At 35.9% G+C, this 144,179-nt stretch overlaps 1 protein-coding gene across 3 annotated transcripts; it reads left to right on the top strand.

Annotated features, from left to right (window-relative positions):
• The first annotated feature begins 52,777 nt into the window (after window positions 1-52,777).
• Window positions 52,778-143,330, top strand: LOC145680569 (SPRY domain-containing SOCS box protein 3). Of its 3 annotated transcripts, none has more exons than XM_081751209.1 (7): window positions 52,779-53,007; window positions 70,382-70,542; window positions 72,535-72,725; window positions 74,450-74,552; window positions 82,804-82,929; window positions 97,741-98,106; window positions 141,595-143,330. In XM_081751209.1, the coding sequence occupies exons 2-7, from the start codon at window positions 70,425-70,427 to the stop codon at window positions 141,693-141,695; spliced, it is 1,005 nt and encodes a 334-aa protein (XP_081607335.1). In that variant the 5' UTR covers window positions 52,779-53,007; window positions 70,382-70,424; the 3' UTR covers window positions 141,696-143,330. The 3 variants fall into 3 exon arrangements, with proteins under 3 accessions (XP_081607334.1, XP_081607335.1, XP_081607336.1); XM_081751210.1 differs by lacking the exon at window positions 141,595-143,330 and adding an exon at window positions 126,089-131,053; XM_081751208.1 differs by lacking the exon at window positions 141,595-143,330 and having other exon boundaries at window positions 52,778-53,007; window positions 97,741-109,179.
• Window positions 143,331-144,179: the final 849 nt, after the last annotated feature.

Below are 144,179 nucleotides of genomic sequence, written 5' to 3'. Positions count from 1 at the left end.
GAGGCTATGAAAGAATTCTTGGATAAAAATGAGAAAGGCGTAAAAGTAAATGGTCAGGTTTTTTAGCACAAAAAGGTTTCCTGATGACATAGCATTGATAGCGGAGAACGATGAGGACAGACATGCAGGAAGCACTTTCAAACTTGAACGATCAACTGAAAAAACATGCAAAATGAAGATAAATAAGAACAAAACGAAAGTGATAAAGTGCACAAGAGCAGGACAGAAAGGGAAAATGTATGGCTAGATGGAAAGAAAATCGAAGACGTTAAGACGTTTCCCTATTTAGGAAGTCTAATTTCCTTGGACGGAAGTAGTGAAAAAGACGTAAGTTCCAGAATAGCACAGGCTAAACAAGCATTCAATAGGAAAAGAGGACTACTAACATCAAGAAATGTGTCGCTGGACGTTCGTAAACGATTTATTAAGACTCCGGTATGGAACGTGGCCCTGTACGGATCAGAAACGTAGACATTGAGAAAAGCTGAAATATCCAAGCTGGAAGCATTTGAAATGTGGTGTTAGCGCAGAATTCTGCGCATTTCATGCACCGAAAGGAAAAGGAATGAAGACGTTCTAAAGAAAGCTAATGAAGGACGACAGATCATGAAGATAATAGGAAAAAGAAGAAACAGCATGCTTGGTCATCTTATTCGACACTCCGATTGGATCACTGGGCTGATAGAAGGAAAGGCAGAAGGAAAACCAGGAAGAGGAAGACCAAGGATAGAATATCTAGATGCAGTTACGAAGAAGAGGCCTTATCAAAGTATAAAACAGCTCTCGAAAGCGAGAGAACAGTTTTAAAATTTCCATGTTGCCCACCAACCTATGGTTGGGGTGAACAAGAAGAAGATCGCTGAAAGCTGAGGAAGGAAAATATACCTAATAAGAATTAGGCCATTAACCCTTAACTACTCAGGGGAAAAAGTTACATTTACACATCAGTGGGGTCTGACAGATTCCAATTATTTCTTCCGGTGACTTTGTAGTGTTTTTTTTCTTCTAATTCTTCGGCTAAATTAGTGTTCTTTTGTATCTTTCTCGTATTAGAAAGTTACCAAGAAATATGAACTCTGAATGATTAAATACAAATCTGCTGAGAAGTTACTATTGCCATTTAAAAAAAAAAATATGAGGCGTATAAGATATTTTTACACGAAGACAGTTAATGTATTTTCTTCTTTTTGTTTCCTATTTTCATTTCCAGATATGCAATGTGAAACTGTACCGAAAACAGCTGTTACCTCATGTCTCCACATCGTCACTCTTATGGATTTCCTTACACAAGATTCATCGCTAGTGATTGAATGACCACTCAGTGTCTTTAAGACCCTGAGCATTCTCCTTGATATTTAGTCCTTATCTTGGCGTTTACAAGTAAATCTTAGTATCAAATACACACTCCAACAGATATTTGTACAGTGTCGTGTATTTTATATATATAAAAAAAGATGAAATTTTATTCCCATTTTAAGGGGCTAATAGCAGAAAGTAACGCCTTCTCAAAGGTCAGTGGCATTTGTTGTGTCGTTTCGAGCGTTCTATGTATGAAACACAAAATTTATAAAAGCAAATACTAAATTATTATATACATAAATTGAGTTTATCATTCACTACATTCAATAAAAATTAGTATCATTTATAATCTGGTGGGGTATCCAAGACCCCAAGCAAGTCATATTGCGAGACGTTAGAGTATTTTTTATGGTCTACATGTATAAAGGGTTGCGCCCTTTCTTCGGGGAAGTGTTGCATTGATATTGTGGAGGCTATAACAATTATGGTTGATATATGGGTTTTTTCTCTTTATTCATTATTTTAAAGACATGAACAAATATACATTAGAAATAAACTTGAACTGGTGATATACATAGAAAGATGTGCATGGAGGCGATTAGTAATATGAAACAAGAAAATAACAAAATTAGTGCAGTGCATAAAGGTTCAGTGCGTGAATATAACAACAAATATGAAAAACATTAAAATGGAATTACAATTCATAGCAAAAACGTAACAGGAATAATAGAACCCAAAGAAATGTGATTTGAAATGATGATGAAATGAGGATGAATTGTTTTAGACGCCACAACACGAGGTTCTGTTAGTGAACAGATGCGGTTATCTTCTGTTCCTGGGGCTATTCAGGAACTGATGTAGACAGGAGAGGCCCATGTTAGTAGGTATTTACTGTGCATATGATGGATATATGGAAGATGACAGATGACGTGGATGATATATAGCAAATACTTCGGGGTCTCGGTCAGCAGGATCTATTCGCAAGTGGTACAATGTAAGATAGTGCTGTAGCGGAGAATCGACGTATCGTGGTGGTGCATCATTGTCTCGGTCATAGCGTATTACGTCCTGAAGCATGGGGTGTTGTAAGCCAAAACGTTTCGTAATATAACGGATGCGAAGCTGGGTAAGCAATGATGGAAAATCTATGAGGTCATAGAGAAGCCTAGTTGGACTTGGTAATTTAATTCGATAGGCCAATCTGAAAGCATGTCGCTCCATTATAGATAATTGTTTATAAAATTTGTCGGGGGCAGCTGCTCAAGCTGTATGGCCGTAAGTTAAAGTAGTCCTCATAAAAGCTTTGTAAGTATGGAGGACAGTAGGTGGTCGTAAACCCCAGCTGGTTCCAACTAAGCGTTTAAGGAGATTTAGTCTGTTCTTGGCTTGAGTAATAATTTTCTGAAGATGTGGTGTCCAAGTGAGCTTTGTATCAAATATCACCCCAAGGTAGGTAAGAGAAGATGAAAGAGGCACTGGCGTGTTGTCCACATGAATGTTTAATAGATTTGGATTGTGAAACACTCTGGATCGTCTACCAGGTGGTAGAAATACAATAGATTGTGTTTTCGCAGAGTTAATACTGAGTCTCCATACGTCACACCAGTGGACAAATGTGCCGGTGGCTGGCTGCATTAGTCTGTTGATACGCTGGATAATTCGAGCCGTTATTAGAAATGCTGTGTCGTCAGCAAATTGATAGACTTAGACGTGAGGAGTGAGTCTGAGACAGTGTTGGGTAAGTTACTTGTAAAAATGTATCGCGTTACAAGTTACTTTACTTTCTTTTAAAATGTAACGCGTTAGTAACGCGTTACTTGCCCCAAAAAGTAACAGTTACTTTACTTCGAAAGTAACGCGTTACTAACGCGTTACTTTTAGGTCCAAAACTTTAAAAATGTGGAAAAAAATATGACTTCAATTTTCCGTACTACTATTACTACCGCTATTATTATTATTATTATTATTATTATTATTATTATTATTATTATTATTATTATTATTATTATTATTATTATTATTATTATTGCACGTTCTGAGTCGCTTTATGTAAATGTAAGGACAAATTTTTACTTGATATATGAACACTTCAATATAATGTAACATTGATAAAATGCCATACTGCGTTACTTGTAGGGATGGACACGTGCGAGTTTTCTTTGAAACTCGATTCGACTAGAAACAGACACCTTTGAGATCGAACCGAGAACTAGGCTCGAAAAATTTCCTCCAACTCGATTCGAATTGGGGTCGAGTTTCGAGTCGACTCGAGCCAAATCCGGTGTGTAGTTTCGAGTACTTCTTCAAGTATATTACATAGACAGTATAATTATTATCAATGACACTACTACTACTACAACTTGTATTATTATTATTATTATTATTATTATTATTATTATTATTATTATTAATTATAACAACACTGTATATAAAAATGAAAGATGGGCGGTTTGTATTTGAATACTAAAAAACTAGTTGATTACCAACCTCGGTAGTCGTGGTGAAGTCTAGGAGTCAAGGACATTGTTTACGAGCTTCTGAATTTGGGTTGAGGGTCTAGGTTGAGTATTCGGGCTCGAGCCAAACACTGTTAAGTGTTATAGGGCACTGGCCAAATATCTTCAAAACTGCTCGGCCCGAATTGTCAACGACTCGAGCAACTCGGCTCACAGCTCATTCACTATCGACCCGAACCAAGAAGTGAGCCGAGCCAACAGCTTACTCAACCGACTCGGCTAGAGCCCTCGGCTCAGTTGAGCCGATCCGAGCAAATGGCTCATCCCTACCAAGCCAGCTCGAGCCGATGGTTCACCCCAAGTGAGCCGGCTCGAGCCATCTTCTCAGTTGAGTCGAGCCGAGCTCAGCTTGTTAAAAAAAATAGCTCTTGTGGTCTCGCTATCGAGACGAGACGAGATGCGAGCAGTGTCCCTTCTCGTGAGCAACACTAAGAGTATTCCATATTACTGTTTAGCTTACATTTCTCATGGCTTTCGTTTTCCATTGTAATCAGGCCATGATTTCAAGACGACTTAAAACGAACAAGCCATTTATCAAACTCGACTGGACTCGAAACTCGACGGGAAAAACTGAATCGGCTCGGAACTCGACTCGAGGATATTACCTTTGATTTGACTCGAAACTCGACTTGACTCGACTCGACTTGAAACTGATCTGAAAGAACTCCAATATTACATACCATCAGCAAACTATTTTCTAGTAATAAAGTAGGCCTGCTCATCAGAACACAGTTTATTCATATTAACCCCTGACTGTAAATCGTTAATTATGGCACCCTAGTTGTTGATAAATATTTTCCGCCGGGGCACTTCAGACACTTTACTTTTAAATTCTGTCCACCATCATCCTCAGCTCTTTAGAAAAAGTATTCTTTCAAATGTTCAAACAGTAAAATATTTTCGTTGTCAATCTTTATAAAAACAACACCAATCAAAGTAAAATAGACTACCAGTATCATTGCACTCCTATTTCACTCACTGAATGTATTGATTTGGAGCTGTCAAAATATACGACAAAATCTTCCAGGTGCTTGCAATCAGTATACGTGATTTCCCTAAGGCTGTCCTCATCTTCAAAAAACAGCAAGTGGCACTACGAACTTATCTGTTCTCTGTGTGTCTGTGACTGTCGGTCACTGACATACGTAGTTCATGCTCGATTGTTTCATTCTGAGAAATTCACTTACAGGAAAGAAACATTTGTTTCCGAAAAAAATATACATATATTGTAGTTACTCATCCGAAATGTAACGCGGAAAAAGTAACGCAAACTAGGTACGTTACTTAAAAATTTGTAACGCGTTACCGTTACAGTTACTTTGGAAAAGATGTAACGCGTTACGAGGAAACGTTACTTAAAAAGTAACGCGTTACAAGTAACGCGTTACTTGCGTTACTTTACTTCCCAACACTGGTCTGAGATCAGAAACGGTTAGAGTATTTGTTTTCGTTTCTATTTATTCAATGATAGTTCACACGAAACTATGAGGATAGACAAACAACTAGTGTCATCTATTGAGCTCCTTTAAATTTACAAAGCAACATATGGCGGCTGGTTCTGTAAGATCTCACCAAACTAGTTAGGATAAGTAAGTTTTCTTTCCCCTCAACTTTTGGCGATAGGAATAAAATTGTAATTTGTATCAATGTGGTTTCTCTCAAGAATAAAACTCATAGGTTTTCAGGCTAAAAAGAACCAGCACACTACAAAAATTTACACTAAAAACCGGGACATGCTAGGAAGATTTACAATGTTGTCATAGTTATGTACACTACCTTTTTGATGAAATATCAAATTTAATAAAATATTATGTCAACACACCTTAAATGAGGCGTATAGTTTCTAAATCCGCCATCTCCAATTTTCAAAAAAAATTAGATAAGTAGATTTACTGGTATTCCTTTCCATGCCCGACATGATGAGAGAGATTTTTATCATTTGGTAGTTATAATGAATGTCCAGAAAGCAGGAAAGTCTTTCTAAAAAGAAAATTTCATCTCACATAATCTCTGAGTTATCAGTTTTTCCTGTTTTTCTCGAAACATTTCATGAAGGAGATGGCGGATTTAGAAACTATACGCCTCAAATGATGGACAGGGAGTATATTATTCATATTAGTTGAGTATCGATGATGATAATAAAAAAGGTAGGGCTACTTTTTGAAATGTGGCACGAATATATTTATATAGTATTAACCCATGTTTTGAGGAAAAACAGTTGGAATTTTTAACAATTCTTGGGGAACAGACAGGTTATGTAAATTCAAGACATTTGGGAGTCATACTCAAGAGCATTGACTACGTGTACAAATTACACTAGCCAATAAATTTGAGCTTTCTGTCCGTCACACGGTGAAAGTGGGACGAAGACAAGGTTGGACGACGACAAGCCTGGACACTTAATTTTGGTCGCTCCCGACAAGGTTGGACAACGACATGGTTGGACGACGACAAGCTTGGACACTTCTCAATTTATCCTCTTGCGCCAGACTTGAACGAATTCCTGAGGTGTCCAAGCTTGTCGTGGTCGATCCCGACAAGCCTGGATACATCTCATTTTGGGTCGTTGACTTCAAGGTTGGACGACGACAAGCCTGGACACATTCCTGGGGTGTCCAAGCTTGTCGTGGTCGATCCCGACAAACTTGGACACATCTAATTTTGGGTCGCTGAAGACAAGGTTGGCCAACGACAAGCCTGGACACATTTCAATGGGCCAATTTGGTGCATTCAAAGCACGTAGATCTGACAAATACAACTGTTTATTCACTTGTACTGGTGTACAAGGACAGTTAGTGTTATCAATGTACAAGGGCAACTGTTCTGCCTGATTATACTGCAGTGTTATTTTTATACCACCGTGATATTCATAAAAATCGTAAGAAGTACCACAGACATGATTATTCAATTACAATATCATATATCAATACTGAAAAATAAAAACCCGGTTTAAAATTTAAAAAAAGCGAGGATTAAAACCCAAAAATACCTAGGGTTCAAATCTATTGAAGCTATCAGGCTTTGGGGCCGCTACGTTTCGACGACACCGTTTCGACGCCAGCTCACAAGGAACCCTAGGTATCTATCAGAGCCCGATTTTCATGAAACTTTGTATATAGAGGGAGTACCTCGGGAAACTCGCACAGCCAAAATTGTAGCTGCAGAGTCCAAGACGTTGGCACACTAGGGCCCGAGAAAGGTCAAAAGTGGATTGTCAGCATATTAAGGACATGGTGGGAAAATGCACGTTTTTCTTTAAAACTAATAATTGTAGCGACACGAAATGAGCATACATGGATACGAGATGATCGATATGATCTGTTAAAAGTTATAAAAAAGAATATCCGCCACCTTGAAAGAGGCCATGTTGAAACTGGTGCGATTGGTGTAAATGAGAAGAGAGTCATGCGATGCATTAATTTTAACGTAAATAGCCACAAAAACCTGTTGGTGAAGTCTGTTGTGATACTACATTATTCCTGTGCTTCTGGTAGAGTGGTTTAAGTACAAGATAAGCAAAGAGTATCTCATGACACTCGAGCAGATGGAGGGTATGGAGCACTATAGGTGGACTGATATGACGTTCTGATTTCTGTTCGAATTAAGTCAAGTCTAATAAAAAGTTACAAGTTAATGTCAACCATGGCGTTATTATGAAGATTGAACCCGTCATATCAGCACATCCACACCAATTATATGGTGACTGTGACACAAATGATGTAGTGCTAAAATTATATTTCGCTCGGTTTCTAGTTCCACTGATCCCACTCATAGCACTCCATAATCTGCATCAGCTTGAGTGTCATAAGATACACTTTACTCATCTTGTACCTAAAGCACAGGAATGATGTAATACCACAACAGACTTCACCAATAGACCAGAAGCACAGGAATAATGTAATCCAACAACAGACTTCACCAACAGGTTTTTGTGGCTATTTACGTTAAAATTAATGCATCGCATGACTCTTTTCTGATTTACACCAATCACACCAGTTTCAACATGGTCTCTTTCAAGATGGCGGATATTCTTTTTATAACTTTTAACAGATCATATCGATCATCTCGTATCCATGTATGCTCATTGCGTGTCGCTACAATGATTAGTTTTAAAGAAAAACGTGCATTTTCTCACCATGTCCTTAATGTACTGACGATCCACTTTTGATCTTTCTCGGGCCCTAGTGTCCCAACGTCTTGGACTCTGCAGCTACAATTTTGGCTGTGCAAGTTTCCCGAGGTACTCCCTCTATATACAAAGTTTCGTGAAAATCGGGCTCTGATAGATACCTAGGGTTCCTTGTCAGTTCGGCGAAAATTTTATGTACAAGGGCACACGTCCCATTTAATAATTATTTAAGTAAAACGAAAATTTTGTAAATAATAATAATCTCTTTTAATAAAAGGTAAATAAATTTAATATAATTCGAAAATCCTCTAGTAGAGGGCAGTAGCTGACTGGCGAGAATCAGCCAATAGCGATATAGATGCGAGCCATGCAACTCTATATTGAAGGGCATGTATGTATGAACTGCAAACGCCTTAACTGGTAGAATTTGTTGGAACAGACATTTCAAATTGGGTCGTTGACGACAAGACTGGACACATTCCTGGGGTGTCCAGGTTTGTCGCGGTCGATCCCGACAAGTCTGGACACATCTCATTTTGGGTCGTTGACTTTTTTCTTTTTCTTCAATTTTCGGAAGAGATTATGTCAAAAAAATACGCCTAAATTTACTCATAAAGCTTGCAAGATTTAAAATTACACTGTGAATCTAAAAATTCACGACCTCTTCACATAATGGTATAAGTAATTCCATGCCGTAACATTTTATATAGAAACAATTCTTCGCTTTATTGATAGCAATATAAAAACAGTACAGCCCATTGTTATTATAAATCGATCGTTTTCCCCTGTGGTTGTTTCTGTAGCATTACTCTTCCTTCAATAAACATTGTGGTTAGATTCATAGATGACCCCATAGAGAATTGTCTCTGTACACACAGGAATATTTCTGTACACTTCCCTGTTTGACAAGGTCTGCGCAAATCGTTTAGTTGACGATATTCTTCATGTATTAAGACTATAAGGTGTGGGTTATAAATTACTTTTCACTGTCTTATCGAAATATAAACAGAGCCTACCTTGGGGAAACGAATTTTAGGAGTACCTAATACAGTAAAAGTTGTTCGTAACGAAACCTGTCTTCTGTATGGGCGCATTTGCGTGATAGATTAATTGTAAGGTCCTTTAACTTTTGTAATTTCATAAAATTAAATCTGTGTTAAACGGAACATGATCAATCTGGAAAAGGTAAGTCATTTTGATCCTTACGATAACGATTTTGATAACGAGAATTATTTTGTATGATCACAATAATGATGCTCTTTTAAGTTTCATATTATTATTATTATTATTATTATTATTATTATTATTATTATTATTATTATTATTATTATTATTATTATTATTATTATTATTATTATTATCCTAAAGAAAATGGCGATTATTGTAATCTCTATGCGTAAAAGAAAACCTTATGATTGACTTACTGATCACAGTTACGCTAAACTTGAGACATGAAATTGAGAGAGTACCTGCGATTTCTGAGTAAACTGCCACTCAAGAAAGATATTTGTAAATTCAACGAGGAAGAAGGGAGACGTAATGGGGTTGCAATTATGATAACCTACCATTTCCGTTACTCGGAATACCTTAATATTAGAGACGTCAAACCAGTGGCGTATTTAATGGGGGGCTTCCGAGCTTAAGACCCCCGAAATTTTGTTTACTATTTTAAAGTAAATGAAATATCTTGCAGAATTTTCACATTTCTAGGAATAAAGTTAGCAAAACCCCCACTAAACAAAATCGTAAATATGCCACTGCATTAAACATTATTTGAACTTTTCATTTAAAATAATTAAGCACAATATATATATATATATACAGTGGCGGATCCAGGATATGATGAAGGGAGGGGCTGAGCGATAGTTTGCCGTTTTATCCAGTGTAAAGCAGGATTGAAGCCCATTTTATCCAGTGTATACCTGAGCGTCAAGGGGGGGGCTATAGCCCCTATAGCCCCTCCCTTAGATCCGCCACTGTATATATATATATTACATATATATTTGCCGAAAAAGACCTGCATCATTCAGAATGCCTTAGATGGAGTACGAAAAAATTACAGTAAAGAGGCGAATGAGGGACGATGGTATTTATCAATGAGAACTGTTTCTGTATCGGATACAGTGAATCCCGTGTACCTGTCCGTAGATGTAGAGGTGAATGGATAAATCCATCGTGTGCTTGCAATCACCATGCATAACCCGCATATTTTATTCTGACATGGAGCCAATAAGATGAACAATCCGCTCGCCTCTGATCTTCATTGAAAGCAAAATTAGTATGACAATTGGGTTATGTGTTAGGTGTGGAACATGGAAGGACAGACATTGATAGCCAACCAGAACCCAGCAACGATCATTGCCCAGCTACACTAAGATCTACAGCAAGCGTAGAATACCATATCCCAGACAGACTTTCAACATTTGTATGATCGGTTTCCTGTCCAAATATTTACTCCTGTGGCCGCTTAGGTTGGTTACACGTCCTATTAATTTTAGTATTATTTTTAATACGTTTGGGACGTTCCATGCGTGCCATGTTGGTATTACTATCGGTTACCATCACATTTGTGTGTACAGGCGCGTAGCCAAGGATGGGTCCGGACCCCCCCCCCCTTCGAGACCAGAAATGAAAAAATTAAGGAAAGATAAAACAAAATGAAATGACAAAAAGAAAGATCAGCGTTAAAAATTAAAAAGAAAACTACAGGAAGCTTTTGCTTACTCTATCTTATGAGGAGATTTGTATTACTTGCAATATGGTGGCGAGGTATTCTGGAAGAGTCAGGGAATTTGAAATTTCAAGAAAAGTTATGGAATTCTCAGAATTCCTGCTACTAGTCAGGGAGATATCAAGCTTTCGAAAGCATAAGTGCCATTGTGTAACCGTGGACATTTTTAATCATAACTTTTCGTCATCGCATCCTTGCAGTATCAAACATGTTATTTCAAGGACAATTTTCTGTTGCTCATTTAACCTGTCATTTGGAACCGACAGTAGTTGACGGAATAATAAAAACAAAAAATTATGTTGAAAGAAAGTTCTGTTAGCATTTGATTCAACAGAGAAAGGAACGCATATATTGTAAACCTAGTTGAATATACACATGCTTTGCACAGGGGCTGTATTTGGAAGTCATCGCGGAAGTGTCACCATTGATTTCAGCGACCGCCGAAACTATGGATTTGACACTAATATCGGTCATTTTGGATTACTTTTATATGTCTTGGTATCTCACCCCCTTCCGGTGACCCCCGGGCCGGAGCCGAATAGCGTGAATTTGGAAGTTAATGAGACTGGAGTTTCACCATTGATTTCAGCGACCGCGAAAATATGAATTCGACACTAATAGCTCAAGTAGTAGAGCGTTGGCTTCGCATTTGGGAGGTCGTGGCTTCGAATCCCGCCGCCTACCATCCTGACTGAAGTTTTCCAGGGTTTCCCTCAGTCCTACCAGGCAAATGCCGGGATAGCACCTACTAAACAGGCCCTGTCCGATACCTTCCCAAATTCTTTCCATTGTTAATGTTGTTGGATATCCAATGTAAAATGGACTTTGAGCTGTATCTGGTGATTGTTAAATAAATAAATAAATATCGGTCATTTTCTACTACTTTACATGTCCCGGTAAACACCCCCTGAGACCCCCTGGTTCGAATTTCGACAAAAACGTTTAACTCTGGTCTGGAGCTTGGACCAAGGTATTCGTGACTAAAATTTGGTAACTCTCGGTCAATTTGTCTGGTTCCCAAGCTGGTTCCGGTAAACGCCCCCCTGCGACCCCACTGTTTCTAAATTTAAAAAAAAAAACGCTTCGTCTTGATCTGGGGCCTGGGCCAAGATACCCCTGACCAAAGTTTGGTAACTCTCAGTCCACTCGTCTGGTCCCCAGGCTGCACACAGACAGACAAACACACAAACAAACTCTTTATTTTATTTATATTAGAAGATAGTTTACAAGACAGTATTCAGTATGTACTTTTTATAATAATTGAGGTCATAACGAAAGGAAAATTGTTATACTTGAATAAACAGGAGAAGGACGTAAATATTGCGAAATCTTTTTTCAATACTTTTTTATTATTATTATTTTGCTCGAAATTTCTTCATAGTTTGTTATTAAAGTACTTGCCAACATATCCTCATTTTATTGTCCTAACAAACTAATATATGTTGATAGTAAAGTAGTTTAGATTGATCAAGCTCCTGAGCCTTCAGAATTTCATGTCACTCTCCCCCCCCCCCCCCCCCCGTCACGAAATCCTGGCTAAACGAACCAATATATGTTCCAGTAAAATAGTTTAGAGTGATCTAGCCTCTTTTGTGATGACCACAGTATTTCATGTCACGGACCCCCCCCCCTTCACGAAATCTTGGCTACATGCCTGGTGTGTACCAACTTTGGATCAGATCTTGAATTCTTAATCTCTGTTCCTAAATGCGTTTGCGTCATTGTAAAACGTATTAAGGCATTAATATTTCAAGATCACCGTTTTCCTTCATTTCTTGATATGTCTGTTTCCAAAAATGTGAATTTGCCCCACACTCCATCCCTTTCTTAATCAAATAACATATTTGTACTGTTAAGATACGAGTTGAGAATATAATACCATGTAAATTGATATTTTACACGTAAGATATATTACGTCACATAGAATAACTAATATATACGGTACACACTTATGCAAGCACTATACTTGTAAGTAAAGTAATGAGATAACACCAACATAAATAATCTAACCATCGCTGTCATTTAACACCATGAGGGAAAAACTCCACACACTATACACATTCTAACATCTCATACATGTGTCCTCAAGGTATTTTAAGAACTAATGAACTTAAATAGCATCTACTTCTTTGTCTGTGGTGCCCTAACATTCTACGCTACTTGTCTATGCCCTATACTTCCCAGAAAGTAACAAAAACGAAAGTTTCTCTACTGAAAGTGTTTAGTCGCAAGAGAATGATCATTTTTATGGCATTGGGAGTGGAATTTTGTCTTTACGATAGTAACAATAATATTTATCTTAAAATATTCTCAATTAGCTCATTTAAATCATATAATAGTTAATGTAGTTTACGGTAATCTATAGCACAATTGTTCAGCACCTGTATATGTTTATTATTGTAATCTAAATTCTGGCATTTAAATTTGTCTTCATTTCTTTCAGACTGGTATGATTCTTAAAATGCTACGAATCCTAATTATGATTCTATGTTTGGCCTTCAATACCGTCATTTCTATCTTACCACTGCCGATGACGTATGACAGTTCTTGCAGCCTGCCATTGGAGACGTTACTTTTTTCAAACTTTTACGATAAATTTTGTACTGTGATACTAGAAGAACAACATTTAATGAGTTGGACTATTCATTCAAACAGAGAAGACACATACTTACCTCTCATATATAGAACTTCAGGAACCTCAAATAATATACTTGTCGAAGTTATGAATCTTAATTGTGATACGTTTATCTCTTCACCAAAGAACATTTGTGATACATTCATGTCTATTCATGTAGCGTACAAAGAATCTATTCAAAGAAAAGCCAGAAGATACATTGTTTTGTATGAACATGTGGAAGAACTTGTTAAATCCATGGGAAAATGTGAAATCATGAAATTCTTTCCGTACATCTACATCCTGAGTTCTAATGAATATAACACAAATTTCTCCACTTCTATTACATGTAATTTATTAACTCACAGTTTCGGTTACAATTTAATGCCGGAAAAACTTCAAGAAATTGCTACTTGGAAAAACAATTCTTTTGGTATTAAAATGAAAAACGTTAACCATCATAGACTTACAAATTTAAAAGGAATCACTATTCCCATGCTAATGATTCCGTACAAACCTCAGTGCTTTGTGACCGGATCTTCATCCTATGATGGTATAGATTACAGAGTGATGGTTGAATATGCAGCAATTCATAATTTCTCATGGTCAATTAAACTAATAGACACAACCTTCGGAGAAGTAACGGATAATGAAAGTACAGGTAGTTTCCATGGTGTTCTGCAAAGTGGTAAATATCACACAGGTTTACCTGCAGCGTTTCTAACTGAACACTTTTACCAATATTTAGACTTCTCAATACCACATATTCCATCTGGTATTTCATTTCTTACACCGTATACAAGACAAAGACAGCACTTGTTTGTGGTATTTTTTCCATTTTCTAACGTGGTATGGATAAGCATCTTATTACTTACAATTTTCTGTTCCATTGTTCTACATGTATACTCTATATTACAGCAATCAATACGTCCTGTATACTCAAACAGTCCGTACTTAAGTTACACTTACTCGTTACTATATTCGTTTAGTGTTCTTCTTGGAACCGGAGTAGTAAATGTTAAGTCTTTCTTGGTTAAACATTTAATTTTATGGTTATCGATTGTTTCTATACTATTATCCACAGCATATGGCTCTAACTTGGTGTCCGTCCTCACTGTTCCTATATACCAGAAACCAATCGATACTTTACAAGAATTAGTAGATGCAGGAATCTATTGGGCTACTCCAGAAGAAGAGTGGATAAACTTTTTCGGTGACCCCGAGGATACATTGGTTAGTATTATAAGTAAACGATACCTGATAGTAAAAGACATTGAAAAAATAAACTCTTTAGCTAGAAGAGGAAAGGTAGCACTAGTGGTTGACAATTTTCCTGGTGGGTACGTGGGGAATTCCGACTTTATACAGATTGCAACAGCTGAAAAATTACATTTAATGAATGAATATGCGTTATCATTTTACAATGCATTTAATTTTTACAAGAACTCGCCATTTGTTGAATCGTTTGATAAATTTCTTAGATATCTACGTGATTCAGGTATAATCAGCCACTGGGAAGCTGAAATAACTACTGACTTAATGAAGTCGTGGACTAACTTTAAAACAAGGGAAGATATAATTTTACGGCCTCTAACTATACGGGATCTTACAGGTTCTTTTTTAATTCTCGTATTTGGTATTGGATTGTCAGTTATTGTATTTATTGTGGAAATGATGAAACCACTGCTATATAGTTAAATGGATTCAGTGTTAATGGTTCTTGAGGAAAGTGATATTGTGAAATATTTTACTTTTATCGCTACAACATAAGGAAAGGAATCTTCAGAAAGCTGTAGCCTATATATACAAGAATCAATATATTAGGTAAGCTTTCTCCCATTAGCTTACAGAGATAGAATTTAAATTTCTTCCGGATGACTTTTCTCAAGAGCTGATGGCTTATGTTTAGCAGAAAGGGTCCAGCTCTTTTTTCTTTTTTTTTTTAAAAAAGTTACAATTTTGGTCATTTCTGTTCACATTAGGTTAGTGTAGGTCAGGTTAGGTTAGGTTAATTTATGTTATATTATGTTATAATATGTTAGTATAAGGGTCCAGCATAATTTTCCAAAAAAATTATAGAATTTCGCTTATTTCTACTAATATTAGGTTAGTTCAGGTTAGCTTAGATTTGGTTGCATTATGTTAAGTCTAAGTACTTGCATTATGCATTTCGCCTGTAAATTATGTGTTTTTACGTAGGGAGCAAGCGCGTCAGCGACGGTGGTTATACACATAAAAGAGGATAGCGAAAAAACACTTTATATGACAAAAAAAAAACAAACAAACAAACAAATAGTTGCATGTAGCACAGATTTGCGACACTTCTATGGTCACTTTGAACGCTGCCTTCAGATAGCACTTAACTTCATCATGTCTTTCTTATGGAGTATTACGTGGTAAAGAGCACACTATCCATTTCGTATTTCTACCTTATTATACATTAAAGAGATAAGATCCCGGCTTATACAATCTTATGATGAAAGCAAGTAACACATTTCTTTCTTGGATTTTACAAATCTATGTCTGCATGAAATGGGATAGCGTCCAAAATTTTGCTCCATTTCACCACATTTGGTTGAAATGCACTTCATTAGTTTCTGCTTTACATTTCTGAACTTCTTTCCATTACTGCAGCATACACGTTTTGGGTTAGTAAACAAGACAGTGGGTTTGAAACTGCCATATTAGGCTGTATTGCCTGGTTTCCTAATATCGCATCAATGCGCGAACTCACCTTCACCTTCTCCTATCGAGAGGTGTTGCATTATCGGAGTGCAGACATAGTCTGTTTCACCCATATCCTTGGAATTGTAAGCGGAGTAACATTGTGTTTGTTGCTTAGAAGGTGTGCTTTGACCTTTTCCGGTGGAAATTGAAAAATGAGAACTGGAATAGTCATTCCCTCTTGTTCGAACATATGAGTGGTGTTAATTCCGTTACCTATATGGGAAATACAGATCTATGATTTTCTAGTGAAGTTCTTTTTTTTTCCACCGGAAGATGAAATGTAAAAGAAAAAATGATATTATTAACCAGGTAATGATTAAAGTAAGTTAAAGGACAAGTCCATTATCTTGAAAAAAAATTACTACATGTTTCAGGATATCCAAATCATTGTGCGTCAAAATTTGTTTGATGGTGAAGGGTCCATAACCATAGCGTTTATTTAGCTCTTCCACAACTTGAGTTCTATTTTTAGATAACAAAGGACATTGAAATATGAGATGATTCAGAGTTCCAACCTCTTCATTGCAACAACAGAGAGGTGAATCTCACCGATGAATTTTGTACAGAAGATATGGAGTAATTTCAGTGTTGAAACGAAGTCTATAATATAATATGATTTTTGACCGTGACCAAGTGCGAAGTGCATTCCAGCAAATGGTTGCAAATGGTTAGTTTGCCAATAGTATGTTCCTGGTCCACTTCTGATTTTATGTTTCCAAAGGACTGTTTGCTCCGAGATTATCTGGTCAATGTAAAATAAAAAGTTGAGAGGTGATAATTTTATATTGGCTGAAATACCAGAGTTCCGAGATTTTTTTGGATAAATCGTCGACAAATTCATTCGATTTTATGTCAACATGACTTAGGACGTGGATAAAATCTATGATATGACCCATTTCAATTAATTTTCGATAAATGGATTTTATGTTTAGTACTGTCCAAGTAGATTTAATTGTCCAATGAACAGAAGAAAGTGCTTGTAACACACTGTAGGAATCTGTGCAGATACATGCACGCCGGATATTGTTACGTTGAATAAGTAGTAAGGCTTGTTGTATTCCAAACGCTTAACCCTCAAATACTGTAGTGGCAACTGGAAGTTTCAGTTGTTGGATAATATCAAGTTGGGGAACAAAGATAGCTACTCCGACTGGACTATGTGCAACCTTAGAGGCATCAGTGTAATGGAAAATTGTGTCAGGATGGAATTGATCGAGAAAACTTTGCCAGAAATTTTTGTTTATGCTATGAGATTGATCTTTAATCTTGGTATCTACATATGAAGGCAGGATAGGTTTTATAATTGTTGTATTTGTTTCATATGCGAAACTATAGCATGACAGTTTGGGAAGTTTTATTATTTGAGTTTGGAGGTTTTTCAAAAGTAAAAATGCTTTGTATATCCATGGTAACTTAGTAACATATGGTAATTTGGTATTACGGTTCTGTACTTCTAAGGCTCCCAGTTTTGTGAGTAGTTGCGAATTCATGATAGCGAGTCGAGATATGATATATTTACAGGCAAGTTTGAGTATTTTAATAGATAACGGTAGCGTGCCTGTTTCCTCCAAAATGGCATTTTTAGGACAAAAGTGGGGTTGGGAAAGTATAATTTTTAAAGTAGTGTACTGAATCGCTGTTAGTGATTTATAGAATTTTGGCATGGTGATAGAGTAGATTATACTTCCATAGAGTATCTTGGCTTCAATGCGTTGTTGAAAAATAGTATATAATGTGTGCGGATGAATGCCCCATTTTTTAGAACTTAAGCTGCGGAGAATGTTCTGTACTTGTTTACATTCTTTTATTACGTGAGTTAAATGTGATTTCCAAGTTAATTTGTGATCGAGGTATAATCCAAGATATTTGATATTTGTTGTGCTGTGAAGCTGTGTATGAGAAAGTTGAAGAGGAGGGAAGTTAGTGATTTTCTTTTTAGTAAATACTATGTAATTTGTTTTATTCCAGTTAATTTCTAGACCATTGTTCCGGTACCAGGTTGCAGTTATTTCCAATGATGACTGCAATTTCTTTCGACCAGTATCCAAATCATTTGTAACAATATAAATGAGTAAGTCATCTGCAAAGAGAGAGGCTGATACAGTACCATTGAGTATTTCCAGTAATTCCACCATGAAGATATTAAAAAGTGTGGGACTAAGCTTGCTACCTTGCATAAGACCAAGAGAAGTTTGCCGAGGAGTGCTATATTTATTATTTATTTTGAGATAAATTTGTCTATTAATGAATACATTATGAACAAATCTTATGAAAGCGGTAGGGATGTTCATTTTTGCCATTTAGTTATCAATAAATCCAATTGAACTAGGTCATATGCCTGTTTACGATCAATGCTTATAGCCATTAGATATTTACGATGTTGAAAAGTTGTCCAAATGTCTACAAGGAATGGACTAAGTGCATCTAAAGTTGACTTGTGTTTTCTAAAGCCTGTCATACTAGGGGGAAATATCTGGTGATATTCCAGAAACCATTGTAATCTGGTTAGAATTAATTGTTCTAATGTTTTTAAATAACAATATATTAAAGCGATCGGTCTATAGCTGGTCGCTGCTCCTATGGGTTTTTTTGATTTCCGTATTGGAGTAATCAGAACTTTCTTCCACTGTGAAGGAATCTGTGAAGTTTTCCAGATGGAATTATAGAAATTTAACAATGCATAGATTCCCTCCGACGGAAGATTCTTGAGGTGTTTATAATGTATTTCATCGAACCCTGGAGGTGAATCTCTTTTTAGTGATTGGAGTACAGTAGTTATTTCCTCAAAAGTGAACGGAAGATCTGAAGAAGAGTGTGATGTCGAAGAAAAATATTTTACAAGATCTAACCGGTTATTATTTACAAAAGATGGAGCCAGATTCTGATGAAATTCTTCGATCCAAGTATATCCACTGAGTTGAATATTACTTTGTTCAGTTTTAAGAGATACATTTTTTGGTATTTGAGATATTTCCAAATTTTTGTTTTCGGGGTTTGGTAGGACATATTGTTGCAAAAATCTTGCCAATGTTGACGTTGTGTTTCTCGGAGTATTCTTTTTGTGAGGGCATTTGCTTTCTGATAAGCTAGAAAATGATTTTTTTCTTTAGTGCGAAGAAATAATTTCCAAGTCCGCTGTCTGAAGTTAACACTTTGTTGACATTCTTGAGTCCACCAAGGAGGTTTGGCTGGAAGACTACGAATACGTGATGATTTCGAAGGAAGAACCGGCTGCACTTTTGAATGATGCACCGCAGTTTTTAGTAAAGTATCAAAACTTCGTACTGCTTCTTGCATATCAGGAGTAATAGTAGGAGTTGAAAAGTTATTTTGAAATTGTGAAGCAATGAAGTTGCTGTATTTATCCCAGTGTAAGTCCGTAGAGATATGTTGCAAGAAAGATTGAAAGGTAAAGAGTATCCATGAGTGGAAGTAGGTATTTTACAAACTGGTACCTCAGTAATAATGGGAAAATGATCACTACCGAGGGCATCGTAAAAAACATGCCAGTAGGAATAAATAAAGTGTTTTGTTCGTACCAATGAAATATCAGGTGCGCTTTTAAAGTTATGAGAAATACGAGTAGGTGTACCATCATTGAGAAGAAGATAATCACCTGTAAATAAGGCAGTGATTAATTTGTTGCAAGCAGAATTGGCACATGCACTATCCACCAAAGTCCTTGGGTGTTAGCATCACCAGTAATGATGTCAAAATTATTAGAATGGAATAACTCCTGCCAGAAAGACACATCAACAGTAACAGAAGAGGGAATATAAATGTTCGCAAGATTAAAATTTTGCACTTGTATTCCTAGGACTTGGACATTAGGAGGTTTATTACGGATTTTTACTAGTATTTCTTGATAGAAAAGGTCGTGACGTATACCTATTGTTATGCCACCATAACCATCCTCTCGCAGTTGCTCGATGAACTTGTAATTTTTAAACGAAGCATCAAATGAGGTTTTGACCAAGTCTCCTGTAACATGATCAAATGTGGATGAAATATATTGATTAAGTGTAGTAGGGCGTAACCCTTCCCAGTTGCACTCTGCATGTTCCATTGAAGAACTTCTAGGTCAGCTGTAAAAGTGACAGAAACAGTAGTCAATATTTGTTTTATTGCTTTTATTTGATTATGGAGAATATCATTATGGCGGGATAATTCACGAATCTGATCATTAGCAGAATTGTCATTATTAGGAAGGAAAGTATAGTTTTGGCGATAGTTGATTGGTTCAGTTGAAGTCTCTGCACTATTATGTCCAATGAGTTTGTTGTCAATGGAGGAAGCTGATGTTGATTTACTAGATGATACTTGCATGTTAGGAAATCTAAATTTGTCTTTATTGCGAACTAAACCTTTAAGATCCGGTTTAGATCCCGGAGTGTCGAATCTTTGCGGGGGAAACATGAAAGAAGAAGCAGAGGGAGAAGAAGGCACCTCAAAAGGTATTGAGGAACTTTTTTTACTATCGAAAGATGATTGAGATGGAGTAAAGTGATCATCTTGTAAGCCTTTTCTTCTTTTCCCGGTAGAAACTTCAGGGAGAATAGAAGTAGAGGGTGGTTTGTTATGTAAGTTCACTGACTGTGAGAATACGTTGTCAACAGGAGGATGTCTAATATTTTCACTGAAGAGAGCCGTAGTATTTGTGACATTAGATGAATTTGATTTATTATTAGTCGTTAACATGCGAGCTTCATTAAAAGATAGATGTAGGTTGGCCATTAATTGGACGATTCTTTTTTGTCTCAATCGTTCGGGACACTGAGAGAAATCTGCTCTATGGTTAGACTTGCAACGATAGTACTGTGTAGGATTGGAACAATCAGTTTTAGAATGATTTTAACCACAATTTGTACATAGTTTTATGCCTGCTTTACACGTACGGTTCGTGTGACCGTATTTTAAACATCCACCAAGGCACTGTCGAATGGCTGGAATATATGGTTCTACAGGAAGTTTGAGAAAGTATAATTTCACTTCTGATGGTAATTGTTGCGAATTAAAAGTTAGAATAACTGTTCTAGTGGGAACTTTCTGGTTATTATTTCCATTTCTAAGAATACGGCGCGCAGAGATAATTGGTATCTCAGAATCCAAGTCCTGTAGTAAGTCATCTGTTGAAATGTCAACATCAATGTCTTTAACAACTCCCGTAGAATACAGAGCGTGATTTGGAATATAGGACGACCAGTCCTGTGTTTTGTGGATTGGGTGACATAAATTGATTAGCTTCAGTTCCTGTGTTAAAGTGAATTTTTAAAAGATTTCTACCAATTGTTTGAATTTTGTTAATGCCAGGGATTTCTGCCAGATAGAGTTTCCGACTTATAGACATAATGCGCTTTCTCCCAATTTCTCCATTGTTAACTTTTAAAAAGATAAAATATGGGGCAGAATGATGATCACTATATAGATTTACATGATCATTATGTTTGGAAAAGTTTTGAAATTCTTGTTTCTTATTTTGATTTTTATCTATGATTGGAATTGATTCAGTTCCATGAATGTTTTGAACTTCTTTCGTAATTACTTCCATTTCGTTTGATATTTCCATTGAGTCTGGAGAGATAGGGATGATGTTAATATTTAAGACTTGAGTTATTTGGGTGCCATTTGCATCTGTATGAGGCTCCAATGGATGGAGACAATTGATCATGAAATGATATGTTTATAAGATTATGTGTTGAAAAAAGCTACACCTAAAAACCAAACAAACACAATATTAATAATTAATGTCACAATTAAATCAACAATGGTCAGATCTTACCGATATCAGAAAATATTAATTACTCAGAATGTATTGTAAACTAAATACACTTTTTTTCATGCGCGAACTCACGTAGTGCAGAATTTAACTTCGTTTTTCTCCCTAGTTAATCACCCTACACTGATGACCTTTATGACCTTTCTTGTTATTCTTATGTTAACATTTCGCATAATTCAGTTCATTTTTCCGTAAATTTTGTAATTCAGGGCAGATATCTGCGGCAATTAACTCTTAATTTGTATTTTAAAAACGAAATAAAGTATTTTAAGAACATATTTATTATTTTACTCAAGTTCTTATCGCCTACACCTTTAATCATAGATATGTACACTATAAACTGATGAGCTAGTAATATATTCAGTTTGATTGATTTTAACGTTTCTTTTCAACAGTAACATTTCATAAAATGGGAACTTACAGGTTAAGATCGAACCACATGTACACGAGGAATCTGTGTCTGCTTCTACATCAAATGTAAGAAAGTTAATAAATTATCCATGTTGCCATGATGCATGTCTAAACGTACAGTGGAATGGAATGTTCAAGCTTGTGAAGGAATCGCGACTAAGCTGTGAGGAGCCAATAATAACAGAGGATTATTGAAAAAGAATGGCGCAAAATGAAAGCTTTTTTTTGGGGGGAACGACATACGGTAGCAAAATTGCTCGGAAAGGAAAGAAGATTGTAAGTCTTATAGTCTCTGTAGTTTACATCAAAGTTTCTAATCGTTGTGTAAATTAGGAAAGGGCAAAACCGGTTTTCAAAAAAACCGAAAACCAGTTTCTAAAAAAAACGAAATCCGAAACCCCGAAATTTCAGTTTTCTCCAAATCCGGTTCGGTTTTCTCCAAAAACCGGTTCTGTTTTTTAAAGAAGCCGGTTTCAGTTTTCTCCAAAAACTGGTTCGGCTTTTTCTTAGAATTTGGTTTCGATTCTCTCCAAAAACCTGTTCGGTTTTCTCCAAAACCCAGTTCAGTTTCTCACCAGAGTAGAGTTTCGTTGTTCTCTGAAAACGTTTACACTCACAACAAAAGCAGTTTTGTTTCTAAACATTGGTTTTTAAACATATCGGTTTCTGTTTGCACTTCTTTTTTGAGAATTTCCAAGGAAACACTATTCTGGTCAGAAATACAACCAGTTTTGGAAAAACTGAACCGATTTTGAAAAACAAACCGGTTTCGGTAAAAAAACGAAACCAGTTTTGAAGAAAACCGAAATTGGATTCGGTGAAAAACCGAACCGGTTTTGGGGGAAGAAACCGGTTTCGGAGAAAAACCGGTTTTTGAATTAAAAATAGGTTTCGGTTTTGCTAAAACAGGTTTTTGTGCCCACCACTAGTGTAAATAATTAACAATGCAAATGGCTACCACGAAGATAGAGTATGCTTATGATGTGATGGGATTTGCATAAACAGTGTCTTTCGTAATAGTACAAAATTCAACATATGACCACCGCATAGCAACGATATTTCACGCTGAGTGCTCCATGAAAAGTCCTAGTCGACTAGAAACAACCCAGATAGTACAAAATTATATTTAAAAAAAAAAACAGTGGGTAGGATTTCGTACTACTTAGGATGCTAATTTCCAACAATTATAATACAAAATGTCAACAGAAACAACTTTCCTTTCTTCTTGCCGATCAATTCTACTTTTGTATATCGCTTCAGTACAAAATAAATACGCTATAGTTCTGCATCATTATCTTTGAAACACGCTATGTATACGAGTAAAACTTGTACCAAAAACAGAGGACAACAATTGAAGAAGAAGGAGAGGGAGGAGATGTAATAATTTAAATAGTGTAAAAAGGAGTCAGGTAAAGATGCTCACTCCCACCAATTTTGTTAAATGTTTGTCTGTCCACGTTGAAGAAGATATATGTGAAACCAAGAACAGGGTAGGAAGTGGCGGATCTATAAGGTAAAAAATTGCGGATTCAACGAGAACTCAAGACTATGGTAAGTACTAGCATATCATGAGTTTACTACAAACTTTCAAAAATATATAAATAATGGCTTTTATTATTTTTGTCACTCAAAAAAATGGGGGTCTAGGACCTCCCAGTCCCAAGTTAGATTAGCCACCGAAGATAGAATAACAAATAACGCAGTGTAAAGTTTCGAAATGGGTAGGCAGGAAATACTTGTCGGAAAATGATGATTCATCCAAGTATCTCGTATTCTTTTGCACTTGACTTTACAAAGCAATAATAATAATAATAATAATAATAATAATAATAATAATAATAATAATAATAATAATAATAATAATAATAATAATAATAATAATAATAATAATAATAATAGCAATACTTCTGTTTTATATGAAGTATTACTGCTTCAAACAAACAAGTAACAGCAAACTTCTATTATCTATTCTTCATTCAAACACAAACTGTACACTTCATTCAAAAAATTAGTATCAATCATTAGTATTGAAGAAAAGCTCACAATAAATTATAATGTTACTAGCAGAAATTATCACGACAAAAGTAGAATTTAATGAATACAAGATCGCAATTTCGAATATTGTAGAAATTGACCCCTTTTCCTCTTTAGAAACGTAATTTTTGAAAATTGCGAAATCATTTCACCTTTATTTTCAACTAGTTGAAATTCCCCGTTCTTTGCACAGAAGAATAATGTTAATAGAAGAAATTCACGGGGTGGGTGGAAGATATCGTGTCTGTATTTAGGAATATTTGATTAGTGTATCTGGTTTTCTGGGATTCTATGCAAATGCTTTAAAGTTCTTTATTTTTCTTTTGGTAAAATATGCGTACCTCCATTGTGGACAACATTCAAGTTTTACAGTGAACAGTTATCCCACAAATGTATATTTAATCTACTAAAATAAGTTTCCTTGAGAAACATTTTACGATCGTTCATTACTATGACTTTATATAAATAATTGAGTAGCCCATTTCCAAACGGGTCCTTGTCCCAAAATTTTGGAAATTGAGTTATTGGTATCGTTGCATTCCTCCTGTAAATCTGCACGGGATTATATACTTGTTACTCGAATGAAACGATTCTAAAGTCACTAAAACATAAAAATAAAACTTTGGTCCAGTTCCAAAGGGACTCTTGTCCATTCAATATGGTGCGTTCTTTTACAGCTATATTTTACAGAATCAAAATGACCCTTGTCCAGTGAACTCTACCATCAAATGAATGTGTCCATTTCCAAAGCAGTTTTTGTCCATTGTTTCGTTGAAGCAGAAGTACCCATCGTAACTGATTTATAAAAATGCATTCATTTTGCATTGCATAGTAAATTATTTTTATACGCATTGACAAGAATGCTTTTGTAATAATAATAAAAGATCAACGAAATTTGAAGATCAGATTTTCTGCTATACTGTGGTGATGCCGCGTCTTTGTGACTGTTGGCTAATGTAAATCGTGTAGTTGATAATACGTCAGTGAGGTGTAATTTCAATCCAAAATAATTATTCTTTGGAGTAGTTCTTTTGTTTGTGGACGTACGTTGATCATGAACATAGATAATTCTGACAATGAAGCCTAAATTGCAGTGAAACGGGGAGGGAATGTTAGGCCTGCTATCACGGTCAAGAACCAGTCGTTCTTTCAGAAAAAATGTTCCGAGAGGGCCACGCAGTATTCCAGGGCGGCACTGTTAGTACTATTTTATTTATTATTATACTATAGACGTATTATTATGGTCTCGTCCTAGAGCTTCGGGAAGGCAGTTCCCCCCGAAACAAAATATATCTTGAAGAAACACTGTCAAGGACGTAAGAAAACTCATATTCCTGCCATATGGAAGAAGAATAAGAAAAAGAAACTTAGACATTCATCAAAGAAGCTTCCTTCACTTCCAAAATGTGACCTTAAAGAGAAGAATGACTTTCGTTGTTCAGCCGTAACATTGCAAGATGTCCGTAGATTCCAGCAGATGTTTTACTCAACCAATAGTTCCTATGAAACGCTTAAAATTGATCAGAATAACCTTATTTTGAAGTAGTGAATCGCCGAAACGTCATAGAGCTAGGGGCGAACGAAAGCAAAAAAAAAAAAAAAAAAAAAAAAAAAAATGGAACAAGTATTTGTTACAATTTGTATGTATTACAATGTTTTTTGAAAATCAAGTTGGTGTTTTCAGACATTCTATTATAGTATTCTAGGGTCTCTCCTGTCTGAATTACGATGCCTTACATATGTATAACAATGTTTTTTTTTATATATAAAATTGGTTTGTTTTCAGATACAAAAACAAACAGGTCCTTATCCATATTGTACAGAACCAAAATGCCCCTTGTCCTCTGCACAGTTCCAAAACGCTCCTTGACCAAACATTTTTTTCTTACTTTACGAATATTATACGGTTATTGTGTGCATTCGCTACATGAATTAAACTTTTATTATTACTTCAGCAAAGCATACTAAAATATTGCAAGTTTTCCTCATAAAAATAAAAATAAGTATGACATTTTTTTTTTAATTTCCCAAAATTTTCTCTCGGTGGACAAGGACCTCTTTGGAAATGAGCTACTCAATTAACAATTTAGCCTATATATGAATCAAATGATTTTACTTTATTCAAAGACTCGCTATAATTTCAGGCAATACGACACATTGTTTGTGCCAATAATAAAAATAAATAATATATCAATGAAATGTGTTAAATACATTATATAAATAATTTTCAACGGCTGAACTTTTCATGCAAATGGGGGGTTACCATATTAAATATTAAAATGCAAAGCACACGAATCAATCATAATCTTGTCTTGTCTTCGTCACCATTAATGGTGTTTAATTAGGTGCACCAACAACTAAAGTTAAGTGTGCTATAAATGCAGAAATATTGCCTTATTTGTGTAGACAATTGACTTATTTGTATAACAAAGTACACAAAAGTTGGCCGACAGTAAAGTTGAAGTGTCTGAATTATAGTGTAAAGAAATTGACAGCAGTTAAAATTATAATTCAGTAGATGCATGTAATATATAAAAAAGACATCGAAGTCAGGTTAATCGGAAAATTGTCAAAATAGGGATGAATTGAAGTCAAAATCGGGAAGGGGGTCCAGCGGATTAAGAGGGCCAACTACCCAGTTAGTCAAGGTGTAAAATTAGGAAAAAGTGAAAATTAAATCGAATAGAGATGAATAGAGTGATTGTGCGTGAATGTAGATGAATTTGTGAGTAAATGTAAGTGTGTGTAATGAATGTGTGACGTGCACTTTTCACTTAATCCCCTTCCTCTTCTGCATTACACATCAGGGGATGTTAACACTATCACTGTCGCCGCTGAACCAAGAGCTATTCTCTTCGAGGTGTCAATGATCATATGTTCGAACCAATCTTAATCATAGCTCATACAAACTTTGGAAATAAGAACAATTAACAATAAAAGTATGTCATTACTGTCATCATGGAAATGTGTAACATTCATGATATATTGTCAAACAATTTAAACATAAATGTATTTAACATTTGTATTCAATATGAATTTTTAGCACACTAGAACATGATGTCTGGTGCACCTATGTATAACACCGTTAATGGTGACTAAATGAATTTAAAAAAAGAAAAGAAAAATAAAAAATCTGAAAGAAATGCAATCTACAAGAAGTAAAACGTTTGGATTGCCTACCTCACCGCACTATGATTCACTGTAAATATAGGTGCTTTATTTATAATTTTTATTCTCCCAACCCCCTACTCGAGTCGAAAATTTCAAAATAATAATGATAATAATAATAATAATGATAATAATAATAATAATAATAATAATAATAATAATAATAATAATAATAATAATAATAATAATAATAATAATAATAGCTTTGTAAACGAATAAGTCTGATAAAGTCCTATTTGTGTACAACATTTACGTATTCGCTCTAAGAGACAGGGCCGTACTGGCCAGGCAGGAAACAGGGAAATTTCCCGGTGGGCCCCGGACGGTGAATTTTTAGTGGGCCCTCTGCCTCTTACCGTAAGTAGCGGTGTATGAACAGAAAGGCAGAGAAAAGTATAGAAAATGCAGAACCGGATAAGACCATTGGGGGTCCTGGAGCGTGAAATACAAGGAACCCCACCAAAACTTTTATGATAGGCCCTTTCTCAATATGTTCAAAAGGGTCCATGCATTATAAAGAAGTGACTCATGTCATGTTTTTTAAACTTTTATGGTGAAAATGTTTTCAGCAATCTTTAAAATTTTTGGGCCCCCCTTGGTCGCTGTCAATCAGAGTCGTAACTAGAGATTTCGGCGCTCCTCTTCCCTACACTCACCTCACCAAGTTTTTTTTCTTTTTTCTTTTTTTTTTCTTTGAATACATATAAGAGAAGCAGCTTTTGTCGTTATGCTACAATAATTTTTTACCAAGGTGCTTGGACAGATCATTGCAACAATCAAAAACAATCATTAGTATTCTTTTACAAATGACAGCTTTTTCCAAGAGGCTTATATATATATATATTTGGTCTAGGAATTAATTCGTGCGGGTGAACAAGAGATGGCGCAACGAACGGAGCGTCCCACAGTTCCGTGTATCCACACACGTGTTGCAAACCCCTGTCATCGCGTATCGTTCGTAGTATAGGGCAGTGGATTAAAGCGTCAACAACACCAGTTTGTAGTTAAGTGAACATGGCGCAATTTGTGCCTGATAAAGTGTTTTTGCGGGGTGTCCTGCTGCATTACTTTAACATGCAGAAAAGTGCGACTGAAAGTCATCGTATTTTGGTGGAAGTGTATGGTGACCATGCTCTAGCTGAGCGAACGTGTCAGAAGTGGTTTGCACGGTTTAGAAGTGGTGATTTCGGCTTGGCAGACCAAGAGCGAGCTGGACAGCCAAAAAAATTTCAAGACGAAGAATTGACAGCATTGCTCGAGCAGGATTCGTGTCAAACGCAGGAACAACTTGCAGCAGCATTAGGCGTTGATCAAACAACAGTCTCCAAACGCTTGAAAGCCATGGGAATGATTCAAAAGATGTCACATTGGGTTTCACATGAATTGAAAGACAGAGACGTTGAAAGACGAAAAACTATTTGCGAATTGCTGCTTCAACGACAGAGCAGAAAGGGGTTTCTGCATCGAATTATTACGGGTGATGAGAAGTGGATCCATTACGAGAACCCTAAACGAAAAAAGGCGTGGGTGAAACCAGGTGAACCAGGTCCATCACAACCAAAACGAGATATTCACTGTGCAAAGGTTATGCTGTGCATATGGTGGGATATGAAAGGTGTGGTGTACTATGAGCTGCTGCAACCGGGTGAAACTATGAACGGAGAACGTTATCGACGACAATTAATGCGTTTGAAGCAAGCTCTGGCCAGAACACGACCAGAATGGGAGAACAGACATGATAAACTTATTGTTCAACATGATAACGCTCGCCCACATGTCGCAAAACCGGTCAAAACCTATTTAGAAAATGTCGGATGGGAAGTTTTACCCCACCCGCCGTATTCACCAGACGTTGCTCCTTCGGACTACTACTTGTTCGATTGCATGAACAACGATTTGATTGGACAGCGGTTTACTTCTTCAGAAGATATCGAAACATGGGTCTTTGACTGGATCGCTTCCAAGGATGAGGACTTCTTTCGCCACGGAATCCGTACATTGCCTGACAGATGGGCGAAAGTGGTGGCTAGCGATGGACAATATTTTTCTTAAGGTATTTATGTATTTTGTGTTTGTACTACAGCTTCAATGTGTGCGTACCAACCGCACGAATTAATTCCTAGACCAAATATATATATATATATATATATATATATATATATATATATATATATATATATATATATATATATATATATATATATATATATATTGCATGAGTAATAGTTGTTTATTGTATTCTAACAAAATTAGAGTTCAAAAGACAAATATTTTTAGAACTGAAAAATCCAATAAACGAATATGTTTAAAAATAAAATTAGTATTGGTTTCACAGAAAGAGTTTTAGAGAACAGGTGAAATACTTTTAGTACATTTAGATGGCAAATATAAAACTCCAATGCCACAATGATATTATGAAGAGACAGAGCAAGAAATTACAGATATGAAAAAATATAAGCTATTTATGCATTATGATCTTATGAATCCGGTTTCAAGAATGAGCCGCTAATATAAATAAGAATAAGAGACTTATATTAGTTTTGTTCAACTTGACAAAACTACCTTTGGTTGTATACAAATCCAATTGGAGAACCGTTATAGAAATTTACAACTACTTACATTTCATACTATCGATAATAAATGAAATTTCAATGTATTAGAAACTATATGTTTTCAAAATGTTCGAAATGGGGACAGCATTAATTTCCAGCAATAATGTAAACTTTTCAAATTTTATTCTATATGTGAAAAACACAAATAGCATTTTAATTTCGATTGTTTTGCAGTAATATATATATATATATATATATATATATATATATTGTGACATGAAGCCTAACGGAGATTCAGAAGGAGCCTTCTTAGCGAATTTCTCAATATTGTTCGATGAAGATGAAGAATATGTCTAATGTTTCTCTTTAAAATCCAAATATAGTTTGGCTACTACATATGTTTGAATTATAGTAATTACTTAATTTCTTAATGAATGAAAATTCTGAATTTAAGGCATCTTATTACTAACGTATTGAAAATACTCTCATTTGTTAATCTATGTATATATAATAATGTGTGTATATGATTGTATGTTTGTAGATAGATAAAAAATATCACACAATTTGATACGTATGCACAATATATATATATATATATATATATATATATATATATATATATATATATATATATATATGCGGGGCCACAGTGGGTGCGCCTGCACCCAAATTAACTTCGATTTTCAGACTTCCTACCATAATCCTTTCTATTTTGTATATTTCTTGTTTCCTATTTTTGGATATATATGAGTGACTTCTTAAGTCTCTCATAAGTTACTTGCTATCATACAGTGTTTTTCTAGTTTTTTTTTTTTTTAAGTAAAACTTAGGGATTATTTTTGAGATCTTAAGGCTCAATAGTGCAGAGCATTCTTGCAACAATGTAAGGATGTGTTGTTCCATCATAGCCTGCACCCACATAGCCTGCGCCTCCTAATCTTGGCGATACAACTAGTTGAGGTAAAATCATCCCAATAAATTCCTTGAAATTGGAAGCATTTCATGTCAATGGAATAATAATAATAATAATAATAATAAAAGATCACTGGTAGTGATCAGTCTTTGAAAAAGTCGAAATTCGTTAGGTTAAGTTCTGTCCCATTAGGCCCCTATTCTACAGCTGCTTCAACTTCGAAAATATTATTTCCCCTTGTTTACCTTCATTTTTAATATTCTCGCGCAAACAGCAGCTTGCGGCTTTCTATATCACATCGTCATTAACAAATCATATATAGTAACTTTATTTAAGTAATAGGTAAAAGCTTGTGACTTATTGAAACGGTTGGGTTCGTTTCGAAAACGAAACGAGGAAGATTAAAAAAAGAAAATCTATTCCTTTACAGTCACACAACGATATTCAATTTAATAGGGCCCCAATACTTTTTGGGGGGCGACGCGTCGTTTATTCATTTCCAACACTTTTTCTTTCTTCTTTTTCGTTCTTCGCCCTCTTGCTATCAGCGCCCAGGGCCACGACCTCGCTCGCCCACCTCCCTAGGTATGATTCTGCTGCTAATACAGGACAATGGAGAAGTGTATTTGTATAAAATATAAATTACTTTCTGATGCTTCATATATGTATTTGTATATGCACCTATGAAGGGTTTATGGGACAAGTGAGGCATTATTATTTAGGGGGAGATATGAAGTAATCGAGCTTGTGTAGATGATTGTGCAGTTGCAAGAGAAGAATGGAGAATTGGGCATTACGTCATAACATTCAGTGTCAGGGAGAAATTACTGTTTTGAAAAAAGTTATAAATCTGCATTTTAAGACATTTCAGCATACTTGATCCTGAATTCAATTCATGAGAAAGAACACAAAATTTAGGTGTGATAGCTGATGAAAGAGAGAAAAGTTTTTTTTCTTTCTTTCTTTCTTTTTTTCTTTTTTTTTCTTTCTTTTTTTTTAATTAGGTTACCCTGAGACAGTAGTGAACAAGTTTGCATCATAAAAAGGAAGTCGTTCACAATTTATGTTGCACTAGGCGTATGTTTCAAGTCAGTGGCGTATTTACGATTTTGTTTCGGGAGGGGCTTTGCTAACTTTCGGGGGGGCTTTGCCTGGAAATGTGAAAATTCTGCAAGATATTTCATTTACCTTACTATATTAAGTAAGATTTCGGGGGGGGGCTTAAGCCCGGAAGCCACCCCCCTAAATACGCCACTGTTTCAAGTTCAGTTTCATTTCGTGCTTTTCAAGGTAATTTGTGATAATGTCTGTTTTCATATCTGATATATGTATGCATTATATTAGCCTGATTTTTTTCTTTTTTGTCCAAGTTAAAAGTTATTTTTAAGGGTTTGACTCATAATTAGATGATTACTTTTTATATCAATCATACTAGATTATTATTCACAGGGCCATAACTTGTTGGGGCAGGGAGGGCAACTGCCCCCTCAGAGAAGCTCCCCGCCATTCGAGGGGGCGCACTCAAAGACAAAATTTTCTTATTCCATATGCGATACGAACATGAAATTATAAATGGAGCATCAAACGGGTTTACTACATTATATAAACAAAGCAGCACACAAAAGATAAATGAAACAAAAATGAGTCGTGAGTCCATTTCAGTAAAAAAAAATGTCTACTATTAGATGCCCTAGAAAGAATATTTATTCGTATGGCTTTGAGATTTGTCAATATTGTCCTCTTAATTAATTTGACATGTATTGAACTTGCCCAGGGGAGCGAAGAACGGCCCTCAAAGAGTAAGCGAAAGATTGAAAGAAGAGGCCTATTTCCAAATTTTGCGGGAGGTCCCAAAAATAACTTTTTCTAGGGGGCCCAAATATTAATGCTTCTCCCCAGAAAAATCGAAGTTATGGCGCTGATTATTTAAATTATTCAATGTATGTATATATCCAAAAGCATCATCAAGCAATAGACCTATTTCATACTGTCATTAGTCAATCAAATGTATATATGTATCAATAAGCAAGGGAGCACGCGTACACAAAATTAAAATCCTAAATCCGTCCCTGATCATGAGCAAATATCATTCTGCTCTCGAGCCAGCCAATTCCATCAACCTTTAGCCTAAAGAGCATAATTGAAGGACACTGAACTGAAAGATCAGCCACAAAATAAGTTACAACACCGTTTTGCATATCTATACTGTTCATCAGACTGTCCAAAAGATCTCATTTCTATATTTGAAAAAAATAGGGAAAAAATAGAATAGTTTATATGCTTGTTTAAAGAGGTAGTAGGCCAAAATAGACCTACATCTTATACCTTTGCCATTGAAAGGAAACCTCCGAGGCTTGTTGGTAGACATAATTTGGAACCTTTCTCATGTCAAAAATACTATTGTTTGTGGTATATTTTGGCTATTTAACAAGTTCACTTAAACTAAGATTTTCTGAAAATAACGTTGTCGGTCTCCAACAGTTGATTTGCATTCAAGAATTTTAAAACAAATACTGGCAGAAAACTTTCGTCATCACAAAATGGAGGTTCTCCAGTGTTGGCATAATGTTGCAAATTTAAAAACAGAAACCGAATTTGTATATAAACCCAACTGGATGGAAACACATGTGAGCCTGATTGGGTTATTGCATTGAGATAATATGGGTTATTGCTATGTTTCCTCTGTCGTACAGCCTAATGCTTACTTTCTTTTTCTTTTCTTTTCTTCCTTTTTTTTTTTTTTTTTTTTTTTTGTCTGTTTATTACTGATACAACATGGAAAGCGGAAAGATCCTTGGGAGATCTTAAGTTGTCAAAACCAGAGCACCACACAATATGACGTCACTAAATGTGATAGTAAGTTGAGCAGTGTTTGCAACTGATTTGGTGTCAACTTATTAATTTTATACTAGAGTAACAGACCGGTAAAGAAAATATGTTTAAAAATGATTATCTGTTAATGAAGTAATATACTTAAAGAGATATTTGTATATTTGTATGAAAACATAGCATTTCCACACGCGATATTTGATGATGTGCTCCGCGAAAGATTTGTTGCAACAAAAAATTTGGAGATCCACAATATATAATTGACATAAAAATTAATGATAGGTCTACATGATATTAATATGTGACAGGCCCTTATCCATGGGGTCTAGGGGGGCGGGCCCCTCTAAATTTTTACGGTACTGGTCCCCTAAAATTTTCACAGTACGCTTGGAAATGAACTATAACAGGGTGCAAAATTTCAAAGTGAGACGCACTCGCCAATTCCAAAAATAATGGTCGCCAGTATCTCCCACGTACAAATTGAGATGTCCTCGCCCCCCCCCCCCAAACGGCCTTTGGTTTGACAAAGAAAGACTTCACATTCCGTGTTTTCTCTCACTCAGTGACAATTATTTTCTTACGAAACAGAAAATGCGCTGCCCTGTGAGTTCAGGCAGAAACGATTCCTACTGAACAATGGTCGCCAGCTCTAAATTTTTAGTCGCCAATTTCTAGTCGAAAATTTGTACGCTGAGCTATAATATGATGATTAACTATAATACGTTTGGATCGGAACTCCCTCCCAAACTTCTACCGGGCTTCCCCTAGATTTTTGGGCTGGCTACCAGCCTAGTATGTGATAAGTTACACTGCCGTAACCTGAGGAGGGAGAGGGCAAATGCTTCCCCAAGGAAGCTCCCCGCCGTTCGAGGGGACCCATTTTAAGACAACATTCTTACTCCATATACGATACGAACATGAAATTATAAATGAAGCATCGAATATGTCCACTATATTACATAAACCAAACAACACATAAAAGGTAAATAAAACAAAAATGAGTCGTGGGCCAATTTCAATAAAAAAGTTTCTATTAGGGGCCCCAGAAGTAATGTTTATTCGTATGGCTTTGATATTTGTCAATATTGCCCCTTAATTCATTTGTCATGTATGGAACGGGATCAAAGGTGTAACTAACGACCCGGGCCCATAAAGAGTAAGAGAAAGATGGAAAGAGGGAGTCCAAGATTAGAGAAACATCCTTTTTCTAGGAGCACCAAATACGCGTATTAATGCTCACCCCCCCCCCCTCCCAAGAAAACAATCTAAGTTACGGCGCTGGATAAATGGATGCAGGTGTAGAATACATAAACATAAAAACAGTAATTTATGATTAAAATGAATGACTGCGTATGAAAGAGGACAGCACTACTAATTTACTGTATGTAGAAAACGATGGTGCTGTCCTATTTTATGAGTTTGAATTTGCAAAATTTACGAAAGAAGTATGTAATATATTTCTCGGGTTTTGTAGAATTACGGGGGACCAAAACTACGTAAAAACACAATGTTTAGAGGTGGAATGAGTTCATGTTGCGGAAAGATAATTGATATTGATATGTGAGTAATTTGTGAACTGAGTAGACTGGAAATGCCATGTGCTGAATGGAAAATTTTGCAATTACTATTTGCTATTAATTCGAATGGACAAATATAGAATAACGTGCATTGCGGCGTTCTAACCCGACTTCGCTTGCTAGCGCTCGCTCATCAATATTTATTTATTTATTTATTTATTGATACAACTCATGGCCATTACCGGCATCTATGGTCTTAAGCACGTCAGGTTGAAGGGATGACATCCTCGACCAGCACACAATCACGGTACCGGGGAGGAATATAAGGAAAGAAGCGGCCTGAGGCCTGTAAATTAGATACCATCCCGGCATTTATCTGGCGTGAATGAGGAAATCCCAGGAAAAACCTCATTTAGGATAGCTAGCCTGAAAAACCTGTTACACCTTTTCGACCGACTGACCCTGCCGGGAATCGAGCCCAGGACCAAGGCGAGAGAATTAGCGACTACTCATGCTCAGCAATACTGTCTGAAACTCTTTAGTTAGTGGTATGTTTGGCTTTAGGTAGATTAACCTCAAAAACATTTAAGAAAACAGCAATGATTTTCTCCCCTAATCCGACATATGGCTAGTTTTCAAAGCATATACTGAGAAAAAAAATTGTAGGTAGCGTACTCAAAACGGTAGGTTACATGCGTAATTCCTGTAGTTTTTGGACTTAACGTACAGCAAACGTATAACTGAAAACGCATGTTTTATAATACTTACTTTCCGTATAAATGTTCCATCTATACGTACTTTCCGTATAAGTGTTCCATCTATACGTACTTTCCGTATGAAACAATATAGGCGGTCAGGATCTCACATACAAATCGACGCAGAATGTCCATAGTAGAATAGAATATAGCTGCAGAATGTAACATAGGTGATATACGGAAAACTGTTAGATGTCAGACATCCTGCAATGGCATGATGTAACATCTAAGGGCAGTGCATATAAAGCATATGCTCCATACTGATTTTTGTAGTAAGCAAGAGGATTTTGTATATTTGTACGATATACCGCTATCGGGAGAACGGATTTTTCTTAGTGTGCAGTTCATAAGCAAGGGCGCCCATGTTGTGGTTTCCAAGGTGGGGGGGAGTATAAGCGACGTTTCAAATATAGTTTCAAATTTTGCTGTAAGTAATGTAAAAATTCTATTGGGTTTTCAGTATTCCCAAGTACAATTTCCTCTTAGGGGGCTGTACCTGTGAGTGCTGAACCTGTGGGTTCAGTATTTCTTGATAAATCCATTAAATGTTGTGTGTGTAATCCACAACGCTCACAGATATAGGCGAGAATTCATGGCACTTAATGACGTTCCCATTTTAAGGCAGTAATAAATGCGAAAATTGTCGATAAGTGATTCGCCTACTTTGATTTTGTGAATAGTTCGTACTATGTGCAACTTTGTCCATGCGGCGTCTAGGGTATGGTCGAAGACGATAAGCTAATAAAACGAAATACTTCAAAAGTTAAGCCAGTGGGTGCGTAAACGTAAACCTCGTGTAGCTTAGGTATAGGCTGCATAATTACATTATTACATCAGTGTTAATGTGCATCCTTAAATTGGGATAGAGCAGTTCCCGCAGTTCAGATCAATAATACGTGGACAAATTCATATTAGTTTGAAACCCACATTTCTCGATGAAAATAATGTCATCACGCCTTCTAGACTGTACATGTGTTGGTGCATGCCAGTGATCCACCAGGAACAGGTAAAATTCAGGGGCGCTACAAGAGATAATTGTTCAAAAATTACATTTTTTTTTAATTTATGGGTGCACACTTAGTAGTAGTAATAGTAATAATGATAGTATAGTAGTAGTAAGGCAGTAGTAGCAGAGTAGTAGTTTCGTAGTAGCCAGGCCCCAACCAGAGGGGGCCAGGTCCCTCTAAACTTTTGTGGTCCTCCCAAACCTTTGTAGCTGGTTTCGGCCTTGGTAGTAGCAATGATAGTATAATAATAGGCTAGTAGCAGTAGTAGTAGTAGCATAGTAAGGCAGTAATGGTAGTAGTTGAGTAGTAGTAGTAATAATAGTATACTAGTAGTAGTAGAGTAGCAGTAGTTCGGGTTAGGTTAGGGTAGGTTCAGGCAGCGAAATAGTCATATTTCAAGTCCCTCGTACATTAGTTTGCAGCCCTGAAATAACGCCCTTATGGAGAGTTTCATAGAATTAAAGCAACATCTTATTGCTGTATCTATGTTCACAGATGACTTACATATTCTGCGCCTTCATAAATAAATTCCCTAAACATTTGTATTTTGTTCTAAATTAACACCTTTTACCTGTAAATTGTAATTTTAAAAATGTCCACGTATTCTTAATCCCGTTTCTGCCACTCCAAAACACTTACTAAACCTACAAGTTCATTTCGTGCTAAAATAAATTGATATATCATGAATGTTAGTACACTTATAAAATAGAACATAACTGAGGGAACCTGAAATTTCAATCTTGGTACACGTATCAGTGCGCAGCACGAAATGAGATTTTTTTAAAAAATCCCGGCGTTCTTCCCGCCTTTGATGGGGCAAGCCGCAATTATTTACGCATTATTCAGTGCATTGTTTGTGTATAATCTTGTTCTTTGTTGAATGTAAAACGCAACTCACACAACCGCTGTAACAACATAATGTTTTTTTTTTTTTAATGTCCAACAGTACACGAACAAATTCCAGGTATGTCTTAAATTATAATCCACCTTGGCATATTATCTCAGCAGTAATACTATCAACAGAGCTGCCTTGCTTATGGATACACTGCGCATTAAGTGCTCCAGGGTAGTGACGACATTAAGTGACGTCATGTCCTGTTGCTGTGGTTATGTCAACTTAAGAACTCCCAAAGATCCTTCAGCACGCTTAGGAAGGTGAAGCAAATGGCTTTGCTCGAATATATATTTTAAAAAGTTGCCCATTACCAGCGGCGGATCTAGAAGGTCAAAACTGGGGGGGCAGCCAGAATCCAGACTATGGTAGGCAGTAGCGAACGCAGGAATTTATTTTGGGGGGTCCAAACTCAATATGAGGGTATTTTATATTAAAATTCCTAAAAATTTCCCCTAAAATTAGACTAAATTTACACAAAAGTCGAAATTTCGGGGGAGGGATCCGGACACCCAGGACCCACCCCCTGTGTACGTCCCTGATGATAGGTATATCAAGAGTTCACTATAAACTTTCAAAAACATATAAATAATAGCTTCAATTATTTTCATCACTCAAAAAACTAGGGGGCCTAGGCCCCCGGGCCCGGGCTATATCCGCCACTGCCGATTACGCAGTTTCGATTACCGATTTCGCATGCTAAGTGTCCACAGAGAAAAATAGAATTAATGCATCCGTACACAGGGGTGTAGCCAGCAGGTTTATCTAGGAGGGGCCCGTCATTTTTGAGGAGGGTAGCTACAATATACAAAACAAAACCAAAAAAATGTTACAGCTCTGAAACGACACCTACCCAGTGTTGCCAGAGCTACTGATTTTGCAGGAGATCTCCTGCTTTTTCTACGTTCTACTGACCTACTGCGAAAGAAAATGAAAAGTGAACAATCTCCTGGTTTTTCTTTACTTTGAGAAATTAATGAAATATATTACTATTAGTACTGAATTTTCATATTTTTCCTTACATAAAAAAGAAATTTCTCTGTATGCATACACAAAGCTCCGTAGAGCATATAGTTCTAGAGGTTTGCTGTATATAATATGAATACAAGGATACAACTATACGCCATCTTGTATATGCATGATGGTTGATGATCATTATGACTTACTGTAAGATTTACGAGTATGTGTTGTTTTAGATTGGGACTTGGGTTGGAAGAGTAGTTTAGATCACCTCTGCACCAGCGAAAAATCGTCTTACGTCACGATCACCTGCGAGTTTATAATATAGCTATACTATCGCTAGGTGCATAATAAGGCATTTTCTCACCCTAGTTTGTTCTTTAACTACGTCTTCACACACGTATATATTAAACATTATTAATGTAAAGGGGCCATGAGGATCTTTCTACCTCCAAAAGATTACCTAATCATCGGATAAATTTTCTTTATGAAACTTATCTTGAAGTAATTAAAATTCAAATTTATGTTTGTATGTAATGTTTTCTTTTGAAATGGAAGTAATAATGAATTCTGGACTGATTGTTTGTCCACTGTCCCGTTAAGAATGGCTAATTTTTTTGTTCCCCCTGGATTTGCACTCAAATTCTGCCACTTTATGTGTCTACTGCTTTCTTTTGTTTTTTTTATCTTCGAGTCTTCTGCTTTTCTAACTGATCGGTCTGGCAACACTGCACCTACCTAGAACGGTGACGAATTTTGAAACACCTTCCTTCTCCTGATCCTGGACTTTTCTCTGCGCTTTTACAGGACACTGTTCATCAGACTTAAGGGTGTACAGTGTCACTGCATTAATAGGGGAACTGTCTTACTTGGAGTACTATCCAAACAGGTAGTCGAACCTTGAGATCAGTCACATCATCTCATCTCATTATACTTACACTAGTCCTGCTAGCTGTTTGTATCCGGGCACTCGCCCAACGGACGGTCTTTAAAGCAGTGTTGCCAGAGTTACTGATTTTGCAGGAGATCTCCTGCTTTTTCTACGTTCTACTGATCTACTGCGAAAGAAAATTAAAAGTGAACAATCTCCTGCTTTTTCCTTATTTCGAGAAGTTAAAGAAATATATTATTATTAATATAGAATTTTCATTTTTTTCCTTATATGAAGGGAGGAAATTTTTCTGTATGCATCCACAAAGCTCTGTACAGCATATAGTTATTGGGCTTTGCTCATCTTATATATAAAAGAGAACGTACAAATCCTTTGTTCCCTCATCACGCTAATACGGCTGAACCAATTTCTTTCATTTTTGGGGGGTTATTAGGATTTGGACCCTAGATGGTTTTTATCATATCACTTTAATTTTTAATTACCAGTGTCTTGAGATAATTGACCATTCAAGTGTCCATAACGTACAAATCCTTTGTTAGTTCATCATAGGTAAAAATAAACGTATTTATATGCAACCCGCATGACCGTGTCACTCGGCGGGTTAACATAAATGACAGGCGATATAATGTTAACATTTACTGATATCACTTGAAAGCGAAAAAGTAAAAATTATCTAAGTAACAAAGTTTATTGCGTACCGGGGTGACCGCAGCGAAGCGGGGCGGGTTAACATAAATGACAGGCGATATAATGTTAACATTTACTGCAATCTTCTATGGTTTTTATCATATCACTTGAAAGCGAAAAAGTAAAAATTATCTAAGTAACAAAGTTTATTGCGTTCCGGGGTGACCGCAGCGAAGCGGGGTGAACGCTGCTAGTCTTCTATATGCATGATGGTAGGCGTTCTTTAATTCTTACTGTAAGATTTACGAGTACGTGCTGTTTAGATTGGTACTTGGGTTGGAAGTGTTTGAACGTCGTTACTCCAATTCCAAAAAATATCTATAGCGTCCCCCCATTTCCTAAAAAAATTATAATAGGCAAAGATAGGCACAAGGGATGGTGCGTCACCCTACCTTTTCAGAACCACTTTTACCCCTGGTTGGAAAAGTAGCTTAGATCACCTCTCCACGATCGTCAGCGAAACACCGTCTTATGTTACGTTTACGTGTGACTGTATCATATAGCTATACTATAGTTAGGTGTATGATAAGACATTTTCCCACCCCACTTTGTTCTTACACTACGTCTTACTTCACACACGTTTGTATCAAACATTATTAATATATCTAAAGGGGGCATGAGGGTCTTTCTATCTCCAAAAGATTACCTTATCATTGGAAAACATTTTGAAGTAATTACAATTCATATTTATGTTTTGCATGTATTGTTTTATTTTGAAATGGAAGTAATAATGAATTCTGGACTGCTTGTTTTGACCACTGTCCCCTTAATAATGACAAAACTTTTCTCTCCCTGGATTTGAACTCAAATGCCGCCGCTTTATTTGTCTACTGCTTTCTCCTGTTTTTTATCTTCGAGTCTTCTGCTTTATCAACTGATCGGTCTGGCAACACTGCTTTAAAGATGGCGGACTCACACATCACTTCCTTCACGCACGAGTAGTTGGCATATCCCACTTCCTTCTGTCTTTGACGAACCTCCTGTGTGTCCCACGAAGGTGAGGCCACGGAAGGAATCGTCAAAGGCGTAGACAAACGCTACAACCTCTCGCCCACAAAGAGATTCTCATACTTCAGTTGCATCTATTGAATCTACAACCTCCGGCCGCTCCAGGTCACGTCAGTCTAAAGACAGCTGTGCTGCACGTGTTCAGGATTCACGTCCAAAGAAAAAAACATCACTACGAAGATTCCGGTAGTGACACTATGGATATGAGAGCATCAACATCGTCAACTTCACCTATATCATCAACCTTTTCCATATTACTTCGTAATTACGACAGCAAGTTTTCCAACGAGAAGTAAGTCTCACTCCAATTACGAAAATATCTCAAGGAAATAGTTCATACCCGGAATGGTTGCATTCTCAAGACAGCAGACCCCGATCTTCACACCACCATTCGTAACAAGTACCAATCGATACTTTTGGCGCAAACGCCGAGATCACTCGCCTATCCGATTCAGCACGCAAACAACCACTTCCACCACGACGACCCTCATTTCTCTCTGTGGTTATCTGCGGGGTAGATCCGTCATACACAGACGATGAAATCCATGAGGAACTGAAACTCGATGGCTACTCCGTTACTAAAGTTCTTAGGATTCGTAAAGACCGTGGGCCCACCTACATGGTCCGAATTCTTAGGAGATGATAGACGATCTGCTTGCACATGGGGCATACATCTATAATTGAAAACATAGACTCGAACTATCGCGATCGTTAGCACCATTGTCAGTACGCTGTGAGCACTGTTAGGAATATAATACACATACCACTTCTGAATGTTAAAACAATTATAAATGCGACTACTGTGCCGGATCCCATTCAACACGGCTCTGTACCAATTTACACCAACCAGCGAAGTGCTCCACATGTCCCGATAACCACCCCACTTATAGTTATAAGTGTAAAGCAAAGCCGGAACCAACACCAGCCCTCCTGAACTTGTTGTACCACTCCGTACAGCACCTGCAGCCCCTTCAACTCCGCCTGCTACTGACGCTCCTGTCACTTTAAATCAATTACTCACCTTTTTTACTCTGGCACTCCAAAATATTCACCCTTTCATAAGGCCACACATTCTATAGCAAATTAATCTAGCAGCTAAATCACCATTTCATTTCAATTTCACAGCTACTTATTCTGGTAATACAGTACACTTTCATGCATCTCCAATCACTCACCTCGGATAATAACCCTTTCATTATGGCTTTAAACTTTCTGTAGTTGAATATCAGATCATTCTCTACAAGCAAAGTCCTGTTTGAAACTCTACTTCTCGAGGAGCATATCACAGTTTTTCTGTTAAACGAAATATTCTTGACAAGGAGAACTCCATGTCGCATACCTGGCTACACCATTCTTAGCGCGGACAGTTACATTCCAGCACAACGAGCGAATGGGAGCCTAGCAATTGGTTTCTCTCCGCATCTCCCCTATCGTCAGCACCATTGTGCCATCAATCTGTTACCTGAACATCTCATCACCAAACCAACACCAGCCCTCCTGAACTTGTTGTACCACTCCGTACAGCACCTGCAGCCCCTTCAACTCCGCCTGCTACTGACGCTCCTGTCACTTTAAATCAATTACTCACCTTTTTTACTCTGGCACTCCAAAATATTCACCCTTTCATAAGGCCACACATTCTATAGCAAATTAATCTAGCAGCTAAATCACCATTTCATTTCAATTTCACAGCTACTTATTCTGGTAATACAGTACACTTTCATGCATCTCCAATCACTCACCTCGGATAATAACCCTTTCATTATGGCTTTAAACTTTCTGTAGTTGAATATCAGATCATTCTCTACAAGCAAAGTCCTGTTTGAAACTCTACTTCTCGAGGAGCATATCACAGTTTTTCTGTTAAACGAAATATTCTTGACAAGGAGAACTCCATGTCGCATACCTGGCTACACCATTCTTAGCGCAGACAGTTACATTCCAGCACAACGAGCGAATGGGAGCCTAGCAATTGGTTTCTCTCCGCATCTCCCCTATCGTCAGCACCATTGTGCCATCAATCTGTTACCTGAACATCTCATCACCACTGTATATTTTAAATCTCTCAGCATCACGTTTGCAACCATTTACGTACGTCTTGGTCATCCTCTTCCGACTCAGTTTGTTCAATATATTTCAAACATACCGTCACTATATCATCATGGCTGATTTTAATCTGCACAGTCGCTCACAACTAGATCGTTTTAATTTTGAAGCTTTTATAACTACGCACACAACTGGGATCATACATCCTCTCCCAAAGCCTACACGACTCATTTCCAACACAACACCTGACATTGTCATCACCTTATCAAATATCTCCACCCATAGTCTCATCACTGTTCTGCATACAATAGGTAGCGATCACGCTCCTGTTCAATTTACGCTTCAGTTACAAGCAACTGCATCACCTCGCTCGCAATTGTTTTCTCGCCTATGTTATCGCTTCGATAAGACAAACTGGACTCTCTATCGCAGCTATCTGATTCAACATACGGCACACCTCACATCACCCACTACTGAAGATGAACTTTACGCTAAAATGGATACTGTTACCAATACCATCCAAGAAGCCAATAAACTTTCTGTTCCAACCAGTAAAAGCATTCCGTACCAACCACGTCTACCACCACATTATGTGACTATGATATCCCTCGCACCGGAAACCCTGAAGCTTTACATCATCATAAACAAATGCAACGCACAGTGCACAACTCCATTAAAGCGTACAAACTCAGATGCTGGGTTAAAACCTGCAATAACCTATCCAACACCAGTCATTCAACAAAGTACTGGAAAAGGTTCAACACTTTATGCGGCAAGTCAAGTAGCACTTCATACCCAATACTGATTGAAAACTCCGCTGCTCTTACAGATACAGACACAGCAAATGCTTTTACCGATCACCTCCAGACCATCTTCACCCACCCCCTTTGAGGAAGGGGCCACACCTTGCTGATCGGGTAAACCCATCCACTCCATTCTTACAGCCTAGTCATCTGCATGTTCTTAATCCAAATCAACCTTTTACCGCACTCATCACCGTCACGGGGATCACCGATACCATACGATACAAACGAAATATAGCAGTAGGTCTCGATAATATAACGTATCGCCAGATCCAAGAATGTTCTTTTACATTACTACTTCTTGTTTCAAACGTTTTCACTTTCATTCTGCGCACTGTATACTTCCCTATGTCTTGGAAGACTTCAAAAACGCTAAGTTTCCGACACCACATAAACCACCTCATGAACTATCTTCTTACAGGTTGATTCAACTCACAACATATAGCAAGATTCTTGAGCGCATTCTTGTTAAACGCCTCCGTAGTTATCTCTCAGACAGAAACATCCTACCTCTCAGCCAAGCGGGTTTCCGTCATTCCTTTTCTATAAAAGACCATGTCTTACGCCTCACAAGCCTAGTCTTACGCCTCACAAGCCTAATCAGCATACACTATAATTCAGTGCACCCATCATGCCTCGTACTCTTCGACTTGGAAAAAGCAGATGATAAAGTGTGGCATCTTCGACTTATTTACAAACTTATCAGATTTCAGCTACCTACCGCATACATACGCCTCATCTTTAACTTTCTCTCCGGCCGTCTTAGGTAGCCATCCGAAATTGCCTATCTCATCCGATCTTCTAATGCTGCTTCACAGGGCGAGAGAATTTAGGGGACGGAAAAATTTCGGATTTTTCCTTTTTTTAAAAAATTCTATGTTTTATTATTACAATGATAAGAGTTAATATTTAAGAAATTCAATGCAAGTGAAATTATAAAATATAAAAATGACTTAACTGTTGATTAAGAATTAATTGAATGCACTTTCTTCGGAGAGTAAATTAAAACCTACATGAATAAATTACATGCCAGTGTTGAGAGAATGTGTCCCAAACGAACAAGTGGTTAAGTTCGTTGCCTTGCAATTAAGGGGTGCCGAGTTCTATTCCTGGTGGGGACACAAGTGGTTCGGATCCCAAGTTAAGCTGTAGGTCCCGTCGTTAATACATCATCATTAAGGCCCGGATTTTTATGTAGTCCAAACTACCGAAATATGTACATAAATATGTAGCAAAAATCAATGAAATATGTAAGAAATATGTTAAAAATATGAAAATATGTAAAAATATTTTTTCGTGTTTATTTTGTGTCTGTGCTATTTTCTTAGCTAATTACTATACTGTAACATATTTATGTAATAAAAGCTTAACAAGTGTAAATAACTTCCTACAGATACGTACAAATTTTCAGAAGAAACAAATAAAAATATGTATAAAGAAATTAAAAACCACATTATTGAACATATAAACACAAAAAAATATTTATTTAAACAAAAGGCACTTACTTTTGGGACGAACAATGAACCACTAAATAATTTTACGCAATGGAAAAACTTTGTCACTAACTTGTCGCTGATACGTTCAAATTTTCACTAAGAACAAATAAAATTGTCTCGTGGAGAAATGAAAATCACATTATTGAATATCAAAAGAGAAAAAAATATTTAAAATAACGAGCGCTTACTTTCGGAGTGCACCATGAACCACTAAGTATTTTATATGATGGTATTCGAAAAAATCTCTAACTTGCCACAGATACTTCAAGCTTTTACTAGTAACAAATGAAATTGTCTCTGAAAAAATGAAAACCACATTATTGTATATGATGAAAAAAAAAGCGCTTACTTTGCTGATGCTAAATGAACCACTACATACTTTTCCAATTGTTCAGGAGCTAAAGAGAGTCGTTGGTCAGTCAGGATCCTTTTATGGGCTGAGAAAGACCTCTCCACGTCGCAGGAAGAGACAGGCGCGAACTTCAGCAAATGACATTTTCCAGGACTGATTTCCTCAGGTGCCTCCGTTTCTTCTCCTGCATGCAGTCCTCAATGTTAGGTATCCTGGATTCCTCTTCAAAACTGACTGGAACTTTCGGGCAGTTTTCGCACCTATTTCTCCCTGCACAATGTTGAGTTTCTTGTATTTCCGTAGAGGTTGCACATACAAAAAAGGTGAGAAAGCCAGCCAACTGTATGCGTTTTGTTTTGTTTTGTCGGCACACATCCGAGCGGCGTCTGCTTGCAAAGGCGTAAGCACAAAAATCCTTATATTGTTTTCTTTATTTATATATAAGAAAACAGATTTTTTTCAGGATTGGAAGCGGTAACTGACGACGTTTTTTTTTTTCATATTGTAGAGTGTACGATTTGGTTTAACCCAGCTTTCCCTCAATGCAAATCGGTTGAACAAAGTGAGAGAAAAAAATACAGATATTTGAATAAAGTACTTTTTGAGTTATTATTACATATATAAGCCTACTTTTATTTGCGTATTATTTAAAGAAAATTAGCGAAAAGGAGCCAGAAAACTGAATTTATTTTAAAATATGTACAGTGGACGGAAAATATGTAACAGACTTCAAAATATGTAAAAATATGTAACGTGATTTTGGTTTATATGGCTCCTTACTTCGTAATTTGCGAACATTTCATATTTTCACCAGCGTACATACAAAGGAAAAAATATGTAAAAACATAAAAATCCGGGCCTTAATCATCATCATCCCATAGAAGGCAACGGTAAACTACCATGGGTTCATCTTCCCCAGGGACTTTTGGGTCAAACACCTACCTTCGGGCAGAACACATCATAATCACCAGTGAGAGAATTAGGCCATTAAAAATTAAGTTGTAACTTTTGTAAGTTGTAATACCTAAACTACTACTCAACAAGAGTTAGCATGTTTGCAAAATCACGGCTTGTTTCCTTGTTTGAGACATAAGTATGTGCGGGGAGGGGGGATACAAATTATTTACAGCACATGAGCGCACAATATACGGGCTTGATTACACATGTGGTAAGCACAACAGGAAAAGGTGTAGAATACCCATTCTCCACTAAGAACAAAGATATTTTCGAAGGTTACTTATTTTAGCCCTATTATAATCTCTGAATACCAGTATCTATCATGGAAAATCTGAGCTTACATCACTACTGTACTTTGTAGCAAAGTTATATCCAGATTTATGAAGGTCTTCCTCAGATACAGACAACAATGTTGTTGGGGTGAGAAAAGGAAAGATATTGAGCACTTCAGTCATTCCGTAGAAACGGGCGCCAAGTTGTGACACAATACATCCAAAATAGAATAAAATACAGTGACACGAAATATATCTTCCAATACATCTAGTCTACTATCCGTAGCCAGTTCATCAAAATATTTCTTTGCAAACGTTTTGCGTTTCTCTTGCAATGTTTCTGAAATATTCAATTCCGAGCACAAGTCTTTTGTGGATTTTACAAGCTCGTCATACTTTCCCCGCAGATCTTTCATTTGCTGAAGTGATTTCTTCAAATTTCTCTGCAGAGCAATACCAGAAGACTGCAAACTTTTGGAAGTTACATACATGGTCATTAGTATATATATATATATATATATATATATATATATATATATATATATTTTCAAATAACTAGCATCAACACAAATTCAAATCTTTCTGTCATCTTTAATGTGTCACCTGCTCTCAACTTTTTTTTTTGCTTGTTTGTTTTTTTACTTAGACAAATTGCGGTAATTTTTGAAATATCAGCAGTTCTGTCTTCAATACAGCTAAGGCGTGCTATACACTAGGAGATCAATCCTAGGAAATATCTTGGATTTATCTTCGGAAAAATGTTATGACGTATCTTGTAGGAAATGTTACCCTTTTTGTGCCATACACGTGAAGAGTTTTCCTGTCTGACCGAATGACGTTTATCAACATTATGAAATAGTTCTATTTAATAAAAGTGCAAAGTAGAAGAATTACTATGCTAACCACACTGCACATCCCACTGATATTAATATCAGGCGCTATGTTGTTAAATTGGATACATCTAAAAAAAATAGTGTTTAAAACTTATGCTGAACCACTCATAATTGGATGTTTCCTTGTTGTTATATTTTTAAGGTAAGTAGGAAATATAAGGAAAGATCCGATGCATGTTAACTGACCAGAAATTGGTCCAGATTGAAAATTCTCAGAGCGAATATTGTTACAAGCTTCGTGTGTGTGTGTGTGTTTTTTTTTTTTTTTTGATTGATTGTTTCTTTATTTTGTAGCCACTGTAACTATGTACTCATATTTTATACGGTGGGCGTAAAATATTTGAATATGCCAATATAATTAACATAAAGGATTTCAAAGTGGATTATTATTTTTCTTGCAGACAAATCAAGTATTTGTTCTATTTTCATTGTGCCGATAGCTCGTCAGTCTGTACCTTACGAGTATTTGTATTACTTGTAGTTGCTTTTGTTCATTGTACATTACCTGGTAATGGCGTTGGGATTACTTATGCAATTTCTATCTTATCAGATTACCTAGAGATGTGCCCCCTGTAGAGAAGGTTCCTTATATGTTACTTCGTTAATTACTAGATTTCACTCGTAAATTTTCGAAATAATGGACCCATATTCTTAATCTGTATCTCTTCCTGTCAACTTTACTTTGTTGTCAATAAATGTGTGTTCTTATTAACAGTATACTCCATAGTATTCCTATGGCTTCATGCGTTTGTTTAGAAAACAACATGGCGATCACCATGGTAACGAAGAGGAAGTGACGACATCTCTATTTCAGTCTATAACAAGATTCAGATTATGCGCACAGCAATAAACGTACAGAGCGTTTGGAGTAGTATTATTAATTCCTGCTTGTAAACCACTACAATACAAACTCCACTCATTACTGATACTCCATCAAATCTCTCCCCTTTGCACCATTGTATGTCGATTTGGTTGCTGACAAGGAAAGCTATTCAACGAGTAGGCTTATCGCATTGAAACTTGCACAAGTGGAAGGACATATTGAAAGATGGAAATATGCTTACTCTTACGATTCGCAACGTCGTCGAACCGGAAGTAGAATGATCGTTCTTCCATTGCCCCTGAAAGTTAGGTACTCTGGTCATACATGCCAGAATGTGATACACTGAAACCTGTTTTCTCACGAAGACAACTATTGCAAACTCAAGATGATAACAGTCGGTGATGATTGGGATCTCTAGTACGTCATTGATGCGAACCGATGTCAAATGGAACACGATACGATACACCGATCGTAAGTTCTAAACGAACACGTTTACCCGCTGGAGAAAAGGGACAGGTTGAAACCACAACGCAAAAATGGCTTTCTATAATTATCATTATTGATATTAGTATTATTGTTAGTATTGTTATTGATATTAGTATTATTATTATTATTATTATTTTTATTAGTAGTATGATTAGTATTAGTAATATGAGCAGTATGATGAGTAAAACTAATAATAATGAGAAGAAGAAGACAACAAATGTATTTTTTGGCCCGTTCAGTAACGAAGGACTTCGGCCCGTCTTGAGTGTCCTCTAGCACTGCTATAAAGGTTTTAGAATCCAGAGACAACCATACCCCAGCCGAGATTTGAAGTCAGAACCCTTGAGTCGTTGGCTTGAAGCATCAATCCACATGAACACGAGGTCTGCAAGTGCAAGAAGAAGAAATAGTATAGGACAGAGTTTCTCAACCTGGCGATCACGAAGATATGCGAAAGAGAGAAATATAATTGAATCTAACACCGGAAAATATTTTTAAATAATTATTATTTTAATTTTTTGTGATAGACAATTTTTATTTGTATACATACTGTCAAGAACAAAAAAAAAAAAAAAATGGTCTACTGAACATTTTCAACAGGTGTAGAGTAGGTTACAAATCAATTTAAATGAAAGAGGTACGATATGAAAGTAATGAGAACTGCATATTGAAATACAAGAAGAATGCAAATGCATTTTATTTTCTTATCCTATGAACCAAAATAGAGGGAGTTATGAAGTTTTAAAATTTTCAAACGCACTCCATTTTGAAACAGTATGAAGATCGGATTCGATGTTTGTCATATGAATGAACTGACCAAATTAGGTTTTAATTCATTCGCTTTTAGGGAAGTTACTGTATCCACTATATACAAGAAATAGCTTCTACTATTATAGAAATAGATGTATATAGTGAGACCTCCGCAATAGGTATATTAAAAATTCGACACAAGCTTATTACAAGCCAGAAATTATAAGGGGGTCACCAGCAAGAGGATGTGATAATATGAGTGTCGTGATCGGAATTAGGTTAAGAATACTGGTATAGGATTATTATTATTATTATTATTATTATTATTATTATTATTATTTCGTCTTCTTCTTTCTATTATTGCTGACCTCATGTTTGTGTTGGTTGAGGAGTCAAGCCAGAGTTCAAGGGTCCCGACTTCGAATCCCGGCTGGGTTAGATCCCAATCACCACCGACTATTATCATCTTGAGTTTGCAACATTTGTCCGTGAGAAAACACGTTCCAGTGTATCACATTTTGGCACGTATGACCAGAATACATAACTTTCAGGGGATATGGAGGAACGATCATTCTACTTCCGGTTCAAAGACGTTGCGAATCGTAAGAGTAAGCATATTTCAATCTTTCAATATGTCCTTCCACTTGTGCAAGTTTCAATGCGATACTCGCCGAGGAGTTGGATAGCCTTCCTTGTGAGTAAAATTTCAGAAACGAGATGTTCATAGTTCTCCACATAGGAAACAAATAACAGAATAAAAGTATTCAGTAATAAACAAGTGAGCATCGTCTACTGGGCTTGGGGAGCCCCAAAACAGAAAAGATATTACCAAAATTGCTAGTAATCTAGAATTTCACAATGATTATTTCTCACACATAAGAAACGAATAACAGAATATAAGTACTTATTCAATACTGAGTAATAAACGGGTTCAGTGGGTCCCTAGGTTTGGGGGCCCAAAAACAGAAAACATGTTACGAAAACACTCATAATCTAAAATGTCACAATGATTACTTCTTCCACATAAGAAATAAATAACAGAATATAAGTATTCAGTACTGAGTAATAAACGAGTTTAGCGAGGACACCTGGGCTTGGTTACCACCAAAACGAAAAAAAACAAAAGTTACGAAAGTTGTAAGTAATCTAGAATTTCACCACAATGATTATTTCTTACACATAAGAAATGGTCCTATAGGTTTGGTGGTGGTGGTGGTGGGACAAAAATATGTTACTAAAGTTGTTGGCAATTTTAACACTGACAATGATTTCCCAAAAAGATGAAGTAAAGTAATAACAATATAAAAAGTGATTGACAATATAAGTATTCAGTACTGAATAATAAAAGGGTTCAGCGAGGACTCTAGGCTTGGGGCCCCAAAAACAGGAAAAAAAAATACTAAAATTGCCGTCAATTTTAAAATTGACAATTATTTTCTTTCGTATATAAGAAATGAATAATAAAATACTGTATAAGTATTCAGTAGCTTACTAAGTAAATAACGGGCTCGACGGGGGCAACGGTGTGTTGCACCGCTTGCAACGGCCAATGTTACGGAACTGGTAATATGATTTTTTTAAAAACATATTATCACATAGCCTTGCTCAGTGTGTTATTGTGTTTTAGTACAATATGGAAACAAGGCCTAATGGAATAGTTAGAATATCTGTTAATTCTCTCAATCGTATGTTTGTGACATTGTGTATTTGTAAGCTATAGGTATATTACAGTTATTTCATTAGCAGCTTTCGTTTGTGATAAATCCATGTTTAACTTTTATTTATGCGTATTTGAGTAAAAAGTTATAACACAATTTCCGCCAGTGTGATATTTAAAATGACTCCTGCAAATAGAGCACTTGCCCTCTGCCAGTTAACCTCCCCCCCCCCCCACACCTTTGGAATCAGTCATGTGGACGTCCTTACTCAAACCCATACGTAATGATGACCAATAATTACGAAAAACATATAAAAAGGGGAAGATCTAATCCCTTCATTATGATAGTTCATTAGTTTTGATTGACTGATGGTATGGATAATTAATTCATTGATTGGTAGAGGTGATAATAATAGATAGGCCTAATTAGTAAATAAACATTTTTGTACACTTATTTGACTCTAAATCCACCTATTAACAGACAACAACATATTGTCCAAGAAACTACTTGTTTTCGATATTTTCAATCAATAGTCAACAAAATATGCATTAAGGCTTATATCGATTGAAAATTATATTTTTAAAAAATGACGCAGACAAATGCTGATTTGCCAAGAATAGGTATTATTCAACAAATTTGAAATTCAAACACAGACAGAGGCAAACAGGATCTAAAGTATACAAACTTCATGAAGAATATTTTATAGAAGTTTAATAGGTGTCAATTGCAAGTAACATAAAAAATATTCAGTGAGGTACTATTCATATCCAGAATTATCGGGAATCTTCACACAACTTCTTTGTAGTATTGCCTGCAGATGGCAGTATAATCAACTTCATCATAGTATCAAAATGGTGGCGGTGCGTAGGTAGCATTTGTTGTGATAGCGTATTTTTGCGCAGAAATGTTTTGCAGATGATAGTTCCTTACAACTGACACAAAAGCAATAGACGTCGGAAATTACTCTTACAATAATTAAACGCAAAATAGGCCGTATTTCATTCTTAAGAAGACCTCAACGCAGAACAATTTTTGCGTAACCATTTGGTATCAGGTAAGTTAGCATTTTACATCAAGTGGTAAAAAAGAAACTCCACACATTCCGTTCAAAAGCAAACTAAAAATGAGAAATATAGCGTACAGTCTTAAAGAGACAGTAGTAATATGCATGTGACATATAGTAGAATTTTCAGAATCACCTTACGTTGACAGTTACAAACGCCAAATGTGCTTTCAAAACAAATCCTGTAAATCAATAAATAAAATTAGTAAAATAACACATATCTTGCACGGTAACATTTGGGAGGTTCCCAATTTCCATTTCTTCATTGTATTTTTATATTAAAGAATTGCCGTACTCCTGACAGTTTTTCTTCTGTGTACTTTTATTATTTCTCCTTGAGTTACGATTGTTTTGATACATTAGGGACGCATGTCTGTGCGAAACAGATTTTAAATGTCAAAGTTGTTACTGGTATGCAGTTGTAACTAGCTCTGGAATTACAGATCTTGAGATTCACTAGTGAAGTCGGTCATTCTGAACTGGTTTTGTTTTATTGTAACATGAAGGTCCCAATGAGATGATCCATTTCCTTCCGATTTGGGTTAAAATAGTTCCTCTTCTAGTTACCGTGTAAGTTCCTTTATAATTCATTGCTCCTAATCTGTGTACTGCTGCAAAATGATTGGTTCTTTAGTGCCATTTCATAGTAATTTTTATTGGTGTTCCTATGGCAACGCGCGAACTAATAATAACAAAGCGTGTTAGCGTGAACTTTCATTTTAATTTTTCTTTAATGTATATTATGAAGGATATTGTAACAATTTATCGTAAAATAATTTTGATATGAAAGTATCGGCAAGTTTTTACTTTTAGTCATGTCATTCATTGACTCCGTTCCTCGAAAAAGTTTATTAAATATCACCAGGAACCAGTTCCTTCGGAATCGAGTTCAGATTGTAGTGTTTCTATAGTTGCTTTATACGTCACATGGTTCTAAATTTTATAGAACCTTGAAATATGCAATATATAAAATAACAGAAAAATCTAGTCATAATCACCACATTTTTCAACTGCTAGAAAGGGTAGACTACACACTTGACAATAAGAAAACAGAAGTCAATTATGAAGACATGAAATCCAAAGTAGAAAAAGACATAAAAGACAAGTAATGATAATCAAAATCTTGATAAGCTATACTCATGAAAGTAGCAAGCCTCCCTAACTCCTCGAACAAACATTTTTTTTTTAAAGACTAAATTTATTTCTGCATATTTATGGGCATTGCCGGCATCTATGACCTTAAGCTTATCACGTATGACGGATGACTTCCCTCGGAGAGTACACTATCTGGGGAGGGAAAAAGTGGTCTGGGACCTGTTAGGTACCATCCCGACACTTGCCTGCTGTGATTGAAGAAAACCAGGGAAACGCTTCTCAGGATAAATTGCCTGAAAAAACATACCTTTTGAGTATTATTTAGTTTCTCCCCTAAATCAGTTGTAGAGTCTCTGGCTCACCTGGTAGTTATTACGGTTCATTATTTGTAACTGTGATGTAGTCATGAACATAAATACAGTGTATAAAACACGAGCCAACTTGGGCTAGATAACCACTAAAAAGCATGAAGCGAGTCACGGCAGGAGCGCAGTAGGGGAGCCCGAATGGGAGCAGGCGCCTCAGTGACGGTGGGTATATGAATAAACGAGTACCGCCTCCAGACCCTCAATAGATTTTGGGGAGATGACTAAGTGGCATCCTACCTTTTTAACTTACTTTGAGTGTCTCCACTGGGAATCAAACGCGGGACTGCCTACTGAAATGACAATACTACATTAGTGTAAATTACGAACAACTCATAAAATAATATACTTGAAGGAAGACAAACCATATACCTTAAAATTGAGTAAAAAATGATTAGCAAGAAACGAAATAAGTACCATAGAAATGTAATTTCAATAATCTAGTTCAGGACCATAAAGCACTCAATGAGTGCTAATGAATGTTTCACTAGAAACGAACATATGTTAGAATAATTTCCCGCACCTCCAATCTAGGTTTTTTGGTGAAGCTTCCATTTCATTCCTTTAAGTATCGTGAATACTTCTGATTATAGCATACATAGGTCACTTCGCACGTACATAATAACTTATATGCTTTTTCGCATACCAGCAATTTGTGTTGAGCTGTAATAAACCGACATTGGAAAAAGTATATACAGGATGAGTTCTGACTAAGGGGCCAAACGTGGAGCGATTCGTAAGCGAGGGTACATGAACTTCAGAGGCCAATAGTTCAAGGTAATAGAACTCTAGTACACCGTAGAGAGAGCGGTTAAAGATAGGCCTAATTAGTAAATAAACATTTTTGTACATTTATTTGACTCTAAATCCACCTATTAACAGACAACAACATATTGTCCAAGAAACTACTTGTTTTCGATATTTTCAATCAATAGTCAACAAAATATGCATTAAGGCTTATATCGATTGAAAATTATATTTTTAAAAAATGACGCAGACAAATGCTGATTTGCCAAGAATAGGTATTATTCAACAAATTTGAAATTCACACACAGACAGAGGCAAACAGGATCTAAAGTATACAAACTTCATGAAGAATATTTTATAGAAGTTTAATAGGTGTCAATTGCAAGTAACATAAAAAATATTCAGTGAGGTACTATTCATATCCAGAATTATCGGGAATCTTCACACAACTTCTTTGTAGTATTGCCTGCAGATGGCAGTATAATCAACTTCATCATAGTATCAAAATGGTGGCGGTGCGTAGGTAGCATTTGTTGTGATAGCGTATTTTAAGTATCGTGAATACTTCTGATTATAGCATACATAGGTCACTTCGCACGTACATAATAACTTATATGCTTTTTCGTATACCAGCAATTTGTGTTGAGCTGTAATAAACCGACATTGGAAAAAGTATATACAGGATGAGTTCTGACTAAGGGGCCAAACGTGGAGCGATTCGTAAGCGAGGGTACATGAACTTCAGAGGCCAATAGTTCAAGGTAATAGAACTCTAGTACACCGTAGAGAGAGCGGTTAAAGATGTCACTTACGAAGTCATACTGGGAATGCGGCGTAGGATCGACACTGCGTAGCATCGAAACTGCGTACGATCGAAAAATTCAGCTCAAAACCTGTTTCGATCCTACGCAGTTGCCCTGAAATAATTTGTTTTAATCATGCGCTCAAAAAAAAAATATATATATATATTTTTTTCTCTGTCTTTAATTTGTTTAACCTGTGCAGCTATAAATTAGGATTATATTCATGGACTCCACACGACCTAAACTGCGTAGGATCGAAACTGCGTAGGATCCACACTGCAGGTAGGATGGAAAAGTTACAGGCGTATGGATTGAGAATCAATTATGATTTGTAATGATAACTATGTCAGAAGTGTAATACTAACTTTGAACACAGCTTCGACGGAATATAATGTAAAATAGTTATGTAATATGAAGAATTTAAAGTAATGAAGAATATGATGTATGATGAATATTGAAGGATAAGAATAATAATAATGTTTAACGAATATTTCGATTGTAAAGATATTATTTCGTAGAGATGCAAAAAGGCCGGCTTTTTTGAATCGATGTTTTTTTTCACATAAAAGGCCAGCTTTTTTGGGAAAAAAACGAGAATTTTGGAAATTTTGGCTTTTTTCATTTTCATGATTTTTCTATCTAAATAGCTTTCTTATAGTATATTCTATACTTAGATAAGAATTCCATGACCTAAATGCCATATTTCGCTCTAAAATTCACCATCAAGATGGATGGAGCACATGTTTTACGAATTAAAGCTAACATGAAGAATGTAGTATTTGAGGGCAATTTTAGTGGCTATTTAACTTTATTTTAACTTTTGAGTTATCGATATTTTTTCTTCTCGATATCATTTCAGTTTGTCGTCTGTTTCATTTCTAAGAGCTTAGTACTCTAGCTTCTAACGCAGAAGTTAAACTTACGTTTTTCTATATATCCGTCAAAGCGTACGTTTTTCAATATATCCGTCTAACCGTACTTCCACATTTCTGTTATACTGTAGCTGTGCAACGATTTAGCAATAATTTTCCGGATACAACCTTGAATACTAATTTATACAAATAATCAGTAGCGGATTTAGAAACGTACTTTGGGACGGGTTTCTCTGATTGTTTCATTTTCTAAAATCTTCTAATTTTATTTGGGAGGAGCTTGAAGTTTATGAGTACAGGCATAACTAATACTGTATTTCGTTTCGTTTATATATTTAGCGATAATCTTCCGGATACAACCTTGAAGATCATTTTATACTGAGAATCAGTGGCGGATTTAGAAAAGTATTTTGAGAGGGTTTTTTTCTTACTAATGTTTAGTTTTTCTAAACATTCGTAATTTTTATTTGACGGCAGCTTAAAGTTTATGAGTAAAGGCATAACTAATAGATATTTCGTTTGTTTTAGACATTCCGTAATTTTGGGGAACAGGCTTCAGTCCGAAAGACCACCCCCCTAACCCTCGCAAAACCGTCACTGCAGGTAATTAGTAATAATAACGATTTAAAAACAATAAGAAATGAAGTCAGCCAACTCACAGTACGCGCACTATTTCTACTTCATAGATGGAATGAAGAAAAGTTTTGTCAGAATGGTCGAATGCTGAGTTGAATTCCGGACTTCACGATAGAAGCGCAAAAGCTCCAGTCAATCATGTTTGTTATGCAGTTGTATTTATCTTAACTTAAATATATTCCGTAGTCCTTTTTTTTGTGTGTGTGTGTTGGTGGGGTGGGGAGAGTTCCATAATGATATGAAGGGTGTGAGCCAAGAACATGGTAACTAACAAATTTTCAATTGCTGAGTTACGCAGCATCAGATAGGCAGCAACGCATACCGCTTCGTTTAATCCCTCATGTATAGACTTATGTGAAAAATCAGCTTTCCGACTTTCAAAATGGATTGTGCAGCAGAAAATTTCTAATTTCTTAAAATAGTAAAATTATGGGTTACCATGTTCTTATCTCATACCCTTCATGTTCAATCCCTCTTGTTAAAAATACAGAAAACTTGAGGACTGAATAAACCGTGATGGTGCTTATATAAAACTGTAGAATTTCAAGAATATACAAAACCAAAAGCTCTAGGTGTGCAGCCTTTAAGTGTATCATATAAATCTAAGTATTTTTCTTATGTTTTATTTTAATTTTATTTTGTTCCAAAAAGAGGGTATGGAATATTTTGAAGTAAAAATACTACATAGAATTTTGCTACTTATTTGAGTATTTTTTAAAAAGAAGTATTTACTTTTAGGGTTGGCTAGTTTACACCAGCTGTTTTTCTTCTTTTTTTTAAATAAACAACTGGTTTAAACCGAAAAAAATAAAAGGTACGAAAAATGCGAATTGTGTAATCTTCATGGTGACATTTCCATACATCAAACCATCTGCATTAGTTTTATTTCCTTTTCACCTTTTAATCAAGGTGTCCCATGTTCAATTCTCGGTCGAACCACAACCCTTCTTTCATGCGTAAACAAAGTAGCGGTTCGGATGTCACTTTAAGCGAAAGTCTTCTCCTTGATAACCTCGATATTACATAAGGATGTTAAGCCTGAACATACGAAACGAAACTAAATTGTATATTTCTGCTTGCCTGAATGCCTGTTGTTTTATAAAGAAGCCAAGGTTGCTTAAATATACTGATATAAATTGACAAAATTTATCGATTGCCTACGTAGCTTCCAACATTAGCTTGGATTGTACTTTCAATGATAGGTACGCACTAAATTTGTAATTTAATACCTCAGTTTTAGCGTACTGATTATGATACGTTGACCTTTAAATTTTACATGCAAAGCAATAACAGGATTTTTTCCGTTATTATTTTACATTTAGATTAATGACGGGATTTTCCCGATGGCTAGGGCGGGAGTTTCTCAATTTAAGAAATTTACTGACCTGTCTTCTTTAAGCTTATGTGACCTCTTCCAGCATAACCCCGTTGTTGAATAATAACACCAAGGCGAAACAAACTTATTTCTGTCAATATGTAATATAAATACATAAAGCAAAATATCTAAACCCCAAAAAACCTGGTTTAAACCAAAAAAACCTAGTTTAAACTCCCCCCAAAAACGGGTTTTTGGCATTTTCAAAAACAACCATGGCTCTTGCCAACCCTGTTTACTTTTGTATGTAGGAGGTTAAAAAAAATCTTATTATATACATTGGTTAATCCTTTGGAATTCATAATGTAAATATGTTGAGAAGTAAAACTGTTTGAAATATCTTTTCGAAATTCATGGTTTATTTTCGAGGTTTTATATTATTATCGGCATCAACCACTAATTAAATGACTTTTTCTGTTGTAGAGAAACGAAACAAAATCTGGTTTATCAATTTAAAGCAGAATTTTCAAAAAAAGCCCAAAATTTCCCAAGGAAAAAAGCGAAGCAGAAAAAACCGAGTTTTTTTTTTTTCAAAAAAGCCGGTTTTTTCCGAGCCCTTGCATCTCTATTATTTCGTAAAGGCTGTCAGAAAGTTAGAGAAACAAAAGTCAGATAAAGATTCATATGCTGTTCTGTGTGTACTTGTCTGCGTAATATGAATGAAAATTTATATGATTTTATGTACAGCTTAACGACCTAATCACCAGTTATTCATATGTATGTCAACAACGTTACAATATTGTACTTCGCTTTGGGAGTTTCTCATTTGTACACTGAATCTCAAATCGATTTATAATTGGAACACGTATCCGTGGGAGTAGGAGCATTTCAATGTATTCCGTTACATTTCACAAAAATATTTTTAACCGTAAAAGATTCGAAATTAAACTACTATTCAAATAGAGAATAAAATTACGAAAGTTTACAATTATTACTGGAAATCAATGCCGTCATCCATTTTGAACATTTTAAAAGAACATAGTTTCTAATGTATTGAAATTTCATTTCTTATGAATAGTTTGAAACGTTGTAAATAGTTGTAAAGAACCTGGAGAAAATTCATCAAAATCCTCCTACAATGGGGAAGCCGTGTTAGACATGGAGTTAGTGGATGCAGATGGTGGCATTGGAAAAGTCCGGGTCTCCCGAGCACAGTGGTGATATCAGAAACCGGGCCCCAGCCATGAGGCTCCAGAAAAATGGGGTCCCGAAGTTTTGGGCGCGGGTTCTTTCTATACGCCTATTAAACATGGAATTGTATGTGGGTGGTGAAGTTGGAAATGTTCGGGTCGTCTGAGCACAGTGTTAACGTCAGAAATTGGACACTTGTCTCAAAGGTCCAAAAATGGTGTCCGGAAATTTTGAGCTTGGCTTCATTATATTTTTCTTTTAAGCATGGAGTTATTGGATACATATTGTGGTGTTGGAAAACTCCGGGACCTGAGACTCCAAAAATGAGATCCCAAAAGTTTGGGTTCAGGTCTCTTTTATTTGCCTATTTAACATGGTGTTGTACTATAGTGTTAGCGTTTAAAAGGTCGGGGTCGATTAACGAAAGCGGTAATGTCAGAAATTGGGCCCTGGCCTCGAAGCTTTAGAAAATGTGATTCCGAAATGTTGGGCTTGAGTCCTCTCTATTTCTCGTTTAAGCATGGAGTTGTTGCATACAGATGGTGACGTTGGAAAGATCCGATTCCCCTCAGCACAGTGGTGGTCAGGAACCGGGTCCCCACCATGGGGTCCCAGAAATGGAGTCCCAATGTTTTGGGCATGAGCACCTTCTATACGCCTATTAAACATGAATTGTTGTACGAAGGTGAAAAACTTGTATCTTCCTTAATAAATAAATAAAAAAAAAAAAAAAAAAAAAAACTTTTATCTTCCTTATAATTATTAGATAATAATCTCAGCTCCTAAACACGTATAAAAGATACCGAAGTTATATTTCAGCAAAAAACAATTACCATAAAATATTTATTTGCATGTGTAATGACTGATATGTATTATACTTTGCTTCCCTCCCAAATAAATTCATTTCACCATTCCATTTATTCTCATCATCTGCGTCTCCTTTAGTCTACCCAGGATGACAGTCGGACATAAAACTTAAAGATTGCATTTTCATTTTCACATTTGGAGACCCTATATCTGTGTTCCTTGAGTGCCCCAAATGCTAAATAATAATGGGTTGGAAGGCCCATGAAGTTTAGTACCTGGTACACCCATTATCTCAACTTGCCCAAAAAGTTAAGGGCTCACGTTAAGTTAACGCCCCAAAACTTTGGTTTTCACACCTTATTAACTATATTGGCCCAAAAGATGAAATTTGTTAGCCCGTCGATCTTTATTTCGACTAGCACAGGAAGTTGGGAGACTCTGGTGAAGTTAGCCTCCAAATTTTCGGCGCCTATATCACATTAACTATGGGAGAACGAAAGCTGAAATTTGGTAGCCCATCCAGCCCGTAGACAGTACTATGTAGGCCATTCATTCTATAGACCAGCCCAGAAACTTGAAGGGGGGGGGGGCTCACGTTAAATTAGAGCCCGAAATCTTTGGCGCGCATATCTCATTAACCCTTTCGGGACAAAATCGATTTTGGGGTTTTCGTAGACTTTCAGTTAATGATTTATAGCCCAAACACTGTTAGCCCGATTGATATCGTTTACATCGTGTATTTTAGAAGAGGGACATGGCTATTTTTTGGTGTAAGTTAGATTGCAGTGTTGCTAACGGGAGGGATTATTGGAAAAATGCAGGAGTGATTTTTTTTTTTTTTTTAATCCCTTGCCGAATTTCATGATTTTTTCTAGCTGGCAACACCAAAGCCACATGGGTTCAAGTCACCTAAAAAGAATTTTCTGGTATGTTGACAAGGTACAGTAAAAACCTGAAGTCGCTGGCTGCCATACAAAGAGAGAAAGAAGAAAACTCTCTTTCTGGGACAGTATGTGAATGGGTGCATTATCATACTGGATGATGGCGTCATTGTCCGGGAACAACATCCGGACCATAGGATGCAAGTGGTCTCCTAAAATTGCGACATAATTGTTGGCAGTGATTCGTCCGCTAAGTGTGACCACAGGATCCAATGAAAACCATGATATGGCGGCCCACAGCATCACCGAGCCGCCGCCATGTTTCACAGTTGGGCAGAGACACTGCAGATCATAAGCTTCTTTGGGCGTTCTCCACACATAAACACGGCCCGTGGTTGGGAATAAGGTGAAGGATGACTCATCCGACCATATCACACGTTTCCAGTCCTCAACGGTCCAAGTTGCATGGTCGCGGCACCATTTTCGGCGTGCGAAAGCGTTATGGTCCCTGATGAGCGGTTTGGCCCGTGCAACACGACCCCGTAAGTTCATGTCATGTAATTCGCGGCGGCCTGTGATTGTCGAAACAGGGTGGGGGAGGTGCTGATTGAGTTCCTCCGTCACTTGCTCCGCAGTGGCACGACTGTTCTGTGTGACAATGTGCTTTAATACCCGGCGTGACCTGTCACTCATGATTTTCTTCCGTCCACTGTTCCGCTTAACCGATGTGGTTTTCCCGTGTGTTGTGTAGGCCGTCATCACCTTCGACACTGTCCCACGCGACACACCTAACACAGTAGCCACTGCTGTCACACTCACTCCACATAACCGCGCACAACAATTTGCCCTCTTTGAAAATCTGAGAGGTCTCCCATTTTACACTACCTCCGTCTGCTGCAGCCACTGGACACTGCTGTTCCACTACGCCTGACGTAGTATGGAGACCGACCTAACACACCACCACCAGCGGTCCGGCGCTGGGGGCGCCACGACACCGCTGCGAACCAATACATCTGACGTTGCCAACTACAGGTGTTTCCATTTTTCTGATCACCATATGTATATATATTAAAGCGGTATCGCATCGCAGTTTGCGATGCAAAAACATAAAAATGCAATGCAAATTAAAGATATGTCGCAAATTATGATACATTTTTCATTAATACCACGAAAACTAAAATAAGGAGAAAGCTGAACAAAATGATACTACAGTGTGTCCGTAAAGCTGCGCAACCCAAGGTTTGATTCCATATATATTTTGAACCAAGAACAACAAAGACATGAGACTTGAAACAAATATAAACGTGTTCTATGAAGATATTTTTGAGATCATGACAATGTTGGAATTTCTGACGTTTTTATGTAGTGACGAAAGAAAGTACCGAAATGTGTAAATTTAAAAAATGTACAAAATGAAGAAAATCAATATTCAGATGCAGAAAACCGATTTCCTGCAGGTAATTCCCTGTGTATTTGTGCAGTATGCATCAACATTTATCCATTGGAGCAAATATGACAAAGTTCATGCAGTGTTGCCATGTAAAAAGGCTATTTAATGCTTTTTTTTTTTTTTTTTTTACAAACGCGGCCCCTGTCAACACTGTTGTCATAAAATTACTGCAATAGGTGTGTTTTGACACTTCCAACCTTCTTTCAACAGAATATTTCTTCTTCTGTTGAGAAGAAACGACCCATGTATGCCGGCAAGTTGGTCAGTGTTCATTTCCCCCTTGTCTATATAGAAAGAAAGAAAGAACCCACATGTAAAAGTCATGAGTTACAGTGTAACGGGGACCAAAACTATGGCAACGTCGTTGGACACACATTACAATGTCACTAGTAAGAGGATACGACTGTTCGGACAGTTCCGATTACCACTCACTATGGCTTTTAAGCTCTTGCCTGAAGAGTAGGTCCTGTCTCATATAACCTCGCTGCTGAAAGGGACGTTAAACTCATGATCAACCCACTCCGGGGCTCAGTAGTAGAGTTCACCTTTAGTGCATGATGTCCTCGGTTCGATCCCAGTTCGCGCCGCGTGAACTTTGTGGTCCACGAACACCGTGTGCGTGGGTTTTCTCGGGGTTCTCCCGTTTCCTCCCTCTCTTCATTCCACCATTTCATTCATTTCTCATCATCACCGTCTTCTGTAGCCTAGCCGGCAGAACCGTGGGATGTAAAATTTCGTTTCGTTTCATTTCACAAACAACTCAACTAAAGATTCACTTTGATTGATTATCCGTCTCCTTTAAACTAAAGGGCACAATTGTTGGACTTAAAACTATTTTTATTGGATCAAAAGATCAAATATACCTATTTCAATCAAAAATTTTCTTGTAGGCCTTATATCTGGAGATCTACATATAGTGTAGTCAAACCCAAACTAGTAGTTAACTCAGTATGATGTGCCTGTTCCGTAGAAAATACGAAAACTCGGTGAGCTCCTTCGTGGTTAAGCGGTTAGCGTACGCGCCTTTGGCGTGGGAGTCCCGGGATCGATTCCCGGCGGGAGCTCATGTGGTTCGGATTCCACGTTAATCCGTAAGTCCCGTCTCATATAGTCTCAGGACGTTAAACTCAAAATCAACTCAACGAAAACTCGGTTTAGGGGCCGTTCAAAAAATTTGTGGCCCCTGATCCAAAAATTAATTATTGGTCAAGATTGCACTCTATTGATCATTTTTATTTATTTATTTATTGGATCATTCCTAAAATTCTTGTTTAATTTAATTTCAAGAGTCGGAAGTAATACGCAACTGTACCGTGAATCGATCTCAGTTCTCTAGTGCCGGTGCCTTAACCACTACGCTACTCAGACAACTCTCCAATCAGTCACGCACTTTCCACTCTTGAAGAGGGATAAAAATAATCTACATAATAGTCATGAAGCTCAGCAATTGAAAACAGTGATTAATTATCTGCGTGTTATTTTTTAATTTTTTTTAATGACAAATATATGCCCATTCACCTTCACAGTTTTATGTTTAAAATTAGAAAGTGGAGGTTCCGCTTGGAATTTACTCTTTTGCATTATTTATTTTTTTAAGTACAGTGAAACCTGTCTATGTTGGGCACCATCGGTTCCATCGAAAAGTGGCCAACTTAGACAGGTGGCCAACTTAAAGAAAATAAGTGTGATTTGTGTATTTTTAGAATAGGATTTCTAGTATTATTTGATTGTAAAATTTTAATAAGCAGTGGCACGACAGCTACTTATAAATAATATATATAGAATAATCATAAAAACATACAGTACTAGAAAATATTACTATAGTATGTTTAATATATGTGCATACCTTGCTCTTCCTGAAAACTAGTCTGGTACATTGGATTATTCGGATTGAAAACACAATAACACAAACAACCATGAAATAGAAGTGTATGTACGCAGTTTATTGAAACTGATATTTTAGCACACTGAGTTATTCAGATTGAAAACAAGAAAAGCTAAGTTATAAATTGAGAAAATCATATGCAATTTATATGACTTTTTTTTCAGTTGCTACTGAATGGTGGTTCATTCTAGACGTATTTGTTTTATTCTTTTTGGCAGATATGCACATTCTAATATTGTAGTTATCTACCTCTTCTTAATTAGCAAGAAGTGTTTCCCTCGGAGCAAAAGATGTTTTTAGAAAATCTTGAGGGAATTGATATCTTAAAAACTCCGCTATCTTTTAACAAGCTGACAGGTGCCAATAGTTGACCATTGAGATGGTTAGTTTTAATCTTGAGAATTTTCCGGTATTACTAAAGCTCCCCACTGATGAGAGGAGTTGATATAGCTAATGGTTATACCAAAACAGACAGGGTAAACAAATACGTACAACCATTTAATGAATTCCTGTACGTGCTTTTTCTTATTCACACCTTCTTCACCACCCCTTTATGAGGGTAGCGTTCTGGCCATTGACCTCCAAGAACAAATCGTGCGAATCAATGCTTCTTTTTCTCCAGTCACAAATACAGAACATCTGCCTCTCATATGGGAATACGAAAGAGAAAAATAAGAAAACGATATTTTGCGTGGCCAAGATACGCAGGTAAATTTATCATTATCATCATAGGGTAAGCATTGCTTCAGTGTGGCCAACTTCCAAGATAGATAGGTGGCCAACTTACAGAGTAGTAAGTAACGATTGTCTTATGGGAAAATGCAGGTTCAAGACGAACTAGGCCAAGATAAGCAGGTGGCCAACTTAGAGAGTTGGCCAAGTTGACAGGTTTCACTGTACAATGTGGATAAAAAAAAAAACACATAAGTATGTAGTGAAGAAAGAAATCAGCAGCTGAATTCCACCGTCAGCGATATAAGAAAAATTTCCCAATTTGTGAACCAGTTCAAGAACAAACTTTTGTTAGACTTGAATCTTCCACTGTATCCTCGGCCAAGTAAGTTTGTGGTGGACAACATCGTGATCGTTGGTTTTCTCGTAGTGCTCCCGTTTTCCTCCCACTTCATCATTCCACCAGTTCTTCCATTATCGTTTACTTGCTTTAATCATCTCCCTTAGCCTAACGGGATATACGTTGGACGTTAAACGCAAAAATTTCAATTTTTTTTTCCAATGTAGACAAAAGTTGTATCAGAACCCGCTGTCGAAATTGTAAAAAAAAAGTGTTCTCTATCAAATCTTAGCCTCAAGGGAGAATAAATCGAATAATAACTTTAACCAAAGTTAAATCATTATTATTTAAATATATAAATACCATTCATGTACTTCCTCTTGCCCCATTTTATATGAAGAGATACTGATTGAATTGCTAAAACCTTGTTTTGGAGACTTCTTCCTAGAAATAATGCATACATTATGTATGTTCTTCTATGCACATAACCCATTTAAGTCCATGTAAAATCCGTTGTTAACAAGAAGTAAAACAAGCTGTAAATTCAGCCTAATCGCTGTGACACTAGAAAGTTATTGTGTATTAGAACGATAGCGTTGAAAACCCGAGATATTTTAAATTCGTAAGTTGTCTACTCACTTCCCTGCTACGTAGAAAATAACACTTTCTTATAATTTTCAGTTTTAGATTACCTGAAAGAACACAAAAGGATTAACATTAGACGTGTTCCTTAGGTCATAAATTAAGTAATACTCTTGGTAGTTTGATCTTTCATTGAAATATTGCGCAAAGAGCATTTTTAAGTTCCTAAAATCATGTATTTACCTCGCCATTTCCTTACTTTATCGAATTAGATTTATTGTTTTAAGGTGTTTAGTCACTTGTAAAGGCAACTTATTGCGTACTCTTTTCAGCCCATTAAAAAAAATACAGGCGTTCACAATATAAATGGTGTGCGAAGATCAAACTATAAAATTGTTTAGCGTGTTGGAAATCAGGGGAAGTCAGAATTTGATTTTTGACAGGGAAATATTAAAAAGTTGTTGAATGTCAGGGAAAGAAAGTAGTCGTTCTCCATGAGATCATGCAGTACAACAATATAGAATAATATGTTACAGATGCATTAAGTTATACCAAAGTGTGTTGTTAACTCTGATATCAGTTGAGCTACAGCATCTTGAATTCCTTAATGTAGACAGAGTGTGGCGTTTCTGATCTTCTGAACTGAAATACGTCTTTTTAACCGACTTTAAAAATAACTTATTCTTTTATATACTATATATGCGTTGTACGTATGTTCACAAGCATAAGCCGTCGACACATGTACCGATATTTTATTTTTATTTATTTATTTTTAATTTTCTTTCCTGGTTGTTCCATCAGGATCTAACCATAGTCTTCCGAACGAGACCATGACAGTTCTCAATGGTATGACAGTGTTCATACCTTACTTGTGTGTATGATCACGTATAATTTCGACATAGTGCACCAATTTTGTAGATTTACTTTTTGTTTGGAAAAGCATTTCCTCGGGGTGGTTTCATATAAATTTCCTTAGGAGCTGACGATAGTCATCGGAGTTAGACCATGAAACTCGTCAGCAGTTGATTGTGTTAACATGGTAATTAACCGACTTCATTGTGTGAATGCTTACACGTAATTTCAGCACAGATACATTAACTTTGATTATCTTTTTTTAGTTTCAAAAAGTATACTTTCTTGCAAATTTCATATAAATTTTATCAGGATCTAATAACAGTGTTGGATTGTGAAACTTTTCAATGGCTGATAAATCTTAACACTGTGTGTATATTCACGTATAATTCTGAATCGCGTGGACCGATTTGTGTATATATATATATATATATATATATATATATAATATTTAATCACGCGTGTTTTCCAGGTCGACCCATTTTATACGAAGTTAGTCCCTATTTTTAGTACAGGCATCTAACTAAACTAGTGGAATTACGAAAAAGTGGAAAAATTAAACCAACTTTTGTCAGGTAAATAAAGCTACGGTATTGAAAAAGAAATGTTTTCACAATTTATAACAGCAACTCACCGACTAATACACTTGGAAGAATTATTTTATTGTTATTATTATTATTTGCGAGAGGTGAGAGAGAGAGAGAGAGAGAGAGAGAGAATTCAGTAAAAGTCGCAGTTATTTTATAGCTCTAGAAACCTTAGAATCAAATTATAAATCCTTACATCTTATACAGAGTGTAACAAGGTTTTTGTGTCGTGGGATCCTTAATTTGTATATTACTTTTATGATAACGTGTCAGCAATCAATCCTGTTACCACCATCTATCAAACACTTTAATTGAAGAACTGGCTTTTCAAATTTATTTTTCATTTTTTCTTAAATATAGCAATCACTTTAGTCCTTTTTCAACAACACACTAATATCAGAGACCTTGTTTTAAACTGTTAGATGATTATTTACACACGCTGGCTCGATTACGAAAATGACAATTATATATTAATATACAGGGTGGCCCATTTTAATGTTTCCAAGGAAATATCTCGAAAACGGTTGAACATAAATGAACCGAACAAAAACTCAAATAGGAAATGCCATGGGGCGCATCAAATAATGTATTCGTCGTGCCTCTGAGGGCCGCCCTTCATGGGGCCCAGGGCCCAACTTTAAAATTTTAAATAGAAACATGGGTCGGGTGATACCTCTTTCGAGAGATCTTTAAGCACTAAGAAGCATTGTGGCAAGATATTTTTTTCATATCTGTCACCGTATTCAAAATGGCCGCCAAGACATTGTGCCTGTATCAGATAAAACGTCCAGTACTACTAATATGAAAGCAGTTGAAGATAAACGAACAGAATAAAAAAGATATGACATGAAATGAGATATAGAAGGAAGAAAGTCGAGCCAGTATCGTGCAGACGACGTGTTTGTACACATTGTTCTAAAAACTGCATTGTTCGACAATTTTGTTTCGCAGTTGATTCATTTTTGCATCAAGTCATTGCCTGCAGTACAAATGGAGGGTGCCATTTAACACGAATTTTACCTACTTTTTCTGATTACCGAGATATCTGTCTCATATAAAAATGCATTTCAGATAATTTTCTTGCATAGATTCAGATTGCAAAAACTAAGGTTTTCATATGCAATTTCATCGTTCCTTACCGCTTCACTCACTTACGAAGGGAGGTTCGATCGATAATTCTCTAGGAATTAGATTTCCACATTTGCATTATGGCATTCTAATCATCTTTTCCTCTGTTGCAGCATTCTCGAGCCGTGAAATGATAAATACCTTCTGTGATTTTCTATTCGATTTTTTGTGTTCATTTATCTTTAACCATTTTCATTTTATGAGCACCGGACGTTTTATCTGATACAGGTAACGTGTGTTGGTAGTCATTTTGAAAAAAGTGACCCATATGAACAAGCTTTTGCCACAGCGCTCTTTAGTTTTTAAAGATCTCTCGAACGAGGTATCACTCGATCCATGTCTTCATTTAAAAATTTAAAGTTGGGCCCTGGACCCCATGAAGGGCGACCCTGGGGGCATCGTGACAATACGATTTGGTGTGCCCCATGGTATTTCCTATTTGAGTTTTTGTTCTGTTCATTTATGTTCAACCGTTTTCGAGATATTTTCGTGGAAAGATTAAAATGGGCCACCCTATATATATATATAAGACACAACTACGCGCATACGCATACATTATTTACAATTTGAGTTACGGTATTTCACTTCACTTCAGAGACCAATTTCAACCATTGACAAACTGCTTCAATTTGTTGCTTCTGGGCATAACCGCTAAATTGAGTTAACTGTTTAATTTAAAATTGAGATTGGCATTAAAAAAATAGAAATTAAATTAAATTTACAGTTTTACGTCCCCTGATTATGCTCTTTAGGCTAAAGGAGACAGACTAATATATGTGAATGATAATGGAAAAAAAACAAACGGGAGAACCCCGAAAAGCTTCACGGACACGGTGTTCACCACACTTGGCCTGGGGTCGAACCAGGGACTCGCGCACCAGTGATGAGCACTCGTAACATTGAACCACCGTACCTCCAGTTATTTTTTAAATAGAGATGAAACTGTTTATAATGTTACCCCAATAATACCAGGAAAGTAATCACCAACATAAGGATCCCAGGATACATGGAAAAGATTAATGGCTGTTAAAAAAAAATGTGCCAAACTTATCTGTGTTAAAATTATTTTGTGCCCCCTCCCCCCCCCCAAATGACCTTAAGTATTGTGCTGCTTCTAGAACAATGAGCTTATTATTGTATAATTTTATTATTAAAAGGACAGGCAGTTGTGGCTGTACTCCATCAACACCGTGAGTGCAAATGGCTACTTTTCCTCTCTGTTGCCACTCGATAGTTACTGGGGAGTCATTCTGCAAGTGTGCTACATCAAAAACGAAAACCAATGAACTGCTTTGTGACTGTGGGGAAGATCTGGATGGTGAGTATTTTTAGAATGACAGTTTCTTTTCTATTTCTATAGTATTTGTCTGTGTATCAAGTAATAGTTAAGGCTAAATTTGGGAAATGAAAATGAACGAAAGAGTTATCTCAAGTAGTAAAATATTCATTATTCTGTTTCATGTTTATTAAAGATTTGATTGTCTATTAGAAAAATGAGTTCTATTTCGATTATCCAAGTTTAACTGTCGAATGGATATGCATATGACTACATATGTATATATTCACTTTTGAACCTTACCCAAATTTTCTTTTCCTATAATCCCGATAATTTACAAAGAAAGAAAGAAAAAATTGTCATTTGTTTTTACATTTAACTCATTATTTCATAAAACCATTCGCTTATAAAAATAGTAAGTTTGCTTTTTATTTTAAAACAGTTTCGCCAATTATCAACTTTAGCTTCATCTTAGACCGTATGAGCGATGAGAGATTTAACATACAAGATAGCTAAGACAACCCTGTTTTCTGATTGGCTCTCGTCAGCTATTCCCATTACAGTGTACTCCCAGATTGATAAACAGGGGAACAGGTTACTAAGAAATCTTAAAATTAACTGTACAGTTGCGGTTGAGTTTAATTGTAAAATTTAAATCTTTGTAATTTAGTATTTTTTGTATACACAAGAGGTTTTTTTTTTTAGTGTATACGTGTCTGTAGTCTAGGGGAAAATCAATGTAATGATTTTTGTGCACTTTTGGATTGTTTGGTGTACTCTATAATGTGAATCACTGCCGAGAGCTAGTTAGAAAACAGAAATCTCTCAGCCGTCTTGCATGCTAAATCTGCTGTGATGTAATTCATAAGGCCATAGTGGGTACTTGGCGAAACGGTTACACGTTATCAGGTTTTAAATAAAAAGTATTGTTTGGCTCGTAAATGGTTTTATCAAATTTAAGATCATAAATAGGTGAAACTGGGTAATATGGAAAATATTACAGTCGATGGTTTAGTACTAATTTGAGACAGTTTTTGATCTCAAAAATTTTAGTAAGCTGAGAACTCAGTATTATCTGAAACCTTGAGCATGCGTTCTTTAAATCTACCTTTTGTTACGTAGATTAATTATAATTAATATATATCAATAATCTAGGGGAATTGATACATATATAATTAATACAATTGATAATTAATACATATCAATAATATAAGAAGAAAATTTATATAAGAAAAATAATGCATGTAAAATTCTTTTTTTAAGTGAAATATTCTTTGACTAAATTTGCAAGCCTACAATTCCATGACGGATACGGCCTGTTATGTATCTTTACTGTCTTATAGTGACTACAGCTAATTCTGAGATCACTCTGCTAATCAACATTACCTCATCGGAAATTGAACCAAATGAAAACACAATAATCTATTCGTAATATTTGTGATGGACGAACACCGTGTGCATAGCTTTTCTCAGAATTCTCCTCTGCCTCCTCCTTCACCTCACCATTATCATCCATCTCATGAGTGTTTTTTTTTTTTTTTTAATTAATTCAGTGATTAATTTGGTATTTGCGTCTTATTGCTATGCTGGTAAGGCTAGTAGAGACAGTCGCTTCTATAAATGAAGTTCGGATGATATAGCAAAGACAAGAGAGCGGTTGGGAGCCTTAATGGATTTTATTTATTTATTTTTGTTTTTAAACTTAAAATAAAAAAGCATAGAATGAACTTGGAATTATACTTCATCACTTATTTCTAAACCTGTAACAGTCAGAATTCTGAATCCTGTTACGTAAGTTTCAATCTTGTAATTAAAAATTAATTAATTAAAAAAAGTAGTTGTTTTCGATACTTGTTATCTAGTTCCAGTCCTCCTGGCTACTCGGAACATCATTTAATTCGTAAAATAGCTCAAATTGTTATTGGTGTGAAAAGTTGCAATTTGGAATGAAATAAACGAAATGTCACGCGGTACGTGTCTTATACGCGATAGAGCTTTTTAAAATTAATGATTTATCTGGTTCTGTATTTTCAGACTATGAATGGGCATGGGATGAAAGTTTGACATCAGCTTCAGCTTTATTGAGCAAAGACAACCGTGAAATCAAATTTCATCCAGGCTACAGCTCTGGAACGGCAGCGGTTCGAGGAGACAAATGCTTTACTTCTGGCTATCATTACTATTGGGAGATAAAAATGCTGACACCTGTGTATGGAACAGATGTTGTAAGTTTCATTTATGTACAATCTTCAAATGTAAAACCTATTCGGACACATTTTGGTAATGTAGAATATACATTCTGAAAAATTATTACTTGTAAATACAAATTTTCAGTAGTGTTTTACACACAATCCATGTAAATTTATTCAAATTTTGATATATATAGGTGGATCTGTGTAAGTATGAATAATTTTGGTACTAGAGCAACGAGGTTAGTGGTAGGTACTTTTTGCATATGTAACTTTGTTTTATTTTGAGAAATAAAAGTTTTTCGTGTTTTATCAATTGGTCCAGCAGTCTGGAACCACTATAATAACATGGATATGTGTGCATATAGGTTAATGTTATGCCCATATGCTTTTGGAAGAGAGGGAAACTATTCACATCTATACCAAAATAACTCCCATCTTAAATACAGATGGAAAATTTTCGAATGGAAACATAGGGATGTGTTACACGAAGCTGAAATTCAGTATAGCAGTCTTAAGTTTTCCATACCAGTATTCTTTATCAAATTACACATCAGGTTTTCCCTTCCTTGCAATACGGGCTTAAATAATACGTTCGAAGTGGTAATATTAGATTAAGTCTCTTCGTCCAGTCTCTATATACCGTATTGAGAATGTCCGGTGCAATATTTGAGTAGCATATCCCAGTTATGTATTTCAGGTGATCAATATGCAGAATTTTTGAACGAGTGTGCTACATACGTCCTATAGCCTAAAGCAACGTTAAGTCAGGGGAGCATAGTGACTATTCAATAGATTCCCCTGCTACCTATATACTGACACGTGAGCTGGAAGTCCATATATTCCCCGCGTTGCGACCACTGTAAAGGTATGTCGTCATATTGAAATAACTCCGAAAAATTTGGATCATTCGTCAAGAGCGATGCTAAACGGTTTGATCCAGCAGGTGCAAATAGTCATGGAAGTTAAGTGGACTGTCGGTTAAGAACGGCCTTTCAAAACTAGTTCCCCATATTCCACACTATATAAGAAATAGCAGCTATCCGAAGCATATTCACCCAGTGAGGATTAGATGCAAACCAGTCTGACTTTTGCACATAAAAGTTTACTACATCACTGAAGTCACTGTGGTCCACTGTCATTTCTGGTTCATTTGTTCTCCAAATGGAACTCTTCAGTCAGAAACCTACCATCCACACAAAGTTATTACTTTATATGAAAGCATCCTTGGACCTACTTGTTTTGATTTATTCACAGTGGATTCTCTCTCTGTATCTGAATTTCGTAGTAAGTTTTTTCACGATGATGTTAAAAATGGAAGGACGATCTCCAAACGTTAGGGCATATTGTGACAGGCTTTTCCTATTAACTCTAAAAGCATACACGTGACAATAAATAACGTTACTCAGTACCCACATAATTCTGTGTTATTTGTGATTGCATACTTGTAATCAAACCGCTTTTAGTATATACTTGTATCTGTCTTAACTTTGTCAATATACCGTCAGGTTATTAGAATATTTTCGATGCTAGGTAATATTTTCCTGAAAGATAGTAAAGCAGCTCAGTTACCTTACAGCCTAGTCTGCTCTACTTTGAACAATAGTATCTTTCTGTTAAAATGTTGTAGGAATGTAATAATTTATAATTATACTGCTGCTGTAACACATGATTTCTGATTTTAGTTTTGCTGAATATGTGCATATCATCTATACGTCCCTCATTTCGATTTTCATTGGAATTTATGTTTGTGTTTGCAGATGGTTGGTGTTGGAACTACACAGGTAGATCTGCAACAGAATCGATATCGCTTTTGCAGCTTATTGGGCTCTGATGGTGAATCTTGGGGCTTATCATACACAGGTGAGTATTAATTATGTCATGCGTAAATTCCGTTTGACAAATGCAGATTTTCGTAGATTCAGACTTTTAATTATAGTTTTCTGTTGCTATATGTAAGTTTACAATCTTAAAAATTATTTCGGAAAGACAGTATAGCTCTGTTAATAGCTCAGAAGAAATGTCAGCAATCAAAGGATGCATAATAAGCAAAAGTAAAAGTTGACAAAAACTGTCGAGAACTACCTCTCATTTTCAGAATGGAACTTTTTAAGAAATCAGGTTCAACGTTATAAGCATAATTTCGAAAGTTGATCAATAACTTCAGTAGCTGAACATAATCATAGTGCATCAACATACCTTATACATGAAATCTTTAAACTGTTTAACAGTTCAGTCTATTGCAAAATAAAGTTACAGATTTTAAATAAAATCCAGCATTCTAGTTCTTTCGTATTATCGGATGTAGAAACTGCAATTTAATGTGACTTCGCAGCAGGAAACCGGCGAGAGTTGATGTTCGGAACCCACCTTAAGCTGTAGATCTATGTTTCATATAGTCTCGCCGCTAAACTCACCAATCTAATCACAGTTTAAAAACTTAAAAACGTCAAGGGATGGTATGAAGTTGTAGTAGCTTGCATGGATCAAAGACAGAACTATGATTCAGTTTCTGACGTTGAGCATTGTGATAGAATTTCTTTCTTCTCTTATATGTTAATCAAGATCGGACCTCCAGCTTGTATTACTGTTCCATCAACAGCAAAAAGATAGATAGAAACCTCCAGATCTTCTACAATTCTCGTAATAAAATTTGTAATAATAAATTAAAACCTTTCTTTCGCTAGACAAGGCTGCTGTAATTCTCTTAATATCTCGGGTGATGTATTCTGCTTTCGTTGCGTCTTTTTCTCTAGAGTCACAGGTCCCAGGTGATAAGTGGCTATTGATGTTTAACCATTAGCCGTTCAACTATGTACCATCACAGGCAACAAACTGGAAAAGCAAGCAAGTCCAATTCAACACAAACTCCTTTCTTGTTCTACCCGTACAAAAGTAAAACATGTAATTTAGTTTGAGTGTATATGGACAGTTATATACAGATAATAAAAATGCTAAGAAAAGGACAGAGTAGCGAAATTTAAACTGACAACAGTGCTTTTCAATGTTTCGTGTAAAATCTTTACTGGTTTTGAGTCAACGTGATCTCTCTTTCGCAGACGGTAGAAAACAAGGAAAAGGAAAAATGATTGAAAGTGCGTAGGATAAAATCTACAGAAATAGACAAACAACGCATAAAACCTCGCTACCACTTTGTGAATGATTCCGTGGTGACAGCATTATATGTGTTGGTTTTCATGAGGCTCTTCTATATTATTATATTATCAACTCGAACTATTTCTTTCGTAATAATTCTCTTTCATTAGACATCCGTCTCTTTTAGACTAAAGTGCATGAAGATTCTATTTCGTTTCTGTATAGCAGTGGACTCCCAAGATTTCTGTCAACTATTGTAGACTACCGTACATTGTTTCTCTGTAATAATTTTATGCTGCATGCTTTTCATTGCCTTTATTTTGTTGGTTTTGTTGTTGTTGATGAAATTTTAGCGTCCCTCTCAGCAGCGAGGCTAAGTGGATATACACCTTACAGTGGATTTCTAACGTGGGATCTGAACCACGTAAGCTCCCACCTGGAATCGAATTCGTGATCTCCCGCGCCAATTTATTAAGCCAATACGTGTATGATTTTCTATGAAACATTTCAGAGGTTTTTGTTTCTCAAAATCTTCTTATTCCAATGCTGAATTTTTGCCTTTGACATCCACGTTTAGTAGTTAAAGAGGTTATCCGGCATTTCTGGATGATCTGTCTAGTGTAATGATCTAAGATGCGAGAACAGCAGTTACGTCACGTGATGGAAAAAATACTTCGATACAGTCTTATCAAACATATGACTTTGACTTTGCATTCATGATAGCGGTAACTGACTATGAATAGCTATGGCCGATCACATAATGCACTTTTGAGCTCCTCCGTGGCTAAGCGGTTAGCGTACGAGCCGCCTTTGGCGTGGGAGATCCGGGTTCGATACCCAGCGAGAGCTCGTAGTTCGAATTCCACGTTAATCAGTAGGTCCACGTCTCATAGAGCCTCGCTGCTGAACGGGACGTTAAATCCAAAATCAACTAAGATAATGCACTTTCAAGTGGATGATAGGTTTGCAGTACGAGTGTATCTCGTTCTTAACAGGAATTTGGTACATCGTAACAAACGTGGTTTCCCCTTTGAGAATCGAACCTGGATGTAGGTGCCCGAAGGCATGTGCACTATTTATTCAGATACACGGGAACACTAGATAGTGAAAGTAATAATAATGTAGAATCCCGCCTACTTATTATATACTTTTGGAGTTTAAATCAGGGATATCCTGTGATTTTGCACTTTTAAGAAAAGAAAAAGAAATAATTAAATTCACCATGTAAATTTTGAATGCGAAAATATCTTTCTAATGGGAAATAGTTGGTCGACTGGCATGTATCTTTATAACTTTCAACTTTTGACCTTTGATTGTAGACCGACCTTTTTGTTTGTATTATTTTTTTCTTTCGTGTGGTATTTTTCTTGTGATAACATACAGTTACATTACATATATATATATAATTTTAAATAGTAATAATAATCAAATATCTTATCTAGAGGACTTCATTGAAATTGGATTCACTTATTACAGATGTAACAAGTTATGATTGTGAAGTTTGTTTGTAGGAATAATATACAAACAAAACTATAATTAATAAATAATTATTATATTAGTTCTGTCAAGACTTGATACTCTTAATACGAGCACTAAAATGGTAGATAAATTGATTGATAAGTAAATACTTCTGTAATAATTGTGTATATTCATGAATACGAATTATGAAACATTGTTTCATGTCTAATAGTGACATGCATGTGTATTTCTTTTATGAGTCTTGAGCGTTCCGTTTTGATACAAATTAAATTGAGGGGAAAAATAAGAAAATTGAAGAGAACGAGTGTTTGAGGTAAATTGACGTTTATCTATCTTCCTTCTCACTTCTGCTCTCTGTAAAGTTATGTTTTTATTTTAACATGAAATATAAAATGTATAAGGAACGACCATTTCCGATTGACATTTCTCTGTAATGTTCTCTTGCATCTATATTAAAGAATATTACGTGTACAGGTCGACACTTAACGTCCTCACTTCGCAACATAGGTTCTGGCTTTAAATCCCATTGAAAGTTTCCTCCAGTTTTCCCTCCGTTCTGCCCGGGGTCACAGTGGCTCATTGGGAGAGTATTCATCCCTGATAAGAGTGGTTCCTCGTTCGATCTCAGGTCATGTGAGCTTGTGATGGGTTTTCCGATTTCCTCCCACATTCTCATTACACTCATTCTTAATCATTCATTTCCATTAATCGTCTCTCTCCTTTAGCTTACAGAGTATACCCCGTGGAATGTAAAATAGAATAATCATTTCAGCCACTGTTTGCATTTCCTTTTGAACATTTATTTTCTTCCGGTATTTTTCATGACTTAATCTCAGGTTTTTCTAACATCATTCTTATTGCTGGTTCAGCTTATCCAACAAGAGTCACTAAGCTTACTTAATCTTTCTGTCTTTCCTTGAAATACTGTCTTTTCTAAGTAGGGCCTTTACCACTATTTTTTCTGACAAAATATATTTAATCTGAGACACTACTTCTGTCAAAGGGGCCGTGGTGGCTCAGTGGTAGTGTTCACCTCTAGTGCATAGAGTACATGGTTCGATTCCAGCTCGTGCCAAGTGAGCTTTGTGGTGGACAAACACCGTGTGCGTGGGTTTTCTAGGGGTCTCCCGTTTCCTCCCACTTCCTTCCACCATTTCATTCATTTCTCATCACCGTTTCCTTTTGCCTAGCCGGCATAGGCGTGGGACGTAAAACTTTTTTAAATTATATTTTCCCCTACCATTTCCCCCTATTCTAACGTAGTGTTGATTCATATTAAGTTTCCGATTAGTCGATTTGAATGTGGAGAAAAAATAGAAAATTTCCCCTTACCCCCTTAAGAGTGAATACTTATTTTTATCAAAGTGACGTAATAAAAGCCTAGTTTGGAGTAGGTACTAACTACGTTCAAGAATTCTTTTCATGAGGTTTGGCCCGTTACATATACGTAAACGTTCCAGTTACGGTAGAAAGGCCATTATAAGTATTAGTACGATATATATACGATTCTGAACGAAAACTTGTGAGTATTGAATGATAAGTGGCTCGTCTCCTGTACAATATGAAATGATTGGATCGGTATATTCTCAAAATGTTTGGCCCATGAACTGTAATCTAAAAAAAACTGTATACTTTTATTTTTTTCTTTTCTTTAAGATCCTACAATCATAGGAGTAAGGTGCGAGTTTCAGACTTACATTCGATTAGTGTTCCAAAATGATTAGAAAATATTGTATTTTATTTCTGTTTTAAGCAAAATAAATGAATTTAAATCATAGTTTTCTATATATTAAAAAATCATTTTATTTAAGTTGTAATACAAACCACTTTGAAAATTAATCAACCCTGTTAATAATAATGAATTATATATTCAACCTCCTTTCTCAAAAGAACACATATATCCTCAGTGGTTTCAGACTTAAATTATTAATGTATCTCAACAGTTAACATGAACTGAAACATGTCTCCCAAATGAATCAATGGACATTTCCTTTTTGATCAAAGGTTGTAATTTAAAAACACCATTGTGTAGAACTAGTCTTTAATATACGACATACCAAAAATCTCAGAAAAATATTTCGTCGTTTCGGAGATACAACGCTTCAAACAATGGAAAAATGAGCTGCTTACGTCACGGCAACACAGCTATAGGGGTTTAGGCGTGACGTCACAGGTCAGTATCGCTCTGTGAGTCTCATTGGAAGGTTTAGGGAATATTTTCATATTCCAGTTCCTTACTGCAAATTACAAATAAATTTAGTAGAATAGTGAAAGGAAAATGGCAAAATAAGTAATACGCTTACTGTATATAAACGCAACGTGTTAGTAAGACTTATTTTCCTAGCTTGAAATACATTAATGGTCATTTGTAATGTTCTATCATTATAAATATTTTACATACTTGTACACTTAAGCAGGATTACTTTACTATTGTATTACCCCAAAAACATTAGAGTCTAAGCACTATGTCAGTTCAAATTAAGTCATGCACAGATTGAGAATATCTAGGCCACCACATTATAGTTTTTCTTTATTTTGAAGATTTGTCATGAATCTCCATGCTATTATACTACGGCTACAAATAAGCACTTTCTGCTCCAAAAAGCTCTTAATCCTTTTAAAAATATTCATGTCCTATTACATCCTTTCATTTGTTCTACTATTTATTCTGCATATTATCAATTGGTCACCCCACACCATTTCTACCAACTATTCTTATCTTAATGCTACAAGAATCTATCATATAGCGCTTTACTTTCTTATATATTTCTACAAGGGAAATGCTTTCTTAGTCACCGCGGTGGTTTGAAGTTGGAGAAAGCTGTGGTGAATAGAGGCAAACATATGGTTAGACTGTCGAAAGACCATCATAAACAAGATAAGTGCTCGGGAATTTTTCTTGTGACCTAGGCGCCGGTTCTCAAACCTAGGCACCATAATAATACAATTTCATACATGGGTCTTCATAATTTTATTTTTTATTTAACTTATTTAGGAGCCAGACTCCTATTTCCAATCGCCTTGACTACCTAGCGTGCAGGATTTTTCGAGCCTGAACAAGAGGAATATTGACAGAAATTCATTATGTTTTACTTATGTTATCACTTTGAAACTTCAGCCTTTTCTTTTCAATAACCTTACACGAAATAGTGTTCTAAGTATACAAACATAAGTTTATTGATATTCTTTCTCCCCTTCAGCCAAGCCCGTATCCACTGGAGGCAGCCAGCCCCCCTAAATTTTTACTGGTCCCCTAAAATTTTCAAGGAGGCTTCCAAATAAATTTTAATATGGTAGTGAACTTATAATATGGTTGAATTATCCCCCCTAACTTCTGCCGGGTCCCCCTACACTTTTGGGATGGCTACAAGCCTGCCCTCTGCTCTGAGGTGATTAATGTTTGGTATGTGGTGGTAAATTTGGAAAAGATTATATGGTGAAAGTATTGCGTTTTGTGTTCTGAGGTTCACAAGTAAAAAAAATTAAAAAAAAAAAAAAAAAACGTCAAAAAGCAAACGTTTTAAGAGTTCAGCCTTTGGTTAAGTTTCGTCCAGTAGATTGATTTCTCTTATATTGTTTCACTCACTGGCAGAGAATATTATGTTCATTACTCGTCACGACATATCACAAACATTCATTATCAAAGGACACAGTGGATCAATAGTGGAGCGCTCATCTTTAGTATGAGGGGTACCTGGTTCGAATTCAAGCCATATGAATTTGTGGTGGACAACATGTCTGGTTTTCCTCGCGATTCAGGCGTTTCTTCAACATGACCATTCCATCGATTCTTTTATAATCATTCACTCTCATTAATCATCCGTCTCCCTTTGCCTACAGGACATATTGGTGGAACATAAAAGTAGAAATTCCATTTTATTTTATTCAGTCATAAGAAACTGTAACTAGTGTGTTATCATTACTTTGAGACCACATCTGTTTATTTGTTGGTTTAAATGTTAACTCATGTGCTTAAAACACTTGAGCCAATTTGTAAATGTTCACATGGACTAATATAAACAATTTACGAGTATGTTCCATGGGCTAAAGAAAACGAAAGTAAGCGCGAAGATATATGATGAAATAATATTGCTAATGTGTAAAGTAGTTTGATAATAGCACTGGTAAATTATCAGAATGCTCATGAATATAATTATCATCGTAAGTTTGTGCGTTCTTGTGGTGAACTCAATAAAGAATTTAGATTATTTTTACTTGGAGAAATGTTTTTTCATGTATCAATTCCCTTGGGTTTCCACCTGAGCGGGTAACTGTCGAATCCACGATGAACTTGCATATAAGAAATCAGCACTATATTATCAAATAACTATGCTTTTATATTGTTAATTTTTTCTTAAGAAAGAATAAAATTTGCTTCGTAAGGTCGGTCGGTGACCGAAACATGAGAATATTAATTAGTTTCTTACCTCAGGCTGCAAACAATGTCAATAATATAGCAAATTAGTACACTTCAACTTTGTTCTAAGATATTCAAGTATATTCAATTTCCATTACACCTATGTAGAAGTTGTGTAGTTAATGTTAGTAGTTGCCATTTTGGGTCGTAGTGATATCAAGTACTGTAAGTCATCAATGTTGCACAACAGTAACACAGTATTAAGAGAGCGTAAGGATAAACTATCAGGCCTATTGTCGGGTACTTTCAAAAGCCGGTTTCGGTTTTCCAAAAATTGAAAACCGCGCCTACCACTAGTTTCAGTAGATCGCGACTATAGGCCTCATAGTTTACCCATACGCTCTCGTAATACTGTTACTGTTGTGCAACATTGATGACTTAAAGTACTTGATATCACTACAACCCGAATATGGCGACTATTAACGTTAACTATATGACTTCTACGCAGGTGTAATGGAAATGTATGACTGAAAAGCCAGACAGAGTGCGTAACTAGATGTGGGTGTCCGGGGCAGACCACCCCAACATCTTCTCACCTCAATTGCTTGAAAACGCTCACCTTTGAGTCTAGTTTTTTTGATACATTATGTTATACTCGTCATGTAGTTCAAACTAAGCAAGAGAAAAATATATCGCAGTCTTCACGTTTTCGAGATATGCGCATGCGCACAATTGTTTTCACATTCTGCGCAGTTCTGTGCAGGTGCAGACAATTCGTTTTAATTTCGTTTTAAAGCTATCATGTATCTACTATGGCTTGCAAAGTTTGCTTGATCTCGGTGGATCCATTCTCGAGATATATCGACAAATGTCATCTTTAATGAATCGACTCTATCTCAGAAACTACAGCTTTTTCGACAAATTCCTGCTAATTACATTAGTTTTGCAAGGTGTCCTATTTGTCTACCAAGTTTAATCAAAATTGGTTGTCGTGTCCCAGACACCTTAAGTCACCTTTCATTATAGTTCTCAATTTTTACATTAGACGCAGTAGCCCATAAAAGTGGTTACAAAAAGATGGTGGTTTCTGTTGAGGAGGGATTAATATTAAGTTGATTAAATGTATGTGTCAAAGATTTGTTTTTATCTGCTTAAGTTGTGTTCTTGTTTATTTTTTTGTAGGTACACTTCATCATAAAGGGGAAACTACAGAATATGGTCCACGCTTTGGACAAGGGAGCATTGTGGGTGTTCATTTGGATATGTGGGAGGGAACTCTTGAATTCTATCTGAATCGTCAACCACTTGGTAAGTAATATTTCTTTCATGGTTTTTGGGTATTATTGCAATGGTTAATTTACAATAAGAATTGCTGGCGTTTTTGTGTTGTTGCCTTGAAAATGTATTACAAAGTATATATTTTTAAATTTTTGTTGTTCATTGCGTTTTAGTTTTGTAGTTTACGCTTGCTGGGTAAAATTTAGTTTTTGCAGTTACTGTTATCTCACATTTGCTCATGTATATAAAACCATGCTTTAATGTATCTTAATGATTCCCAAATAAATATGTCTTGATTTTGAAGACTTGTAATATGTAAATCATTCGCAGTCTTTGGACGTTTTATGCTTATTCTGTTTGTTGATGTTTTCTATTTTTGATACAGAAAAAAAAAGTTTATATTTGCGTCCGGTACTACGTTGCCGGTGAGATGGATTCTCACTCCCATTTTGCAAAGAAAGAAACCTGAGCTTTCTTCAATAGCGTTTTAAGAAGCAAGGTTGAAAGCCAGTTGATAACATTTTATACACCAGCACATGTTACATCTTGTACAAGAAGAAAGAGTTACTTATCCCATTTGAATTCAACAATTACGGATGAATTTATTTTATTTTATATATATATATATATATTTATTTATTTATTTTTGGATGGCTGAGTTAAATTAAAATTTATTTATTTATTACACACACACACACACATATATATATATATATATATATATATATATATATATATATATATATATATATTCGTGCATCACGTAGTTCAAAACTGCGTGCAGCAGCCCTTCCCGCTGGTCTAGCTAGCGAGTGTACCTTTGGTTCACGGGCAGCGTCTCAAGGCAAGTACCATACTTATGCAAACACAGTATCAAAGCTGGAAGTGGTTCAGATTTACTATTCCGGTTTCAATATTGATTTTTTTTTTAATCGATTCATTGTCCCAAAAATAGGTTCCAACTAGAAGTGGAGCCGCGATAGCTCAATGGTAAAGCGTTCACCTCTGGTGCATGGGGTCCTTGATTCGACCCCAGCTCGTACCAAGTGACCCTTGTGGTGGACAAATACTATGTGCGTGGGTTTTCTCGGAGTTCTCCCGTTTTCTCTTACTTTCTTCATTCCACCGTTTCATTCATTTCTCATCATCACCGTCTCCTTTAGCGTATCCGGCATAAGCGTGGGACACATAACTTAAAAGATTTTCAAACCAGAAGTGGTTCACAGTAACCATTTCCAGTTTCAGTACTTTTCACCATAGAACAAAAGAATAATAAATAGCAGCAAGTGGTTCCTTCAGTCGATTCAAGATCCCAAGAGAACATGCCATTACAACTTGCAACACTACAAAACCCGAAATGTTTTTATTTCTTCCGCTTTCAGTACTGACTTCTATAGAAGACAAACGGTAAGAGATATCGTGATGTAGTTTTTGCAATCGATTCAACTTCACAAAAATATGTTCCGTCTTCTTTATTAACCCTATATTCAAACCGAGAATTATTCAGATTAATAGTTTCTGGTTTTATCGTTTATCAGCACAAAACAAAGAAAAGTAAAGATAACAAGTAATAGCTTTTTGATACAGATTCAGCGTCAAAGGAATTGATCTTATTAATCTACTGCAACTACTGCTTATTGATGTACTACATCTAGTTTGAGTAGTGAATTCGAATAGTTTGGGAGTGCTCCCGCGTGACGTAGTCACTAACTGTTTGGTTTAAAAAAAAAAAAAAAAAAAAAAAAAAACCCTTTGTCAATTCAACTAATTGTCAATTGCCTCAATAGATGGCACGGGAGGTGTCTTCCCGCTTTAGGTTGTTGCCCTCATAGTTTTTGTTTTGAAATGTAGGTCACAACCAGTGTGTGGCGCGCGGCTTTTCTAATCGGTGTAACGGTGTGTGTGTGTTCGTGTAAATTCAAGTAATCTTACCAAAACCAATAGTAAACATTATATTCTATTATACTCAACTTTAGTATACATCTCTCTTGTTGTTTTCGATTCTTTATAATAAATTCTCATCATTTATCTATCAATTATTGTGTGTGCATTATGTACATTTTTTGGTCCACGCCGGACCGGATAAAGAACTAGCAATGGAAAACAGTCCAAGGTCCTCCGGATTTCTAGTGGTGTGAATCGAACTTTTCTCTTCCCGTGTTCCGTCGTCGTGTCGTGTCCGTTGTCTTTTCGTGTGTTCACAATGGAACAATTTCGTAGAAAAAAGGCAGTTGTAAAAAGAGAAGTGACCCGACTTCAGGGGAAAGTAGCGACTCAAATTCATAACCAAGACTTCAACGTGTAATTTTACATTGAAAAATGCAAAGAACAGGACACAAAATGTAGTGAACTGGTGAATGAATTGGAAACTGTGTGTGATGAATCGAACTATGAAGCGTTTGACAAAGAAATTAGTGAAATACAGGATAAATTAGAATCAATGTTGAGCAAATTATTGAACTTAAAAAGAAGCAAGCAGTGGTACAAACTCTAGTGATGCTAAATCTGATGTAAAGCTCCCGAAGTTAGAACTTCCTTACTTCAGTGGTGAGATTCATGAATGGATGTCATTCTGGGACTTATTTAGTGCATCAGTACATAATAACCAAACATTGACAGGTGCTCAGAAGCTACAGTATTTAAGGGCTTCTGTGCGGGGTGAGGCAGCAAACCTCATTCAGTCGATTCCTGTAACCGGTCAAAACTACGAAGTGGCGTGTACTTTGTTAAAAAAACCGATATGAAGACAAGAGAGAAATAGTGAATCAAACTCTGAAAAGACTTTTCGATATACCGAAAGTGAGTGAAGTGTGTGCATCTTCATTAAGAAAACTTTTGGACTTTTAGAATCTGTGCGTGTGCTAAAGGCACTAAATGTGCCTGTTGAACACTGGGACGTAATTCTTGTGCATGTGACATGTGAAAAACTTGACTCAGACTCAAGGCGTCAATGGGAACTGTCGTTAACAAGTACGCCTACCAGTGGTGAATTACCATCATTCCAATTATTAACTGATTTTCTAAATCAGCGAGCCAAAGCGCTAGCTGCAGCAGCGAGTGCAGATACAGATCAAAGTGCATCAACACCCCAAAAAACCCCCTTCACCATCAAGAACAAGCCCCCAGGTGTTTTTCATAAGACCAGTGGACTCCCAAAACATAAAGTCACGCAGTCGTACCATGCAAGTACACAAAATTGCGTAAAATGCAACCAGCAGCATCCTCTGCATCAATGTAAAAAGTTTATCGACATGTGTGTGAATGACAGACATGATTTTGTGAAACAAAATTCCTTGTGCTTTAACTGTTTAAAATATGGTTGTACTATAAGTCAGTGCAAGTCAACAAGCTGTCATAAATGCAAGAAAAGGCATCATACCCTCTTGCACTTCATTCAAGAACCTAAGCAAGTTGGCGATTCAAATCAAAACGGTAGCCAGCCCATTACCTCTCTCTTGTCGGCGAATGGAACTGGGTCTGAAGTGTTACTTTCAACAGCAGTGGTGTATGTGAGTGATCAGTATAACAATTACCAACCTGTCCGTTGCTTGATTGACAATGGTAGCCAGACTTCGATGATTACAGAAAACTGTGTTCAAAAACTTGGCCTTCGAAAACAGAAAGTAAATATTACCATCACAGGAATCACGTCAAGTAGCGTAGGAAAGTCACAAGCTATGGTAAATATTCAGTTACAAGGGAGGTTCAACAAGAATGTTCAGTTAGCAACTAATGCCATCGTCGTGCCTGTAGTTACATCTAACATTCCGAAAAGTGTCGTGACAAACGTAGATCAGTCACACATAAAGGGACTGGAACTAGCCGACCCTATGTTTCATATCCCGGGAAAAATTGAATTACTTCTTGGAGCTGACGTATACGGTCATCTGTTAAGTAGTGGTAGGCGTGTTGGTTCTAGAGAAACACCAGTAGCAATAGAAACTGTGCTTGGATGGGTACTAACAGGCCCCATCAAAACTAATCCTAGCCCATCAGCTGTGTCATCCCACTTTGTGTCGTGCACATTAGATTCAGTTTTGAGAAACTTTTGGGAAATTGAAGAGTTGCCGTCAGCAAAACATTTGTCCCCCGAAGAAAATGCGTGTGAAAATCATTTTGCAGCAACTCACAAGCGTGACAGTGATGGAAGGTACATCGTTCAGTTGCCGTTTCGTGACAACGAACCTAACCTAGGTGCTTCCAGAGAAACTGCAATCAAAAGGCTAATCAGCATTGAAAGAAAGTTAACACGGTCACCAGAACTACAAAAACAATATTGTGATTTCATGAATGAATATTGGTCTCTCGGACATATGGAATTAGTGCCATTTGATACAGCACAGAATTCTCAATGTGATCCCAACTACCTTCCACATCATTTTGTATTGAAAGACAGTACAACAACTAGTTTATGTGTCGTGTTTGACGGGAGTGCTAAAACTTCAAACGGTCTTTCATTAAATCAAAACCTTATGATAGGACCTAAATTACAGGATGATCTGATTTCTATTGTACTTCGTTTTAGATTGCATCCCGTAGCTTTATGTGGTGATGTTGCTAAAATGTATCGACAGGTAAGGGTGTGTACAGAGCATACTGACTATCAACGAATCGTGTGGAGAGAAAGCTCCGAAGAACCGATTCGTGATTTCAGATTAGTGACAGTGACCTACGGAACAGCATGTGCCCCATATCTTGCAGTGAAGTGTTTACAGCAGTTGGTTACTGACGAAGGGGAAGCATTTCCTCTTGCCGCAAAAACTGTGCTTAATGATTTTTTCGTCGATGATTGTGTAACAAGTGTACGGTCAACCGAAGAAGCATTGGAACTATACACTCAATTAACACAGCTTCTATCGAAGGGTGGATTTGAGCTGCGAAAATGGGCTTCAAACGATGTAAAAGTGCTAGAACATATCCCACCTCATCTTCGTGAAAGTAGTTTGCCATTCCATTTCAGTGAGAATGATGTGATTAAGGCATTAGGAATTCAGTGGTGTCCATCGCTTGACCAGTTCTCGTTCTGTGTAACGGTTCCTCGAAACTACTCAGTGTTAACGAAAAGAGTCCTACTTTCAGAAATTGCGAAACTGTATGATCCATTAGGATGGCTCAGCCCAACAACTATCAAAGGGAAGTTGTTAATACAAACACTGTGGAAATTGCACCTTGATTGGGACGAAGTTTTGCCCAGTGAAATATCAAGTGCATGGAGAAAATATTGTGAAGAGTTTCCCATACTACAAGGGATTAAGATAGACAGGTGTATGGTACCAAGAAATGCTGTGCAACTGCAATTAATAGGATTTTCAGATGCATCTGAGGTTGCTTATTCATCCGTTGTGTATTTGCGTTGCTTATGTGCCGACCAAGGTGTTACAGTAAAACTCGTATGTGCGAAAACAAGAGTGGCCCCTGTAAAAAAATTAACTCTTCCCAGATTGGAGCTCTGTGGAGCTGTTCTCCTAACACGCTTAATGAACATGGTAGTGAATTCGTTACGTATGAACTTTGACAGCATGCATGCATATTCGGATTCAACTATTGTGCTTGCATGGATTGCGTCTCCACCCAGTAAATGGAAAACATTTGTGAGTAATCGCATTGCAGAAATTCAGCAGTCTGAAAATATTGAGTGGCATCACGTTTTAGGAAGCGAAAATCCTGCTGACTGTGCTTCGAGAGGAATTAACCCGTCAGATTTCGTCACGCATCCATTGTGGTGGTCAGGACCAAGTTGGCTATACAACACAGTGTTGCCAACCAATCAAGAATGTGACATTGAAGCGGTGAAGGATGAGCAGAAAGGTAGTGTTGTTGTGTTGCATACTACAAGTGACATCAGTTTTATTGCTAAATTCTCATCATTCATAAGGCTTCAGAGAGTTGTAGCCTGGTGCAAAAGGTTTATTTTCAATTGCAAATCAGGAAGCCATAGTAAACTAAGTGGAGTGTTATCTACAGTTGAACTGCGACAAGCAACTCATTACTTGGTAAGGCTTGCTCAACAAGATGAATTTCAGCAAGAAATCAAGTGTTTGGAGGAAGGAAAACCTTTGCCTACGAAAAGTCGTCTTGTGTGCCTCAACCCTTTTCTCGATGACCACAATATTCTCAGAGTGGGTGGCAGGTTGCAACACGCAAATTTAAATTTCAACGCAAAGCATCCAGTCTTGCTTCCACGTAATCATGTGCTTACAAGACTTATTGTAGAACAAGAACACCGCAATAATTTACATGCTGGCCCTCAGTTATTGCTGGCAGTTCTACAGCAGCGTTTTTGGATTATTAGAGGTAGAGATTTAGTGCGACATATAATCAAGCAGTGCGTCACCTGTCATCGTCAAGCTGCAGAATCAGCTCATCAACTTATGGGCAATTTGCCCTCTCCACGTGTTAACCCAGGTCGGCCCTTTCAGGTATGTGGAGTGGATTTTGCTGGTCCAGTGACATTAAAAAACATGAAAGGACGCGGTCAGAAAACGTACAAGGGATATATAGCATTATTTGTGTGTTTTTCCGTGAAGGCGATACACTTAGAACTAGTAAGTGATTTAACTACAAGTGCCTTCATAGCAGCTCTGAAGCGCTTTATAGGGAGAAGAGGTAAACCTACACATATATATATAGTGATTGTGGCACTACATTCGTAGGCGCAAATCGAGAGCTCAAAAACATGTTAAAGATAGCTCATCGTAGTGAACATCGAGATGAAGTTTCTAACTTTCTTAGTTCACAAGGCATCACATGGCATTTCAACCCCCCTAGTGCGCCGCATCATGGAGGTCTGTGGGAAGCAGGGGTCAGATCACTGAAACATCATTTACGTCGTATTGTGGGTAACGTGATCCTCAACTTTGAAGAACTTTGCACAGTCTTAGCACAAATTGAAGCCTGTTTAAATTCCCGCCCTCTCACAGCAGCATCAAGTGATCCAAGTGATCTGTGTGCATTGACTCCTGGCCATTTCTTAATTGGCGAGTCGTTGGTTGCCTTCCCTGAACCTGACTTAACTAACGTGAAGTTGTCACCACTTGCTAAGTGGCAACTTGTGCAAAAATTAGTGCAGCATTTTTGGCGAAGGTGGTCCAGTGAATACCTATCTCGACTCCAACAACGGCCAAACTGGTGGTGTACTCAGACGAACATTAAGGTTGGTGATATGGTAATTCTAAAGGACGACAAAACATCACCATTACACTGGAAGCTGGCAAGAGTGGTAGACACTCATCCAGGTAGTGACAATCTTGTACGTGTGGCAACAGTGAAAACAACACAAGGACTCATGAAAAGACCAATTGTGAAATTGTGTCCACTTCCTTTCAATCAGTCGTAATTTTGTTTGTTTTGATAACTTAATTTTGTTGTATATGTTGAAATTCAGTGAATTTCAAGGTGGGCGGTATGTTTGGTTAAAAAAAAAAAAAACTGTCAATTCAACTAATTGTCAATTGCCTCAATAGATGGCACGGGAGGTGTCTTCCCGCTTTAGGTTGTTGCCCTCATAGTTTTTGTTTTGAAATGTAGGTCACAACCAGTGTGTGGCGCGCGGCTTTTCTAATCGGTATAACGGTGTGTGTGTGTTCGTGTAAATTCAAGTAATCTTACCAAAACCAATAGTAAACATTATATTCTATTATAATCAACTTTAGTATACATCTCTCTTGTTGTTTTCGATTCTTTATAATAAATTCTCATCATTTATCTATCAATTATTGTGTGTGCATTATGTACACTAACGCTCTCGGTTTTGGTGCGAAAGGTCCCAGATTCGATTCCCGTTGGGGACACTCGGTTGAAAAAGTGTAACAGCTCTTTCAGGTCAACCATTTTGAGTGAGGTTTCCCCTGGGTTTCCCTCATTCACACCAGGCAAATACCGGGATGGTTCCTAACACAATAGTCCCTGACCGCTTTGTTCCTTCTTCAATCCTTTCTTCCTTCCCTTTCGTGTGATAGTGTGCTCGCCGAGGGACGTCATCCCTCATAAATGGTCTTCGATGCCTACAGCCCAAAGATCTAATTTCTAACCCTAATTAGATAGTTTAGAATTGTATTGTAGTTTCACACTGAGAAACTAAACTCTCTTCTTCACTTTCATTAATCATCCACCTCCTTTACTCTAAAGGGCATAACTGTGGGACGTTAAACTTAAAATAATAATAATTTATTAAGTAATTTCATCTCAAAATTGCTTGTAATTTATTTGTATTACCGTTTGTAAGCTACAGACAATTTGTATGACGGTGCGTAAAACATTTCATAATTTTTAGAATTTCCACAGTCTCAAATATTTCAAACACCAATAAAGAGCGTTCGTTTCAACGTTAGATAGGCGAAAATTAACACACACACACACAAGAAAGAAAGAAAGAAAGAAAGAAGGAAAAAGAAAATAAAAATCACAATATCACTTTCAGCAATAACACTTACAATTTGATTCCGAAATTGCAAGTACAGTACGTAAGCAGCTGTAATTTTTCTTGGAGTTAGAGAGTCAAAAAGACATATTTCTGAACTGAAATATGGCTATTAATTATGTTCCAATAGAATTATACAATGGGTAAGTGCTAGTCACTAGGTCTAACTGGACGTTTTACAAAGTCTGGAACGTTGTTCAAAACCAAAAATTACGCGAGGCCAGGCTACAGAGGCATTACAAACTCAGATTTTAACCCCAAAATACATGTACCATTATTCCAAGCAGAACAATGATAATGTTTTGCACATATTTATTCCATTTCTTGGCGCACTAGACAAAGAGGTGAAACTGAAGAAAAGGCTAGCAGCTCTGTTACCATATTACAAACACAAAAGAAGATGCTACAGTACTAAATTACTTTCAGACGATTCATTAGCGAAAGTAAGCACTCCTTGCACAGAGCCTGACTTGTTATGTGTATATAATAAGTCATCATTGGCTGTAGTTCAGGAAATTTCTGAACCAGAAAACATTGATGGAACAATAATCTTATAATTTGTTCCTTGCCCGTGGTTCTTATAAATATTATTTGAGCCACAATATATATAAAAGAACATTAAAAGGTAATTATTATTTATTTTTACCTACGCTTGGTGCTCAGGATACAAACTTATAATTCCTTTAACATCAATTGTCCTGAGAACTTCCTAATCTTCAATCTATCATCCTTCTATTTGTTTAATTCAATACCGTAACTAAGGAACAGTAATACTCATTACAATTTCCTTTTCTTCCTTTACAAAATCTGCTTCGTTATTGCACCTCTGATGTTATTCCTAAGACCAGTACAGATAGATAATAGTACAACATAAGAATGAAATATACAACATACCGTTGTAATGTTATGGTGCAATTCTTTTGTTTTTCTGAGCCAAGAACATTTTTAAACTTTCATAAAGTTATGTTGTGTGGATACCATCGTCTAAGTAAACTAATTTCATTAGAACTGTCAATTGCAACAGGTCGTTGTTACATCATCACAGAATATTTACGAAACCATATTCATACAGCTGATATTTTTCCAACCCCTTTCCGTATTTAAAGATTTTGTTTTACCGAAAGCTCCCCTAAAATTTTTTAGTCTTTCCGTCTGTCCGGGAGACAAAAAAATCTCTGGAACTACTTGATGGTTCACTCACCATTAATTTTGGTTAGGATGTAGAAGATCAAAAGTTAGCAAACAAGTTTGTTAATGGAAGTGATATTATTAAAATCTGTTATTATACACCTTAGTGGATCTCCTGTTATGTTACGCACTTCTTTTATATCAAGCCCCTATTTAGGAAACGAAAATAAATCCCCCAAGTAATTCCTTAAATCGGGTAATATTGTATACGTATTTACACAGCAGTTCACAGATGGTTACCAAAATCATTTCACCCTATTAAATATTACGACTTAATACCAGTTAGTCGTTGTCACGTTTAAGAAAAATGTGACCGACACTCTCTGTACTACATACTGGGAACAAAAATATACATGATCTTAGCTATGTTACATACACACATTGCTCTTATTACTAACTTACAAATTACTTAAGTTTTAGTGATAATTTTTCACATGGCAATTGTGTTTAGTCCTTAGAGTATTTGTCGAAATTTTCCTACTTTGCTTAATCGATACACTGAAACTGTCTATATTGGCCATCATTGGTTCCATTGAAAAATGGGAAACTTAAGAGAATGTAGTTTTAAGCAGTTATGTAGGTACACATTTAAAATGCAATAGTTGCTCCTGTCTATTATGTCCCCGTGGCTATGTAGTTAGCGCACATAGCTATGATGGGAGAACCGCGTCCCGTATAGCCTCGGTGACGAAAGGAACATTAAGCTCCGAACTAACCAACCAGATAATGCATAGTAAGAACATTCCTGCAATATGAAAACATTAATCCTTAAAAAATTATATCTGTATTTTTATACGATAGGGTAGTATCGTCATTATTCCATTAAAAAGTATTAATAAAGCATTTTACTTTATTTTTTCAAGCGTGGAGGCATTGTTCAATACCTTACGTATTGTTTTACGCCTTTCTGCGTCGAGACATAGGGTGTGATGACGTCATAATTTAAATGAAACTAATTTTTTGTTAGACCTATTTTTATTAGTTTTTGGCGGGCTTGCTTTTGCACCTAGAACATTGAAATTTTGCACACACATTCAGTCCACCCTTAGTATTTTTCAGTTTTTTTTTTTTTTTTTTTAATTCACTACGTTAACACGAAAGGGGGATCCAGAGGGGCAAAAAGGTAAAATAATAATAATAATTAACAAAAAATTCCTTTTTTCGCGATTCTCCCGCCTCAGACACAGGTAGGAATGTAATACATACATATGGTTATCAAAATACTGTAAATTCCAGAAAAAAGTACAGCATACCAGATTATGGCGTTGGACCACTTGTCCTCACCACAACTTTGATCCAATTTGAAATGGAGTCAAAAAGGTTGTGAATGGTAGCAAGTTGTATATCACATCATTTACGTGCAGTGCATTACTCAGTTCCTTAAGAAAGGACAAAGGCAGAAATAGGCGCTGGGTTCGTATCTCCAAGACGGATCGCAGATATTGAATTATGTTGTCTGAGGATTGGCAGGCTAGATGTGGTGTTCAACTTCATCCTGATGTTCCTCAAACCACACATTCAACAGCTCTAGGTGTGTGAATGTGTCCATTGTCATTACGGAATTTGGTATCATTTGCCCGGCTCATCATAAGATGTACATGGTCCCTAAAGTGGCGACATAATCTCGGGCAGTGGTGCGACTGATAAACGTCAGCACATGACCCACTGAAAACCAGAAGCTTGCTGCGGCCCACAACATCAGCGCCGCCGCTATGTTTCACGATTCGGTAGAGACAGTGCGGTTCATAAGCTCCTTTGGACATCCGCCACACGAGCTATTCCATGTCAAATCAATACAATTTTCAAACAAACTTTACCGTACCTTGTCAGATCTGGGTGAATTCAAGTGAATTTGGTACAATTTATGCATCACCGGAAAATGACAAACATTGATATTTAAGGTTGATGTGTGAACCAGTTTCGAAAGTACAAAGTTCTCAAAATTAACCAAAAATTGCATGATATTTGTTCGCTTGGCATTTGCGGCTGACCTAAAGAACCTACTACATCGGTTAAAGCGTCAATTTAAAACTTAGGAAAAGAGCTTTTAGGAGATAAAACACTATAGAATTTTTAAAAGATCTTGCCTCGAAAAAGTCAAAATTTTAAATGTTGGTTTTCTCAAAAAGCCGTATTTTGGAAATATTAAAAAATATTCGGATTGTTGTTAATGAATCTCCAAAATTTTATTTTCGGATCAACATGAGATCATTTGAGACAAGAGTTTCCACTTCCAAACGTGGAGTTGAAAATCGCATTGCTTTAGTTTCTTGATGCAAAATGGCTGTAAATATTGTTTCTGCTCTTCCAAAACTTATAACAAATATGAAGTGCTTTACAGACGTGGTAGATTCTCATTATGAAGCATTATACGGTATATGTTTTGAATGTGAGAGCAGAACTCAACTTGACGATTCATGCATATGCATGCGCAGATACGCTCAGACATGCATCGACCAGTTTTCATTGAGGCCAGTTGTTTAGCAGAGATGGAAGAGACTGGATGTGTCTATCATTATATTGATGTTCACGTACGAATGAGTACTTGATGCTATGTGTGGTCGTTAGTACAAAGCTTTGGAAAACGTGTACCATGTTCATCTTAAGAATTTGGAGTTTGCGAAAATATAGTTAGTGTGTGAAAAATAGAAAAGAACAGAAATGGAAAATACTGCATGGTGAAAACACACTATTATTTCAGTCACTTTTCTAAATTGAATCCTAGCTGCCAAACAAAGGGACTGCGAAATATTTCAGAATGGGCGTGTACATTTGTGCCGGAAATGCCGAACAAGGTGAAGATATGTAACAGCTATAGAAAATAGTTTGGGATACTTAGAAAAAAGAAGAAGATGGGTTAGTGCTCAATTTCTGTAGAGGCTACAGGGCCATCTGATACAGAAACTGTGTTTACTTATCCAGTGCAGGCCTTGCAGGACCTTAATAATTTTCTTCAAAATTCGGGCGGGTCTCCTGTAAAAAGGAAAAAGTCTGTATATAAGGGACAGAGAAAAAACAAGACAGTACAGTCAGCTTTGAAAAGTATACTAGCAGACAGTTAAAAGATACTTTTTTTCTGGAATCTGGAAAGTCCTAAAAACTCTCCCTCCTATTCTTTATGACCCCCGTTACCTGAAAATCAACGTCGCCACATCTCTCTGTTGTCCTTTTCTTTTATCTTTCATTGCTTTTTTTTTTTTTTTTTTTTTTTTTTTTTTTTTAAATGCTGAATTAATTTTGTTCTGTTTATGAAAGGTTACGGAAGTACGGCAACATTGAAGAGAATGACAGCGCACGTGCTGCCTAAGATCAGCCCTGGGTTGCACGTGCTGTGGGGAAAAATGGGTAGTGGTTGGGGCAAGAGATCTCTAATTTTGTCTCCAACAGTAACCTGTTTGTCAGGGTGCACAGTCTTCTGATAGTGACAGTGAGACATTAGACAGTTCTGTTTTGTATGATTTTAATATGCTCTCCTGAATCATGGAGTGTACAGATAAGTGAGTTTTGTACCTCAGTCTATATGGTTCATCAAAGAAGTCACTACAAATCAAAGGCATCTTAGGTATTCCAGAGTAGAAAGCTGGAAAGTGTTTATCACAAGAAACTGTCGAGCTATTGTATCACCTTATGAGAGTGGTGAGATAAGCAGAGCTATGTCTGGAATAAAGGATTGTGTTTTTATGAAGGATAGTAATGGACAGAAAATACAAGTTTCCAAGAGACTGTTCTGTGCAGTTTAGACTTGTGAAAACTACTGTAATATGGTTGTTAATTTTTCAAAATTTGCAGAATTGAGGCCTAGAAATTGTATCAGAGTGGTACACACACTGTAAGTGGCACCGTTCACCAGAACCTGAAATATGATTGAAAATAAAAGAATCTCCTACGTAACAAATAACAAACTAAGGACATATAAACCTGTCTTACAAATGCTCTTAAACTGCTACATAATGAACTGTATAATGCGCGACGAATCAGGAAATCAGGACCATTCTTGTGCAAGTGTTTGACGAAAAAGTAGTGAAAAATGTAACTCTCCGACAGTGGATTTCTCTGGACGCACGTAACTTAGAAACATTACAGAAATCTTAGGACTTCATTGCGAAATAACGAATTACATTTATGAAGGGCATTAGAAAACATCTAGGAGAATCAGTTTGTGTTGTATGCTATGATTTTTCAAAAAACTACACATTTGTGGTACATGGTAAGGTGCAAAGCTATCACTGGACTAGTGAACAAGCCACAGTTCGTCTGTTTATAATGTACCACGAAGGGGAAATAAAAACATAGCATATCAATTAAGTTATAATTTCAGTACAGAAGTATACAATTCTTGTGTAAGTGCTAGCTCTAAAATTAATTACAGTGTAGACGAACAATTTATTGACCGTAGTATGTACAGTGACTTTGGGTGTGTTACTTTCATTTCTTTCTTAACAAGGTCGTAATGTTTAAAAATGATAGTTGTACGCTTCATACCTTCGAAGAATATGGTTTATACATACTTAGCACTGAAAGATAATTATCCCCTGCTCCAATATCTACATCATTGTTTTGACTATTGTTTCATATTCAATCCCTGTGCATTACTTTCTGTTACACATACTAGTATCTTTCAAATTTCTTGTAATAATATTATCAGTGAAGCACAAAGACAACAATTGCGCAGATATTTGAAGTGAGGAACGTAGTATTAAATTTAAAAGATACGAATATGTTCCTTCTAGTTCTACGTAGTATCTTGACACATAACAAATTCTTTCCATGTTCCTTTCACAGTAACTTAGGTGATTGAGGACACAAGTTTGCACTTCGTATCTCTTTGACCTTCTCGAAGGTGTTTCCTGCAAATCATCTTATTTGTGTTCAAGTAACTGAGAAGTTGGAGTGGGATTACTGCCTGTTAATTTTACGTGCAACATGTAGTAGCTAACAGTACAATGAATGAAATATAAAATATTGAGTAGATAGAAATAATCCCATTCCAGAGAAGTTTGTTACTTGTACATACATTTACAATGTAATATTTTGTTTCAGAAGGTGATTCAACATTGATCACAAAACCTGACGAAATGGGATTGCTTCACATTGTTAACATACATATATCTACGTATTTAGTAAATTTATACTGTAAAACAATCAAGTTGCAATAATACATTTTACTCGCGTAAACTCCTTACGAGTACATTTCTTTCCACTAACAAGTTTCTTCTTGTTTACTATATTTTCAGGTATAGCTTTTCGAGGTTTAAGGGACAAAGTTTTGTATCCAATGGTCTCCTCGACTGCAGCGCAGAGTGGGATGCGTGTCACTTACTCATGCTCATGCCCGGCATCTCTTCAGTTGCTGTGTATTCGTTCGATGTGTGAACAGTATCCCAGCGGCAATAGCGTGCTACAGAAGTTTGCAGATATGCCTGGCTTGAAGGCACTTGTAGAGAGAAGATTCTGGTGGCTCCTCCAAACGAAACTACCATTAAACAAAAAGTCACAGTACAAAGATGATCGCTCTCGTGACTCAGCTTTAGAAAACTTCGTAGTGGAAGGACTGGATAATGTAACATTACTGTCCCTGCAGAGAAGTGTTGAAAGTGCAGGTAAGAAAGGCAAGAAATCCAAACGTTCCAAATTGCTTTTAGGGAGAAGCTTCTTTGCAGCAGATTGTGTCTTTGGAACTTCCAGTAGATCATTGTTACGTAGTAAACGTGGGTCTAGTCAATTGTCACGTACTAAGACAGCCACAAAATCATAAAAGACTGGTTCAGATGGAGTAAAGTTCCGTGTACTGTGAGGAGTATATTGTGATAGTTAAATATTTGAGAATGCAAAACGTATGCTGTAGGTTCTTATGATAAGGAAACTTATTGTCGTTTGAGATTAATTTTTGTTGAGCTGGTAGTCCCTATGAAGTGATGTTCGTTTTATTAGGCTAATGTCGCATTTGTGTGTCCAGTTTGGATTCTGGTTCTCTTGATTAGGGTCGAAAGGAGAGCTTGTTTAATGAGTGGTCAGTGGATAAGTCATTCTGTCTTGAAGTGATAATCGTTGACTTCTTAATATTTACATAGTATCTGAACCGTTTATTATATAAGTGAAAAACCGTACTTTAAAAAAATATATAGTTGTGGGGAAATAGCCTTGTTTGATATATGCTTTGGTGATTTCAGTATTTTCTCTCTATTTGTGATATTCCATTGTTACTACTTGCTATCTTCGTAGATCTACATATTGTGATATGTTGTTCCGAAATATTTACAGGTAGAATATGCATGCTGTTAGAAGAATATGTTTAACTGGTAGAAGTATGTGCGTCACTGTTAGAACTGTGTCACCGTTAGGAAAAGATAAACAAAAAAAAGATAGCAAATATATATTTTTTTACATATTCAGTAAATAAACAGTTTGTTGCAGCAGAATAAAAATTATCAGTTATCATTGGCAACATTGATAGTAGTGCCATAATTTTTTTTTTTCGAAAACTACACATGAGAATTTCCCCATGAGCATGTAATTTTGATCAACTCGACTTTTTGTATTGACTGGTGTGTCTCACCTTTGGACGACGTTACAGTTAAACAAGTTTCAGAGTTCGTCATAATTTTGGTCCTTATCTGGGCTGTGGTGTATACCAGTGATGGCCAACATGTTTAAACTAAGGGGCCGCATCATTGAAATTTCTATGCGGGGAGGGGTCGCGACTTCATATTGACACTTCACGTTTATAATATATCCTAATGACATCCTATTAAAACATGAATCCTATGTCTATTAAAACATCAACAATCAAAACAGACAACAATACACCGACATTTTCTTATTCATACTGAAGTGGCACTGACTCAAAAGACAACTAAAAATAATGTAATTCTTGAGGAAATACTTTGCAATTCTGAAGTATGTTGAAATAAAACACTAACCTAACTAATCAACCTTAAATTTATTTTTGGTTTCCGCACCTAAAGCATACATCCACTTTGTGAATTAGTCCAAGTCGGTACATTTTAACTATTTTAAAAATGTTTATGTTCCTAATAAAATATATAAAAATGAAAACACTTATCTTCTAGAGGGCCACATGAGAAAACTTCGCGGGCCCGTAGTTGACCATCCCTGGTGTATACTATTGTATTGCTAGTGTCATAGTGAAACATTTGATGACGATTTACTTCAGCGTAAGCTTCGCCTTAATAGGTAGTGTGGTTGTAGTACATCATCAGTTTTTAGGTTTACAAAAAGTTCGTAAACCTAACATCCATACCGAGGATTTACATTCACTCCTATCATCTTGATCAGCTCGTGAAATCTGTTGATTGGTACATCTCTCTTCTTGGAAAATCTTCTTTTCTTCTTCCTTTAAACACTAATAATAATGAAGAATTTTGCTACTATTTGACTAGATAGAAAAAGTAATAGTATAATGGAAAAGACAGCAGTGAATGTTTTATTATTGGCGCTTTATTTGTCGCCATGTTAAAAATGAATATCGATCAGTTGATAATGTTTGTGAAGAGAGAACATTACTGCTTATGACAGATCTTGTTCTTTATCTTTGTCGAGCAAATTGCCATTTTCTACTACTTACCCTTGTGTATAGAATCATGTAGTAAAATATTCTTATTTTGGCATAGGTTCAGTTCAACCACGAAGTTACTTTACTAACTAACTAACTCTATGGCTTATGGAACCCGGAGGTTCAATGCCGCGTTCACAAAAGCTCTCCACTGACTTCTATCCTTAGCCAGTTGGATCCAGTTTCTACTTTGTATTCCTATCTCTGCGAGATCCATCTTAATATTGTCCTCCCATCTCCGCCTAGGTCTTCCTAATGGTCGTTTTCCGATTGGTCTTCCAGTCAAGACTTTGAAAGCGTTTCTACTTTCTTTCATTCTAACTACATGACCTGCCCACCTAAGCCTCCTAGACTTGACGACCCTAACAATGTTGGGTAAACCGTATAAATTATGTAGTTCTTTGTTATTAAGTTTCCGCCATTCCCCATTCCCGTTCCTCTTGGGTCCGAATATTTGTCTAAGGATCTTGTTCTCAAATACTTTCAGTCTATGTTCTTCCCTCAGAGTAAGTGACCATGTTTCGCAGCCATACAGAACAATAGGCATGATTATCGTTTTGTATATTTTAAGTTTCAAATTTCTCGACAGAATTCGCGACGACAAGAGATTTTGAACCGAATAGTAACACGAATTCCCTGCTTTTAGTCGACATTTTAATTTCTTCGTGAATATGATTTTCGTCTGTTAATATTGATCCTAGATATTTGAAACTATCCACTTTATCAAAAGTATTATTTAATATTTTAACGCATCCACAATTTGCCGTATTACGATCCCGACGCACTTCCATGTATTTAGTTTTCTCTGCATTTACTTCTAAACCCATGTTCCTGCAAGCGTTTAATAAGATCTCTGCATTTCTTTCTATTGTTCTCCTATCATCCCCTATTAAATTTACATCATCAGCATATGCCAAAACCTGGTGAATACCGTTCAACTGTAGGCTCTGGTTGCTATCTTTGATTTTCCTTATAGCGTATTCCAGAACAAAGTTAAATAATAATGGCGACAACGCATCTCCTTGTTTCAGGCCATTTTCGACGTGAAAGCTCGTGGACAAAAAACCTTACTAACTTTAAAAAAAAATGCCTTGTTATCGATACAGTTCATGTGGGATGGTAAACTGAATTTTTTTGTGTTAAAGTTTGCAAAGAACACATGCTAGAACATTATATGCTCATCTGTTTGCTGTTCTGTGTCTAAAATCGGCATAGTATGCAACATAACATTGACATAGAACACTGAATAGGTGAATTTATAGTGACTTATTTTGTGATTCAAAAAGCAAATGCTTAACATGGGATGAATCAGTATATTGGTGAATTGTAAGTATAGCATGCTTCATGTGGATTTCTTTCTGTTCTTTTTTCATTGCTGTATTAGTATGTGTCTGTGTAAGAAATGGTTACATTTATACTTGAAGGAGTCTTTTTGTATATATATTTCTATACCCCTAATACTGATTCTCTTCATATTACTAAAGCTATCTAGGTACAAATTAAACGAAAAGATCATCAGATAGTTCATGTTCCTTACATTGCGTGTATTTATGACAAAAGCAGGAGAGGTTTGATGGAAATGGTATGATTTTATGGATATTTGAAGTAGTCTTTCTGTAGTCGTTCAAATTTAACCTGAGTTTTTGTTTCTAGTAATTGTATTCTGGAATAAATACCTATTATTACTCGCGTCTAGCAGTACAGAATTCCAACAGTATTCCTATGAATGGCAATTCTGTGTGCATGACCTTTGTGCAACAGCAAATAATTATATAAGATGCCTTTTTAGGGAAAGTATGAATGACAGTGAAATTCACAAAAGATCTAAAACATAATCTTCGTTCACCGGTGCTTTTGAGAAGTGTTATACGTTTAAATAGCAGCTCTGTCTTCTCTGATTAGCTGCATTACCTCACTCATATTGCTCACAGCATAAGCAAGATTCGTCTAATCCTATCCTAGCTATATATAAAACTACATGAACTCGCTCACTGACTTAAAAGAACTGGTACTTCCGGTTGACGTGGAAAGTTGAAATTTGGCGTGATTGTAGGTTTTCGGGGCTAAATCACAGAAAAATTGTCAAAAGCGAATATTTAACTTTTAAGGTAGCTAAAGAGAAGATGAAGAAATTCCCCATGTTATTCAAATGAGTTTTTTTTTTTTTTTTTTTTAATTTATTTATAATCTAGTTTAGGTACTTGAAATTGAAATAAATACTTGAAATTCGCAATGCTTATACTTTTCTACAGGATTATTTAACAAAATCATTAAAAAAAAATAAAAATTTCCAATTTTAGAGTGGTCTTATGGGAAACTGAAAAATATTCCCCATGTTATTTATGTGGGACATCTATACTCCAAAATTATTGGGCAGTTCGTTTAAGACTACAATAATTAAATTTCGCATGATTACAGCTTTTTGGGACTAACCAACAGCAAAATTGCCAATAGTTAATATTTTTAATTTTTAGGGGATCTAAAGGGGGATGAAGAAATTCCCCATATTATTTAAATGGACTTTTTTAAAGCTATTATTTAATGTTGTAGGTACTTGGAATAAAACTTGGAATTCGGTACGCTTGTACGTTTTCGTTTGCGTTACCCAAGAAAATCATCAAAAATAAAAATTTCCAACTTTGGAGTGGTTTTATGGGGAACTGAAAAATATTCCTCCATGTTATTTATATGGAACATCTACACCCCAAAATGTTTAGGCACTTCTGTAGGGCTGCAATGATAAAATTTCCCAGGATTGCATCCTTCCGGGACTAAACCACAGGAAAATTGACAAAATCGAATATTTTTAGACATTGCATTCAGGAATTACAGAAATCTGTAAATACCCAGAATGAATAGTTTTTAGGGGGGTCTAAAAGGGAAATAAGAAACCTTTGTGTTATTTAAATGGGCGTTATTTTGGGATAAAAAGTCCTATGTTTCAGGTAGTTGAAACACGAAAAGGAACTTGAAATTCGGTAGAATTGTGGGTTTAAGAGGCGCGAGGTCGTAAGCCGAGCAAACGCGGGGTTCTGGGGGCGGATTCCCCAGCTAGACAATGGTTAGTTGTACTTTAAATATGGTGGATTTCAGTATCGCTCATGTCTTCTTCATTGCACTTGATTTTGACCATTATCTGCTGTAGAATAGAGGCCGACATTGCATTTACTTGCAATTTCTTTTCTGCAGTGTAGGAGTAGTCATGCCATCGAAAAAAACGAACATTATGGTAACGTGAGATCCCATTGATTCCAAACGCACATTAATAATAGGCATTTATTGCATAAGTGAATTACAAGAAACAACAGTTCAGTTCTTGTCCTTCAGTCAGTTTTGAATGTCCTTGTATACGTAATTTTAAAGAAAGGATTTTCGGCGCGAGCATTTAAAAGTCAAAATAAATAGTAAGCACTTGACTACTCTGAACGTGCTAAATGTACAGACAGCTTCAAGACTCGGTCATATAATACGTCTGGTTGTGTGTCGTTATCAGCCATATAGAATCCCTGCATTTCTGCAGTAAACTTCAGCAGAATTTAGATCAGGAATTCCTCTCTGCTTTACTACGTCCTCGAATTTTTGAGGGAGACAGTGAGTGAAAAATATTTCGAAAACTAAGGGTGTCGCAGGATTGTAATCCCTTCGTAAAATTATCACGAATCTAAAAACTTGGAAATCCCTTATTTAGAAGTTCACTGATTGATCAAGATGTAGTATTCATGTAGACTATTGAATGCTTACGTGTAAGAGATCCTATGCATTTTAACGACCGTTAACTGCCACACTAGCTTTGAGCCCGGGCCTTAGTGAAGTCTTTTTAACTTAACGTTATTTTTACCTTGAGAATCGCGTGGTACCCAGTTGTTTTGTTTCTGTTATTTACTAAGTTTGGTTTCCGGTTTCGGAAAATTTTATTGTATTTTCTTAAACACCGTATCTCTTAGATTTTTTTTTCTTGTGAAGCAGTAAATATCTAGAAGAAAAAAATAATAATAGAACCATGTATGTAATGGTCATACTGCCTTTTTGCTGAAGTAGTCCAATGAAATTGTTCTTAACTGTTCTTTGGGTTACTGCAATTAGTACTTATACAAGTTATTCTGTAATCGCTGAAAGATCGTTATTTCTTGTAAGCCAATCAAATTCGCGATGTATTTTGAGGCATTACTAAGAAACCATGTAGTTCTTGTAAGATTGAATCTCCAAATTGCTTGTTTTGGAGATAAGGTTTGAAGTTCATAGAACAAATTCTCATCGTCACAATGAAAAGAATTACAAAATTTTGTTAATACGTGACGATATATCCTGTATATATTTGATACAATTTGTAAGGAATAAGGTATTCCCAGTTCGGGCACATCGAAAACAAAATAAAGCTTTTATATTTTTCGTTATTTGTAGATGTTCTCCCATCAAGGAAACTAATAAAATACATTAAGATACTATTTGGAATTGTAAAGTTGTCCAGTACTGCAAACTGCACTGCAGCTTGATTGTCCTCTATATTTTATCATTCGTATTCCGACTGAAAAGATTATATATATAGTAATGTATATTCATAAATTCAATGGAAATACTTCGTTTTTGTAATGTACTAAGAATGTGTGTGTGTGTGTGTGATTTCGTTCAGTAAGTGAGAACAGAATCTTTTAAAAATAATAAACATTGTGAAATTATCTTATAAATCTTTATAATATTGGTATATATTTTTCTTATATTTTAGTATTTTTGTTTTATTAAAATATGTTAGTTTATCCAACATTTTAATTTCTTTGTATTTCATTTATTGTTATACGTAATTTACTCGTGCATATAGCGCTTTTTTTTTCAAAGCACAATTTACTATTGTATTTGACACTACACTGCATTTTTTTTTACAAGGGGAAGTTCAGCTGATTCAAGGATCACTAGTAAGTCATATTTGACAACTTAAAATATTTCTTATCCGCAAACCTGTGTTGTCGACTTACTCCTTTTTCTTACTTCCCTTTCTCTTTAGGTCCCTTCCATTCAGTTTATATATATGTTCAAGAACTTCTTGTCAAATGTGGTGGGATGACTCGGCACACCATAATACGAAAAAATGTTCATATAAACAAGTCCTAAATCACGAGTTTCCGAGCGATAGGCTACCAAAAATTGCAGGAACGCAACTTTAGATCTGTTTTTAAGAGATGTCATACCGTCGCCTTATGACGCACATACGCCATAAATACCTAACAGTCTTTCCAGTTGTACGGTGGCCCATACATTAACTTTGTCAGCGAGATTTTTTGCATGTCTGCGTACTCAGCTTACTCCTGTTGTTATGCCATCACGAATAACATTTAAAATTTTTCCGCCTTGTTGAATCTAATTGCAATATTGACTTGCCTACAACTAATTGCTGTTTCCTAATGATGTTCCTTTGTCTGTGTAATTATTTCGACCAACTTTTACTTCAGAGAAACCCTTTGCATAAACATTGACCTTGTTTGTTTTTCTTCGTTTTCAACTACTCAAAAACTGTAGGGCTTAGGACATGGTCATATAAACGTTTTTTCGTATTTTGGTGTGTAGAATTACCTCCCAAAATTATGGCATGGAGTTCATGAACAGCCTTTATATATTATTTTTGATATTGAGGAACAAGTACATATATAAGTAAGAGTGCGCGGAAACGTTTTGAGATGATCTTTGTATATTTTATTCATCAGAATTGCCTACTCCAGTTCTGAAAATAGTTTCTTAACATTATTATTAAAGGTTTTCAGCAGGTCCACATTCTCCTCAATAGGAATTTCTATTGGAATTAAGTAATCTTAAAGAATCGGAGGATTTGTATCCTCGGCAGAATAATGGTACTCCAGCCATAGTCACTGCTGTGAGTTCCACGATAGGCGCTGCAAAAATTGTATATATTTATGCGAAATAATACAATAGAAGTCAAAATAATAGTAAGCATACATGAATAACACTTTAAAGAATATAAAGAGCAGATTGTTGAAATATACTCAATACAGTGCAAGAATAATAAATCACAAGTTAATAGAAAGTAAATTCTTTTACAAAGTTCGTCGAGCTTGAACTATTGTGGTGCAGGACCTTGATATACACAAACACAAATCAGCGCCTCAAAATGTTTTGACACAAATTAGCGAAACGATTCAAGAAGTAATACTCATCAGCCCTCACCGCTGACCAAATGCGCACGAGATCCCGATTCCCGGTGGGAGAGCACGAGTGTGCTACAGGGGTTTAGATCCCACTTCAAACTGTAATCTTGTTTTATATGGCCTCGCTGCTGACAAGGGACGTAAATACAAACCGGTGATGCCTATCTCATAGGTCATCACATGCGAAAGAAGAAAGGTTATCTATCTCCATCTGATGCTTAATAGAGTGGGGGCGCGGTGGCTCAGTGGTAGAGCGTTCACCTCCGGTGCATGGAGTCCTTGGTTCGATCCCAGCTCGCGCCGTATGAACTTTGTAGTGGACAAACACCATGCTCCTGGGTTTTCTTGGGGTTCTCCCGTTTCCTCCCACTTTCTTCATTTCACTCATTTCTCATTATCACCGTCCTCTTTAGCCTACCCGGCATAACCGTGGATGTAAAACTCAAAGATTTCATTTCATTTGATGCCTAATAGAGACATCGAGGAAAAATATCGAAAAGCTAGTTTCATTTTGAGGGGGAAGTCATTTCTCCAAAACGCTGATTATATTAAAATTGGCAAGTATCTAAATGAAAGAAAACAACAAGCGTATGTGGATATGCTACATTGAAATGAAAGTAACAAACGTGATTGTAAATTTGCCTTTGCATAGAAATCCTGATCTTACTAATAAGAATTTTGTGGTATCCTAAACTAGTAATATCATTAGAAAACTTGCCTACTTTTGGAAGAGAATTTTTACGAGAAGCATTTAAGTAGGACGGGTGACCTGTAATAAACTTCTTTGCTTATTATGGCACATAAGAACCGTTTCTATAGTTGTTTAGTTTTCGTATTACTATGGTACAAAACCAGTAACACTGATTCAAAATCTTGAAGGGCAAGAGCTCGTCAATTGCTTGAATGTTGATGGAAAATTATTATAGATTGTAAGGTTGATTTCGTACCATCCTATTTTCAGATTGAACTTCTCTTTAGAAGGTAAAACATCTTAAGCTTACAAGTTACAGGTTGTTCATTCAGAGAATGGTCATTTTTGTGTATTCTATCGCATGTTCTGCCCTGTCGCAGCGGATGCATGTGCTGTATGTGCCCGCGGTTCTTTTGTTCGTTTCTCAGTAAGAGTACCTATGCATCGGAAACAAACCTGAATAGTGATTCAGATCTACTTTAATCAGTAAGTTGTGTTTCATATAACCTGTGTATAGAAAAGGAACGTTCATCTTAAATCAGACAGTCATTTGGGAACATCACAATCTAGTGTTAGTTCGTATCGGATTTGTGGATATTCCTTACGTTGTGGTGAAATAGCTCTGTGAATTCACAGTATCCGTACATTCTACTATCAATTATTCAGACTTCCCAAAATAAATAATATTAAATTAAAATTCAGGATAAATTTTCGAAAATAAGAATTTTATTTCACTATTGTTTTACTGGATATATGAATGCAAAATACCGTGAGAATTTTTCCAAAAGACTTAAGGACGGCTTTAAAATGCTATTCTTTTCTAGACAAAACTTAGAATTTCGGAAGCAACTTCTGACACGAGTAACCATTCCCATCCTTCCATGGTATGTGGGATTGTGGGAACTATTAAAACTAACTCTGTTGTTGAGCAAAGTAATGGTTGCCATTAAACAAAAATATTCGTATAAGTTGTTAAAAACAGTTATGAGAGACACGTGAAAATGTTTAATTATTACAATCGTGAGTCCGAATTCGATTGTCTGTTGAAGTGTTTATGATAGAAACCCAAATATTGGTCGGTCCACTCTAAGCAGTAAGTCCTGGTACAGAGAAGGCATGCCAAAGTCGAACTAAATCATCAAGTTAATTGTTACGGAATAATAGTATTCCAAATTATATTTAGTTTTAAACCTACCCTTTCTCTCTATTCACCATTCGGTTCTTAAACTTTGCCACAACTGCTTTTTTAGATTTTCTCTAATTACCAATATATAATTGAAAAGAATTGTATAACATTGGTTTAATGCATGTTGAGCCACTCCCGATTTTTAATGAAAACGAAATGAAGTAGTCACTTTAGAAGTCCTACTCCTACGTTGTATAGTATAGGTTAAAATAGACGAACGGATGTAAATGTAAGAGATTTTAAAAGAATTAGTGGAAGAATGAAGTATTAGGATACTGGGACAGCTAGAAAATTCACGGATACGATGTTACCCGTCACATACAGAGACATATATATTTTTACAAGCAGAGATCGAACTTAATTCCCTTTCTCACCAGAAATGGGCGCGCTACCACTAAGTTACCATGATTGTACTTCAGTTTTGTCTTGTTTCGAGCATGTACAAATAATACTAACATTTCTTTTGAACTTATTGTTCAAAGTCTGTTCATTATCCATGATGGCTAATTGATAATAAGTACTTACTAGAACTTACAAGGTGTTAGTTCATTCTCAATCGTACTACATGGTAATGCACTAGTTGGTGTATTCTAATTTTCTGTCACTCTTCTGTTTCACTGTATATTTTTCATGTTATCTTTTATTTCTCTTGTTTTCTCTCAATTCTTGTACAGAACAGAAACATTTCTATTTTAATGTAAGTTACATCAGATTAGATTTCTTTTCAATTTCTCTGTGGTTTAGGCGAATTCTCGTGTATTGTGCCTTTTTAGGTTTTCGGAGAGAAGAGGGATTAGAAAAAATAAGCGCACTATACACGAGTAAATATATTGTTTAAATTTGTAGTTATGTACAGAAACACTGTATTTCTTCATACAGGTACATTTTTCTCATAGTCTTAAATATGTACGTCTTTTGTTGTATCTTTAGTTAATTTTGGAACTTTTGTTACTGTATATATATATCTCTCTTTTATTATTGAGAAATGATATTTTGTTCAGTTTGTTCCAAAGTTATGTTCACATTACACGACAAAATATTTGAACAATTAAAGACATTTATATACAATTTGATTGAGTTTCTTTATTTTCTAAACTGGTTGGAAAAAAAATGCCTTAAACTCTTAAACCATTACTCGAGCTGATATTGCCACTTACTAATCTTAGTACTGAATAGATTAGTTTTATTCTATCCATATGGATGTTGTCTTTGTAGTCCTCTTCAGTTAAATATGGGTCCTAATTGATTTTTTTCCTCTTTAATGTTTAACCTACACAAATATCATAGACAGTAACATACTAAGTTAGATAAGTTTGATAGTTTAAATTAACTACCCTTTCTGCCCAAAATATTAGTTAGCACAGGACATTTACTGCTTGTGCTAGTGGGTTCAGTTACCGGCCAGGGTCAGATTTTTGGTGTCAGTTGAGTATCGTAAGAAACTATAAGCTCGCAAATAATGAGGTTGCAAACTTCAGTCCAGAAACTAAAAGAGGCAATATGTTCACTACATAATACTATATGGGGTGTTCGAGAAACAATACCCGAAAACTTTGGGTAATGAATTCTTATACAAATAAATAAATAAAACTAGTTGTTCCTCACGAGCTTTGGGACCGCTTACCTGTAGGTTAAAATCATTTCTAATTATTATACACAACATTATGTTGATATAGATCATTGATTAGTTTTAGAATTAGAAATTAGATTTCTGGGCTTTCGACAACTATGGCCAGTCACGTACGAGGAATGACGCCCTTCTGCGATCACACTACCCGGGCAATTAGAAAGGGAGAATGAAATGGAGAAGGAAGAAAGCGGCCGGAGACCATTATGTTAGGTACAATCTTCGCATTTGTTTGGTGTGAATGAGGAAAACTACTCAGGATGGCCTGAAAAAGCATTTTACACTTTTTCGACTAAGTATCCCCACCGGGAATCAAACCTGGGACAGCTCGCACCAAAGACAAAAACGATAGCGCAGATAGTAAATCTATTAGAACGAGTGTATATTAGTAGAAATTAGCGTAACGCACAAACTGACATACGGAGAGGTTTGGCTTTTATTATTATAGGATATATAGACCAACATAGGTGTACAAATGCGTCATTTCGGACTTGAAGCCCACCGAAAATTGATTGAAACTCTAGAAAAGGAACCGTAACATGAGAACGAAATATTGGATAAGGGTCGGTTAATAGAACTTAGTAGTTATTCTGTGCCTAAATTCCGGCAATGTGCCAGTGGATGTGGAATGAATGCCAGTTATTAGATTCTGATGTATCATTTTTCGATTCTAGAAAACTTCATGCATCTTCTTCTGTGCTTCGACGTTAACTCCATCGCCGCCCTTAATGGAATCTACACTTGAAATTAGCACTATGTTCTTTTACTTGACGTTTCAGTCTCGGGTTGTGGTCCATTTTTATCGCTCCGACCAGTATCATTCAGCAGGTTATAGCTCCGAAATGACGCATCTATGCACTACATTACTCTGTAGGTTTTTTTTTTTTTTTTTTCTCCCTCATGTTTTCGCGTGAGAATTCATTTCACAAAGTGTTTTGGCGTTGTTCCCGAACACCCTGCAGAAAAGGCGTTTAGCGTTAATAGTATTTTGTAGCCGCAGTAACAGGAAATTGTTCAGTTACTTCAATTATAATAGTTTATTACTCAACTGAAGAAACAAACATGTTGTGTAAAAATATAAAATCTGCAGAACCTTACCGTGCTTAATATATATTCTGGTTCTTGAAGACTAATACTTGTGTACAGTACATTATAGTAAAGAACCTTAAGTGTATTATTATTTGTTGTGGTATCAAAAACATTTTAATCAGAATTTAAGGGTGAATGGTGAAATCGCTTACCTCTTTCCTACCAATTTAGCACATATTGCCTAACTCCATAAGGTTTGTCGTAAGTTCTCCGATTGTACAATGGAAAACAAACGCCACGTCATAAGAAGCAATTGATCGTATTTATGGAGGGTGTTTTTTTTAAAGAACTAAATATATAAATGTATGCTCATATTGTGCAGCCACGAGAAAGATAAAACTCTAGAACCTTATCTACGTAAATTAATCAAGACACAGTACGCTAGTTATCACAGTGACAATGATTGCTATCGTTCTCTATCTACGCCCTAAAGTTTTAATAGTAAAGAAGATTCGACATAATATGTACGAAGTTGTGTAGACACAGCTTGAGATACGAATTAATGTTCGAAAATACACACAATATTACCACAATTGCGCAATAAACAGAAGTTCAAAATAGCTGGTATATTCCTTAATTTAGAAATGATGTAGATCCTTTCTGGATTATTGACTTTCCCCAAATAACTTTCAAAAAACAAACTCACCAAGTATAGTACTGAAGAAGGAAAGGGAGTATGGAACTGAGAACGAACAAAAGAAAAAAAATATGAAAAATATTTAAATATACCAGTTACTTGTTACCATGCTCTTGCCTTAAGTATAATAAACCTCGTGCCCCCTGGCTCTTAGTTTACTATTTATTTATTTATTTATTGAACAAATTTCCAGATACAGCATAATTTGCCATTTTATACAAGGATTAGGAAACAGGAAAAAGAAAAAGGTATCCGCTACAATAACAACAGTAGTGTCATCAAAAAAGTGCAAAAGTAATATTATTTGGCCAGTACGCATTTAATTACTTTGTCAAACACCGGCTAGATAAAAAAAAAAAAAGTCCACGTCAGTTGTTAAATGATTATAATAGTTCGGTGCTCTTTGGAAAAGATACCTCTGCACAATTGTCAATCTGGTATGGGCAAGATGGAATATGTGGGTATTTCGGGTTTTGCGGGAATGAACACGTAAGGATACTTCTTGAAGTAGGGTTTCCAATCTTTGGTTCCCATTAACTATCTTATGAAGAAATTTCAGTTCAATACAAAGTCTTAGTTTGGTGTGAAATAGATCTAAAGCGCACACAAACAGATTTCAACATAGACTTCTCTACAACTGTAATTTCTGTACATGCAAACGTGTGTAGACATCTTTCAGAATTACGCAAGAACATTCACATCAGCGACCTACAATCATACTCTCTAATATGTGCTTTGTGTAAGAAGTCTGGTATGTAATATTCATTAATGATAGTATTATGTATTTATAATATTAGAAAGTCAATCGACACACTAAATAAACATTATGCATAAACACGAAATTACTATATCAAAACGGAACAACAGGTACAAGGGAAAGCGATATGAATATAATTGCAGTAGAACCATTCTTTACCGGAGCGCATGTGAACCAAATATTTCCTCAGATTTATATACAGGGTGTTAATGAACTATGCCGACAAACTGTAAGAGGTGGTTCCTCACATGAAAATAAGACAAACTGTTCATATGGACCTATGGCAAAAAGTGCATAGTTTCAGAGCTAGGACTGTTCAAAATCACGAAAAAGCTAAATTTCAATAGGCCGGCCCTATTTCGAATTCCATAAACTGTGATTGGTAGTTCGTATCAGCATAAAGGAAGCCACGCATCACAATCCAGAAGTGTATATTTCATCAATTGTCAATAGGTGTAGAGGGTATTCCCTACAGGGTGTAATTCTCAGATATGTTTTCAATAGACTTTTCAGATATACCTTTATTTCAAGAAGGGTCCAAAGCAGGCAGGAGGTAAACCTTGACAACAATGGACATCCAGTGCTGCGGAGGGAAGGGGAAGTGCTAGGAACCGGCAGCTTCATGTTTCTTTGTGTTCGGAATAATGTGTGATGATTTGTATTTTTCGTCACGGTATATATCATGTTTTCTTCCCTTACAAGCGTGAAAGAAAACATCGCGCCGTGCGTTTTCCCGAGTACGAGAGACCGTGCTGCTGACGATCCTTAACACTTCCAACATCGCACCGAAGGATTCCGTGTTCACTGCAATCAAGGCTTATTGTTTGTCTACTTTGAACCGATCATAAAATCAGAGCATATATCAAAATTCGGTTGATGATATATCTGGGAATTTCACCCTGCAGGAAATAATCTGTACACCCATTGAACATTAATGAAATATGCATTTTTGGATTGTGTGTGCGTGATTTCCTTTACGCCAATAAGGACCACCATCCTTTTTCTCTTATTTTGATGTGAGGAATCACCTCTTAAAGTTTGTCGGTATAGTTCATTAACACCGCATTGTTCTATTAAGTAAATAGTATGTAGTAAGTACATATCGTAGTGTGAGTACGTGGCACAGAATTACCTTGTTGCTGCCAAGAATAACCTGAAGAAGGAGTGAAGAATTCATAGCAACATGTTTACATTCATATTTCGTACCGATAAAGCAACATGCATAGGTATCAGAATTATTACATTTAAAAGGTAGAACAAAGCTATTATTCGGTATGGCCTTTAATTGAATATTTTTCCCACTTCTTATTATGAAATATTAATATTACATCACTGTTAACTGATATTTTATAACTGCCTTGCACTCGAGAAAAACTGTACTAACTGAGCGAAAAAAATTTCCAAGAAATTAAATTCTATCCAAAAGATATTTACTGCGATTCCATAAAGCAGGTTATTATCCAGAACAAGCAGATTTTAGACATGATGGCTGTAGACAACAGTTAGTGTGCAGTAGAAATCGATGTAGTTGATAACACAGTTCATTACAAATTTTAGTAGTTAGACCATTCAATTATGAAATAAGAATAATTGAAGAACTGTTATCTAAATCAGAGTATACAAACTTGAAAGAATACTTAAAGTGGTGAAAATTTAAAACTGTCTTCACTTGCTTAAGGTCGGAGATGTATGGGAATGTAATCAAGTAAGTGGCATTATTCAAGATTTCCATTTCACTTGATTACGAATTACTTCTTACAATTTTTCCATCCTCTCTCTCTTCGCCGTGCATAAATTTTAATATTTTAGGCATCTACATGTACAGTTCTTAGGAGTTTCGTTTATTTTGTCTTCACTAACACTAGAATGTTGTCACGTTTGACGTTCTTTTAGTACTAAAGCTCAGTATCCGTTACGCTTGGCGCTCAGATTGTATCTCACGCTCTCATTGGTCTATTCAAGGGAAGGAACTTTTCACTTATTTCTTCTCATTCTGTGTAGCTGTTACGTATTTCATAATCACTCAAAACACGTGACACTGTAATAATAATAATAATAATAATAATTCATTGTTTTTCATATATAGAAGGATCAATAAACGTGCGAACAAAATCTTCAAATGATTCGAGAATTATTATTATTGTTCTCAGAGCCGCGGTGGATCACTTGTCAGTGGTAGAGCGTTTACCTCTGGTGCATGAGGTCCTCGATTCGTTCTTTGTGGTTCTACGTGGGTTTTCTCGAGGTTCTCCTGTTTCCTTCCACTTTCTTCATTCCAGCATTTCATTCATTTCTCATCATCACCGTCTTCTTTAGCCTAGCCAGCATAAGCGTGGAACGTAAAACTTAAAGATTTAATTTAATTTTATTATTATTCTCTCCCCTGCCATCTCTGTACAGCAAACAAAATGATGTAAAAATATGGCACTAGAAATATTAATAGTGGACGCAACCCAGGAAAATACTAGGGGGGGGATATCCCTTCCTCTGTAATACACCTGTTTATTCACTGGATATATATACATGTTTAGCCACTTGAACTCGAACTTGATTTCTTTTATACAGTATTGTTATTACTCAATATTGTAAGTTATATTAGAAGCAGTAGAAATTCAAGATATTCATGTTCAACAATAAACACTAACTCTTCCCCTGAACTAAATTCAGAGCCATTGTTATACACTGTCTTGTTATTTTGTGCATATTCTGTTGCTACTGAAGAAGTCATCTATACAGAATGCCGAAATATCCCATACACATGCATCAACATTTATGACACCTCTTTAGGTGCTTTTTTTTATTTTTTACATGTTGTTTATTTATTTATTTATTTATTTATTTATTATGTGTCCGAACTACTTATTTTCAAAAACATTTTCAGGAAAGGCACTAAACATTTGTCACCTCTGTGTTCAGAAATACACTTACTTGATCAACTTCTAAGTCCTTATCTTGTACCTACATGTAGTTAATAAACATGTTAATATGTAGACTTCCGATTAAAATCTTGAAAGAAATAATTGGCTACATGTTTTTTGTTATTCATAATTTGACTTTTATAATCAGTAAAACGATACTTTGATGAAAGAATGCCAGCAGGGAAACAAGGAATGAGAACATGTCTTTGAGAGTCCCGTGACCATACAGATTATACACTGGTAGAAACGTATTTAAGCACATGCATCGCCAGAAAAGAACGAAATTCGCACAGCAGAATATCTTAATTAGAGGCCATGCTGATCTTATTTTGAGCAAGGCTGAGCGTAATGTCTGTAGAAGCCACACTTCTAGTAATTCGAAGATCGTCGAGCAACACGACGAATGTAATTGATAGTACAAATCCATATATGCAGATCACAGTGTGTGTCTGCAATGCCAGGATGACGCCAGCGGACGCATTTTGTGCCACTAAATGACTTACAGCATGGCCGCATAGTAGGGTTGATAAAGGTCGGATGATCGTTTAACAAAGTTGTCATCCACGTGCGCCGTGACATGTCACTCATTGGTCCATCTGTGGGGTACAAGATGGGAGACAGGTTCTTCGCAGCAGACGTGCTTCCGCGATCAGGAGGGCCGTTGGGGCCACCCCAATTGATAGGGTAGTGGCTGACTGCCAGTGCAATCAGAGTACTTTCGCTCTCCATGTGAGCGCACGAACACGTCACATTCGATTATTGGAGACAGATCTGGGTTTCTACGTTCTTGCACGATTACACATGACAACTCGCTCATCGTCAAATACTTTTTCAGTGATGTCGGGAGGGACTGAAGGGCGACGATATTCAGTAATAAAATACCTTGGCTGTCTCGGACAAGTGACAGCCGTAGCCATTATAAGAATAACCTCAGTGCTGGAAAGGCACGCTAAACTGCAACCAACTAACCGTGACTAATCTGTCATTCATTCGTGACGTCAGTTTTGTCTTTCGACTTTATCTGGATAGTTTGCGGGACCCCATCTTCCAGCAAGGTAACACGTGACGCTATACCTCCCATGGCAACTCACTATGCTCTATATTCGCCTTGTACTCAGGTCTTCGAGGTCTACGAAGCCCAAGCGAACACCTGTGGGATATAGTGAGACGGCGCGTGACTCCTAGCCCGGTTCCGACAGCGCCCAGGTCTAGAGCAAGCATGGGATGATATATCCCAGGCAGATATACAACCCCTGTAGGACCTGCTATGTGGCTCATTCGTGATGATGTCTTACGGATGCTGTGTTGCTAGCACCTATTATCATCATCAGTGCATTCTTAGGCCAGATCTGTGAATGCTTATTAAGTGATATTAACCCATATCTTTTTAAAGTATTTTTTCTTGTTTTTTTTTTTTTTTTTTTTTTTTTTTTTTTTTTTTTGTAGTTTTTCGCTTTAATTAGTCTATTTAGAGGCCAAGTAATATCAAAAAGAGAGAATTTATTTTTCCGAGCATTTACTTGTGCCAGCATACCGCCCCAAAATGGACCAGTAGCACCGGAGGATACGTGACATGAAAAGAGTCGGTGAAGGCTAGCTCGAGTTTAGTATACAAGCAAAGAAAGAGAGCGAATTTGAACGTTTTGTTTCATTCAACATTTTGTCTCTTTAGTTAAAAAGAAAAAAAATATTAATAACATATAATTCAAAGAAAAAGAGTATAATAAGATCATTGTAAATATACACCAGTAAATAATGTAAGTAATCGCTACATTTTTGTAAATAGAGACATGTATCACATTTCGTAACCTCGATTACAGTGAAAGTCTATGAAGCAATTAGTATGAAGTCCGACGTTACACTGTACACACACTTTTGTAGTATTTTTATGACACTCTTCACACCTTTTTTTTGTGTGTTACACGTGTTCCTATTAGATGTCCAATCTTGTCTAGGCGAACGCAGTCAGGAATATGTTTCTTGGTTGCCTTTTGGTTTCTTCCCAGAGGAAGTCGTGTATACATTCCCATATATGATTGGACGACCAAGTCGGTGCTGTTGTTTTGTCTTCCTTATGTATTAACTTGTACAAATGATATGTGTTGCACATATATGCATTGAGAGGATACATTAGAAGTTGCCAATACAATTTCTTCATACGAATGTGGACTTCGTAAGCAGCAATATTTTTATCTAACCTGTGAACACTCCCCATATACATAGTGTATTCTGCAGTGCATGCTGGTTGATTTTTTTTTTTTTTTTTTTTTTTTTTTTTTTTTTTTTTTTTTTTTTTTTAGTGCTTCAGTCCATCGCTTTGATTTCCGTAGTGGAGATATAGTTATCTTATTTGAAGCAACAGTAACAACACTATTATCTTTGTACCTTAAAATTGTTACACTTGATACCATGGGCGCCCGAAGAAAATTTTCTAGAGGGGAACTCAGATCCCTGGTTGCTATATTACGTTCTGTATTTTTTATTTGTATTAAGAAAATCTTATGAAATTTAATACATTTTCGTGAACAAGGAGGGGCTCGGGCCCCACCCTGCCCTCTCCTTCGGACGCGCATGCTTGATACTACTGCATCTGTTACCTGATCATATGAGCCACGTGGTTGTTTTAGAGGCGTTTCTTCAACCCTGTTAACTCTCATAGTTCCAGTTCAATCATGTCCTTTCCTTGCAAGTTTTTCCAACAACCGCACAGAAGTAACAAAATTATGCATGTAAACACTATAGCCTTAATCTGCTAGAAGTCTTTCCAGTAGATTCAAAACGACCGAACCTCCTACTCCAGTCGCAGGATTTGTGTTTCTTATAGATGTCCATTGATAGATTGTGAATCCAAATCTAATGGGTTTCCCTGATATACATATTTGCTTCCGTAATAACCGAATTAAAGGCCTATAGAGACATCGACACTTACGTAAGCATCTTGAGGAAACTATTTCATCTATCGTTCGTTAAAACACAACGGACGACTTTACGGAATTTGTCATTGGAATCGAGATTTGAATTATCGCAAATATGAGTATAGCACGAAAGTTCATCAGATCTATTCCTGAACATGGTTTGAGCCACACAAGGTTAACTTCTTACCCCAGTACATTCAATATCGTGAATATCGACAGTAGCCATTCAATAATAAAACTCTTTAAAAAATAATCGCATTTCGTCGTAATATCTAAAATTTTTCGCCATGTTACTGGAGGGTGTAAAGCTTAGAGAAATTAACAAAGAGAGAAATGATATCGTCACCAAAAGACAACTCAAAAAGTTCAACAAAAGATCAGTAGCGGCTCGTAGTCTATACAAGCACCGATTGCAATGTTGCAATATCAAAGGTATGTAGGTACGCGCAAGTGTTCCCCTCCCCCCCAAAAAATATTCAGGAAATATGAAGAGGAAAGTCTTTTAAGCTCTATTTGTATATTATTGATTAAATTGTTTCTCTAATATTGATTTAATATATAAGCTCTTTCCTTTTTTTCAAACAACCACTATCAATGTACGTTTATACACTATTTATATACAAAACCTCTACACTCATGTTATTGAACACGAGATAAATCGAATATATAGTATGTGCTGTAAGCCATGAATGATGGCGTTAATCCGAAAAGAAGAAAAAAAAATAATGCAAGAAAATTGCATGCACGCAGTTAAATAAAATTATTTAATTATATAAACTATGCATTATTTTAGGATGGTTGGTCTTTCTTCGATCTTTTGGGCTTCAAATTTTTCTATGACTTTATTGAAATCTGAAATGCTGCTCGCCAAGTTTCTCTGAATAGAAAGCAACGCTACCGCAAATATTTTCCGCTTTATTTTCTTTAGGGTCCAGAAACACCTCTCTTCTCCGACAATATGCATTTTGTTAGCATTTCTTTGTATAAATATACGGTACAAAAAGTCAATTTTCAGAAACCACGTATTTTTGTCTGTAAAGAAGCATGAAATCTAAGATGTTTTCCTTCGAAAATGAAAAAAAAAAAAAAAAAAAGTTTAACATTCCAGCAAATTAGGCTAAAGAAGACAGATGAGTATTGGAAGTGAATTATTTGATATTAATTTATGCTCTCCGCCGGAAATCGAACACGGAATCATGTGCACGAAAGACACAGAGCTAGGAATTAGACCAGTAGTAAGACATTTTCTACTTCGAGACTCGATCGACCCCCTTCCCCCAGAATAGGATTTTTTTTTTTAAATAAAACTTATCGCAAGAATTTTCACCTTTGTATTATAAACGTTAAATAAAATCTATTGACTTCGAACGACCGCCCCCCAAACTTTTAGCCTGGATCCGTCCCTGCTACCACCAGACTTATATTTGTTCTTTGCGAGTTTATGTTTTGTGAATAACTTCTTTCTTCCAAGCGTCTGTATCTCCCTCACCCTATCAATTGAATCAAGCACTGCTAAGCGGAGGAATTCGTAACTATTACAAAAGCTGACCAGTTGCGGAAGAAAGGCAACCGCAAGAGAGGTATACGGGAAGATAGGAGCGATGCAAGAATAAATCCACTTCCCCATGTTAAGAGATAGGAGCTTGCTGCCATATGCTCAATGTTACTGCTTCCAGTGGCAACGTTCGCTGCCACCGGAAATGTAAATCTCTCTCTCTCTTTCCGTTTTTTAATTGACTTTTTTCAGAAATGCATTAATACTGTTTTGCGCTCAAGAGCAGAGGTTTATTTTTTATTGATACAGTACTTTAATACTTAAAAATAGTTTTAGTATTAAAAAAAATATCCGGTTGCACAACCATGCAACATATAGTACCAGCCGCCGCTGCAAAAGATAAGTGTTGTTCAAAATATTAGGTCTTTCCCACATGTTGAGCTTTAGGAGGGATGTCTACTTTTTTCCAATGCTTGGATGGAGTTCCAGAGTTTTCTAGTTTTTTCTTCAGATGCTTCGAACAATTAACATCACTTGTTACTTCATTTTCAAGTTCTACTTCTAACCTTCTTCTCTCTCCAACAATTCCGTCTTCTGTGACCCTCCTGATTTGAACCTCGGCCTCTGCACCTAGTTGATTACCCGAGAGATTGGTAATATTAGCAGTCTCACATTCTTCATCGCCATTATCTTTATCGCTTAATTGAAGGTTTACAGGAGGAGTTAAATATATAATAGCATCCAGAACGTTGTCGTCTGGTTCAAAGATTGCAGCATTTCAACAGTCAATCTGCAAGTTAAAAGAAAAATAGGTACACCATAAATATATTCTTCCATAATAAAATATTTTGGATCAATACATAAATAAAAATAAGGCAAGAATTGAGTTTCAACAAGCTATATAGACATGATAAAACATATAGTCGGAAAGTAAAGCTGCAAACATTTTTTCTGATTTAAAAAAAAAAAAAAAAATCTGTGGAAAAAGTTTTCGTAAAATTTGCGGATCGAAACGCAACGCAAACAATGCAAGAAGAAATTATAACTGGTATGTCGATTACCGGAAACTAAAACGCGAAATTTGCAATGTTACACCTGATACTACCTCTGTTCCCTGATCATATGAGCCACATAGCATCATCTTCATTTCTTGTAGCTGTTTTAGAGGCACCTGTTCATCCCTGTTAACTCGCAAAGATCCAGTTCCGTTTACGCAGACGCTACAAAATGAGGCCCACAGAAAATGCAAAATACTTTGCAATATCATATATAAGTATCGAAATAGAGAATTACAGCCTCAGAATGAAAACTCTTTGCAAGAAGTCGAACCAAATTAATTGGAAGTTGAAATAATAAGTTTCTAACGAAATTAAACACTATTGAACATATTTGGCGTCATTCTGTAGCGGTTTATGTGTATGCAACGCTGAATTTGCGTTTTAGTTTGTGATAATCGACATAGCCATTCTAATTGCTTTTCGCATTTTTTTACGTTGCGTTGCGATAGACAAATTTTACGTTGACATACGGAATTTTGCCCAGAATTTCATGTGTGTGTGTGTGTGTGTGTGTGTGTGCGTCAAGTTATTTTAAACGTGGGCAATGGAGATATAAGAAGCAAATATTGTAAATATCGTTTTCTATTTACATTCAGATTGCAAGTATCAGGTAAAGTTATACAAACTAACAACTTCTACAGATAATATTCCCACCGTGTGTATTTTGAATGTTGGGCGTAAGACAATCAAGAAATACCTTTCAGTTTTGTAATTTCGTGGAAGAATATGCCTAAATACAGGACTCCCAAAGGTAGACAGGATTGTAATAGTTTTTAAAGTAGCTGTACACTCGTAGCAATAAGTAGTAAATTGACACATTTACCCATGCTGACATAAGCAGTGTACCGTTGATATTTTGCCAGTCAATGCACTACAGTAATATCCCTCCCTTCCTATTCATTGTGCGTATAATGTTTGTTCAAATAAAAGAAAGATTACGGTTATGTCTAAGAATAGTTTACTAGAGCATATGTTAAGTAGAATAATAATATAACATGGCAAATGCAGATAGTTGGCGTTGATATTACAGTGATCCCAACTCATAAGGCGTAGATGGTTTCAGTATAGAAATTCTTGGTTTGTTGACGAATCCATTGTTCAATTATGTTCTGCACTTCCTCGTAACAGGTGAACCGATGAGTTTTCAGATTTTTCTTTTAAGGAGCGGAAGAGTTACGTGAAAAGATATCAAGGCTGTACAGGGGATGAGAACTTTCCATCGAAATATTTTAAGCAAATCGAGGATCTTGACCATATGTGGCCTAGCGTTGCCCTAGAGCAGCGGTATTCCGATCGGTAGCTTCCCTCTACGCTTGTTTTCGATGACCTGTTTAAGTCTTCACTATTCTGGGATAAATTTCTGAATCGTACACTCCTTCGTCACAAAGAAATTAGATAACATTTCGTTGCGCTATTATTAGATTAATTCATAATACATCCGACCGCCTTAAATAACTTTCTCCAACTGAGGAAAAGCAGGCGACACTGTTGGTTATAAGTGCAAACTCGAGAGGGCGATGGCTCAGTGGTAGAACGCTTGCCTCTGGTATGTGGGATCTCTGGTTCGATCCCAGCCCGCTCCAAGGGACTTTCGTAGGGTTTTCTCGAGGTTCTCCCACTTTCGTTCCACTATTAACATTCATCTCATCACCAGCTTTTCCCTTAGCCTCAATGCGCAATCGTGGGATATTAAACTAAAAGAAGTGCAAACTGGGAGTCTTAGTGCGCCATCTATCAGCAAACATATTTCGCCACTTCCATTAGACACAATGCCGGTACAGTCAAAATCTCCTTTTTATTTGAGCATTCCTTATATAAAAGCATAGGGAAGATCTCTTTGCCTTATTTATTGATAAAACTGAATAATAAATTCCGTATGAATAAATGTTTGCTTTTAAATTTAATTGCCGTATCTTTGATTCGTTTCTTTAGGCCCTTACCAAAGCCGCCAAAGAAACGTCTAACTTGTAAGTTAAGGAATAACAACAATAAAAAGAATTGAACTTAATGAGAAAATTTATTACCTTTTGTTTAAAATACTGAATATGTCTGTTAATCAGCAATTTATATCGTGTTTCGCATATCTTCTTACATATGGAAATGGAGCATGGGTTGTTTGTTCTGAAATTTGGTACTTGTAATAAAGATAACTCTTTCACCGTGTAGTAAGCATAAATGTAGATTTAATGTGAATCATCAACTATATACTCACTCACCTAGGTAAAATATCTATTCTAACATAATGTTGCCCTTTCCTATTCGTGTCCTTTCGTGACTTGAAACGCTAACGATAGCTTTTCTGTACAATTGATGCCAGGAGTACTGATAATTGTCTCGGATACAAACTTGAATTTGGTTCGAATCTCTCTTTTAAACAGTAGGTTCCGTCTTATTTATTATTGGTGTTGAAAGGAATGTTAAATTACAATAATCGAACTAACCAATCCTTCCCTATTGTGAGGTAGCTAGGTTAGTCTTGATTCAAGTTGTGAAGAGATAACAAATTATTCGCGTAAGTTATTAATCTCCGATTTTTAGTGTCGAGTCTGAGATGAAACCCACAGCTTAACGAAAAAGATATACAGTGAAACCTCTCAATAGCGGACACCAATGGGACATGGAGTTTTGTCCGTTACTGAGAGGTGTCCGTTATAGAGAGGTTACAGAAATTTAATTTCTCATAAGGGTAATTGTATGCAGTAATATACAGCAAATACATTATGTATGGGCGTAAATACGTAAAATTCAATATGAAAATAGCCTTATTTAGTACACATTTGAATTACTGGGAAGGATGAAGGAGAAATTCATTTCTATTAAATTATAGCCTATTATTGCTGGGCAATAATTAACGAAAAAGGCATGCTTTTTCCTCTACAACAGTAATAAAACTCATTAGCAAGTGTCCGCTAAAAATCCTCAGTACGATTGTAGAAGAAACGTTGTGTGTGTTTGTGTACTGGCGCGGCATCTTCGTTGACAGAATGGATGAAAAGGCAAGCTGTTGGGGGTGCATATATTTATTGACCCAGACCCAATCATAAAGAATATCCTTTTAGAGAAAATGAAAAAGGAAGCCGGGAAAACTCCAACCCAGACTTGTTCCAGTATCATGAGTAAAAGAAAAATGTTTCTTTTCCAAAAACGTAAGAGAGGTAGCATTGCTCGTTGAAAATTTTATTGTAAAACAAACAAGGTTTGTTTTGTTATCTATGAAATTGTCGGTAAAGATGCAAGATCCAGACGAAAAGGATTAAATTTGTTAGGGAAGGGAAGATCTTTCGCATAGAATTCCTTGCCTTACGACTAACCCTGTATGAGTGTTATTCCTTATTGAAAATTTTCTAGGATTTCCGCCAGAAAGCAGTTTATTCCGGATAAAATTTCAAGTTCAGCGGTTCTGTTTGATGGTTCACCAGGTCTGGACTCATGAGAGATACACTTATGGGGAAAATACTTTTCTGTAGACTGTAATATATCGCAGAACCGAGAACAATACCTGTCCGTTATGAAGAGGTTATTCAAACATTTCGGGAGGAAAAGGACTGTCCGCGTCCGTATCTGAGAGTGTCCGTAAAAGGGAGGGCTTTGTTCCCTAAGAGAACATGCATTTTTGCCGGGACAAAAAAATCTGTCCGTATTATAGAGGTGTCCGTTATTGAGAGGTGTCCGTTAAGGGAGGTTTCACTGTATATATATATATTCCCTCCAAGACTTGAATACAAGTCATCCACACCAAAAATCACCACTAATTCCTTCATAACCAGATTGAATCTTGCTTAATCTACTTATTTGGAAGAAGGGCACCAAACATTTCTGAAATATATATATATATATATATATATATAGTTGTACCCTCAACAGAGTATAAAACTCCAGTTATATATATCTACTGATACAATGCAAACCAAGAAAAAAGTAGCACCACTATTGCGGAAAAGAAGCAGTCAATCATCATAAAAGATTGGCTTTCGTTTTATGGAAACGTATGAGGCGTTCCGTACTTCTCACTTTCGTGCTCCCTTGTGTTCATGTGTAAAATTAACTTTATTACATGAGATAGTTGCCTTATTGAAACGCATAAGCACATCGTAGCGGCAAGGGTATTCAAGAATACCTATGGGAATCTTACTTGAAGGTTGTATGCAAACTTCGTAGAGGCTGACAATCCGCGATCTTCTCCCAAGAACACCGCAGGCGTATTCTGGGTCTCGAAGTTGACGTCTGCGAATGCATGGGTAGTCTATTCGCTGGATGCTCTGGTTCCAATTCAGCTTAAATATTGATGAGTATCTCCGTCTATCTAAAAGTACTCAGATTGCACAACGTGTAGAAAGAGCCAATGTGGAATGGCGTTGTAATACACTTAGGTGAATGCAGCACCTCGATTCAGTCCGTGGAGTGGTATATGTACTATCAATATTATATTAGTTAACATCATGATATTGTCACCTCACTGCCTGTCGTGTTCGAGGACGTTTTATATTCTGAATCTAGTCCCAATTGACTCTGGTGGAGGCACTGTAAAAGCTCAGTAAAGCTCATCGAAGAATTCACACATTTGTAATATCTGTATCGATTCACTGTGGTTTCTCCATCACCTCTCAGGAGATCTCTGTGACCCATTGTCAAAGTTACGAATCTCTATACATACAGCCTCTGCTTAAGTAGACACCGATACGCCATATGCCTCGAGACCTGACACCAACGGACAAGATGGCACTGCTGGGAGTTTGCGATTTGGCGACTTCAGGACTGAAATGAGGCCGTACATTTCTATCCTGTTAACACAGCTTTCAAAATCTGAATAGCCGCTGGTTGGAACATGAATGCTTGGACAACAACAGCTGTAATTGACCGGCTTTCAAATCCCAACCACATTACCTCTCGTTTCACCGTCAATACGAATATACTACACAGTGAATGCTTCCAAGACTTACGGGTTCGAGCACTTGCACAATTCGTAACACATTGCTAGCGCGGCTGTCTTCACCTCGTTGGTTTGATACATATAAACTTTTGTGACTTTTATCTTTCGCAACAGCGCTTCCGCCAATGTGTTTTGTGTTATATGTTACTAGGTAAAGCTACAAAAATTTAGGGAAAGAATAATGGATTCGATTGGAAGGTACAAATCATAATATGAGCTTCACTGCTATATTGATTAAACAAATTATCTCCAATAGAAGAGAGAGAACTATATTATACTTAGTGCAAAACAAAGGAGTGTTAATAAATTGTAGTGTGTTTTTCAGATTATGGTACCAATGTATATTTTCTGTTCCTGTAGCAGTATTTTCTAGTTAAAAACTAAACTGCTTATTAGGTAAGGGGCAGTAAACTAATACGTGAAGATATATATATATATATATATATATATATATATATATATATATATATATATATATATTATTTTTGAAGTAATAAAATAATTTTATATAAGTTCGTATACATTTGTAACAGACGTTCTTATCTCTTCAGGCTGCCTGCTTGCGTAACACTGCCTGTCCTGGTATTCTTTTATTTTTTATTTTTTTTAACAAACAAAAAATACCTGCATAAATCGTATTGAAGCTTTCCCCAGAAGAAGATGAATCAACATGCAAGCCTAAAATTGAAGACTGTTCGGATGTAATTGTACTTTAGAAATAATGTGATAATAATGTTATGACAGAAAACAAAAAATAATTTAAGCAACCTTTTGTGTAATATGTGCAGCTAGTAGATAAATCTGTGATATTTGTTTATTGTCAGTGTAAAAGAGGAAGAAGAAAGGAATCTAAAATATACTTATTATAGTCCCTTCAACCCCTCAATATACCAAAACAAGAATCATGTTTAAATAATGAATCCTTTCCACTTAATGTAAAATGTTTCTCAATCTAGTATAGTACGACATATTATGCATTCTACTTCTATAACAGAAAACAAAGTAAGAACACCACTTACACAAAAAAGAAACTTGTTTCCATATTTTTTTTTCATGTATCTCTCAAGTAGTTTTTTTTTTCTTTGTTTATTTTTTTGAGTAACATTTCGATCTTAGCTTTTTCTGTAGACAGCGACGCAACTAGGCTAGTTGTTGCCTGGGGCAAGAACACGCCTTAGCACCCCCTTCCTCTTCCCCCCAACGAACAAACCAAAACGCTCCGCGATCACACCTGATATTGGCATCAGACAGTAATTCTCGTATTTCATTTTTTCTTCAAGTGATAAAGCTTGCTTTCAAAATTGCAGTACATAATTAAATTTTTAGTACAAGATAAAACACCAAATTGGTTAGTATTTGATTGCCAGATAATCTGAAAGAAGCATGCTTGACATACTTAAAGTCTTATCATAACTGCAAATCACAATGTTTTTGGAATTACGTTGGAGTGTGCATATGTGTAGAATGAATCAATAGTCTCTTGCTTTAGAATACAATATTTAATTATGACAAATAGTCGAGCTGTCTCGAGTATTATACTCGGGCATTTTCCAAATCTCTTAAATTGATGCAAGTTAAATAAAATCACAGAAAGCTGGAATTAAAATTTAACTTTGGGAGCTCTTTTGGCTGCAAAGGGTTTTACAAGTCCTCAAAAGATAGTTTCAAAGCTAACTTATTCTCTGTGGATATGAACCTAAGATCCAGTTAACTTTAGTCCTAAGGTCATTGTTGTCCAGTTAAGTTTCTGAGGTAATTTTTTATGGTATTTAGTTCGCTAAAACTCATTTCTTTGCCGTGTAGTGAAAATAGATATTTTCCCAGTTTTTCGCCCTCCCAATCAAGCACCCAGGGCACAAGCCCCGTTTGTCCCCTCCCCCTTTCAGTTACGTCACTGTCTATGGAAATTCAATATATTTCTAACGACACTTCTAAATCTTATTTTTTTTTCTTTATTTTTGAACGTGTTTTCTGGAAGACATTTATTTCATTTGCATACAAAGCATATTATATATATATACAGACACGCATGTATATAATATATCGTTTGTAATGAGTGAAAAGAAAAAAATACTTACCAAAACATATTCTAGCCAAGTGTTGTATAGCACACTATGTCCTATTGGGCAGTAGTGTTTAAGTAAATGTTTTTAAGATAATGAAAGAAAAACAAAAGTGTGTCTTTTGAGTTTCAATGATAGAGAAACAAATTTTGTGTTTACATGAACAGTCTTCGTAGGCTGTTTTTGCTTGTTTGCTATGTGTTACTTGTTTGTAACTATCAATTCTGTTGTAACAAATAGTGCGTGCTCTTATTGTACAGTAAAATTGAATTGGCTTTAGTTAGTAGGTTTAAAAAAAAACAGTACATAAGATTGTTCGAAAGTAGCTTTATTACTAGTATTTTACGTCTTTTAAGTAATTTGTAAATACACTTAACAGTTTACTTTGTCAATGTAAAAAATACTACATTAATTTTATTTTTTATATAAGTGAACAATATTGAATCACCCGAATTTTCTTTTCCCAGTTCATTGTTACGTTGACTTTTATCTTGGTTATTATCTTCCTGAGGATTTGTGAAATATTGTGGTAGACATGAGATAACAGGGTATTAGAGATAAAAGGAAGAACGAATTCATTATGTTCAAAAACGGTTGCTATTTATTGTGCAAGATAAATAAATATACAGTATATGTATAGAAAAAAACTAATAACCAGCATAATAATTTCGTATTTGTGTGTTTTGGACACTTCTGAGAGTAATGATATATTGACAATTTTTCTTTGTAATTTAAATCTTTTGCTAAAGTTGATCTTGTTCGGATCATGTGAAGAAATTCGGAAGATCTCATGTGTGTAGTCATTCTGAAAATAATATAAAGTACCAGTCATTTTGAAAGAAATTATATTCGTAATAGTCGGCTGTGTCGCTGACCCATAAGTATGATTCTTCTGTCTTCAAATAGTTTATTTTGTGTGATTGGTTAAGTTACAGTAATATGGCCAAGAGTACAACATGTTACAAAGAGGAATCCCAGTCGAATCATACACTCTCTTTACAATTTTCAAAAACAACGGTTCTGTAAAGGACACTATCAAAAGACAGGCTTCTTGACCGTCTAGCAAGTGTGTTAATCAATATTTTCATTGTCATGTACAGTTTCTCTTTTGAAAGAATGATAGTAACATGATGCTGCTGATAAATATTCTATATACTGACCAGCAAAAATGAATATGCCACCACCCTATACACATCATTTCATTAATGTGTTTCAGTACACACTTGTATCTTGAATACTGTTTTCTCCAAGTGGTAAAAGAAAACTTTACTCAAATCACCCCACTCAAGTAGACTGGTATCCGAATTTAGTGGCAAGTGTAAATTTTAAATGATATTCTTGACATAACTTGTTAGCAAGATTCTAATGTCCCCCCCGCCCCACTCCCCAGCTTTTTTTTTAAATATATAACATCGCAAATAAATTCATTGTGGCATAGGTATACGCGTAAGTTAAGCTTTATAAATTTATAATTGCTAACCAAAGAATTAAATTTTGGAACTTTTAAAAACTCAGCGGAAAGAAAAAAATACTTTCAGGAATCACTTCTAATGTGCCATGGTTATAAAGTAATTTTAAATAATTCCAAAATAATTTTGGAAAATATAAAAGTAAATATTACATGAGTTACCAATCATATTAAAGCTACCTGTTTTTGATATAAATATAAATTGTCGCGTGAATCCGAAGTCTTGGAAAGAGAAGTTAACATACGAAGACGTTGAAGGATGTGGTTTATGTTTCTTGGAGAAAGAATTTTTAATTTGAATCAAGTTAATTGGGCACCACTCTGATGTATATGTTCTCTACTTTTTCTATCTATCTATCTATCTCTTTGCACAGGTACAAAATAATTTGTATAAAATTTGTGTTAGAAAATAAAAACTTTTGTCGACCAAAACAGAAAGAATTTCATTATTATACTACAGTAAATGAGTGTAACATTGAATATATATATATATTGAGTTGGCAAGTGTAAATTGGCGTTCAGTAGCAATACACAAGCCAGGATTTATGTATTTGGAAGCCCGAGGTTAACAACATCGTATGGCCTCAACTGGTCAAAAGTAACTCGATTCAGTGAAAGAATATCAATAAAGTAGAAAAGAGCAGATGAAATATATCCAAAGTTTAGGTCAATAATAATAATAATAAAAGTTGTGTCGCGTTACGTTTTAAATGCCGTGGTGACTAAAGGGAAGGGTTACAATAATGTGAACAAAGTTTGGGAGAGATGGCTGAAATTCAGCTCAAATGTAGAAGATACTATGTAGATTCTAGATTCCATAAGCAAATTGTCCTAAAATGGATGGAACATAGTAAAAAAATCACGAACATGAACTTTAATGTCAATGGAGAATCAATAAAAAAAACGAAGTCGTCCACATATCTCAAAAACTATAATAAGGAGATGGTTTTAAAACTTATTGCAAAGACATAATGAAAAGCTTAAAAACAATGTATAGCACGTAAGGTAAATATGGATAGAACATTGTCAAAAGTCAAATTGTTTGAGAAAAATCAATAATAAAGTATATGTATCTTCTGCGCATTACCCAGGGCACCCTACACGGAGGTTACGTGCGTGAAATATCTCATATCTGGAATTTGAAATCTCCAAACTCGATTTAGCACGCAACGTGATTTGTGACCTGATCGTGTGACACAGTCTGGTCTTTATGGCAAACCAAAGAGACCCTTTTATTGCTTTAAACTAAAGAAAAAACTTACATAATGTTCTAATTGTTCTACACAAGAGTGTTTCTTCCTTAATTTGAAGAGTTTTTTTTTTTTTTCAAGAGCTACCACTGTTAATATGTGTGGTTAAGTTGAAAAAAATCTTTAATATTGAAAGGAGATTCGCTATAGCCAGTAGATAAACTAATTGAAAGACTTATAGTGAAGAGAGAGAGACAGACAAACACTCACAAAGAAGAAATGTGGCTGAAGTGTTCAATTCTAGAACGGCTACAGGTACAATTAAAAAAAAAAAAAAAAAAAATCAACATTGCAAGAGTTATGGATGTAACTGTAGAATAGAAACGTTACATAAATTAAAGGGAAATAACAAGCACATACAATAAACCTACCTCAAAAGTGTAATTGTGTATGTGTGTTTTCAAATTACGTGTATAATTTAAAGAGAAATATCAGTCACGTAGTTATCTTTTGAAAGCAATTCCTCATTCTTAGTAGAGGGCCAGGGCTGAGTTCCCCTCGGTCCGTAAATCCGACCGCAATACATATAAACAAGAAACTATGGGGTTCTATAGTGCTTTATACAGGTCTGTACAGTAAAAGTTGTGGTTCTTTGATTTGTTGTAATAAATTAAATGTGATGTTAGACACCATACCAGAAGTAAAGTGGTAATTTTTCGTTGTTTTTTAAAGAACTGAGCATGTGACCATGCGTAACAAATCTGCGACATCTTTTTAATTAAATAATAATAATAATTTTGTAGTTCTAAGTTCTAGACACACACGCTCCAAATTTACTCTTCATATTACTGTACGTACTTGGAGAAAAATGAAACGGAATGAATTTTACTTGACAGACTTATTAAGAACATCTGTTCAGACAATATGCTAACATGCTTAAGAATTTTAACAGTCATTTCACTTCTGAAAATTCCTTGTATTTCCAAGCTTTTGAATCTGCCCTGGAACCTTGTTCATAGTGAACAAAATAAGAGCACAGGTAATAAAAAGATAAAGACCATATAAAAGAACAGACTCACAGGGAAGAACAGTGCGAGCACACCTTGCCGATTACTGCAGGTTACATATCAAATTACAGCTTGATTGTAACAATCAATTCTACGTGTAACCGGCAGCAATCGACAAGATGTTAGCACTGCTTCACCTCGGTGAGTCCGTTCCTTTATATTTCCCTGGTGTTTCTATTAGGAACTCGCCAAGTGGAACTTATAATATTGTAATGTTAGTACGTCTATCCGTACGTACGTTTATTACTTCACAATAACTCGTAAACGGAAGCGATTTTTTGAATTCTTTTTTGGCAATAGAGAAGCTAGAACGATCATCGCGGCCGAGTTTGTCAATCCGTTAGCATCTTCACGGTTAATGATGACTTCAACGGTAGCAATCCATACCCCATCCATTATTGAAACAAAGGTAGTAGAAGTTACACATCTCGCCGTTAGATAGCAGTAAACATTTCCCAACAGTTTACATCTACAGGACGAAGTTGAAACAGAATTAACTTAGGAGAGTAAAGCTCCCGGAAGTACGAACGAAATACACAGTTCTGATTGGTTGGCGTTATCCATTTCTTACCATGTAGCATTCAAATAGCAGAAATCAAACGCTTTCTGCTGTCTGCTCTTGTGGCCGAGCATGCTAGTGCTATGTTCTAGTAACGAATATCGCTTTTGGCGTGGGTTCAAACCCGGCCCAAGGGAACTTTTAATTTTTTAAAATTAATTTTCATAACACATTTTATATTAAAATAAGATGAATAATACTCAAAAAAGTTATTTACTTAATTTTGTGCAGATAAGTAGTAGTAGTTGTTGTAGTAGTAGTACGAACGGGTTAGAAGACCCGAAGGGCTCGTTTTGTTCCACCTTGACCCACATTATTTAAATTTTGTGACAAAACAGCTGGCTAGAATAGCGCGTAGAATAGCTGGCTAGAGTAGCGCGCGAATAAAACGTACTTCCGGGAGCATTACTCTCCCGAGCAGGTCATGTTGAAACTTTTAGTACATGATACTTTGTACTTTCTCGTGAGTTTATTAACACTTGCACTATTTTTATTCTGTGAACAAGGCTCCAGGGAAAATTCGAAAATTTGGAAATGTGAGCAATTTTCAGAAATCAGAATTTGATATCTCTTTATTTAGATCTTGGACAAAATAATTTGCTTCAAACCAATCTATCGATGACGTGATATTAAACTGCAAAGAAGCGTAACAAAACGTCATGATTACGAAACTGCGCTAAAATGACTATGTTCTTCGTGGAGTTTCACGGGAGAAGCGATAATGGCGAGAATTTCACGAATCAGAATAAAAGTGAACCTTATTTACAAGTAAAAACAACGTAGTGTACTAATCATAGTGAGGATTGTCAGCACATTCATCATTCGAATTGCATGTATACTTCAGAGTTCTTCCAAACATTATAGAGGATACTCCACGTTGCGGGTGCCTTCTTACGCTCTTACGTTTTTTTCGGAAGTTTTACGTTTTTCTCGCACGTTATATGTCTTTTTTATTTTCCCTATTATTATTTTTTTTAATAAATGAAAGAAATTATATTTCTGGACGTTTCTATAACCGTAATAAAGCAGCTCGAAAAAATTAAAAGGAACTGATTTTTCACGCACTGTCAACGATGTAGCCCAATGATATAACTAAGTATTCAGAGAGAAAATGGAAGAAGTTACGTTTTTATCTCGTATCTAACTGGCACCCCAACCTTATGTTTTAAGATTAATTTCGTTTTAGCATATTACTCTTCGTCTAACACAATCTCGATCATATTGCAGCTTTGATCGATCGTGATGTGGAACAAATGTCAGGAACAGAAGCTACTGCGAATACTAAAAGCAAAACTCGAAGTGGTTGTGAATTTCATGTCCTGCAAATACTTTTAAACCTATAAAGAGTGTGTGGGACTATATTAAGAGATGCCAAGTCTTCATTAAAATACAGTTAAAAGGCAACAAATAAAGATTTGTGTAATATACGTAGTTGGTTATATTAGTTTAGCATTCCTTTCAGCATCTACGCTATATTAATCGAAGACCTACAAGTTAAGATTAGATCTGAACCACATGAACTCCCAGCAAAAATTGTAATATATTTTTTCGTATGTTGTATTTAAAATTAATAGTTTTAATGTAATTATAATTAATATTAAAATAATAATTATTATTTTTAATGAAACTGTCCGTATCCAATTAAAATTATTCTACGTACATATGAAACCATGTATGTGTTTTTCTAAGCAAATTCTGAATAGTAGAGTTTCCTTCTTTTTTTTTCTCCCCAAAATCTTTAAAACACTTTTTTTTCCTCTCTGAAAAATCTTGCATTCTTATCTCTAACATGGCAATCAAACACAATACTACGGGATCCCTATTGCGTAGTCGAATCGGCAAATGAATATTTCTTTTAAAAAATCCTCTTTAGACACAGGAATTTATGTTACAGCGGTGAAAGAATAAAAGTATAACGTGTTGGTGCTCCAGTAAATCAATTCGAAGCCACTCGAAGTGATGCAGTGAAAAAGTATGATAACAGGTTAATAAAAATAAATACAAATTACATACTATATTTCTGTAACATATTTATTATAAGGGCTTGGAAATTGAGGAAATCTTTACTTTTTTGTGTAATGTAATAGAAAGAAAGTATTTATACAATTCACATGTAAGGGAATCTGTATCCATAACTTCTAACTTTGTTGTAACTTTGTTGTGCTTTTTCTAAGTTTTTCAGACTTTGTAAAGCTTCATTTCAAGTTTTTCTAGTATTTTCATACAAAATAATAATACACTGAAGTTGTCACTTCCTCTTTGTTACATGGATTCGTCATTATTTTTTTTTCTTCATACAATCGCGTGAAGTGAAAGGTGTGATGTAAAGTCTACTGTAAACTAAAACAATGACTGTGAAATTATTCACGGTTATACAATATTTTGTAAATGAAATGAAATTTGTGAGCAAACGTACAGGTTAAAAATATGAGGGGCACTATTTAGAAAATTTACGAATAAAATCTAGTGGTTCACAAAGAAAGAATACTTGTAACATCTAACAAATTTCTGTCTACAGTTGCCACAACGCCTCTAAATAAAATGATAGGTAAGAATCGCATAATTAATACAAGCGCCAATGCAATGTAATCCACGTAAGAAGCAATACAAAATCTCTATCGTGCAAATTGACCAACTGTCGGTAAAAATAAAATAAAATAAAAGGAAAATCGTCTACTTTTAGAATTGCAGTGGATTTTCTCGTAATTGACTTCTGTTTAACCAACTACCTTCCAAGAAGTGGGCCGTGATGGCTCAGTGGTAGAGCGTTCACCTCTGGTGCATGGGGGTTCCTGGCTCGATCCCAGCACGTGCTAAGTGAACTTTGTGATGCACAAACACCATGTGCTTGGGGTTCTCCCATTTCCTCACACTTTCTTCATTCCACCATTTGATTTATTTCTCATCATCACCGTCTCCTTTAGCTTAGTCAGCATAACCCTGGGACGTAAAACTTACAGATTTCATTTCATTTTTACCTTCCAAAAAATAAATCATTTTCGTTATTAATTATGTCGGTGCTCCTCAACGATATACACACAACTCCACGAATCCACACTTTTTTAAAAGTAAACTTTTATATTTTTAAACCCAAATAGCTTTTCTTTCGTTAAGTAAATGAGTTTATAGAATACAGTATTGGAGTTCCTTCAGTATTGTGACTCTCATTTTTTTTTTTTTTTCGGTTATGTGTTCCATCAATACACAAACATTGGAAATAAATGTGTGGTTTGTGTGCTGGTCTATTTTGCTTGATTCATTATACAGTGGTTGTTCAACTGAGTGTCATTGAAGAAATTTCATCGATGTTTGGCATAGAACAGTGTTTTTTGGTCTGCCTTTGCGATAGTGTTGCCATCCAATTTCCACAAATTAGTATTCGAAATAGGGAAAATTTTTCAAAACAATTTTGGAAATTTGCTTTTATGATTTCCCTATCATGTGCATTACATTACCATACTATACACTATTCGAAAGATCACTCTTTTACTTTTCTAACGCGCTATAGGAATCCCAGAACGGCAGTTACATTCCGAGTAAAAATACTTTTCTGTACGAAGGTGTCCAAAATGATTAACAACCTGTGGCTTGCAAATGGTTGAGACTCGGACCTATGTCCACGGGAATTTATTTGCTTAAAATCAGTCATACTATCAGCATCCAAAGTATTTCTACTTCGTAAATCACCCTGTATATTATTATTATTATTATCATTTAGCATATTATTTTCGTAATTACTTTCCTATCTGCATTCAATTTCATTCATTAAATATCTTATTTTTGTTTAAATATTTCTTTTACCCTAATGTTTGCAATCACATTACATAACAGAGCGCAGCGCAATGTTGGCTTGGCATTTAGATCCTTAGTCGTTGTTGTTTAGAAAAGAAAATGGCGATCATCATGGGAATTAGAAAGATTTAAAGTCACATTATTTCAATCTATTTCTCAAGTGCCATGAAAAACACGTAAAAGGCGGGATTACTGAAATAGTAGACAGCGTCTTTTTTGGCAACAATTAACTATCACTTGTTGACAATAGTACGTCCCGAGCGGACAGCGACGAAAAAAAAAAACATTATATTATATATTACAATAACGATTCATGTATGTTTTACATATGATTTTTTTTAAGTACATCTTACGAGAAGAAAAACAAAATTATCAATGTTGGTCCATGTACCAATCACACCATCTGACAAAGACTGTTTCTCTTAATCCTCCTATGGCCCTTCAAACCTACACGCACGCCAGTCCTTGGAGTCTATTTGGACCCAATTATTTAATTTCTTATAAAGGATGCAAACGTGAAAGATAGATTAAATATTAATTAATCTAGTGTCTTGGGATGGCTTAATAATAACAATAACAATAATAATAATAGTAATAATAATGAATAATAGGAAAGTTATATTAGACATGGGGTCAATATTACCCCAGGGTCTGATGTGTTACCTCTTTATTTAATAACGTTACTTAAAATAATTAACTTTTAATATTTGGATTATGTAAAGTGCTAGACTAGGTCAAGGAATACAAAAATAATGAGTAACCGCAAACATTGTGCAAAACTAAACTAATAGCAAATATATAATATTAGACATTAGAGTCAATATGACCCCAAGGTCTGATGTGTTACCTTTCTATTTAACAATGTTATTTAAAATAATTTTAATTTTTGGGTTATGTAAATAACTAGACCAGATCGAGGAATACTAAAATAATCAGTAACCGAAAACAAAGTACAAAGAAATTATTTAAGAAATATGTGTTCCTTGGGGTCATATTAACCCCAAGGCCGTAGGAGGGTTAATTTGTGGTACGGAAGAACGTGATGCCTGGGCAGCAAAATAGTCTTTTCAAGTCTTTCTCGGCCTTTTTTATCCAATTTTAAAAGTATTTTAAATTTTTTTCACCCTTGTTTCGGGTCCTAGAAAAGTCAATCATTTTTATCAACTTAAGGGATTATTCTAAAATTATTTTGTTTAAAGCAAAATCGCATGTAAACCGGTATTTTCGGTAATTTTATTGGAGCAACGAAAAGGAAACAAAACATTCATTATTTCTCTACGTAGTCTCCCGACTATGTGATACATTTTTTTTCCATTGAATTGGCAACTCTTGTATGACATCCTTGAAGATAGAAGTGAGACATGTATACAGTACAGCCAATTGTACACGAACTATTTTACCACTGTGTTGTTATTCCTACGGCAGAAACAACTGCCGAAATTGTTATACACTTATTTTTTAATAAGGCCACGAGCAGCAACAATGTTGTTTGCAATGTTGATGCTTGCCCATGATCGTTTTCATTTTCAACAGCTAACAGTCCCGCCACAAACTTTTTGTGCCATTCATATAGTCTGGTTTCATGGAGCTTTCTGAAAATTTTTTAAGGTTTGCTGCTTTTTATTTTAGTTTTTTCGCGAGAAACTTGATAATGATGTACACCTCTTGTTGACTCATGCCATGTATTGAAGGAAGTTGTCGCTCTGTGCAGTGTACGCGTATCAGACTCCGCCTGCACACTTCCTCATTAATATCCTTCCCAAGATAGGCCCATTTACTGTATGTTCAATCCAGAGCCGGTAGATTAAAATTTCGTTTTATATTTGATTTCCGCTCGTAACTTTATGTAACAAGTACAGTATGAGTTCTAGTCCTTCTCCAATCAAGTCATGAATACGTGGAGATATAGACTGACACTATGTGAAGCTACAACTGGCAGGGGATTCAGGACGGACTACTTGGGAAAGGCTATGCAAAACTGCGGAGAAATATTGTTTTCTCTCTCACATCGGGCTTTGACCGGGCCGAGTTTAACAAAAGCGTAATGTCCAAAGGTGAGACATACATTAATTGTTATATTTTATTAAACTGAAGAAATAATATGCATGAGTGGAAAACTCACGCGTAATTTCGGAAAAAATGGATTCGAAGCATAAAAATTAGGTGCTGTACGACAGCCATTCCACTTGTTGAAATGAAACTGACTCTCATCGATCTCTTCGATATGATGCTAGGAAGACAATAGCACAGTATAGTTAATGAGGTATAGTCTAAAATTATCGTAAAATCTGAAATTTTAATTTCTCTTGAACTAAAATATTGTCCAAATATAAAATATATACAGTCGGTAGATCACATCGAGTGAACAAGGTAATACACTTGAGGGTAAATTCTAATGTGTAGGTTTTGAGAAAAGAGAAAAGTAAATTTTATGGAGCTAAAAAGTGTTCGTTTCTAGTAATAAGTAAGAGTTCGTATTTCACTAAAGAATGTATTCTATTGTACTCTATCTTTTACGAAATTGAGTGTTAACTAGCAGATTTGTTATTTATTCCTGACGATGACACATACTCTTTACACACATTGAACTCGACAATCTGCTATGTATAATAATGGCTCGTGAAAGAAAATAATTATACTCGAAAAGATACATTTAAACTGTAGTTTCACATAAATTAGCCTCAATCTCAAGCAGCGTTAAACTTCCTCATATCGAAATGCTGGAACAACATCCACTAATACTACTTCTATCACTCATTTTCAACAAACTACTTTGACAATTCACATATAAATTCTCTTGACTACTGTTAATACTTAACACTTTGTTTTATTATGACCGAAAAGAGTTTTACAACATTGAAATCGTAAAATTGTGCAACCAAGGCACTTCACACCAAGTTTTTCCCCCTTAATTAACAGCGATGTTTTAGAGCAGTGGGATAAGCGTTGTGTCACATTCTGGTGGTCCTGGGTTCGATTCCCATTGGGTAATTAAAGGAAATTTTTATCATTGGTAATATTGATACTTCCAATGTAAGATAATATGGAAAATATTCATTTTCTCTCGGTCTTAATGTTGAGACGACTTTCTTCAGTGTACTCGCAATAGAAAAGTGACCTACAAAACACGACTACAAGATGGCGTCAGCCGTATCAACCTTTATTACGCACTGTCTGGTAACGTAACGTGTTTAGCGAACAATTTATGAATACATAAGGTATATCGTTAATATGAGTCAAAATACTTCTGCTCAAAAACAAATGTTATTTTTTAACCAGCAATTGCTTATAAGTTTCTACTACTACTGCTAGAAATATTAATGTTTTAAGCAACTCACCATTTCAGATACATTCCATATCAACAAAAAGACTTTAAATTCAATCAAAAACTTCATAAAATATAAAATATGTAGCCAAGTCTCAACTTTCCAATAATAATAATAATAATAATAATAATAATAATAATAATAAAATAACAGAATTACAATACCAATTACGTAAACATACATTTCAATTAAGATAAAATAATTGCCACGACGGGGTTCGAACCCGGGTCTCTGCCAAATGAATATCATGCTTTGCCAATCTACCACAAATTCCTCATACAAAGATAAGAAAATAAACTAGTAGTTACGAAGATACAAATAGAACTCTCTATTTCTACACGTGTTGATACAATTCAAAGAATGCGAAAATAATATCTTCTGTCTTTTCTTCTTTGGAAATTAGAAGTTAAGGTGGGCAAGAATAGTAATGTAAATCGGACCAATTGTTAAAAACGATGAGATAGCCTCAACTTAAAAAAAAAACGTTTTGCGATATTTTCCTCACTGATGAAGGTCAATATAGCTTGTTCTTGAGTTACAGAAGGAAATCTCGAGTAAATCATTTTGACTTACATAAGAACGTCTTCTTATACGATCAATAGTATCTTGTGTATAGTCTTACATGCAACGATTTTAAGTAGCTAATAGTTTGAGTGGAAGCTGCAGTGACGCGGTAGGTAAGTGGTTAGCACATTGAGCTTCTATTTAGCGGACCTGGGTTCAAATCCCAGCCAGATTCAAACTTTTTCAAATGTTTCAATTTCAGTACATAGTGTGACAAATAAGATCTCTCCAGAAAGAAAAAGATATTGGAATCAGGACAATTGGAGAAGTTCTGTTAGTGGAAATAATGATTTACAAACTTATTTTCAGCAGTTGTTCAAGATTTGATATTTTCATCTACTTTCAAGCATTTTCTTATTTATGCATGATCAGTATTTTTGTTTCTCTAACAAACAATATATACAGAAATAATACATTATACACAGCAATATTGAGATTAATATATGGGTTTATTGGACAACTCGATCCGAACCATAGAGATTCGTCTTAGAATGAAGAACTGTTTCATTAGTTACATACTTTACAATTTTACCGGCATAAACACCAGGACCAGGGCTGCCAGCTGCTGAGAAAACTTCGTGTAAGTTGGGTTGTATCTGTCCAGGCGAACTTACAACTGTAAATGATCTGGACACCAAGTAATGGAATTAGAGCACTTACGGGGGGGATACTTTTCTGGTGGCTGTACATTAGGCTAGCCAAATACCAACGTTGATTCTACGTTGTAATTGGTCCCTTTGTCAACATTATGCCAACATAACCCCTAGGAAAGATGTAAAATTGTAATTGGAGGTACGAGATTGAAATTGTTGAGTAAATGACGCAAACTGTTGGTTAGCTACGTTCATTAGGCTAGCCAAGTACCAACGTTAGTCCTACGTTGTAATCTGTCTCTTTGTCAATCATTTGCTAGCATAACCTCCAGGAAAGGAGTAAAATTGCAATTGAAGGTACCAGTTTGAAACTGTTGTGTAAATGATGCAAACTGTTGGTTGACCGATGTATACTAGGCTAATCAACTACGAGCGTTGGTCTTACATTGTAATTGGCCTCTTCGTCAATCATTTGTCAGCATAGCCCCTAAGAAAGAAGTAAAATTGTAAATGGAATGCGAGATGGAAAATGTTGGGTAAATAATGCAGACTGTTGGTTGGCCAACGTAAACTCCAAATGAACACTTTCAAAAACCTGCAACTATTTTAGAACAATAGTTCCCAACCTTTTTTGACTTACGACACACTTTACCGAACGCCTATGTCATTGCGCATACTGGTTCGATTATTATTATTAGTAGTATTAGTATTAATAGATTATAATAGTGTAAGGTTATAAAGGTTTACTGTTAAAGTTGTGAATGTAGGTAGTACTGGGCATTATTGTTGTTGCCGAAGGAGTTGATGAGTACAGTTTGTCTCAAAATTGATTTTAAGCGATCATTAAATGCTTCATAATTTTTAAATTCTAAATTTTCGCAACACACCCAATGATACTGCGTGACTCATCAGTGTGTCGCAACACACCAATTGGGAACCTCAGGTTTACTGTTCTCTATAGAGTCGTTATTAAAAGACGTGTCGTTTCTTCTATCTCGTTTCTCATGATCATGGTTATTTGTGATTCACAATACATATAATAATAATAATTTGATGCCCGTGTAAATTGTAAACTACATTCTAAATCTAATAATTTGTTTTTCACCGTCTAACTTGCCGTGGAAATTGAATTTTGTTTAGTAGATAACTACACAAATGATATTTTTAAAAGTGCTAGTTGCTACCAGTACAGTTTACTTTTCAGTAATTTCGAAGTGAATTGATCGATTTGAAGTAGTTTGCTGTAACTTGAAGAACATTCCTACCCTTTTAGTGCAAATAGTTGTTTTTGTGAACAGTTATATAGATGTTCACTACTTTTGTTAGAGACTATAGAGACAATCTAGCAGAATCATTGGATGCAGAAATCGCTTACTTTTGTATTGTTCTGATGGATACTAAATCAGCATGTTGTATTTTTTTAACGTTTTTCTAGGTCCAGAAGGAAACTTGATTCCTGGAGGTATTTTGTATGAAGGCTTCGAATGGCCTTTAGTCAGTGCCATCGCCTTCCCTGTGGTTCTCAGACAAATTTAAAATTTAGGAATAAAAAAACGAATGAAAAGTGCAAATCATCATTGGGAGCAGGAAACAAGTCCAGAAGTACATATGCTTGATCTACAGTCAGCTGTACCAGTAATAAGAGAAATGCAAACTGTAAACACATTCAGAATCGGATTCCACTTAAGCTCTAGATGCATCAGTGCTGAAAGAGAACATTGTGAACCCCAAACGAGCCAAACAACCCTTAAGACTCAGTGACAGTTATTTGTATAATAAAAAGAGCAAATATTTGGCCAAATTTGATTAGTTAAGGGAGTTATTTGTATAATGAAAGTACAAATATTTGGCCAAATCTGATTAACTAAGGAGTGTGGCGAGAAAGTACATAACCTACAAGAACCAAATTGTTGGATGGAAGTAACTGAAGTTACAAATTAGTGTGTAAAATCGCATCTTCCAAATGACCTGCTCGAATTTTGCTTGAATTTCCGTTTCTGATTTATCTTTGCTTAAATTGAGATAATTATTACGATGATAAAATTATTTTGAGGACAGTGCATTATATATATATAAGATTGCAGTTAGGGTTATACCAAGTTTTTTGACCGAATTCCTCAATTATTTGTCTTCCTGTATACAATTTGTATCAATGACCATGCCATGTTCTAAAAGAAACCCAGACAATATAATTTTGTAAAACCATGAATAATTATATTTATACGTGTGTAGTTAGGAATAATAATGTTATGAATTAAAATTCTACGCCATATATAACTTTTCTATTACGTAATTTTTATATTGTTGTAGGCCTTACAACTTATCATATTTTTCCACTATATGCATATACGATGGTCTTGCTGAGTTATATTTAATTGCTCGTGTGTAAACCCTATAGATATTTAATCCAACTCAGTCAGCCCAAGGCATACCTAAGATTATTCTGAAAGGTATCAGGACAAAACGTATGTTATTTGTATAGGGCAGTTCTAAATAGACTGTCCAATGTTTTGTACCATAGAGCTGCGATATAAAGTGTACTTGACATATTCAGTCAGTCATTTGCAGTACTGAACAGAAACAAGCTTTGTTATCTCAAACTTTTAACACGAATATTTGTTCTCAAAAAAATTAGGGAAAGTTTCAGTGTAAGACGGTTTGATACAGCCCAAGATGCATGTGTGATTTTGAATATTTTTCATATCAAGACTTCTTAATTTTCTTCACAATATCTCCTCACCCAATTATTTCTTTTGGTTTGGAGGTCAGTTTTAGTAATTCATAAATAAAAATTCGTGTATCATAAACGCGTCTATTCCCAATTTAGTTAGTAGCTAACTGAACAACTAAGACAAAAAAAAACACGAAATTATTGTGCAAACTCTTTTTTTTTTTTTAAATCTGCCTTGTCTATAAATATCTACTTTTTCTTTGTCATCAGTATTTAAATTTGAACTTGTAAAAAGTCTTAAATTTATTCTAAGAATGACTACAAATGTTTTGAATTGTATTTTGCAAGATTTTGAATCAAATTAGGTATGTTTAGTAGAAAATTGCGATGGTTTGATATTATTTTTTGTTTATTTGTTAATATTTTTCTTCCTAATTGTGTGATTGTATTTTTTTATTTTGGATGTTCATAGTGTATGCGGTTACTTATGTAAAAATAAAATTTGAAGCATTTGTGATGTGATGCTTTATTTTCGTTTTATGTCCTATCCTTCCATTGTAGGGTAACTAGAGCTCAGATAATAATAATAATAATAATAATAATAATAATAATAATAATTTTATTGCATACTAGAAATTACAGGCAAAACTGCCCACTTACAATTTCCATACAAATAACAGGCAAATAACAAAAATAAACATAATACATTTTAAAATACAAATTACAAGATCCACAGAAAAGAAAAAATCATGCATAAAATAAACATGCTGTTATATAAAATAAAATAATACTCTCAGCTGATAATGAAATGAACATATAACTCTCTTTGTATATTACTAAAATTATGAATAAAAATGTCAATAACACTGGCAAAATCATTGGCTACCGTAAACGCGGGCTACTTGGACCCAATTTTGCAATAAATTCGTTCTTTCGGCCTGTTTTCATCCACGAAAACTCCAAAGTTATTGTCATAACCCATATTAAGTGGAACTACAGGCTTTATTGTACATATCCAGGACAGTTTTAGTTACATATATTGAAAACAAAACACAGGCGATTATTGTAAAAAATGGGTCCAAGTAAGACTCGCGTTCGGGCTACTTGAACCCACCCCCATATTTTCTAACAGAAAACCACTGAAATCTGCTCTGAGACTAAGTAGGACGTAGGTGTTCCAAGAACAACACTTTTTATTTACTGCAAACCACAAAGAGAACATATTAAGAGGTACTATCAAATATAATGACTGTAATAGCTGATTACGTTTTCTTCTACAGCTGCACGAGCCCTATCTATATTAGCAGCGAATCTAGTCGTTGACTGGAGGTGCAGTTTCTAAAATAACT

This window comes from Thermobia domestica, chromosome 3, assembly GCF_964235325.1.
Source record: "Thermobia domestica chromosome 3, izTheDome1.hap1.1, whole genome shotgun sequence".
Taxonomy (NCBI): domain Eukaryota; kingdom Metazoa; phylum Arthropoda; class Insecta; order Zygentoma; family Lepismatidae; genus Thermobia; species Thermobia domestica.
This window is presented reverse-complemented; position numbering and strand designations above follow the sequence as displayed.

Excerpts from the sequence above, each read along its gene's own strand:
- LOC145680569 (XM_081751208.1), top strand. The coding sequence starts at position 70,425 with ATGGCTACTTTTCCTCTCTGTTGCCACTCGATAGTTACTGGGGAGTCA. Across the intron at positions 72,726-74,449 it reads CTGTGTATGGAACAGATGTT|ATGGTTGGTGTTGGAACTAC; the intron begins GTAAGTTTCATT and ends TTGTGTTTGCAG. Across the intron at positions 74,553-82,803 it reads TTGGGGCTTATCATACACAG|GTACACTTCATCATAAAGGG; the intron begins GTGAGTATTAAT and ends ATTTTTTTGTAG.